The following is a 144,179-nucleotide window of genomic DNA, read 5'->3' on the forward strand; positions in this document are numbered from 1 at the left end:
AACCTTGGACAGCGGGGGGAACCTTAGCGAAGGAAAACAGCAGATATGTCAAAAGCACCATTTTCAAAGGTGACATCTTTAGAACAATTGCTTGTCGTTTTAACTCAGCACCTTACTGTCATGACCACATATTTGTCTTTGGTCTGCTGCTCTGCTCCAGTGAAGTCCGGCACAAGCCAGAGGAGCATCATCTCATCTACTGGTCGAGCAAATTACAGCTCCTGGGACTCAACATGAAGTTTGGCAGCTTTAGATTTTGACCTTTCTCCTCCATCTGAAACCCTCTTTCATTGTTTTTTGATATTTTATACATGTATTGCCTCAAAGCAATACAGCCTTCCCCCTCTCACACCAGGCCATAAGTCTTTTGTTGTTAAAGTTGCTACTTTTTGTTGCAGTTTCTCCATTCAGTTCCGATGAAGAATCCATGGACTCAAATCTTTAACTCTGTTCCTCTCCTGTTAGATGCTGGCAGACTTGCTGAGTTATGACAAGTTGTAAATTGCTTTTGTTAGAAATAATTCAGCTTTAGGAGTAGTTTGTGATTGTCATGAATCAATTTCAAACTAGTAAAATTAAAATTTCTTATTATGTGTAATGCTCCGCTAATGGAAAATTGCAGAACTATCCAGCTTGTACATGATGACCAATTCTGGCAGACGTTTACATTACACAACTTGAAGCAAACCCTTGCATTTCGCCATTTACCAAAACTTTTTTCATAATAGGTTTCGTAACTTGAAATTGTGGGATGAGACGTATTTATGAAACAAAACATTGTTAAGTTTTGAAAGATACCATGATAATATTTTATCAATGTTATAAACATCTGTGCGGAAAAGTAGGAACAATATCATTCGAAAATATGGTATGACTAAACAGCGTGGTGCTGAACTGCAGAGCGCTAACACTTAGCGGAAGAATGCTCAGTTTCAGATCTGAATAACATGAATATTGGCAACGTCAAACAGACTGTAGTCGTCCCAATTGGAGGGAAGTAGAATTTCCCAGGATAGTCCAGACTGGTCAACAATTCATGACTATTAAAAGCTTTTCAAAAGTAGGATAGGCTGACACCTTGAAGCGGGGAACGTGTCAGCCTCTTAGCAGCCAAAATCTGGGTTCATTAGGACAAGTGATTATTAGATGTATTTACTGAGAAAGAAGGGATTGATAGATCTGATACAGAAGCAGCATGGTGGCACAGTGGTTAGCACTGCTGCCTTACAGTATGAAGGACCTGGGTTCGATTCCCGGCTTTGGTCACTGTCTGCGCGGAGTCTGCACGTTCTCCCCATGTCTGCATGGGTTTCTTTCAGGTGCTCCGGTTTCCTCCCACAGTCCAAAAGATATGCTGGTTAGATGCATTGGCCATGCTAAATTCTCCCTCAGTGTACCCGAACAGACACAGAGTGTGGCGATTTGGGGATTTTCACAGTAACTTCATTGCAATATTAATATAAGCCTACTTGTGACACTAATAAATAAACTTAAAAACTTAAACAGATATCTGTGATTGAAATCAAGAAAGAATAGTCTTTTTGGTCCTAATGACTTCTTACTATTACTTTGTTCTTACTGTAACGTGCATATCTCACCTAACATGGACAAATCACCCATAAAGAGATACTTGATATGACAAACCTCGATTAATTTGTTGAAACAGAATTGTTGATTTCCTTGAGCCTCTTGATTCAGCACCTATAGGTATGCAAATGATCTATTGTTACAAGTGTTCACTCAATATTCAACTGTGCAAAATAAATGTTAGTAACAGGAAAAGATCATTAGGATCAAAATAATCATGAAATTAACATCACAAATCTTATACCCTTAAAGGGCAAAGAACATTTTGGACACCACTTTGTCACACTTTCTCATTTACTGTTTAATTTAAACCTGTGACCCTTTGTATTTATTATGGTTTAATTCATTGCCAGGAATCATTCTCTTCTTGGTGCTTTGCATTCAACTCAAAAAATGATTATATTATTCTAATATGTTTCTAATAGTGTATAGTTATTTTCATAATGTATACATATATATAGACTTTTCCAGTCTAAGTAGTGTTCTCTAAGGCAAAAAATGATTCTGGCATTTTTATTATAAACTAGTTAATTTTAAAAGAAACCAAAGGAAAGATGCTGCCTTTACAACAGCTACTTTAGGTGCTATTTAGTTAGTAGTTTGGACATTTCCATGCAGCAGTGATCATTAGATCAGCTGAAAAACTGTAAAATAGGTTGACTACTCATGTATGAGCCGAGGTTTAGACTGTCAATGTAATTATTAACAGTGCTTTTGATTATCTGCATTCCTCTACTGAAATGACTCAGATTTCTTTTCATATTTGCGCATGTTTTACTTTCTATATATTATTGTTGTCGCTTACAATAATGGACAAGTAACGATAATTGTCCTCACTAAAAATCACTTCTGGCTGCCCAAGTGACTCGCTTGGTAAATGTTAGTGAAGTCTGAGCCAGAGCTGAATGTCCTAAGTTTAATTCCTGTTCTGTTAACAGCTTTGGTGACTGGCTCAGTCTCACTGGGGTCTGGTTTGAATTTTGGTTGATCTAAGGGCAGTCTAAGCCAATTGCTTGCATGCAGGCTGATGAAGTAACCACAAGTTTAACTCACTGGCCTTATCATCATCAGGCCACAAACTGCAGGGTGCCAAACAGATGTCCTGATGCAGCTTGCCCAATTGAGGCACCCCCCAGCCCCCCCAAAATCTGGCCATGCCAATCGCCAGGAAGGTAAGCGGGGAGAACTTTGATCAAGGACTGTCGTGGTCCAATCATTCACCTTAATTTTCTTGGGTCCAGAGCCCTCCTTCAGGGTGCAATAAACTAATATCAAAATTACATTGATGGAGCCAGTTTGGATCCATCAGGTTTTGAACAGATCTGAGTGTGCACATTGCACAATCCAACCTAGAGTCATAGAATCCTACAGAGCAGAAGGAGGCCATTCGGCTCATCGAGTCTACACCGACCACAATCCTACCCAGGCTCTATCCCCATTACCCCTGAGGGGTAATTTAGCATGGCCAATCTACCTAACCCGCACGTCTTTGGATTGTGGGAGGAAACCGGAGCACCCGGAGGAAACCCACGCAGACACGGGGAGAACGTGCAAACTCCGCACAAACAGTGACCCAAGCTGGAAATCGAACCCAGGTCACTGGTACTGTGAGGCACCAGTGCTAACCACTGTGCCACCGTAAACCTGTTCAACCTAAAGTGACAAGTTACTAATACCTTGAATTGTACATGAAAAGAGGCAACCAACTGAGATAGGCGGACAACCAATTTTAGATCTCTTCCAAAATATTGCTAGTCTATGCATCTGTGCTAACAAAATGAAAGGTTCCCTGATTCAATTTTCAGACTAATACCATCTTATTATTACCGAGCAATCAAGTGGAAATTAACCCCTGTGTCTCTGTGCAGAGTGAAATCGGGCAGAATTAAGTTTGACTATACAAAACTGCTTAGAAATAAGAAGTATTAAGTAAAAATACTTACAGAAGTCACGTTACCTTCAAAACTATTTGTTTTCATTCTTTGACAGTTTCTTGTGAATGTCAAAGAACAAAGAAGAGCACAGGAACAGGCTCTTTAGCCCTCCAAGCCAGTGCAGATTGTGATGCCCTAACTAAACTAAAATAAAACCTGGCCGTTACTTGGTCCGTATCCCTCTATTCCCTCCCTATTCATGTACCCATCCAGAAACCTTTTAAATGTTGCTAATGTGCCTGCTTCCATCACCTCCCCTGGCAGCACGTTCCAGGCACCCACACTCTGCATGGAAAACTTCCCCCGCACATCTCCCTTAAACTTTCCCCTCTCACCTTGAACCTGTGCCTCCTTGTAATTGACGCTTCCACCCTGGGAAAAAGCCTCTGACTATCCACCCTGTTTATGCCTCTCAAAATTTTGTAGACCTCTATCAGGTCTCCCCTCAGCTTCCGTCTTTCCCGTGAAAACAATCCTAGTTTATTCAACCTCTCCTCATAGCCAACACCCTCGAGATCAGGCAACATGCTGGTGAACCTTCTTTGCACTCTCCCTACAAAGCTTCCACGTCCTTCTGGTAGCGTAGTGACCAGAACTGCATGCAATATTCCAAGGTTTTATATAGGTTTTATATAGCTGCAACATGATTTCCCAACTCTTGTGCTCAATGCCCCAGCCAATGAAGGCAAGTATGCCATGTGCCTTCTTAATCACCTTGGTCACCTGCATTGCCACTTTTAGGGAACTGTGGACCTGCACGCCCAGGTCCCTCTGTATGTTAATGTTCCTTAGGATTCTGCCATTTACAGTATAATTCACACCTAAATTTGATCCTCCAAAATACAACACCACGCATTTGTCCAGATTAAATGCCATCTGCCATTTCTGTGCCCAAGTTCTCCAACCCATCTATATCCTGTTGTATCCTCTGACAACGTCCTGGTATGACACATATAATGAATTTGTAATTGGACTGGGTGGAATACTGGGTTAAATGGATTATTGTACTGTACCAATACAGAGTTGAATTAGCCTGTTAGTGGCTAGCACTGCTGCCACACAGTGCCAGGGACTCGGGCTCGATTCCTGGCTTGGATCACTGTCTGTGTGGAGTTTGCACGTTCTCCCTGTGTCTGCGTGGGTTTCGTCCAAGTGCTCCGGTTTCCTCCCACAGTCTGAAAGACGTGCTGGTTAGGTGTATTGACCCGAACAGGCGCCGGAATGTGGTGACTCGGGGAATTTCACTGTAACTTCATTGCAATGTTAATGTAAGCCTTACTTGTGACTAATAAATTAACTTTAACTTTAACTTTAAAACTGAAGAGAAGGATAAACTGAGTAAGTATAAACCAACTAGTCTAGTGCCAGTTGCGATCAAACTCTTTATAATTCATAACTGCATACAAAATTAGTGAGCATTGTTAGATGTAATTTATGTTTGATAAATTTAATCTAGTTTTTTGAAGAAGTGACTGAGTAGATTAAAAAATGGGAATGCAGTAGATGTAGGGTGCATGGATTTTCAGAAGGTATTTGAGGAAATGTCTCACAAAAGGCTTGTTAGAAAAATTCAGGTATCTGCTCTAAAAGCAAATGGAGCAACATGGTTAGAACACTAATTGATGGACAGAAAACAAAGAGTTAGGATAAATAGGTTCTCCTCAGACTGGAAAAAAGTTAGAAATGATTTACCTGGTCAGTGCTGTGTCAATTTTTGGTCTCAGTTTATATCCGGGTTTATGGGGGATTTCTTTGACAAACCTCATTGACTCTGGTTTTGAATGTGGGTAAGGTTCATTGATGTCCCATTGTGACCTCAGGTCTCACTTACGCTTCCATACAGCTGGTAATACACAGCAGCAGGCATAACTGGGTATCTCACCTTGGCTGAGATGTTAAACTTAAGTGAAGGTATCATCAGCTTCATCTGGTGTAGATAGTGGATATTGCCCCTTTAAGTGCACAAAGTCTGGAATGATGGTAGAAACACATGATCCTAACAAGAGGACAATGGCTCCAAAGGCGGACACCAGCAAGGTATATGATATATGCAAGGCATTCTCCAGTCTTGTGGCCAGTCACCATGAAAAGATTGAGACCTTACTGAATATGATCCCACAGTTAGCAATGAAACCTAGTTGCAAGAATGCTGTTGCTTACATTAGATGTTACTGGTGCAACATTGCATCTGAACATCAGCACGAAGAAGGAACCTGAAGAGAGATATATAAACATGATTTGGAATTGGGCAAAGGAGCACAATCTCAAAATATGCTGATAGTATAAAGTAGGAGGTTTGGCAAACAGTGAAGAGGGCAGTAAAATTCTCCAGACAGAGCCAATTTAGAAGATAAAATTTAATATGATCAGCTGTGAAATAGATTTTGGGAGAAAAAGATCAAAGGACTGGGAGTATGCACTCAATGGAAAGATGCTGGAAGTTGTGTATGAGTATATGAATAATTTTTGTTGTTCAAATAAATAATTTCCTGAAAGTGTGAATGCAGGTAGATAAAACCATTGAAAACATTCCAACAGCATTTTGGGTTTTATTATTATTGACAGTTCCTTAACTCGAGGTTGACGTCTACTCAAGGTTGCAAGTTTCTGCCATGGGGGCTTCATGTGACTGAACAAGCTGATCCTTGACCTACACATCTTTGGGTGCATGGGGCAGGATGTCCCATGAGGGAGTGGAGTCTGGATTGCAGGATTTGATTCCTTTTCTTTCCTGCTCTGCCGCCGCTTTACCTCTTCATTAAAACTTGGGACACAAAGCATGATGCAGCTTGACGGACAAGCTGTTGCCGTTCTGAACAATTGGTAGCAAGCTCCTCCCTCAAAAGACTACTCTCTGATATTAGTATTAAATACGATCCAGATGGAAAACTCTTCAACTCAATCACCTCCATGACAAAACTAAACTGACCACCATGAATATACATGTTCTACGATTTGTAGACAACAGCAGTGTTATTGCTCACTTTGCATCAGATTTGCAACCCACTCTTTAATTCTGCATATAAGAATCTAGAATTCCCACAGTGCAGAAGGAGGCCATTCGGCCCATCAAGCCTGCACCAACAACAATCCCATCCAGGCCCTATCCCCATAACCCCACACATTTACCCTGCTAATCCCCCTGACACTAGGGACAATTTAGCATTGCCAATCAACCTAACCCACACATCTTTGGACAGTGGGAGGAAACCAGAGCACCCAGAGGAACCCCATTTGATTTAATTTGATTTATTATTGTCACATGTATTAACACACAGTGAAAAGTATTGTTTCTTGCACGCTATACAGACAAAACATACCATTCATAGAGAAGGAAACGAGACAGTGCAGAATGTAGTGTTATAGCTAGAATAGTCATAGCTAGAATGTAGAGAAAGATCAACTTAATGCAAGTTAGGTCCATTCAAAAGTCTGACAGCAGCAGGGATGTAAACTCCACATAGACAGTGACCCAAGGCTAGAATTGAATCCAGGCCCCTGCTGCCCTGAAGAAACTCGTGAATGTTGCCATTACAAAAATCGACCCAAACCTGGTCAGCTAAATATTCCATCTTCCATATATCTTGTTAGGGAGACTCTGGAATATGTTGAGTGCTTCTTGTACTTTGACAGGCCCTCTCTCAAAAAGCCACCTTTGATGAGGAGATCCAACACGAGATCAGCTGTGCCAGTTCAGCCTTCTACAAACTATGGCAGGGAATGTTTTAGAACAAAGACCTCTGCACATCAATGAAAGTCCTGGTGTACAGAACTGTTATTGTCACCACACTCCATTAAGACCTGAACTGTGTGCCAGAGAAATTATATCAATAGGGATACACAGGAAAAAATAAAGACGTACAGTAATGATAAATTGTCCACAATTATAGTATGTGCAGGTTTGGACATCCCATTTTAGAAAGGACATTAAAATCACATAGAGCATAGAAAGGAGATTGACCAGGATGATGTCAGGAATGAGAAACGACCTATGAGAAGATATTTAAGATAATGAGGCTATCTTTGTAAGATCAGAAATAGATAGGAAAAGGTTCAATGAAATATTTATGGAGTGAATACCTTGCCATAGGGAAAAGTTGAGACTGACATCATTGCCTCCTTCAAAGGGAAATTGGACATTCGAAGCAGCAGATGATAATAGGTTATGATGAGGAAGCAGAACAGGAATATTATTTCTGAATTAGTTTAGCAAAGAGTTGACAGAAATACAATAGGCTGAATAATTTCTTTGCTGTAAACTTCAATGGTTCTATGAAATTTCTTTATAGATTTTCAAGTGTTCACTCACTTCCAAATGTTAGTTAAACACTAGTGCTAACCATTCTTGCTGCTGATATGTAAAATGGACCGTATAAAGTTACCACTGATGCTGAAGTCCATTGTGCGATCCCAGCTTGGCATAGATGAAGATTAAGCCTGGTCGGTATGGTTCATTTCCCTATTAAACAAACTATTTAATAACTGGGCTATCTAAAAGGCTGCTATGATGTGGAGATAGTAAGAAGTTTAACAACACCGGGTTAAAGTCCAACTTTAAGTCCAACTTGGACTTTAACCTAGTGTTGTTAAACTTCTTACTGTGTTTACCCCAGTCCAACGCCGGCATCTCCACATCATGATGTGGAGATGCCAGTGTTGGACTAGGGTGGACAAAATGAGAGGTCATATGACACCAGGTTATAGTCCAACAGGTTTATCTGAAATCACAAGCTTTCGGAGCACTGCTCCTTTGTCAGGTGAAGTGGAGCAAGGCGCGCAGGCACAGAATTTATAGGCGGAGTGACAATAGCCTGACACTAATAGGTAATCAAGAGTGTCAATGAATAAGTTTAGACAGTGTAGTGCAGTGTAGGCCAACAGTGCACTTACATTTGATTACTTGTTAGTGTTGGGCTATTGCCACTCCGCCTATGTGATTTTCACTGTAACTTCATTGCAGTGATAATGTAAGCCTGCTTGTGACACTAATAAATAAACTTAAACTTTATATATTCTGTGTCTGTGCAGCTCGCTCTACTTCACCTGACAAAGGAGCAGCGCTCCAAAAGCTTGTGATTTCAAATAAACCTTTCGGACCATAACCTGGTATCATGTGACCTCTAATTTTAAAGGCTACTATAATTACATTTATTAACTATAAGTTAAAAATGCTGAAGAGGAAGATATCATTGCATCTCAAAGTACATTGAAAACTCCGATGTCAGACTGTATATGGCAAAACGAATAAGAAAGGTTTTATTGTTTACCAGTAGAACTGGGTGTACATAAAGCTGGCCATGTGATTTGCATTTTTAATTCTAAAAGATTTGACACATAACATTAGTTGAAGCACACATTCCAGGACTGTATTTTAGTGATGAGACAGCAGCCTGCAGTTGTAATAAAAAGCCACAGGATGGCAATACACAAATGTGTTTGTCTTTTGTACAGAGTTTCGAGGTAAGGATTGGTGTGGGGCAACTATGAGTCAATAAATTGCTTGTTAAATTTTACAATTGTTAATGGGCTAATCATAATTGGATTTTACACTCATTAGTTGGGTTAGGCAGAATAATATGGTCACAGAAACTCTGCCTGGTTTGGGTATTTGTAATGTGTCGCTTTCTTTGGGGGAAGTATAAATCTAACTACTGTAACCATTGATTCTTTGAGAGTGACTTAGTTTGCTAAGCATTTCTTCTCTACATATGCTCAGCAAAGCTTTGATGATCCAAACTTCTCAGACTCCTGAGTGGTATTTGAAATTCTCCACAGTAGGATTAAAAGGTGTTAGGTGGACTGTTTCGCCTTTCATCCTCCACTTATCACAACCCATTTACAGCTATCAATCTGTTCAATCGCCCTCCCTCTTGTCCTCAGTAAAACTTGACTGTCTCACCCTGCTCATTCCCCTTGGTATGCCCCCATCTTCAGTCCAAGGGGCCCAAACTTAAATGTATCTGACATACAATTGGTTTAACTTATCATCACCATTTGTAATTGGAAAATATAGAGCACCAGTCGATCCGCCTCTACACTCTGTCAAAACCTCTCATAATGTCAAGATAACCCATGGTTTCGTTACACCAGTCCCAACCACCTCCTTAAAATCCTCTCCTCTATACTCTTCACTCTCACCTCAACAAATGTGGGGTGCAGTGGACTTCTTTGTCACTAAGATTGAGACCATCTATTCAGTACTTCCGCCATGACCCATCAAATCAAACTTAACTCCAAGGTTGCCCCCTGCCCTCGCTCTGAATGTGCATTTTTTCTCTAGTTTCCCTCCCATCTCCCCTCAGGCCCCTCCTAAACTCACCTTGATCAGGAAACCCACCTTCTGTTTTTTCAGCGTCATTCCTACAAAAGTGCTGACTACACAACTTTCCTTCCTGGACCCCACATTATCTAGCTTTGCAAACAGATGCATCATCTCAGTTACTGTTATCCTCTCATCCAAAATTGCTGTCATCAACCCTCCCCCCCCCATCCCATACACTTAACCCATCCATTCTTGCACACTACCATCACATCTCAAACCTCCCTTCCATCTCCAAAGTCCTTGATCTAGTCATCACCTTCCAAATCTATAATTTCTCCCACAAGTCCATATTTGAATCTCTCCAAGCAATATATCTGTACCTTTCAATTTGTTCATTCACCCCTTGTTGCCTCTAGTAAAACCCTTGTCTCTCCCACCCTGCTCATTCCCCTTGGTATTCCTCCAGCTTCAGTCAAAGGAGCCCAGACTTAAATGTATCTGGCACACAATTGTTCTACTGTTCATCACCACTTCTCAAAGGAATATATCAATTAGATCCTAGTTTCCACTCTGCCAAAATTGTCCATAATGCAAAGAAAGAAAAGAATGAATAAGTCAACTTTATGTAGTGTTTGTAATGATGGAAAACATCCAAAGTATTTCACTAAAGCGTAAACAGACAAAAATTGAAATCAAGTCAAATGAGGAGATGTTAAGTGAGATGATCTAAAGCTTGGTCAAAGAGGTAGGCTTTAAGATGTTTCTTAAAGCTCAAGAGAGATGTAGAAGCAGAGAGATTCTGATGAGAATTGCAGAGCTAAAGGTTTAGGCAGCTGGAGGCATGACTACTAATGTGGAAACAATGAAAATTGGATATGCTCAGAGGGCCAGAACTGGGGACCATAGCAATCTCGGAGGGTTGTAAGGTCATAGTTTACAGTTAGGTTACTGATGTGATTATGTTGATTTAGACCTTGTTGATAGCTGTAAAGAATCGCTTAAGCTTAGGCGAGCACTGCTGCATCATTGCAATTCCAATGTAAACCAAGTTGTGTCAGTAATATATCTTTGCATCCAACTTAGTGTGTGCTAAATAATGGTTAACTTGAATTTCACTGTGGTGCTGCTGTTCTTGATTTAATTGGGTCAAAACACACTTGCCAGAATTCTACCGCCTTGCCAGCCACGGAATTGGGGTGGACAATGGAAATGTCCGTTGACCTCAGGTGGGAATTTCTGGTCTCGCTCGAGCGAGGCCGTAAAACCTCGCCCACCGTGTTTGGGTCAACACTATATCAGATCATCTGGAGCAAACCAATTCAGGCTGCGCACAAATATATTAAACATAGACCTTAATCTTGTTCACCTCTCTCCATTTCTCATCTGACCATGCCTACCACCACACCCACCTACCCACTCATTCCCTGTACCTTTCCTATCTCTGTGTCCAAATCAGCCCTGTCCTGGTGAATTCATGTTAGAGAAGATTGATAAGAAAGGGAGGAATAAGGCCATGGAGGCATTTGAATATGAGGATGTAACTTTTAAAATAGAGGTATTTGTGTATTGGGAACCAATGTAGACCTGCAAGTACAGAGATGACAGATGAATGGGACTTGGTGTGGGTTTGGATGTAGGCGGCAGGTTGTGGATGGGCTCAAATTCATTTCTGGTGAAAGATGGGAGGCTGTCTAGAGCACTGAAATAATCGAGCCTGCATTGTAGCAGAAGCAAAGATGGTTTTTCAGCAGCAGACAAACTGAGGTAGGGATAGATAGAGCAATGTTAAGGAGGTGGAAGTCGACAGTGTTTCTGATCTAGGGGTATGGAGTCAGAAGTTCATTTCAGGATTAAATGGGAATTAGTTATTTTCCTGTCCAGAAAACAAATGTTTATGTATTGTCCTCAGAGTTATGTTGCAAAATCAGGAGAACCTTCCTGAAATTCCAAGCAGATGATGTTAACTGACCCAAAAATGAGAAAAGCTCCATTCACCAGCACTAAATCCCTAATATTGATGAGCACAAGGAAAATAAAGATGGCAATATAGGCTCTCACCTTCCTGGAGCAAAGCAGTATGTGGACTGATCCAATTTAATAGTTTCAGGTTCTACCATAAACCATGAGAGCAAAGTTGTAATCTAATGATGAGATTAGATTAAAAGCTTGAAATCAGTCTTGACTATCTTACATTTATAGTCCCACCATTCCTGTGGAGAGACTATAAATGTAAGATGTGATGTTTAGCAGGGTCCATTCTGAGACAGGCAATGGAACAGATTGCAGTTTGACTTTTAACCTAATGCATATTTGACAGAATCAGAAAAGTTAACTTAACAAGTAGTAGCCTTTGAATTGATTAAGAAAATGTGACATACTCTCTTAACTTGCAATCTCCTGAGTGTGATGTTTACAATGTGGACAAAACGCAAGAATTGTATTTATAAAAACGTACTAACACGCCATTTCCCAAACTGGGTTCCTCGGAACCCTGGGGTTCCGCAGGACTCGTCCACAGATTCCACAATAGGCCTGGCCATTTTAAATTTGAAGACAGGTATCCTTCCAGCTTGTCCAATGGAAGGTGGTTTTCACACTGCATTAGCTACTGATAAGTGCATCAGCAGCCAGTGCATAGAAAATCTGGCCTCTGATTGGACGAGCTGGAAATGGAACTAGGATACTTCAAATGGAAGGATTTTGTCTTTAAAGAAACCTGTTTGGAACTCTATGGGCAGATTTGGGCAAATGGGGCGGCACAGTAGTTAGCACTGCTACCTCACAGCGCCAGGGACCCAGGTTCAATTCCAGCCTCGGGTCACTGTCTGTGTGGAGTTTGCACTTTCTCCCCGTGTCTGCGTGGGTTTCCTCCGGGTGCTCTGGTTTCCTCCCACAGTCCAAAGATGTGCAGGTTAGGTTGATTGGCCATGGTAAATTGACCCTAGTGTTAGGGGATTAGTAAGGTAAATATATGGGGATAGGGCCTGGGTGGGATCGTGGTCGGTACAGAATCGATGGGCCGAATGGGCTCCTTCTGTCCTGTCGGGATTCAATGATTCTATGAACTTTCCCAAGTGTCAAAACAGCTTGAAAATGGGAGTGTTCTGCGCTGGTCTTTAAGGCGAGCTCGGTACTGCAATCTTCTGGCACTCTGTTAATTTCTTCAACATAGAATCATAGAATTATAGAAACCCTCCAGTACAGAAAGAGGCCATTCGGCCCATCGAGTCTGCACCGACCACAATCCCACCCAGGCCCTACCTCCATATCCCTACATATTTTACCCACTAATCCCTCTAACCTACGCATCTCAGGACACTAAGGGGCAATTTTAGCATGGCTAATCAAACCTAACCCACACATCTTTGGACTGTGGGAGGAAACCGGAGCACCCGGAGGAAACCCACGCAGACATGAGGAGAATGTGCAAACTCCACACAGACAGTGACCCAAGCCGGGAATTGAACCCACGTCCCTGGAGCTGTGAAGCAGCAGTGCTAACCATTGTGCTACCATGCCACCCTACATAGCTAGGAGCTTTGCACCAGTGGTGGGGGGGGGGGGGAGCCTAAGTATGCTGGTGTAGCTGCCTTCAGAGCACTGGGGCGCCATTGCCCAGGGTGCCCTGATCTGCCAGTGAACCTGGAGACCTCATCCTATCCCTTCCCCCACAGATATCGGAAACCCCTCCATTATCATTGGCAGCATTGTGACCCTCCCCCACCACGGGTCATTGGCATTAGGTCAACAGGACCCTCCCATTGAGGCCCTTGGCAGACCCCCGACATACCCCCTCATCATGACCCCCTCCGTGATCCACCTCTGAGCCATCCTTCCCCTGCATGACTACTAGATTCCTTGCAGAACTGCCCCCTTGACAGCCACTCCCCCCTTGAGGAGCCCACCCCTTGCACAGATTCCCCCCAGTATATCCCCCACCCTTGTGCATAGCCCCCCCCAATCATAGCCCTACCCCCCACTCATGCCCACCCCCACAGGCCCCACCCACTTGGCACTGCCCTGGCACACTTAGGGTGCCCAACCAGGCACTGCCAGAGTGCTAGGTGGACACTACAAGCTAGCACTGCCTGAAGGGCACTGCCCGGCCATACCCTCGACCACCCGGGGTCTTCAATGGCCTATGATTCCCCCATGGCACCCAGTCTTCGCTACTGCAGAGCAGTGGTGATTCTTGCCGGCATGATGTCTCACCGGCGAGGGGGGAAGCATGCGGGAGAGCAGAAACAGCCGTGCCAAACCCAGTATGTACATTTCAGCTTAGTCATTTCTAGGTTAATAGGCTTTGCGTGGGCACAAATTGGCCTCTTACACTACGTCCCCAGCTTTGCCACACTGATCGATCGGCGTGGCGAGCCGGTAAGATTGTGCCCCATGTTTTCTACTGACAGATAGATACAAAACATCTCCTGATCACTCTCCATGATTTAGGCCTCACTCTAGTTTTGGATAGCAGAGAAACAGTATGTTATCCTCTGTTTCTCAGCTGCATCCCTCTTCTGCACACAGAAGGTGTTAACTGGATTCTCTGTTGTTCATTGTGTAACAGTATTTCCCTGAGGCAGTTATTTCAAATACTATCTTACTCTTTCCACCATGACATTTTACGTCGTATTTTGTAACACAAGTAAAGCCAGTTCCTGTTACTTTTGCGAAGAGTCTGACTTCAGGAAACTTTAAAAAGGAAGAGAGAAATTGTATAATATACTGGTAATTTTCGCAATTGATTGAGTGTGGCCTCATTGATTTAATCAGTTATCAATGAAATCACAAAACGGACACACTGGTGGATGTAAAATTAGCTAATCAGTAAATGAAAAACCACAATTGTCAGTCAATATAACCAATTAAAGCTTATTAGATTTTCAAATCTTTCATTAAGAAAAGATAAAACTGAAGGGCTTCTTGTCATTTTGACAGTTACTTGTTCAGAGTTACACTTAATCCCTGCAATTTGCAAGCATTGTTTATTTTGATTCGCAATTTTTTCAAATAATGTATATTTGCAATTCATCCTTCTCCTTTTGAATCCACCCAGGCTTACAGGCACCTCCAGTGTAAAGATGGACTTTCACAGACTTCATTAATGAACACAAAAGGTATTTATGAATAAGAACTATACAGCAGCTGCATGGATGTAGCTAGCTCCCAAAATGTCTCTTTTCTGAAGAGCCTTTCTCACTATGCAGCGATTCCACACTTTTGAGTTCTAATTGGTCACTTAGGCCATGTGACTTATACTCTGCTGTGTTGCTCTTAAAGGGACAATCACCACATCTGGTATATACAACACTTCTTGGATAGCTGTTCCTGCCGCATTCTGAGATCCACACTTACTGCCATGCACCACCATGTGTACAAAGAGGCCTCTTCCTCTTTGAAGATTAACAGAAACCCCTTTGGTGGACAAAATAAGTTAACACAATGGCATTAACTAATGAAAGATGGATCAATATCTGAAGAGGAAACATTTGCAGGGCTACAGGGAAAAAAGGAGGTGGGAGCAGTGTCAGGTGAGTTATTCCTGCAGGAAGCGAAAGATTAAATAGGCTGAATGGTCTCCTTCTATACTGTAACCAATTTATGATTCTATAAGTGCTTACAGAGGTTGCCCTTTGCATTACTGAGTTTCCTCAGAGACCCAGGTGCTGAGGGGGAAAGCATGACAGGTAAAGAGATGAATGAAACATTTGATCAGTCAAACTAATATGTAGACTTGTTACTATGGACTAGGACAATTCACCAATGGCTCCAGGTAATTGAATAATGCTTTAACAATAGAGACAAGTAGCAGGATAAATAGTGAGGCAAAAATTGCTTGATGCTAGTTGTGGTGAACCATCGTTGGTTCCCACTGGATAGTACTGAGCCAGGGCTGGCCAGTACTACAGGAATGTATATAGGTTACTGTGGGATTGTACTAATGTTGCTGTTGGGTTAGGGTGGGATTGTTACACCTGTGTTTGTTACTGTTGTGGCACATCCCAGTCGGGCTCCGCCTCCTGGGAGAGATATAAGACTCCCTGCTCGGACGGGACCCCTTCAGTCTGGGATAGTGTGTTAAAGTTCTGATAGCTCCATTGTTAGTTAATAAAAGCCTTCTTTTACTGAAGCTTCGAGCCTCGTGTCCAATTGATGTGCATCAATTTTATTAACTAAAATTAAACTCTCGACGGAAGAAAAAAAGAAAGGAGAGTATGGAGCAAATCCTCAAGCCAGAACATCTGACGCTAGATCCACGTGCGGTGGGCGCTTCTAACACTTTCGACCACTGGCTGAAGTGTTTTGAAGATTACCTAGCAGCCTCCGCAGCGGTCACCACAGATGATGACAGACTCCGGGTTCTCCATGCGAGGGTAAGCGACACAGTCTACCTCGCGATCCGTGCGGCCACCACTTACCCTAGGGCCCTCGAGCTTCTAAAGAAGCGCTATACGAAACCTCCTAACGAGATCCACGCTCGTTACCTCCTCGCTACACGACGTCGGCAGTCGGGCGAAACCATGGAGGACTATGCCAATGAGCTCTTACAGCTAGCCAGGGGCTATGACTGCAAAGCTGTGTCGGCTGAGCAGAGCATGTACGACCTTGCCCGAGATGAGTTTGTGGCCGGGGTCGGGTCTTCATACATCCGCCTCAAACTGCTAGAAAAGGGTAATCTCAATCTTACCCAGGCCATGGAATTAGCTGAAATGCTCGAGTCGGCATCGAAGAGCTTAGTCCTATATCCAGAGGACCACGTGGAGACAACGTGGCAGGAGCAGTCGCAAATCCCTCCTCGCCCCTTGGGCTTGAAGTGCGGTGTTATGGCGTGCTCCCATGTGGGCCAGACGTCGGCTGCAGCCCCATGTGGCCCGCGGTGCTATTTCTGCGGAGGAGCAAAACATACCCGACAAAAGTGTCCCGCTAAAGCGGTAATCTGTACCGCATGCGGTAAAAAGGGGCATTATGCAAAGGTGTGCAGATCGAAGCCCAGGAACGGCAGTGCGGCCTGCGACCCTTCGGAACTGGGATCATCACCATCGTCGTCGAAGTCCTCGCGGGGTTCGTCCACGTGCGAGTCCAGGACGATGCCATTGCGGTCGACGGAGTCGGAGGAGTATGACCACCAGGGGTCGCTAAGTTTGGTGCCCTCACCCATGTGCGATTCATGGGGGCGGCCATTTTGGTCGACGATGACCACGAGCGACCAGCAGGGGTCCTCAGCGTCGACCTCAGCTGCCTGCAGTGACGTTCATGGACCAACGGTGGCGTCGATCATCCTGGACCAGGCTAAGCCTCACAGGCTTGATCGTTCAATGATGGATATCCAGGTAAACAATCATGTGCTTTATTGTCTGTTTGACAGCGGGAGCACTGAGAGCTTTATCCACCCTGACACTGTGAAGAGGTGTGGACTCCAGATTCAACCTGCCAAACAGACAATCTCTATGGCATCAAGGTCCCGGTCTGTCGCTGTGCTAGGACGTTGTGTGGTAACCTTGAAAGTACAAGGCACAATTTACGAGCGTTTCAGGCTCCTTGTGTTGCCGTATCTTTGCGCACCAATTCTCCTCGGACTAAACTTCATGGTCCACATGAAGAGTGTGATCCTACAGTACGGTGGGCCACTCCCTTCGCTGGCAGTGGGAGAACAGCTGCAGTCTCCAAATTGCCCAACGCGCCCCGCCTGCAATCTTTCTACGTTAAAGATCACCACACCCTCTTTATTTCAGAATCTGGTACCAAGCTGCAAGCCCATCGCTACTAAAAGTAGGCGTTACAGCACTGAGGATCGGATCTTCATCAGATCTGAGGTTCAGCGACTCCTCAAAGAAGGGATCATACAGCCCAGTGTTAGTCCGTGGAGAGCACAGGTTGTGGTGGTCAAGAGTGGGAACAAACCCCGGATGGTCATTGATTACAGTCAGACCATTAACCGATATACGCAGCTGGATGCGTATCCTCTCCCGCGCATATCTGATATGGTCAATCAGATTGCGCAGTACCGGGTATTCACCATAGACCTCAAGTCCGCCTACCACCAACTCCCCATTCGCCCAGAGGACCGACAATACACGGCCTTTGAGGCGGATGGTCGTTTGTATCATTTTCTTAGGGTTCCATTTGGTGTCACCAATGGGGTCTCGGTCTTCCAGCGTGCTATGGACCGAATGGTGGACCAGAACAGGCTGCGGGCTACCTTCCCGTACCTGGATAATGTCACCATCTGCGGCCATGATCAGCAGGACCATGTCACAAATCTCCAGAACTTCTTACGCACTGCATCTCGCCTGAACTTGACCTACAACAGGGAGAAGTGTGTTTTCTGTACGCGCCGGTTAGCCATCCTGGGATACGTGGTGGAAAATGGGGTCATTGGCCCTGATCCAGACCGTATGCGCCCCCTTGCTGAACTTCCCTTGCCCGCTAGCACAAAAGCACTGAGAAGATGCCTAGGCTTCTTCTCCTATTATGCGCAGTGGGTCCCCAACTACGCGGACAAAGCCCGTCCGCTTATTAAGTCCACGACTTTTCCACTCACGCCAGAGGCCCAATTGGCCTTCAAGGAATTGAAACACGACATCGCGAAAACCACGATGCACGCGGTAGACGAATCCATCCCGTTTCAGGTGGAAAGCGATGCATCTGATTTCGCCCTGGCCGCCACACTTAACCAGGCAGGCAGGCCCGTCGCGTTTTTTTCCCGCACCCTCCAAGGCCCCGAAATTCAGCATTCAGCGGTGGAGAAGGAGGCCCAGGCTATTGTGGAGGCCGTCAGACACTGGCGCCATTACCTGGCAGGAAAGCGGTTCACCCTGATCACGGACCAGCGGTCCGTGGCGTTCATGTTCAACAACTCGCAGAGGGGCAAGATCAAGAATGACAAGATCTTGCGGTGGAGAATTGAACTCTCCACCTATAACTACGATATCATGTATCGTCCAGGGAAACTCAATGAGCCCTCGGATGCCCTCTCGCGCGGAACATGCACTACTACGCAGGAGGATCGCTTGAACGCCCTCCATAATGATCTGTGCCATCCTGGGGTCACTCGGCTCTACCACTTCGTCAAAGCCCGCAACCTGCCTTACTCGGTGGAGGACGTCAGGTCGGTAACAAGGAGCTGTTGGATTTGCGCGGAATGCAAACCGCACTTTTACCGACCTGACCGGGCACATTTGGTCAAGGCCACTCGCCCCTTCGAGAGGCTGAGTGTGGATTTTAAGGGCCCCCTTTCCTCAACAGATCGGAACGTGTACTTTCTGAACATAATAGATGAGTACTCCCGGTTCCCGTTTGTTGTCCCCTGCTCGGACACATCAGCTGCCACAGTGATCAAGGCATTCCGTGATCTTTTTACCCTGTTCGGGTACCCCAGCTATATCCATAGCGACAGGGGCTCGTCGTTCATGAGCGATGACTTGAGGCAATTCCTGCTCTCATACGGGATTGCCTCTAGTAGGACCACGAGTTACAACCCTAGGGGTAATGGACAGGTGGAACGAGAGAATGCTACAGTCTGGAAGGCGGTCCTATTGGCGTTGAAATCCAAAGGTCTTCCAGTCTCCCGTTGGCAGGAGGTCCTCCCTGATGCGCTTCACTCTATTCGCTCCCTCCTGTGTACGGCAACCAATGCTACTCCCCACGAGAGGATGTTCTCATTCCCTCGGAAGTCTTCCTCGGGGATATCTTTACCAGCCTGGTTGACGTACCCAGGACCCGTCCTCCTGTGGCGACATGTAAGGGCCCGCAAGTCCGACCCCTTGGTCGAACAGGTCCACCTCCTCCACGCCAACCCTCAGTATGCCTATGTGGCATATCCTGACGGGCGAGAGGACACAGTCTCGATCCGAGACCTGGCGCCTGCAGGGGACGTAGCAACTCCTGTCGCTCCCATACCCCCAGTGACGAATCCATTATCCCTTATTTCTTCCCCGGACATAGTGCGGGCAGCATCGGGACCATTGCTTAACAGTTTTACTCCAATGCACAGCTTGCCTTAGCCCCGAAGATGGTCGCCACCGCAGGATGTGTCAGGATCCCCTGCACTACCGTCTCATCACGGTCAACCGGCCTGTGAGTCCGTGGGAGAACAGCTGGACGCCGTTTTGGGGAGAACGCCACCGCAAGTGCCTACTCCGGTGTCACCGCAGGTATTGAGGTGGTCACAACGACGGTGCGGTCCTCCAGACCGTCTGAACTTATAATCTGCTGACATTTTAGTCTGTTTTCGTACCCCGCCGGCCTTTGTTCTCAAAGGAGGGGTGAATGTGGTGAACCATCGTTGGTTCCCACTGGATAGTACTGAGCCAGGGCTGGCCAGTACTACAGGAATGTATATAGGTTACTGTGGGATTGTATTAATGTTGCTGTTGGGTTAGGGTGGGATTGTTACACCTGTGTTTGTTACTGTTGTGGCACATCCCAGTCGGGCTCCGCCTCCTGGGAGAGGTATAAGACTCCCTGCTCGGACGGGACCCCTTCAGTCTGGGATAGTGTGTTAAAGTTCTGATAGCTCCATTGTTAGTTAATAAAAGCCTTCTTTTACTGAAGCTTCGAGCCTCGTGTCCAATTGATGCGCATCACTAGTCAGCTGTGCTATTTTGGCAGATAAGCAACAGCAGTTCCTTGTACAGAGACCCATAGCCTTGACACAATCTGCCCCTAAATGGCCCTCTTCTCGAAGTAAACTCCTCAAAAAAAGCCTCAAACCCCCTGACCTTTGAAACTATCATCCCATCTGCAACTTCCCTTTCTTCTCCCACACCCTTGATTGTGGTCAGTTCCCAAAATCCCATCTCATATTTCCATTCCTTCCACAGTACTCAGACAACCATTACCAAAGACACAATGACATTCTTTGCGACTAGTCGTTGCGCACTATTATTCTTTGCTCTGTCTGCAACCTTTGACATGGTTGAACACACCAACATCTTTAAACACCTCTGTTACTCAACTCTGTGGAACTGCCTCTATTTTGTTCCAATCTTCCTTGTAGGTAATGCATTTTGGAAGGTCCAATGCATATAGGAATTATACTGCAAATTGTAAAACCCTTTGGAATATTGACAGGCAGTGAGATCTGGGTGTACATGTCCACTGATCACTGAAAGTGGCAATGCAGATGGATAAGGTAGTCAAGGCGGCATACAGTATGCGTGCCTTCCCTCAGTCAGGGCATTGAGTATTATAATTGGCAGGTTATGCTGCAGCTGTACAGAATCTTAATTAGGCCTCATTTAAGATATTGTGTACAATTCTGATTGCCACACCACCGGAAGGATATGGATGCTGTGGAGAGGGTACAGAAGAGATTTACCAGGATGTTGCCTGGTCTGGAGGGTATTAGCTATGAGGAAATGTTGGATAAACTCGGTTTGTTCTCACTGGAACGACAGAGGTTGAGGGGCAACCTGATAGAGATTTACATGATTATGAGTGGCATAGACAGAGTGGATAGTCAGATGCAGGGTAGAAAAGTCAAGAACTAGGGGACATAGGTTTAAGGTGCATGGCGAAAAAGTTGAGAGATGTGCGAGACAAGATTTTTACAGAGTGGTGAATGTCTGGAACCCTCTGCCTGGGGAGGTGGTAGAAGCAGGTAGGATAGCAGCATTTAAGGGGCATCAAGATGAATACACAAATAGGATGGGAATGGAAAGATATGGACTCCGTAAGTGCATATGATTTTATTTAGGCAGGCATCATGATCGGTGTGGGCTTGGAGGGCCGAAGAGCCTGTTCCTGTGCTGTACTTCCCTTTGTAAATTGTCTTCACTAATGATTTCACTTTTGACCCCTGCATTTTTCTTTACAAAATCCCCAGGACAACATCCTCAGTTTCCCCAGCTTCCTCATCTACATACTGCTTCTTGATATAGTCTGCAGTTTAATATATATATATTGGTAACAAGTTTGATCTCAGTCTCGTTCACCTCTTTTTTGTTTGTTCTGTGCTGAGTTAATTCCCCAACATTAGTCTTGGATGAACCACAATTTCCTCTTGCTAAACATTGTAACACGAAAAGCGTCAACTTCTCCCCCTACCACATACTCAAGGTGCTCGCCATTAACTTATCTGTCTGGTCTTCATCTTAGACTAACCCTGTTTGCAACTTCAGTGTGTTATTTAACCTGAGCTTCTAACTCTATATCCTCTCCAACACAAGGTAGCATGGTGACACAGTGGTTAATACTGCTGCTTCAGTGCCAGGGACTCGGGTTCGAATCCAGCCTTGGTTGACTGCTTGTGGAGTTTGTAAGTACACTATCAGTGTGGGTTTTCTCTGGGTGCTCCGGTTTCCTCCCACAGTCTATCGATGTGCAGGTCAGGTGGACTGGCTATGCTAAATTGCCCCTTAGTATCCCAACATGTGTAAATTAGGGGGATTGGGGTTATGGGGATAGGGCTTGGGTAAGATGATCTGTTGGAGAGTCAGTGTGGACTTGATGGGCCAAATGGTCTTTGGCATTGTAGGGATACCATACTATGATCATAAAGACCACCTATTTCCACCTCTCTAAAAAGGTTCTCTAGATCAGCAAGCGGAGTGAAGACTAGAAATTTTCATACCAATGTATTCACAGGGATAGGAATTACCTGAGATTTAATGATGAATAGACTTCGAAGAAAGTTTCAATACAAGGAAGTGGTTTCAAAAGAAGAGCAATAATTAGAAAAACAAACACTGATAGCAAACTGCAAAATAACACAGGGTGGGAGTAGGGCTAAATACACTGGATGAAGTCCATAAAAAGAAACAGTAGGCCAGCGATGACATTAAAAAACACTAACAGTGGAAGTGTTCCTAAAAATAATCCAAAAAAATGTTGGAGTCGCAAAAATAAAGCAGAACTAGGAGAGAGAGAAAGAAAAACAAACAAACAGTGGAGGCATATTCTGAAAATCAGTGGAAGCAAGAGTTAAGAGGAAACAGCAGTTACTGTTCAAAACAGCAACAGTAAGCAAAAGTTATTAGTCACAAGTAAGGCTTACATTAATACTGCAATGAAGTTACTATGAAATTCCCCTAGTCACCACACTCCGGCACCTGTTCGGGTCAATGCACCTAACCAGCACGTCTTTCAGACTGTAGGAGGAAACCAGAGCACCCGGAGGAAACCCATGCAGACATGGGGAGAACGTGCAAACTCCACACAGACGTGATTCAAGCCGGGAACCGAACCCGGGTCCCTGGCGCTGTGAAGCAGCAGTGCTAACCACTGTGCCAATAGCAGACATCAGACAAAAAGATTGATCTTAATTCCACATTGCTTTTGTGCGGATAGGGACTGAAGCAAATCTTGTCAACCTTCACCAGTGGAACATAGTGCATATGTTACTGAAGTAGGAGAGGCGATGGCCTAGTGGTATTATTGCTCGACTATTAATCCAGAAACTCAACGAATGTTCTGGGGACTGGGGTTCAAATCCCACCATGACAGATGGTGGAATTTGAATTCAATAAAAAATCTGGAATTAAGAATCTACTGATGATCATGAAACCATTGTCGATTGTCAGGAAAACCCATCTGGTTCACTAATACCCTTAAGGGAAGGAAATCTGCTGTCCTTACCTAGTCTGGCCTACGTATGACTCCAGAGCCACAGCAATGTGGCTGACTCTCAGCTGACCTCCCAGGGGAACTAGGAAAGGGGACAATAAGTGCTGGCCAGCCAGCGACACCCATGTCCCACAAATTAATAAAAATCCAGAAACCTGAACTAATAGCCCAGTGACACAAATTCAAATCCCACCATAACAGCTGGAGGAACTTAAATTCAATTAAATAAATTTGGAATAAAAAGCTTGCATCAGTTATGGTGACCATTAAACTACTGATTGTTGTAAAAACCTAATTAGTTCACTAATGTTTTTTAGGGAAGGAAATCTGCCATCCGTATGCAGTCTGATCTACATACGACTCCAGACCCTCAGTCATGTGGTTGACTCTTAACTGCCCTCTTAAATGGACGAGCAAACCACTCAGTTGTATCAAACCATGAACGAAAAGTTGAAAATAAAATGGGACAGATCATTTAACATCGATCTTAGCAGCAGGAATGACAGTGACACACTCGCTAACATCTGGGGCCCTATGTCTAAATTGGGAGAGTTGGCCAACATTTTTAGTCTTCCAGTCAAACGCAGCAGAAAGTACTAATTGGCTGGCAGGCCATGGTGGGTTCCTGGCAGCAACAGGTCAATGCACGAGATGCAAAGGAAGAGTTACATAGAAAATAATAGTAGGCCATTCAGCCTTCAAGCCTGCTCTGCCATTCATTATCATGACTGATCATCAAATTCTATACTCTGATCACCCCCCCCCCCCCCACCCCATATCTCTTGACTCCTATAGCCCAAGAGCTATATCTAATTTCTTCTTGAAATCAATGTTTTGGCCTTAACTATGTGATAATGAATTCCACAGATTCATCACTTGGAGAATAAATTTCTCCTCACCTTAGTCCTAAAAGGTTTATCCAACTATGAGCCCTGGTGGACTCCCCCACCATTGGGAACATTCTTTCTGAATCTACCCTGTCGAACACTGTTCAAATTTTATAAGTTTCTATGAGGTCCCCTCTCACTCTTCTAAACTCCAATGAATATAATCCTAACCGACTTAGACCTGCCTTTCCAAGAATCAGCCTGGTAAACCTTTGCTTTACTCCCTCTATAGCAAGGACATCCTTCCTCAGATAAGGACACCAAAACTGCACACAATGCTGCAGGTGTAGCCTCACCAACGCCCCGTACAATTGCAGTAGAACATCCTTATTCCTATACTTAAATCCTTTCGCCATGAAGGCCAACACACCATTTGCCTTCTTTACTGCCTGCTGTACCTGCATGCTTACTTTCAGCGTCTGATGCATGAGGATACCAAAGTCTCGCTGAGTATCCACCTCTCTCAATTTACATGCATTCAAATAATAATCTGCCTTCCTATTTTTGCTACTGAAGAGAACCACCTCACATTTATCCACATTATACTGCATGTCATGCATATGCCCACTCACTTAGTCTGTCCAAATCATGTTGAAGCATCTCTGTATCCTCCTCACAGATCACCCTCCCACCCAACTTTGAATTTGGGTCCCTCTTCCAATTCATTTACGATGTGAACAGTCAGAGCCTAGCACAGATCCCTGCAGTACCCCACTAATCACTGCCTACCAAATCGGAAAAAGACCCACTTATGCCAACTCTTTGCTACTAACCAGATTTCTATTCCTCCTAAGACACAACCTGCAATCCCAAGCGCTTTAACTTTACACAGTAGTCTGCTGTGTGAGGCCTTGTCGAAAGCCTTCTGAAAGTCTAAATAAACTACAACCACCAGTTCCAGAAATTTAAGTGGTGGGGTATGTCTCCAGGTGAGAGGAAGGGGAGGGAAGAGTGCGCAAATTTTCTTTCCGGGTGTACATCAATAAGCTAGAAAAGCAACATATTTTTATGACGACACTCTACAATTTTCTTAAATTTGAAACTTAACTGAAGCATAGTTTCAAAGTAGTTGTTTAAAATGCAAACATTTTCTTTTGAAAAAACTTTGTTTGCAAAATTTGGCGAATAAATTGCCAAACTAGAACATATTGAATATAAAATGAATACCAAAGTCTAGCTGGTGAAATAAAAGTCTTTTGCCCATTTACTTTGGTGCCTTATGTAGTGAAGGCGGCTGTTAAAAATTTCCAATAAAACTTAATGAGCAAAGATGACATTACTGAGCCTTATGCTGCCACTCTTATCCTATGTTTTAGATTTGGAAAAAGGTGACGGCAATAAAAACAAATGAACAAAATTGGAATGCCAAAACGTACACATTTCTGCTGCAAATAAGAGATGGAGAATGCCCCCTGCTGGCTACAGACAGAATTTCAATGTTACTGAAAAATTTGTAAAGACCACAATTTAAAATTTATTCTCCCATGTCCCAGTTTTTTGTGGATAAAGACTTCACATTGGCCTCAAGGTTTACAATTCCAGCCTAAACGGACACGGTAATCTAGATGAACACACAACTACAACGGTCATTTTCATATTGTATTCAGACTATAATCTGAAGCAAATTCTTTGATTCACTTGAAGATGCTTTGAATTCAAAATTCCAGAGGCAAAATATATTAATAGTCCTCCTAAGTCTTGAAGACAACTATGCCTTTCATGCTTTCACAAAATATAACTCCTCCTAGGTTTTTGCTCACAATTGTAATAACATTCAGCGACAAGTTTATATTTTTGCCAGGAAATAAATGTTTTCTTTCTCTTTTGGCAATCTAAGTGTAGGTTGCTTGTATAGGTTCATTTCCAGCTTTAAAAACTTAGCTGTAAAATGTAGTAACGAGTCATCACAGTTCTGACATTTCAAAAAACAAGTAAAAGGATTTACAATACATTAGATGAAACACTTGGAAATTGGAAAATTAGCTGAACAGCTGCTGTGAACCTGGCAAAATGTTCTGCTAGAACCAGGTAATACAGCGTGAATCTTGACTACCTGCGGCACACCCATCACTTTAGTTATTATATCTGAACTAGAAGAGAGTAACACTGTAGTATCTCATCCAAGTGGTCGCTCTTTGTTGGTGAGCCTAGATTGCATCAGATTAGCTGGATATTACAGGGGTGCAGGCATTATTGTAATTTAAATCTTTCATTCCCATGACAATCACTTGATATACATGAGAAACTCATATGAGAAACTTTAATATTTTGTTTTCCAATCCTGTGACATTAGCTACGCTCAACCAGGAGGACATCATTGCATTTAGGACATTGACTTAGAATTTGCTAAAAGCTTGCAATGTTGTAATGGTGCCATCATCAATGTGACACAGATAAAAGGAAATTTGTGTGTTGGTAACTCGGGTCTTTACCTGTTTGGGAGAAATCCAGAACAGAGTGGAACATTTAGAAGTGTAATCAAGAAGCATTTTTTCCCCCACATTAGAGTGGAAGTCAAGAACTCACTTCTTCAAAAGGCTATGGATGAGAGGCTAATTTAAATTTTCAGGACATGTATGACTGAGCCAGCAAGCTTTCTCACGAGGGCAGGTATTGCTCGAGGGAGTGGTGACTGAAATGTGCCACCATTGAGGCAACCTGTTCCATCTCTATTATGGGACTACAACTTAACATCTCCACTGATCTGTGGAGGGGCAGACTATCGGGCAACCATATGAATTAATCCCTTATGCATTTGGGTATCTCCGCCTATCCAAGGTGCCGGAAATGGAGCACCATCTTGGCCATAGGTAGAGTACCCCTGAGAAATGCTACTACGGATGGCTCAGGCTGCAAGGATAGCCAAGGGCAATACTTAAGTAACCACATGCTTCTTGGCTGATTACAGAATGTCACGTGCCAGAACTAAGCGGTTATTGTTTACATGGTGTCTGCAGCTGTCTGACAGGCAATCTAATACTTAAATTACTACTACACAGAACACACCTTTCTTGTAAAAGCTGAATGCATGGTAGTGAATCTTTTTGGGAGGATGGCCTTCTGCAATCCATGCAGTTTTGGGGCCTCAAGCCTCCTGCTGCTCCATCCGAAATGTTGAATATCCTCTTCTAGTGTCAGAATTTAGTGTACCAGGATCACCATCTGTCCTTGAACACAAAAATTGGGAGCCGCAGACCATATGGTCTCCCTTTATCAGTGCTTCCTGTGAGAAGAGCCAGTTACTAAACCAATTTTTGATTCTTAATGTTGGCTTAAGTATTGAAATTTAGTCTTCAGTTTGGGTGAAATTCTATTTACCAAAATGTTTCAGTACAACTAAAACTCCATGAGCCTCTATTAAAATAGTCACTGCTAACACAACAAATTGTACTCAAAAACATCTATTGGTTTAGTCAAAAATGAGCACAGAGTTCAATTATAAATAGAATGCACTGGGAAATATTTTTTATAGATAGCGGAGAACAACACTAATACAAATTAAATAACATGCAGAAATTGTGCATATGTTTTATTTATAATTTGCTCACAAAAATCCAGTGATTGAATAAACAAAAACAACTGCTGAGAAATCATAGAAAGGTAAGAATTAATCCAATGGCTCTGTATGACAAAGTGACCAAAAGCACAAATCTTAAATGGAAACACAAACACCTCACACAGGAATGTTAAAAAACACACACAAATATCCCTGAATTTCTGTAAACGTTAGCTACAAGGTTTAAGCCAAAAATATCAAGAATACAAACATTGGCAAATTTGAAGAGGAGAGGAGCATAGCACTTATGAAAAATTGAACAGTCAACACCACAATTTCCTCCAGTAATGCCATTTTATTAGCTGGCATCGGTTTTCCTACCTGAAACATAATGCATTCATACCCGCCTACAAAATCAATTCATCAAACCCTTCCCTTTATGGAATAATATCGTATTACATAAGTACTCTGATGCTTCACAACTTTGTAAATATGAATTTATGCATTTCTAGCTTCCAATCAGCAATTTGTGAAAGCCAATTGTTAAAAACTACTGACAGAGCTAAAATTATAGCCTGTCATGAAATTTTGGAAGCATATACCTCAAAAATCACTTCCCAGTTTGTTTTCCATTGATCACAATAGAGAACAAAAGTGGCCATTAAGAATGCCAGATTAACATTAATCACCGAGCAAAGAAATGCACTTCTAAATATGAACTACCAGTTTGATTGTTGTGGTTGATTGCTTATTATTGACCAGAGCTGGTATAAAGCTGCACAATATATTTACCCACTGATTATAATCCCAAAACAGTCATACTACACAAGATTTCTACCAAGTGAACAGAAAAGCCATAATTTATATGAACAAATTAACATTAGCTGCACATATTTACAAAGGACTTTCAGCTATATTGTAGTTGGAGTTGATAACCTATGATATTGTATGTTTTTCGGCCCTCTACGCTCTTGACCTACTCTCGAACATTAGAATAGTAAACTTAAGCATATTTGTACAAAAAATGGTGCCAACAAAATAGCTTATACATATCTTGGAGAATTCTTGGCTTTTAGAACAGAGTTATAACAGTCCAGTTAGTTAAAAGAGTTTGGGCAGTTGTCGGAGTCGATTTACATCGAGAATGTTGCCCACCGCATCACTGTTTTTTGTGAACTTTTGTCTCTCGGAAGCATTTGGCATTAATTTCTTGGAAAAGTCCCGAATTCTTTCAATTCCATTTTCCTTTTCAGGATTTTGGGTGCAACAGATTTCTTCAGCAAACATATTAATTTTGGGTTTTGGAATATTTGGAAACGGCTGACAATCTTGGGCCCGTGCATCCATATTCTGCTGTTTGGAGGAAGCAACTTCATTAGTAATGTTTTTTAGAACATTTCCATCTCTCTTGGATAAAGACTCCAAGGTACAGTGGTGCTTAATCTGGACTTCAACCACTTTTTCAGATCTTTCTTTTCCCACAGAAACACTTTCCAAATCAGATTTTATGGGCTGTACGATAGAACTTGACAAATCTTCCTCCTCTTCACTGCTGTGAGCATCCTCCACAAGTCCATATCTCCTCATGTATTTACGTGTGGCAAACGACATGTTATTGGGTGAAATCAGGCTCAGGCCTACCATGCTTCTGTCTGTGCTCAATTCTAGCAGACTATTTAGGGATGTTGATTCACAGTTATCGCCATGTCTGAGAGACATTTGGGAGAGCTGAGCATCATTCAGGTACTTCAGAGCTATAGCATTAGCCTCCATGCTGAGGTCCGCTCCACCAGCCCCAAGTCCACTTGTGCCAACATTGACAAAGGACATGTAGTTCAACCTTGGGATAACTGCTTCAGGGTTTATGCGAGCCAATGTGCTAAAAACAAGAAGTTAAAACATTACGCACATGTTTATTCAAAAAAATCCTGCATCACATTGCCACAAAACTAGCACAGTGGTTAGCACTGCTGCTTCACAGCTCCAGGGTCCTGGGTTCAATTCCCGGCTCGGGTCACTGTCTGTGTGGAGTTTGCACATTCTCGTGTCTGCGTGGGTTTCCTCCGGGTGCTCCGGTTTCCTCCCACAGTCCAAAGATGTGCGGGTTAGGTTGATTGGCCAGGTTAAAAAAAAAAATTGCCCCTTAGAGTCCTGAGATGCGTAGGTTAGAGGGATTAGCGGGTAAATATGTGGGGATAGGGCCTGGGTGGGATTGTGGTCGGTGCAGACTCGATGGGCCGAATGGCCTCCTTCTGCACTGTAGGGTTTCTATGATTTCTATGATAACTAGAAATATTTTTAGAGACTGATGCTTTATTATATCATTGAAACGGCAAAACTTTATGGCCATATGTAAGCAAATGCAAAACCCCTTTTGCACTAGTGACATTCCACAAACAGTTAATCTACAATGTAGGGGTTAGGGGTTTGGATGGAGAGGAGTTTGTTAGGTGTGTCCAGGAGAGTTTCCTGACACAGTATGTGGATAAGCCTACTAGAGGAGAGGCTGTACTTGATCTGGTGCTGGCTAATGAACCTGGACAGGTGGAGGATCTCTCGGTGGGTGAGCATCTTGGGGATAGCGATCATAATTCTATCTCCTTCACGATAGCATTGGAAAGAGATAGGATCAGGCAGGCTAGGAAAGTGTTTCTCTGGAGTAAAGGGAAATACAGTGTCATCAGGGAGGAAATTAGACGGGTAAATTGGAAGGAGGCATTCTTGGGGAAAAGTACCGAAGGAAAGTGGAGGATTTTCAAGGAATGTTTGTCTGGAGCTCTGCATGACAACGTTCCGATGAGACAGGGGGGTGTTGGTAGGGTACGGGAACCGTGGTGCACGAAGGTTGTGATGAACCTGGTGAATAAGAAAAGAGAGGCGTACAGAAGGTTCAGAGAGCTAGGAGGTGTTAAGGATTTAGAGGAGTATACGGGATGTAGGAAGGAGCTTAAGAAGGAAATTAGGAGAGCGAGAAGGGGTCATGAGAAGGCCTTGGCGGGTAAGATTAAGGAGAATCCCAAGGCTTTCTACAAATATGTCAAGAGTAAAAGGATGAGATGTGAAGGCATAGGACCCTTAAAAGGTGAAGGGGGAAAAGTTTGTGCGGAACCGTTAGAAATGGCGGAGGTGCTTAATGAATACTTTACCTCGGTATTCACGGTGGAAAGGGATCTGGGTGGTTGTACTGCTGGTTTGCGGTGGACAGAAAGGATCGAGCATGTGGACATAAAGAAAGAGGATGTGTTGGAACTATTGAATGGCATCAAGGTTGGTAAGTCGCCGGGACCGGATGGGATGTACCCCAAGTTACTGTGGGAGGCGAGGGAGGAGATTGCGGAGCCTTTGGCGATGATCTTTGCATCGTCGATGGAGACAGGAGAGGTTCCGGAGGATTGCAGATGTGGTCCCTATATTCAAGAAAGGGAACAGGGACAGCCCGGGAAATTACCGACCGGTGAGTCTAACCTCAGTGGTTGGTAAGTTGATGGAGAGGATCCTGAGAGACAGGATTTATGATCATCTAGAGAAGTTTAGTATGATCAAAAGTAGTCAGCACGGCTTTGTCAAGGGCAGGTCGTGCCTTACGAGCCTGGTTGAGTTCTTTGAAAATGTGACCAAACACATTGACGAAGGAAGAGCGGTGGATGTGGTCTATATGGACTTCAGCAAGGCGTTCGATAAGGTCCCCCATGCAAGACTTCTTGAGAAAGTGAGAGGGCATGGGATCCAAGGGGCTGTTGCCTTGTGGATCCAGAACTGGCTTGCCTGCAGAAGGCAGAGAGTGGCTGTGGAGGGGTCTTTCTCTGCATGGAGGTCAGTGACCAGTGGAGTGCCCCAGGGATCTGTTCTGGGACCCTTGCTGTTTGTCATTTTCATAAATGACCTGGATGAGGAAGTGGAGGGATGGGTTGGTAAGTTTGCTGACGACACCAAGGTAGGTGGTGTTGTGGATAGTTTGGAGGGATGTCAGAAGTTGCAGCGAGACATAGATAGAATGCAAGACTGGGCGGAGAAGTGGCAGATGGACTTCAACCCGGATAAGTGTGTGGTGATCCATTTTGGCAGATCCAATGGGATGAAGCAGCAGTATAATATGAAGGGTACCATTCTTAGCAGTGTAGAGGATCAGAAGGACCTTGGGGTCCGGGTCCATAGGACTCTTAAATCGGCCTCGCAGGTGGAGGATGCGGTCAAGAAGGCGTACGGCGTACTGGCCTTCATTAATCGAGGGATTGAGTTTAGGAGTCGGGAGATAATGCTGCAGCTTTATAGGACCCTGGTTAGACCCCACTTGGAGTACTGCGCGCAGTTCTGGTCACCTCATTACAGGAAAGATGTTGAAGCCATTGAAAGGGTGCAGAGGAGATTTACAAGGATGTTGCCTGGATTGGGGGGCATGCCTTATGAGGATAGGTTGAGGGAGCTTGGTCTCTTCTCCCTGGAGAGACGAAGGATGAGAGGTGACCTGATAGAGGTTTACAAGATGTTGAGAGGTCTGGATAGGGTAGACTCTCAGAGGCTATTTCCAAGGGCTGAAATGGTTGCTACGAGAGGACACAGGTTTAAGGTGCTGGGGGGTAGGTACAGAGGAGATGTCAGGGGTAAGTTTTTCACTCAGAGGGTGGTGGGTGAGTGGAATCGGCTGACGTCGGTGGTGGTGGAGGCAAACTCGTTGGGGTCTTTTAAGAGACTTCTGGATGAGTACATGGGATTTAATGGGATTGAGGGCTATAGATAGGCCTAGAGGTGGGGATGTGATCGGCGCAACTTGTGGGCCGAAGGGCCTGTTTGTGCTGTGGCTTTCTATGTTCTATGTTAATGTTGGATGAAGGAGGAATGTTTGTCAGAAGAGAGAAACTCCCTGCTCTTCGACAGTCGACTGGAACAGGCAGATGGAACCCGAAAGTCAGCACCTCTAACATTCAGCATTCCCTTGCCATGTCAGACTGAATTATGAACAAGTGTTGTTGGGGTTTGAACATACAACTCAACCCACAGATTAAAAAGCTACCAAGTGCACAAAGTCAAGGAGACACATCACATCAGATATAAGATTAAAAGCATTATATTCTGAGCAGGCATTTTATCTATTGAAGTTTATTAAGCCAAGACCATCAATGGAGGTCAAGGGGGAAACCTTTCAATGACTTGAGTCACTCTTAACACAGCAAGATGTTAAGATAGACAAACCATAGCCTAGGGCAGTGCTGCAGAGTTCCTCAGTTTAATCAACAAGGTCAGGTATGGCGCTGTATGCTGACTATTCTTCAGTTTTCATCATAACATAGAAGTCCTCACATGACGAAGTAGCCCATGTCAGCCTACAGCAGGACCTGGATATCAGTAGTCTTGGGTTGACAAGTACATTTGGAGCACATAAGCATTGGCTGTACCCACTTTCAACCAGAAAAAGGCCCAATCGTTACTCTATGATCTTTAGCTCTTGCACCACCATTATACAAAAAATTAACACCAGCCTTACAAACACTGCAGCTTCAAATGCATTGACATTGTGTAAAGTGCCCAACTTCCCTCATCACAAAAGCTTCTCCAACATCTACAGGGCTCAAGTCAGGTATGTGGTGGGATACTAACAAAGCAAGTCCTCTTGATTAGTGGCTGCCGCTGGACTAAGTATCTATTCCCTCCATTATGGGTGCATTATGACTTTAATTCAGAGTAAACTGCAACAAATTATGTTTTTCAAAGTTCTAGCACCTCTCAATGCAGTAATTTCTACAAACTAGAAGGCAAACAGCATGGTAAAAGTCACCTATTATCCTGAATTGAACATAACGTTTCTCCTTCACTATTTCTGCCAAAATTCTGGAATTTCCTGTCTGACATCACTATCACCAGGAGTGTAGTGGTTCAAGGCAGCAGCCCACCTCCTTCTTAGGGCTACGAGTGATAATTGATTATTGCACCATTGTCAATATATCATACATCCCGAGAACAAAAACTGGAAAAATCCCAAATTCTACAGTTACTTTTGAACGCACTCAAACAAGTTGATCTAATTGAGCTAATGCAGTCATTGTGAAAATGCTGGGGCTGAGAGCATGTCTGTGATGCTCATCTGCTAACCTGGCCTTTCCTCTGAGCCGCTGTTCCCTGATGGGAAATGGCTTAAATAGAAACATTCTGACGTCAATTACTTGCTAATTACTGTTGCTATTGAAAGTTTCTGCAAATCAACAGCCATGGGGCTCTTACCTTGTAGAGAGATCACATTATCTAAAAAGGTCTAAGGAAAAGCAAGTGAGTTCTAAATATAGATTTGTTCAATGTCACATCAATACCTTGCATTTTCAACTTTGCTTTTGGTCTTGGTCATACTGGAAGATTCAAGATCAATTTTCACTCCCATTTTCTTCAGTTGTCTCAGGGTTGCGCTCAGCACATTATTATCTTCCTTTTGACCAGTCTGGTGTTCAGACCGTTTGTTCCTCTTATCAGCGAACTGCACAGAGGTTTCCGATTCAGCATTTTTATTCTCCGTTCTCTGGTTTAGTTTTGCAGGGGAAGATTCTAATAGTTGGTTCACCTGGCCCTCATAGAAAAATGAACATTTATTAATTTAAACCAGCTAATTGTGTGAGCATTTTTACAAATTGTATGCATATTGTGACAATTTCTACACTAATTGCAACCTTCATCTTTGCCATAATGCTATATCATGCAGGCATTTTAGCTAGGGGAAGAGATGCTGAAACAGTCAACTCAGTTTACATTTGTATCATTTTCCACATCTGTATAATAAAAGTATCTGCCAAGCATCTTTGATGGAGAATTCAGTCCATCATTGGTTTACATACAGAATTCTTGGAATGAGTTATAAAAGCTTATTTTCTAATTAACCCAGTTTGCATAACTACATGTATGCAAAGAAAGATGAAAGCAAATTACTGTGGATGCTGAAATCTGAAACAAACAGAAAATGCTGGAAAATTTCAGATCTTGAGACCCCGCCAGCGATCTTACAGACAGAGCATGGGCTCAAGATTGCGCCCAACCGGTTTCTACTCATGTTCGCCTGTTACACAGTAAGTACCCTTACCCAAGCATAGTGACTCTGCCTCACAGCCAAAAGGGAGAAGTGTGTGTGGGGTGGTTAGGCAGTGGTTCATGAATATGTGCAGGGGAGAGTCCGCAAGAAGGGTTGCTGAGTGAGTGGAGGGAGGTGGTACTGATTGTGTGTATGGTGGGGCTGGGGGAAAAGAGAAGATTCACCAAGTCTTCTATGAACAAGGAATATAGAGAGCTTGGCTGAAGTTTACTAGAGTACAAAGTACTTTGCAGAAATATCTATATGCATATGTTGATTTATAATGCACAAACTTTAGTAATTATATATTGAATGCTGTTTTACTGCTGCTTTGGTTTTGTTCATATCTGGGGTCATGTTAATTTTTAAATGTTAAAATAGGATCGCATTGGAAAATAATTTGGGAAGCACTAGCCTAATGGCTGAAAGATATGATCACGTCAGAGTAAATCATTTGGATCAGAAGTTTGTAAACTAGATCTTCAGTCTGTTCCAAGTCAAACATCAAGCTGCTAGAAGTTGAGGTGCTGCATTTGCTTTCAATTTTCAGTTACACTGGGAGTGGAGGGGACAAAAAAGACAGACAAAATTTGAGTTCTCATTCCTGACCGATTAGCATGACTGATGCTGGCCATTGGAAAAGGACAGGATCGGGGAATTGGATAACTGACTGCACATGCTGTCTTGGATTATACAAATATTAGGTATCGGGTAGCTAACTACTCACTTGAATGGAGGAGCGTTAGTGACATTTTAGATTGTCAATGAATACCATTGAAATAAAAGGGAAAGAAAACAAGGAAAAGTATCTATATATTCGATAAACAAAATGCAGCATGGAAACATTATAAAAATATAATTTACCACTCACCATTAAATTCTGGTAAAACCTTTGCTCATCTTGTAATGGGGAGTTACTTTGTGATTCTGTGATATGTTCACCATTTTTTTCTGTTTCTTTATTACCCTTATGATGTGGTACGTCTGATGGGCTACTTTGCAGGCACGTACTTGCACTCTCCCCAAGTACTGGGCTCTGAAAAGTGATATGAAGGTCCCAGCAGTTTTTTGTATGCTCAGGTGAACAGCTAAATGGCAATGAATTAAAAGCTTATTAGTCAATGTATTTTGGTTGCAAACAAAATAAGTGGAAATGAAAGCATGGTCAGCTCCAAAATGCTGCCACATAGTGGTAACATCATATGCTTGCATGAGGGACACAGGAGCTTTCAAAAATCATTAAATTGAACAGACAAGTGCGAAATGGTTTACGTACTATTGGAAATTCCGAGAAACCCAAGTTCAGCCCAGGCAAGGGTGAAATAGCCTTTCCTGCGCTAAAATGTTTGAACATATAATATTTGACATAGACTGGTGATTTTTTAAGGTCACTACACAATGTATCAAAGTGTGGTTTCGGCAACGTCATTAATTTCAGTATCCATATTTTCCCTACTAGATCAAAAGGACTTTTGGACAGTCATAACTTAATAATCGTGATAGTATCACCTTTCTTTTTAAATTTTAAACCTTTTGAGGTTTTTGTCCAATTATAGCATCTGAGTAGCACAAGGACAAAAACAAAATTAATCACGATGCCGAGTCTTCCGCAACAGTCACCTTCACATCAGGGCAGGATTACTACTTCTACAATTTTCCAATATACAAGAATCTAGTGCGCAAGCACCTTGCAGTTAACACCGACCATAATCGTGATTGGTGTTATCTAATGAAGATAATTAATTTAATTATCTTCATTTAAACATTTAATTGCTTCATGCTTCAGTTTCTGTTCTATTTTGCTTGATGCATTTGCTGTGCCCAAAGACAACAACAAAGCAGAGTGAGACCTCTCAGTTGTTGGGGATACCAGCATTTAAGATGCTGAAAATACTTTTTAGCCAAATAAGCTGATCCATTGGCTGTTTCTTCCCTTCTCTTGCTCGCAGCATCTGATTGCTAAATGTAATTCAAGACTACAGACAAATGCAGTCTGGTTTTGGTGGTCTATATAGGAATTCTTGAATTACAATTCAGCGATTACCACATCTGTAGGAGGCACATATTTGCGGTGGATAATGGAAATAACTCCAAAACTACATGCCATGTGATTTTTTAAAATAAAGACCCAAATACCATTCTAGGATAAAGAAAAATTTTCAAAAGCAAATATCAGAATCTGGAGTGACTGCACCATTTTATGACAGCTCCCAAAAACAATGCCTTTCAAAAAACTCTGATACGCGATAAAGTTTAATGACTGAATAGATTATTTCATCCTCCTTCCAAGTTTTAATGGCTTCCTACTTACTTTGTCCAAGTCAATGGGATGCATCCAATGTCTGGGTGAGGAGAATTAGCATGCTCTCTGTTTTTGTGCACCAGCTTGCGATGCATTTTCAACCTACATCACTGGCAAACAGCAATGCAAAAAAAATGTCTAATTCTCTCCGTCAGCACATAGCTTCTCCATCGGCAAGTCCTTAGCTGTGCCTCATGCCAACACACTGGATGCCTTGCAGCCCCAGGCTAAAGCTTCAGAGGTTTGGCCCCCAGTCATGGTGTGCGCGCAGGTCCACTGACATGTGGGCATGCCCGACATTCATGAACAAAACTCCCAGCTATGGGCAAATTAGCTCCAGTACCTTGTTGATACCTTGGAAGAATCAAAGCCTAGGGGAATAAATCTAAAGGCAGATTTATATCTAAATATAACAGTCCAGAACTTGCACTCCCTGGAATGTGGGGGAGAAGAAAGGGTCATATCCAGGAAGTACAGTATCCCAGAAAATGCACTGGGGTTCTTCCAGGAAATTCTCAAGCAATGACTGTACAAGAGGTTTAAACTTTTGATGGGCAACTTTCTCTGCACTGGGAACCATCTGATAACCTGAGACTTTGGACTGTTCCAACCCTCTGAGCCAAAAGGTTAGGATTAAAACCACTTCTAACTTGTGTGTAACTATAATGAGGGCACTGACACTCCCCCATTCCTTGTGCTTCACCCCACTCCTGGGCAACTATAATGAGTACTGACCCTCAACCCACCTGGAGCAACCCTCACAATATCGACTATGCCCCAATTATCCATCCCCTCACTACTCAACCACTCCCTGCACTTGACAGACCTCACACTCAACAGCCCTTCCTCATGGCCCATCCTATCCACCCTCCCGGACCCATTCTGCTTAACCACCTTCCTTCTCTCACCCGACCGACTTACCTTCTCCTTGACTTCTCAAAGTGCAATTAAACACAGGGACCTTTGAACTTACCAAAGCTACTGCTATAAAGAGGAGGCATGGCTGCACTTCCCTAGATACTGTTGTCCTGCACTGGAAGGCCTCAGCAACCAGATAAACTGCACACTTCTCACTAGGGCAGGGTTGGAAGAGCCAGTAAGAAAAATTCAGCTCTCTACTTGGGTAAGTAAAAGGAATGCAGTGACAATCTGACTCCGATTACCGCTCCTCGGAAGTTCTAGCACATCAGCTTTCCGGCAGCCAGGTCGGTGCCAAGTGTAGTGCTTTGTATTCCTATGGACTCAACTGGGGAGGTCGAGGGGGAGACGCTAATGTTTAGGCAGGCCAGGCACTCCATTCATCTTGCCCAGGCTTATGCCCTCTTGAGGACACTCCGGTTTTGCTTTAGAGCATGAGCACAACATGGAAGGCAGCAGTTCCAAGTGTTAAGCACGACTGGATTGGTGGAGAAAATGGGTATTGTCCCACTGGTCAGCCACCTCAAGTGAGGCAACCCCCAAATATTAAAGGTGCTGACCGACACTGATCCATCTGTTTCAATGGTTGCTTGGAGGTTATTGTCTCTGCTCAAAAAGTAGACCGAATCTATCACATCAGACAAAAAAAAAGGATGCCAACTCTTCGACTGGCAAACTGAATGTCAGGACCATGTACACAGGATGGACAGATGGCTTGCTGGTGATTAATGATTCACATGAGATCAGGTAGACTGAACATTGACATTGCTGGACTAGGTGTGACAAAAGATAAACATTACATTTTCATCTGGCAGGGATAAGACCAGAGCAAATGCATGAGCATAATGCAGGCTTATCTGTAAGGAACTTGTTACTCTCGACAAAATAACTCCCCACAAATGGTTCAGTCTGTGTTCTCTCCATCTGCTTCTCAACTCAGGCAGGACCAGCTAATCTCATGAATCTATATTCCAATTCTGTGCTCCAAATGAAAGTAGTTCTATGAGGAACTTGAGATTGCTCACAGGAGTGTCCAGAGGTCAAAACACCTTTACCTATTGGGAGTTCAACACGAGAGGCATGGACCACAAGACATGGCTCTCTTGCCTTGGACTTCATTGCCTGGGAAGAGAGAAAAATACAATGGACAAGAGACTATTTGAGGTTTGCTGCTACCACGAGCTTTGTGCAACTAAGACTCTTTTTCAGAACAAGCTGTGTCACAAGGTGTCCTGTAGATATTCAAGATGAGGACATTGGCATCAGCTGGACTTGACCACCACCAAATGTGGCTCTCCCAACAGCATTTTCAATGCATACAGCTAGCACAACACTGACTGCGTTACATATCACTCTCTAGTGTGCACCAGGGTTAGGATGCAACACTTGGAAGTTTTTTTCATTCAAAATAGAGTTATTCTGATATTAATGCCAGCCATACCGCTTAGTGATTAAAAACCAACAGTTCCTTGACCTGATTGTGAAGATGCTCTCGAGCGTTAGCATACAGAGTGCAGGTCAAAACAGAACATACTTTGATACATCTACAATACTGCAATCTCAACACCTGGGAAGCAAAGGCAGAAAAGTGCTGACTGGTTCAAGGCCAACATAATAGTGATGGAACCTGTTGTTGGAGGCAACTGATCTCATCTTGTCAGGATCAGAATGAGAAGACTGAATGCACCAAGAGCCACTCGAAGTAAAGTCCAACAGATGGCTGGGCACTGCTAATGCCTACTGGTTATAACTTTGCCAGAATATCCAGGTGTCAGTTGACACAAGAAATGCTAGAGGCATATATGAAGGGAGCTAAAGAGCAATATACCTCTCAGAACTGAAAACAAAAAGGTGGTGAGGTTATAAACACCTGAACTCATCAAGCATGGGAAACTGGAACTCCTGCAGCATCTGCACAAAAATCAGTCTTTGCTGGACTGCATAGTGCACAGATTGAACCCTGTACAAGAACAAAGGTAACTGCAGAAAATATCAAAGCGTTCCCCTGCTGAACATCATGTGAGAAATACTGGTCATGTTGCCTTCATCATACTCCGAGCTTGGCTGAATACATCTATCAAGACTCAGTGTGATTTCAGAGCCAGTAGATCTGGAGTTGACATGATCTTCTCAGTCTGGCAGCTGCCAAGAGAAATACCATGAACAAAGGAGACATATACAAGACTTCAGTGAGTTGTTTTACTCTGACGATGATGAACTAACATTCCATACTGGGAAATACATTCAGCAGCGAGTGGACAGACTCTCTCATGCCTGTAAGTGTTCGGTTTGACATCAGCATCAGGAAAACGTCATGGTCCAGGATGTTGTCAAATTGCCATCAATCAGCATTACAACAATGTGATGCTAGAGATTGTTGATAGATTCACATATCTAGACTTTACAATAACCAGCAAACTGTCATTTGATGCTAAAATCAACACAAGCATCGCAAAAGCTGCAGCTGCTGTTCAAGATGAGCAAGAGAGTGTGCGGAACAGCAGCAACCTGGCTGAGAATACTGAACTGTGAATCTACCAACCCTGCGTCCTCAGCACACTCTACAGTGGTGGCACCTCATGTTAGGCAGGAGAAAAGGCTGAACAGTTTTCACCCTTTGCTGTCTCAGACGCATCCTCAGCATCTCTTGACAGGACAAGGTCACCAACTCGGAGATCCTGGAACATGCTAATTCCACTGGCATATACTCATTACTAAGCGAACAACATCTGCACGTGCTCAGCAGGTTCACCAGATGGACAATGGAAGCCAGATACCCAAAGACCTTCTGTACTGTGAACTGATTGATCAGTGAGGTCACTACTTTCTGGACATCCAGAACTCTGCTACAAGGAAACATGCAAGTGAGGTAATGAAGATGGCAAACATTGACACTTACAACTGAGACAGTTGCTGGTGATCTCTGAAGGCTGACTGTTTGGAAGGCACTAGAAGGAGCAAGCAAAAATGGAAAGCTCAGCTGGCTGAGAAAAAGGCCCAGGGAAAACAAAGGCCAATGAATCACGCACCTACTCAGCCCACTGTCTTCTTCTGCAGTAAATGGAACAGTGATTGTCATGACAGTTGAGACTTCTCAGCCATACTAGGCTATGTTGAACAGTTGACCACACTGCAAACCATCATCTTATGGAGATGGAATAATAAAATTATTCCGTGACAAAAATTGAGGTAATCTATTCAATGCTTAAGCTTATAGGCAATTAGACTAAAACATTTGTACAACAACAAATCTAGAAAGAAAGTACAAAAAAGCAACCACAAACTGTTTAAAAATCCTTTTGCCCTATCCACCAGCACCCCACCTCCTCTACCCCAATCTGACCTCTCCTCACACTCCATCATGCAAGTTTACTGTTGAATACAGAAGTCATGAAAATCACTACTGTTGTCACTTTCAAAAGTCATCAGAATTACTTTTTAAATGTGCTCCATTCAAAAGAAGGTAGACGCAAATGTCCAGGCCATCTGTGCTCACCCTACCCTTCAAGTCCAACTGCAATTTTATTCTATATATAGCTTTAAATGTAAACGTAAACTTAATCATATTGACCTGTATTCAAATTTTTAATTGCTCAATTTCCTCCCGATGCAAAATGCTATCCTACATTTGGAACGAATCTTCAATTGTTTCAATTTATTAGTGTCTTACTTTTGTACAGCAGTAGCTTGATCAGAGCTTTCTGTTGTGCCCTGACTGTTCTCCACAAAGCTGTGTATGTCCACTTCATTCAGGGAAGAGGCAATAGTGGTGTGACTGGTGTCCTCCGTTTTAAGAGAGAGCGCCATTTCTTCATTGGATAGTTCAGAATCATTCAACTTTAGGTTGGGTACAGATTGATTCACCTCTTGTTCCTCAGGTGGACACCAGAACAAACTAGCACCTAAGGAAGAATGATTAAGTCACATTATTATAGTATTACAAGAATGTTCTCTTTTCGAATAGTGCTACAGGGTCATTATTGTTCATCTGAATTACCAGAACAAGCAGATTTGGTCTTTATTTAATAGCACCTCTGGTGTAATAGTGAAGCATATTCAATGTGTCAGCTAACGTCATATATTCACGTTTTGGGCTGAGCAGCTCTGGACTAGACTACATAAAAGGCAGATATTGAAATCCCCCACCAGAGAAGACCTGCTCAAACAGGTCAACTGATTTTTATGTACTAATACCATAATGGAAGTGCAAGATGCCATAATTTCAGGCAACAGCAGTCAGTCAAAAGCTACTAGCTGCAGCTAAAGTATCAGCAGAATTAAGTGTGTATTGTCTACTTTTGTACACAAGCTCCCAGAGTCTTACAATTCAGCTACATTATGATTGTGGAGGCCTCCACTCTCTACCCAATACTGGGGATGCTTGCAATTACCACTGGATATTTGGCCCAATACATCCTCCCAGGAAGGTGCCTTTAGAATATCATAAACAGGTAACACTAGGACCATGAAATAATGGTATAATTTACTGGCACTATTATAAATGTGGAAAAACTTAAGTGGAATATTAAAATATAGAATTGTTATTATGCAACTGTAATACACATTTTTTGAAAGGCAAGGACTTTTTGGTCAAAAGACCAGACTTCGATTTTAAAAATAAATCAACTGGCTGAATTTTGAAACAGTATATAAATGGATGGATGATTTGCCTAGCTTTGGCTAGAAAAAGGAGTCTGTAGGGCAACCCTCATTATGAAAATCAGCAGTGAGATTAGAAATTACTTAGCTGGGAAAAGAGACAACCAAGAGTGGAGGAAAGCTTTGGACTGATTTAGGAAAAATTAAACGTCCACTGAAGGGACAGTGCAAAGTATAATCATGGTGGGGATTTTCAGGGGTGGAAATTTTTCTGTAGTTTAGAGTTTAAGTTGCCTACAAAAAAAAGTTTAGTCAGCAGTGTTTTTAAGTTTGTTGCAATAAAAATCTTGAAACTAGAAGTCTTGTCACGCGACCCTTCCAGTCAGTCAGTCATTGGAAATTCTAATACCTTTTTAAAAGTAATTAGTATCTATAGGGATTGTTATGCCATTCTGCATCCTAGACTGATTGTAGTGTTTTGCAAAGTGCTCAGTCTGTGTTGTGTTTGGTCTCTCCAATGTAGAGGGACCACATGTGAGCAGTGAATGTTTAGTATACTAAAATGATATTCCACTTAAGTAAACCATTGTTTCACCTGAAGAATTGCTTGGCACCTTGAACAGTGTGAAGGGAGAAAGTGTTGCATCACCTGTGCTGGCATGGAAAGCTGCCCTAGGAAAGCTAGGGGATGTTAGAAATGACTGAGTGGAGCAGGGTATCATGGATGGAATGGTCCCTTTGGAAAGTTGAAAGGGGTGGAGAAGATGAATTTGGTGGTGGCATCATGTTGGAGGGGGCAAAAACGACAGGACAAGATCCATTGAATGCCAAGGCTGGTGGAGCAGGGTTGAGAACAAGAGGAACCCTACTGTGGCTGTGAGAAGAATGGGATGAGATGAGAGTAGAAGTGCATGAAATAGAATGGACACGATCAAGGACCCTCTTAACCATGGTGCAGGGGTGTGGAATTGCTTAATTAAGGAAAAAAAGAACACCTATGTGATGGAGACTGAGAAAAAGAAAGAATGGAATGGGTTATTTGCAGTATGTGTAGAAGTGTAGCAAGTAGCTGTAGGAGTCGATGGCCTGTAGTGAATAATAGCTGATAGCCTATTGCCAGAAATGGAATTGAATGGGGGATGCTTTTCTATATTCTAGAAAAGTCAAGGGAGGGAAGAATCTGAGAGGGTCATGTGACAGCAGGAGAATCCTTTAATCTATTTGAAAATTATGAATGTAATTTTTGTTTGTATTTACTATTTACATCAGAAATATTTTTACCCCAGAGAATTATAGTAATATCACTTAAGATGAAGGCCAAGAAAGCCAAGTATCTGGTATCACTTGGGAAAGCTCCTTGCCTGTCACAGTTATTGCTGAGGTTCAAATTTGAATATTACTTTTAGTTACTTTACATTTGTAAAGTCTACCAAACCTGCTGCAAAAATAAGCCTCTAAGCGCCAATTGAAATGAGTGCTGCCTTGATTTATAGTATATGAAAGGTCACAGACTGGAATGCTGTCTCTCTTTCCACAGATGCAGCCAGACCCGAGTACTTCCAGCACTTCTGTTTTTATTTCAGAATAAAGATTTATTTCTCCTGATACCACAAGGGACAAAGTGGACACACTTCAATTTGTTGCAAAGCCTTGGTGGACTCAATTTTTAAGTTATGAAACAAAAACTGCCCCAAGCACATTTTGGTACACAAATTATATAGCATTTCTTAAAGAATATGGTAAAGTAGTTTCCATTTAAATATTCACAATGTAAAGAAATTGTATTATTCAGATCAGATGCTGGATATGTTGTGTCTCACCTGTGCTCACAGCAACGCTAACACTTTTTTTCATGTGAATTCCAGGAGATGTCTGGGTTTCCATAGCAACAAATCCCACTTGTCTTTCTGGCTGTGGTGAGGTGTTAGAAATGCCAATACTTTTGGAAGAGCAATGTGTCACAGGAGTTGTAACACCACATTGCTGCGTGTCCAGAAGTCGTCGAATCTAAGTAAAGCAAACACTTAAAAGTTAACTAAAGAACATAAATGATTAATTGGGTTTCCACAACGCTTTAGTATTTTGAAATATTATTGGGTGATATAGGATTGATGCACTTAAGTCAGTTTGGTTTTGTCATGTGATGCGAGGGTCTAAACCAAATCAAACTGATTATCTGATATGGAACACACTCTGGACATGCATCACTTACTCAAAGGTCATAGAATCAAAGGGCAGGTTGACAATAATCAGCACTTTAGGATTCTCACATCCCCAGAAGAACACAACTGGAGTTTAACCGATTCAAAATGCTTGCACAGCTCATGTCCATCAGGACCATTGGTTTTACAGTACTGTTTGGAGTACAATGCAAAAAACAAACAATTCTTACTTACCTTTTCATTTAACGTCACAGAACCAGGATGGCTAGTCAACAGCACTCTCAGAAGTTACGATCTTGCCTGCGGCAATTGTTAGATCATTGGCTCAGTTACAATTTGCCAAGGCTAGTCACTTTGGAACTCATGCAACTTATCACACTCCATCATCTACCCCACCCCACCCCCTTAATCCCACTCCTCCACTACCCAGATATATGCCTTCAATATTGCGAAAGGACATGCATTTGCAATGTGCCAACCAGCTCAATGCCCTCACCAGTCATGCTGACTAGGAAAGGAAAGTAGTACAGGACTTGCATTTATACAGATTCTTTCATAACCTGAAGATATGCCAAAGTATTGTTTTTGAAGTGCAGTCATGGTTGTAATGTGACAGCCCCAATTTGCAAACAGCAAGGTCCCACAAAAAATATACGAAATACACAACTAATTAATCTGGATTGGACTGGACAGGACATTGAGAGAAATCCTTTGCTTCTCTTTGAATAGTGCTATGGAAGAGCTTACTATGACCAAGAACCAGCTGTACGGTGATTACTGGAGATTCAGCAGAGGACAAAGCAGAAACCTCCTCTGGCACCACTATATTATTTGATGGTTAGACATGGGAGGGTGGGGGGGGGGTGGTGGTCAGAGAAGAGAGGAAAGGCCAAGATCAAAAAAGGTAAACTTTTCTAACCACAACGAAGGAAAGAGGAAACAGAAATAAATAAGAGGCACTTACCCAATGAAAATAATTCACATTCACAATGGAAGTAGAGCAAAGAATATCTTTATATATAATCAAATGGAGGTTATTGGGCGGGGGGTGGAGAAACATGCATATTTATAAAGGTTTTTACAATGGCAACAAATACTTTCTCTGCAAGACCAGCGTAGTTTAGTTCCAGCAAGGTGTGCAATGATTTTACCTCATTGGTCAAGCAGTATATTGAGTAAATTTTCTGCATTATTATAGTAGGAAAATTATTGGCATATTCAGGTTTCTATGAAATTGTCATAAGCAAAAAATAAAACATGATTCGCTCCAGAAAACCATCCCGTATGCACTCCAGGAATTCCTCCTCTACTGTGGCTAATTTGATTCTCCCGATCCATATGCAGATTAAAGTCACCCATAATCACAGATTACAGAGGGACATAGATAAACTGCAGAGCTGGGCTGAGAGGTGGCAAATGGAGTTTAATGCGGAAAAGTGAGAGGTGATTCACTTTGGAAGGAGTAACAGGAATACAGAGTACTGGGCTAATGGTAAGATACTTGGTAGTGTGGATGAACAGAGGGATCTGGCTGTCCATGTGCATAGATCCCTGAAAGTTGGCACCCAGGTTGATAGGGTTGTTAAGGCGGCGTACGGTGTGTTAGCTTTTATTGGTAGAGGGATTGAGTTTCGGAGCCAGGAGGTCATGCTGCAACTGGTGCGGCTGCATTTGGAGTATTGCGTACAGTTCTGGTCCCCATATTATAGGAAAGATATGGAAGTGTTGGAAAGGGTGCAGAGGAGATTTACCAGGATGTTGCCTGGTATGGTGGGAAAATCGTATGAGGAAAGGCTGAGGGGCTTGAGGTTGTTTTCGTTAGAGAGAAGAAGGTTAAGAGGTGACTTAATAGAGGCGTACAAGATGATCAGAGGATTAGATAGGGTGGATAGTGAGAGCCTTTTTCCTCGGATGGTGATGGCTAGCACGAGGGGACATAGCTTTAAATTGAGGGGAGAGAGATATAGGACAGATGTTAGAGGTAGGTTCTTTACTCAGAAAGTAGTAAGGGCGTGGAATGCCCTGCCTGCATCGTCAACATTAAGAGCATTCAAATGGTTATTGGATAAACATATGGATGATATTGGAATAGTGTAGATTAGAGGGGCTTTAGATTGGTTCCACTAGTCGGCGCGCAACATCGAGGACTGAAGGGCCTGTACTGCACTGTAATGTTCTATGTTCTATGATTCTATAAGATTGACCAACTCATTAAATTTGCTGGAATTAAAACATTTTGAATCAATGGCAAGTTTGCACGATCTCCCCGTACTTGCGTGGTGCTCTTGTTTCCTCCCACAGTCCAAAGACATGTAGGTTAAGTGGATTGGTCATGCAAGGTTTCCCCTTAGCATTCCCAAGAGGTGTATGCTGGAGGTTGGGGGAGGGGAAAAAAGAGAGATAAGTGAGCTAAATATCTGGGTTACAGGGATAGGGGGAGCCTGGTGTTTTCAGGGGGGGGGGGGGGGGGGGGGTGGCGGCCTGGGTAAGATGCTCTGTCAGGAGAGTCTGTACGTACTTGATGGGCCAAATGGCCTCCTTCTGCACTGTAGGGATTCTATCATTCTAGGATACCCAAGACAACTAATTTAGATGTACATGTTTCTAATATACTACAAGGTTTCCTTATTTTGGGTAGGGAATAAAGAGAAGACGAAGGGGAAAGATCACGACAGAATGAAAAAGGAACTATTGTGATCTCCTTACCTGAGCCTGAAGGAGCTTTAGTTGTTTATCTTGTTCCACGAGAATCTTGTAAGCATCAACGGGCAATCCCATTGTTCCATTTCCTTCTTGGTCATGCTCCAGTCTTCCAACGGGAAAGTGTAAACATGCAGACGGAACTGTGCACATTTTACACTGATTTGGCAGGGGTATATGGGAGCCTCCAGGTGATTTCATCACACTGCTGTTTGGAGGTGAAGTGCTTCCTGCTGGCCCAGGCAAACCCTGGTTTATTGGACTGTTATTCACACACAAAGTACTACAGTGAGAATTTGGTAAATAAGTTGGAGCCTGTTGGCATGGTGCAGGGCTACAGTCATGACAATTGGGCGAGTGGATCCCTTTAGAGCCATACACTGGGATATTTCCTTGCCAATTAGCATTTATCGAAGGCCCACAGCAGGGTCCATGATGTTGGCAGCAATTACAGTGGTTAGTTGGATATGGTGTGTGAAAATGTTGGGGAAGCCCTAAAAGTTGCATTTCAGGAGAATGAGATGGAAAGTTAGGAGTGTGCTGTAACGACTGTCGAATGGATTTGTTAGGAGAAGATGGTCCTTGTGAGTGTCTTACGTTGGACATGGATTGCCAGCCTCTGGGAGAAACCCCTCCTTTACTCAAACCACTGTTTTTTATTGGATCAACTATATCAGTGGACATAACCAACTTAGGTTGGTTTAAGGAAGTGTCAGGCGAAGGTCCACTTGACGGAGTAGAACAGGATGATGATGATGATGATGATCCAGAACTCTTCCTGACAAAATGGCCACCTATCTGATGTTGCTTTGCTGGTCTTTCTTTACAAGACTTAACAGATGCAGTTGATCCACGTGAAAGAGTCAGATTTTGTTTTGAAGGAGGAGGTATAACTTGGGATGTCATTCCATGCTGCCCATTTTCAGAAGATTCCTTGGTTGAGCTAAAAGTTCCAGATGCTCTACCGATTTTTGTTGTCTGATGAGGTTTATTTTGTTGTAGTCTTGATGCAGTACACTTTGACTCTATAAAACTTCCATCAAATACAAGTGACAGCTCAGGTACAGAAGGATAGACTCTTGGACACTAAATAGAAAGAAAGTGTAATATGCTCTGGAAGTTAAAGCATTCAATGCAGATAGCAACTTCTAAGGTGGAAACTAGTTTGGCCATGTTAACATATGTAGAATGTGCTAGACCCCTGTAATATAGTGCCATTTCAAAATCACAGTTCAAATCATCCAGCATTACAGCACTTCATTTTAAGCCATGTAGCTCAACCAATAGACCTACTTTACATGGCACTTGGTGGAAATTTGTACAAATGCCGACTGTATGTATCAGAATCTCAGACTGAAAACGTGCCTCCAAACTTGACCTATGCACTTCTGTCTCAAATGCATATTTACATTCTTTTTTTTGTCTTTTAAGGTATTTACATTCTTGAAGAATCCGGCCACAAATGGGCTATTTAAAATTTACATGACTACTAGTATCTTATGGCAAGAGCAAATCGCTACCGTCCTTTAAAAGGAACAAGTTTCCACGAGAAGAGAATCATTCTATTAACAGGGGACAAAAGTTGTTTTAGGGTTAGTGCCTGGAGCTTGCTTGTTCTGTCTTTGGGACTCAAAGTGGGGTTTCCCCCCCATATTCTTCCATTAGTCACAAGCTTGTTTTACACATTTCAAAAGAAAGGTACAGGGTGGATGAACAATGTACCTCGTTGTGCTATTATCTGTAATAGGTGGGGTTTAGCAGTCTTTTCTCATCCTTTTCATATGTTTGTAGCTTTTAAACCTAGGCTGTCCATCACTATCACATTCTCCTCCAAATACTTGCGTTTAAAATGTCCCATGTAATTATCTTTTTTAAATACACTATTAAAGGTATAGTAACTATTAACCTTTTGGCCATGAGGATGTGGACTTGGTGTTGGTCTTGGAGAAAGGTCCTCTTCCTCCACACCAGAGTCATTGTCACCAATCTTGTTCGAAACGGACTCGCACCGAAGGCTGCAAAATAAATTTTAAAAATGAAATCAAAATTTATAAACGTGGGGAAAATCTCCCTTCTGGTACATCTACTTAAATAACAGATTTGTAATCATCTCAGCCCAGAATTCTCAACTTGCATGGTGCGGGACAGTAGCAGTAGTTAGCACTACTGCCTCACAGCACCAGGGACCCAGGTTCAATTCCCGACTTGGGTCACTGTCTGTGTGGAGTTTGCATGTTCTCCTCATGTCTGCACGTTTCCTCCGGGTGCTCCAGTTTCCTCCCACAGTCCAAAAGACGTGCTAGTTAGGTGCATTGGCCATGCTAATGTCTCCCTCAGTGTACCCGAACAGGCGCCGGAGTGTTGCGACTAGGAGATTTTCACAGCAACTTCACTGCAGTGTTAATGTAAGCCTACTTGTGACACTAATAAATAAACTTTAACTTGCCCATACTGCTTCTGGTTGAACTTTTTAAGCATAGCTATTAAAAAATATTTGCTCAAGTGCATACTTTTAGTGCTTATACCTGCAGCACTGACAGGAACGCTTAAAATACACACAAAATAAAAAAAAACATACACCAAAAAAGAGCCCAAGGGGAAAAAGGTTCAGCTCTAGCTAGGAGTCCACATCAGCATTTGAAAGTCTTGTACCAAATCAAATCAGGCATTTGCATACATAACAGCCACATTTTCCTAAATCAGCAGGCCACTTAAATTTGATCAGTTTCAATCTCATGTATCTAAAAAGGTAATAGTGCATCTTGTAGATAGCACACATTGCTGTCACTGGGGGAAGGAGTGAAGTGGATGCTGGAGGTGGTAGATGGGCAGCTAATCAAGCAGGCTGTTTTGCCCTAGAGTCAAGTTGACGGAGCTGCACTTATCCACACAAGTGAAGAGTATTCCATTACACTTTTGTTTTGTGCCTTGTAGATGGTGGACAGGCTTTGGGACTTCAGGAGAATTATGTACTGCAGAATTATCTTTCCATTAGTAATTCAGAGAATATAGGCTCATTACAGAAGAACTCTCTCATTCCAGGAACCAATCTAGTGAACCTTTGCTGTGCTGCCTCGAAAGCAAATATACCCTTCCTTAAATATTGAGAACAAAAGCACACAGTGTTACAGGTTTGACCTCAACAAAACTGTGCAATTGTAGCAAGACTTCTTGATTTCTATACTTCTAATTCTTATTCTATAAATGGTCAAACCATTATCGGGAATACATGACAAATGAGAATATACTAAGAAGGGTAGATGAAGGGAGAGATCTTGGTGTACAAGTACACAGGAACTTAAAGGCAGCAGTCAAGTAGACAAGGTCGTAAAGAAGGCTTATGGAATGCTCTCCTCCATTGGCAGAGGAATAAAATATAAAAGTAAGGCTATAATGTTGGAATTGCATAAAACACTGGTGAGGCCACAACTGGAGTATTGTGTACAGTCCCAGTCACCATATTACAGGAAGGACATAGGAGTGCAGAGGCGATTTGTAAGAATGTGGTCAGGTCTAGAAAAGTGTAGCTACGAGGACAGATTGGATAGGTGGGATTGTTTTCCTTGGAACAAGGTGGCTGAGGGGTGACTTGATAGAGGTGTACACAATGATGAGGGGAAGATGGATAGGATAAAATTGTTTCCATTGATGGAGAATTCTAGAACCAGGGAGACAGATTCAAGATAAACGGCAGTAGGTGCAATACTTACAAAGTCCCCGCAAGGCTGCTAACCACCTCCTTAAAAAATTCACTCTCTGGATTTTTATTTTCATCACTTAGTTCAAATTCAATTGGGTGTTTTGCGGAAGACTCGGTGCTCTGAAAAAAAGTTCAACTGCTCATAATATTAAGGGTTAAACTGGTCAGGTAGAATTAACATTAGCAATTCATCAATGAATAGTTAAAACCAACTATTGCAGAATATTGCCGTTAATATATTTTTAAAAATACAAGACACTCGAGATGTGCTGGAAAATGAGTTCCAAGCCAAAAGGTGGACAGATGAAATGGGATAGCCAAAATTTTGTTGAAGTGGTGGATTTTAAAAGGGGGAAGAGACAGGGGGTGGGGTGGTGGGGGGAGTCTAGGGCAGGTGAAGGCTGGCAGTGTCACAGAAATTTAAAAAGTGAGCAGTCTTGACAACTCAGAAGATATGAAGCAAGATCAATGAACAAGGTGTCAAAGGCTGTGAACCAGCCATGACAGTGAAGGAACAGCACTATCGTCCCAAATCAGGATGGGAGTGTGGCTTGGAGCAGAACTTGCCAGGTGGTGGCATTCCCATGCATTTGCTACCCATATTCTTCTAGGTGGTAGAAGTTGTGGGTTTGGAAGATGCTGTTGAAGGAGTCTTGGTGAGTTGCTGCAGTGCATCTTGTATATGCAATACACTGCTGCTATTTTGCACCAGTGGTGGAGGGGACGAATGCTTAAGGTGGTGGGTGGGGTGCTAATCAAATAGGCTGTTGTGTCCTGGATGGTATCAAGCTTCTTGAATGTTGCAGTCACACTCATTCAGGCAAGTGGAGGGTATTCCATCTCATTCCTGATTGGATCTTGATGGTGAATGGAATTCTATTTGGCAGATAAAATTACTAGCAACAAATTGACTTTAAATGTTTACAGTATCTTTAAAGAGTAGAATCTTCCTTAGAATTAACCCATGTACTTACTGTGCAAGTATTTAACACTTCTGTACTAGTAAGCAGCTGGAAATCTAGTTTCTGGTGCTCACTGCAAGGACGACATTCATAGAACTCGGGTTGCCTATGTGTAAGTGAATACAGAACTAGAAGAAAGCTTTTCTGCTCAGTCGAGAAAACTCTAAATTTAAAAAAAGCCAGAGATTACTGCAAATAAAACAAACTTATTTTAATTATATAAAGACTACAATGTTTATGCTAGCCAACTTGAAGGCAACATAATGTTGCCATCACCCTGCAGGCTAAGGAAGTGCTGTCAAACTAACATTGGTGAATTGCTGCATGCATCCTGCAGGTAATCCATGCTGCAAACATAGCATGCCTGTGGAGGCGAGAGAAGATATCCAGCAAGAGGAGCAACAATCAATTGGACTGTCCTGCCCTATAGTGTTATTGCAGGTGTACTTATCCAGGCACTTGCGCGACTTGGTTTTTGTAGATACTGGGGGCAGGGGCTGAGACATCAGGAGGTTAATCATGCCAGTGTAAAAAGGGAGGTGCTAATATTATGGACTTTAGCAAGGCCTTTGACAAGGTACCACATGGTAGGTTGTTGCACAAGGTTAAATCTCACGGGATCCAGGGTGAGGTAGCCAAATGGATACAAAATTGGCTTGATGACAGAAGATGGTTGTAGAGGGTTGTTTTTCAAACTGGAGGCCTGTGACCAGTGGTGTGCCTCAGGGATCAGTGCTGGGTCCACTGTTATTTGTCATTTATATTAATGATTTGGATGAGAATTTAGTAGGCACGATTAGTAAGTTTGCAGATGACACCAAGATTGGTGGCATAGTGGACAGTGAAGAAGGTTATCTAGGGTTGCAATGGGATCTTGATCAATTGGGCCAGTGGGCTGACGAATGGCAGATAGAGTTTAATTTAGATAAACGTGAGGTGATGCATTTTGGTCGATCGAACCAGGGCAGGATTTACTCAGTTAGTGGTAGGACTTTGGGGAGAGTTATAGAACAAAGAGATCTAGGGGTACAGGTTCATAGCTCCTTGAGAGTGAAGTCACAGGTGGACAGAGGTAAAGAAGGCATTCGGCATGCTTGATTTCATTGGTCAGAACATTGAATACAGGAGTTGGGACGTCTTGTTGAAGTTGTACAAGGACATTGGTAAGGCTACACTTGGAATACTGTGTACAGTTCTAGTCACCCTATTATAGAAAGGATATTATTAAACTAGAAAGAGTGCAGAAAATATTGACTAGGATGCTACCGGGACATGATGGTTTGAGTTATAAGGAGAGGCTGGATACACTGGGACGTTTTTCTCTGGAGTGTAGGAGGCTATGGGGTGATCTTATAGAGGTTTATACAATCATGAGGGGCCTAGACCAGCTAGATAGTCAATATCTTTTCCCAAAAGTAGAGGAGTCTAAAACTAGAGGGTATAGGTTTAAGGTGAGAGGGGAGAGATGCAAAAGGGTCCAGAGGGGCAATTTTTTCACAGAGGGTAGTGAGTGTCTGGAACAAACTGCCAGAGATAGAGAGGCGTGTACAATTTTGTCTTTTAAAAAGCATTTAGACAGTTACATGGGTATGGAGGGATATGGGCCAAACGCAGACAATTGGGACTAGCTTAGGGGTTAAAAAAAGGGGCAGCATGGACAAATTGGGCCAAAGGGCCTGTTTCCATGCTGTAAACCTCTGACTCTGGTGTAGCACTATTAATTAAGGAGTCAATTACTGAAATAAGGAGAGATGGTATCTTGGAAGAGTCTTCAAACAAGACTTTGTGGATAAAATGTAGGAATGTTAAGGGGACAGCCACATTACTGGGATTGTCTTATAGATCCCAAAGAGTCAGCAAGAAATAGAGGGGTAAATATGGAGACAGTTCAGAGGTTGTTTAAGAGTAATAATCTGATGACTATATTAGGGGATTTCAACTTTCCCAACATAAATTGGGATAGTCATAGTGTTTAGAGGGGGCAGATTACTTGAAATGCACCGAGGAGAGTTTGTTGCATCAATAGTATAAAGTCCAACAAGGATGGTGCTGTGCTGGATCGGATTCTGGGGAATGAAGCCGGATAAGTGTTCAATGTGGCAGAGGGGGTGTATTTCAGCGATAGCAACCACAACACAGTATGGTTCAAATTGCTGTGGACAAAGACAAAGATGACCTGCAAAAGACGGCTTTGGATTGAGGGAAGGCAGATTTTATTAAAATAAAGCAGGATCTGGCCAAAGTTGACTGGGAATATCTCCTTGCGGCTAAGTCTACAGTGGAGGCCATTCAAAAAAAGGAGCTGGGGAGAGTACGGGTCCAACATGTACCCTTTAGGGGGGAAATGTAGGGGCAAGAAGTTCAGGGAACTCTGGATGTCTAGGACAACTCAGGACCAGATAAGAAAGAGAAAGGCCTTTAGTAAGTCCAAAGGGAGCAATTCAGCTGTGGCCCTCGAGGAATATAGGAAGTGCAAGAGGGAACTTAAGAAAGCAATTAGAAGGGAAAAAGGTAGGCAGGAAAAGGGACTTGCGAACAGGATGAGGGAGAATCCGAAGATATGTTATAAATACATTAAAGGGAAGAGGTTAAACCAGGGTAGGGCCCATTCGGGACCAAAGGGTATGGTGTGTGAAGCCGCAGGATATTGGAAGGATTTTAAATGAATACTTCTTTTCGGTCTTCGCTCTGGAAAAGGAGAAGGCAGGTGCAGAATTTAGGAAAAGGGACTGCATGGAACTTGCACAGTTTAACATAGGAAATGGGGAGGTATTGGAGGTTCTGACAGGTTTAAAAATAGACAAATCCCCGGCCCAGATTAATTGCATCCCAAGCTGCTGTGGGAGGCGAGGCAGGAAATTGCAGGGGCTTTGACACAAAGTTTTAATTCCTCTCTGGCCACATGGCAAGTACAGTGAGAAGTCTCACAACACCAGGTTAAAGTCCAACAGGTTTATTTGGCAGCACAAGCTTTTGGAGTCTCGCTCCTTATGGACTGGAGGATGGCTAACGTGGTTCCACTTTTCAAAAAGGGCGGTAGAGATGAACCAGGAAATTACCGACCGGTGAGGCTCACAGCAGTGGTGGGGAAATTATTGAAGAAAAATTCTGAAGCAAAGGATTAATCTCCACTTGGAAAGTCATAGGTTAATTAGGGATAGTCAGTATGCCGAACAAATTTGATAGAAATTTTCAAAGATGTGGATGAGGGAAGTTCAGTTGATGTAGCTTATATGGATTTTAGCAAAACTTTTGACAAGGTCCCACATGGGAGACTGATTTATAAGGTTAAAGCACATGGAATTCAGGGAAACTTGGTGAGATGAATCAGAAATTGGCTTAATAATAGGACACAAACGGTAGTAGTAGTAGAAGACTGTTCGAGTGATTGGAGGCTGGTGTCCAGCAGTGTGCCACAAGGATCAGCACTGGGACCCTTATTGTTTGAAATGATATAGATGAAAATGTGGGAGGAACGTTAAGCAAGTTTGCAGATGACACCAAGATTGATAGGGTGGTTAATAGTGAAGATGGTTGTAGTTTACAGGAAGATATAGACGAGTTGGTTAGATGGCAGAGCAGTGGCAGATGGTATTTCAACCAGATAAGTGAAAGGTGATGCGCTTTGGAAGAAAAAACAAGACAAGGGAATATTTAATGAATGGCAGGACACTGGATAGCTCAGAGGAACAGAGGGATCTTGGGGTAATTATTCACAGATCCCTGAAGTCGGAGAATAGGATAGTTAAGGCGGCATATGGGGTACTTGCTTTCATCAGTCGTGGTATATAGAGCATAAAATCAAGGAAGTAATGTTGAAGTTGTACAGAGCATTGGTTAGACCACAACTGGAGTACTATGTGCAGTTCTGGTCACCTCACTATAGGAAAGATGTGATAGCACGAGAGGGAGTACAGAGGATGATCACTAGGATGTTGCCTGGGATGGAGCATTTGGGCTATAAGTAGAGGCTGGATAGGCTTGGATTGTTTGCTTTAGAGCAGAGATGGCCGGGGGGGACATAATTGAAACGTATAAGTTTGAGGGATATGGACAGTGCGAGTAGGGAACAGCTGTTCCTGTTCGTTGAGGGGTCAGTCACGAGGGGGCATCGTTTTAGGGTAAGGGGCAAGAGATTCGAAGGGGATTTGAGAAAAACCTTTTTCGCTCAGAGGATGGTGGGAATCTGGAATGCATTGCCTGGGAAGTTAGTGGAGGCTGGAAACCTTACAATGTTTAAAAAAATATTGTTACGAGCACTGGAAGTATCACTACACTGAAGGATGTGGGACAAGTGCAGGAAAATGGGATTAGCGCGCCTTTAGTGGTAGTTGTCAGTGCAGACTTGATGTGCCGAAGAACCTTTTCTGTGCTGCATGACTATGTCAACTTTTCTGCATTTTCCCAATGTTTGCTGCCAATGTCTAAATGGCTGGTTCAGTTTTGTTTCTCTTCAATGGTAACTGACAAGTTGCTGATGGTGGGGCTCCTAATACTTTGACTATGAGGGGTTCTGAGCTCTTGGAAATGGGGAGAAAGGTTTGCAATTCCATCAGAAATACCAACTAAAGTGCTTTGTCAAGATTAAACAAATGCAGGAAATTATCTTCAGTTTGAGAGCTAAAGAGCAATATAGCAACAAGGAGGTCACATGCAGAATCTTCCCATCCCACCCACCATGGGAATCGTAGCGGGCAGGACATGAACCATGCAAATGTCAGTTAACCTTGGGTGGGATTGTCTGGTTTTGGGGTGAATGCAGCTAGAAAATCCCGTCCCACGAGTTCAAATTCCACCATGGCAACTATAAAAATGAATTTGGTAAATCTGGTAATCTATGAGAAATTACTATGTAAACAGTCAAATTAGTCATCAAATGGTTCAAACATGTGCCCAGGAAAGCAAACAAAGCACAGAGTAGAAAAGCAAGGAAGCTATGCTAAGTCTTTACAAATGACTCTTCAGTACTGCGTTCAACTCTGGGCACCATACTTTGGAAAGGGTGTCAAGTCCTTGGAGAAGTCACAGGGGAGATTTTCTGGACTAGTACCAGGGATGAGATTCTTCAGTTATGTTCAAAGAGTGAAAGCTGGGATTCTTTTGCTTAAGAGTGGAGCAGGTTTGAGACATTTGATAGAAGCGTCCAAGATTCGTAAGGGTTTTGGAATAAATAAATATGGAGAAACTGTTCCCATTGAAGGGAGGACTGGTAATTGGAAGCAACAGATTTAAGATAATTGGTAAAACCATAGAAACCCTACAGTGCAGAAAGAGGCCATTCGGCCCATCGAATCTGCACCGACAACAATCCCACCCAGGCCCTATCCCCGTACCCCTACATATTTACCTGCTAATCCCTCTAACCCTCATTTACCCACTAATCCACGCATCCCGGGACACTGAGGGGCAATTTAGCTTGGCCAATCAACCTAACCCACACATCTTTGGACTGTGGGAGGAAACCGGAGCACCCGGAGGAAACCCACGCAGAAACGGGGAGAATGTGCAAACTCCGCACAGACAGTGACCCGAGCTAGGAATTGAACCCAGGTCTCTGGAGCTGTGAAGCAGCAGTGCTAACCATTGTAAAAGAACCAGTGAGAAAAAATAAAGCATTTTTAAAAATCACCGCTGCAACTTATGATCTGGAATACATTGCCTGAAAGGATGGTCATCATAGAAATCATAGAAACCCTACAGTGCAGAAGGAGGCCATTCGGCCCATCGAGTCTGCACCGACCACAATCCCACCCAGACCCTACCCCCACATATTTACCCGCTAATCTACGCATCTCAGGGGCAATTTTTAACCTGGCCAATCAACCTAACCCGCACATCTTTGGACTGTGGGAGGAAACCGGAGCACCCGGAGGAAACCCACGCAGACACGAGGAGAACGTGCAAACTCCACACAGACAGTGACCCAAGCCGGGAATCGAACCCGGAACCCTGGAGCTGTGAAGCAGCAGTGCTAACCACTGTGCTACCGTGCCGCCCCGGTACACAGATGGTGTAAGCAAACTGAACAGTTGAATAGGGGGAAAAATGTATAGCTATACAGAAAGTGCAGAGGAGTGGACACCGCTAAGAGCTGGCACAGGCTTGATGGGCCAAAGCACTTCTTTCTGAGCTGCATGATTCTAACCTATTCATGGTTTCAGTCCCAGCCCTGTTATAATAGAGTAACAATGATACTTGTGCAAAACCAATTGCTACAAATTAAGAAAACAACATCCGACCACCTTAAGGAAATGAGGGTGAGGTAATAAATGTATCCTAACACCATCCACATTCCAATATAAAAGTAGCCATGGAACGTTGAGCCATACACTTCATTTTAAAATTGTTCCAATATTAGTGAATTCCCCAAATAAAAATGATTAATTTCTTGCAATTAAAACAAATTAATGCCTCGGCTGCTGAAACTGTTGAAAAAAATAGCACTAATATTAATTCGGCAAAAAACCCACAGCAGTACATTATATCTGCAAACTGTTCGGTTAAAAATTCTAATTTAGCTTTTTTAAATTAACTTGAATTTCATGCTACAATTGGCTTTAAAACTTAAGTCAGACATATTTAACTTTAGCTGTAATAACTTGGAGCACACAATATATATTTCAGCAATAATATCTACATAGGAGACTGTAGAGAGCACTAGTTTAATGACAAGAGACATTATGGCTCACTTGTAATGAATGTTTGAAGCTGTACTGCTGTTAAAGAATGATTAAAAAATTATTTTTTTTTGAATCTCACCTCTCTTGAATGGAAGAACTGAATAGATACCGCAAGCAGCATGCCCAGACTTGTGGGCTATGTACATGGGTTGCACCACTCAACCAACTGGAACAATAATGTGAAATAAAATTACAAAAATGGAGACTTTGAAATAGGACTTCTGTATAGTATATATTAAAAATATTGCACTCTTAGTATGCCAACTTGTACTGACATTGCAAACATACAATTCAATGTTAACCAATAGGGTCATCTAACGTAACCCGAGAACAGAAGAAATGGGAGTATACTGTTTGACCCTTTGAGCCTGCTCTGTCATTCAAAGAGATCATGGCTGATTTAATTGTGGCCTTACCTCCAGTTTCCTGCCTGGCCCCCCATAAACCTCAATTCCTTTGTTGTTCAAAATTCTGTTTAACTCAACCTTAAATATATTCAATAACCCAGCTTCCACAGCTTGCTAGAATTCCAAACACTAATGACCTTCAGAGAAGAAATTTCTCCTCGCCTCCAAATGGAAGATCCCTTATTTTTAAACCGTGCCCCAAGCAAAAGATGATTAGTAATCTTTTAGGAAACTGCACACCTTAAAAAACAAAACTGCAAAATGTTTGACCAACAAAAAAGTCCATTAAGAAAGGATCTAAAAGGCACTTACGGCCAAGTGTAGCCTGCAGAATGATGCCCTGTGCTGCTCAATTCACACTGAAGATTAATAAGAAAATCCTTATTACAAAATGACAGATCTGGGATTGGAGCACCATTCAACCATAAAAGTGTTAAAATTGCACAATAAAAGTTAACCCAGATTTAATACACCCAGCACAGAAGTCCATTAACCATGCATAGTGATGATATTTACTATGCTGAAGTATTATCTCACTTCCCTCCCAAATTAAAAACAAAAATACTTTCCTGCCAGCAGCAGTTACAGAAATTATTCTACCTTAAAGCAATAAAAAGCACAACACAGTATCTACAATCTGATACTACTGATAAACTGCCTCTTATCTCCAAATGATCTTTAACCTCCCTGCCCCCTCTCCCCGCTGATCTCCATCAGTATTCCTCTGCATCTTAGTTTCAACACTCCTGGTACACTTTTTGACCTCTTTTCCAAATGGCCTTCTTTCTTACTTCGATTCAATTATCTTGCCATCCTTCAACGTCACGGACTTGAAAAACACATGATGTTGGCTCCCTACTTGCAAAGCCCACAAGACCAAATAGTGATAAACACGTGTGTATTCCAAGAGAGCAGATTCTAACCTGCTTTAGTAGAGTCAATAGCTTGGCTTTTTAGATAGTGACAATGGAACTTTAGCATTTGCCATGATTATTCCTTTGAAACTGATATTTCCATTCCTTCAGTTAATAAATTTTGAGCAATCACATAGAAATCACTGACATGAGAACTTGCCCTTTTACACTAGAAACTCACTGTTAAACAAAAACCCTTGAAAAAGTTAGCGCTTGTTGAGCGAGGTGCAGGAGTTCATAGTTACTCCTGGAGACCCTCCCTCTGACGCTGGAAAACTAATTTTATATTTGTGGAATATCAAATTTCTCCATTATGATAAAATTTACATTTTAAAATCTTTATATTTAATGAAGTTTACATTTCTGCTTCTACCCTAATTCTATATGCATGTCCTAATCATTTATTTTGCTCTGTATAAAATTAAAATCAAAAGTGAAGGAGATCAGCACATTTTACTTCCTGGGTTGCTGTCACGGAGAATACTTTAAAATGTACTGCTGCTTAATAATAAAATTTATTAGTTACAATTTTATTTATTAGGCTTACATTAACACTGCAATGAAGTTACTGTGAAAATCCCCTCGTCGCCGTACTCAGGCGCCTGTTCGGGTACACTGAGGGAAAGGTTAGCACGGCCAATTCACCTAACCTGCACATCTTTGGACTCGGAGCACCCGGAGGAAACCCATGCAGACACAGGGTGAACGTGCGAACTCCACACAGACAGTGACCCAAGCCAGGAATTGAACCCAGGTCCCTGGCACTGTGAGGCAGTAGTGCTAACCACTGTGCCGCCTGGATTCCTGAAGTTCCTTTGACTTGGTACCAGATTCAAACGGACATTGTGAAAGGAGAAAAACTACATTAGAGATGTTAATAGATCTTTGTGGACTGCTTTTTTAAAAAATCAGTGGCAAACGCTGTTACTTTCCCACTTACCACGAAACATTATAAAACTTCAAGAGCTCAATGGTGTTCATCTGTCCTAACACAGCCTGTTTTGGTTATGAATTAGAAACAATATCTCAGCTGACATTTATAATTTTATGCCTTGTACGCCGTCAGTTATAGAGTCATAGAGGTTTACAGCATGGAAACAGGTCCTTCGGCCCAACTTGTACATGCCGCCCTTTTTTTTTAAAAAACCCCCAAGCTAATCCCAATTGCCCGCATTTGGCCCACATCCCTCTATACCCATCGTACCCATGTAACTATCTAAATGCTTTTTAAAAGACAAAATTGTACCCGCCTCTACTACTACCTCTGGCAGCTTGTTCCAGACACTCACCACCCTGTGTGAAAAAAATTGCCCTTCTGGACACTTTTGTATCTCTCACCTTAAACCTATGCCCTCTAGTTTTAGACTCCTCTACCTTTGGGAAAAGATAGTGACTATCTATCTGATCTATGCCCCTCATTATTTTATAGACCTCTATAAGATCACCTCTCAGCCTCCTACGCTCCAGAGAAAAAAGTCCCAGTCTATTCAACCTCCCCTTATAACTCAATCCATCAAGTCCCGGTAGCATCCTAGTAAATCTTTTCTGCATTCTTTCTAGTTTAATAATATCCTTTCTATAATAGGGTGACCAGAATTGCACACAGTATTCCAAGTGTGGCCTTACCAATGTCTTGTACAACTTCAACAAGACATTCCAACTCCTGTATTCAATGTTCTGACCGATGAAACGAAGCATGCAGAATGCCTTCTTCACCACTCTGTCCATCTGTGACTCCACTTTCAAGGAGCTATGAACATGTACCCCTAGATCTCTTTGTTCTCTAACTCTCCCCAACGTCCTACCATTAACTGAGTAAGTCCTGCCCTGGTTCAATCTACCAAAATGCATCACCTCGCATTTGTCTAAATTAAACTCCATCTGCCATTCGTCAGCCCCCTGGCCCAATTGATCAAGATCCCGTTGCAATTGGAGATAACTTTCTTCACTGTCCACCATGCCACCAATCTTCGTGTCATCTGCAAACCTAACCATGCCCCCTATATTCTCATCCAAATCATTAATATAAATGACAAACAGTGGGCCCAGCACTTATCCCCGAGGCACACTGCTGGTCACAGGCCTCCAGTTTGAAAAACAACTCTACAACCACCCTCTGGCTTCTGTCAAGAAGCCAATTTTGTATCCATTTAGATACCTCACCCTGGATCCCATGAGATTTAACCTTATGCAACAACCTACCATGCGGTACCTTGTCAAAGGCCTTGCTAAAGTCCATGTAGACAACATCAACTGCACTGCCCTCATCTACGTTCTTGGTTACCCCTTCAAAAAACTCAATCAAATTTGAGAGACATGATTTTCCACTCAAAGCCATGCCGACTGTCCCTAATCAGTCCTTGCATTGCTAAATGCCTGTAGATCCTGTCTCTCAAAATACCTTCCAACAATTTACCCACCACAGATGTGAGGCTCACTGGCCTGTAGTTCCCAGGCTTTTCCCTACAGCCCTTTTTAAACAAAAGGCACAACATTTGCCACTCTTCAATCTTCAGGCACCTCACCCGTGACTATCGATGATTCAAATATCTCAGCTAGGGGACCCGCAATTTCCTCCCTAGCCTCCCACAACGTCCTGGGATACACTTCATCAGGTCCCGGGGATTTATCTACCTTGATGCGCTTTAAGACTTCCAGCACCTCCTGCTCTGTAATATGTACACTCAAGACATCACTATTTATTTCCCCAAGTTCCCTAACATCCATGCTTTTCTCAACAGTAAATACTGATGAAAAATATTCATTTAGGATCTCACCCATCTCATGGATCCGCACATAGATGACCTTGTTGATACTTAAGAGGCCCGACTCTCTCCCTTGTTACTCTTTTGCCCTTTATGTATTTGTAGAAGCTCTTTGGATTCTCCTTTGCCTGGATCTGCCAAAACAATTTTTTGTGTCCCCTTTTTGCCCTCCTGATTTCTCTCTTAACTCTACTCCTACAACCTCTATACTCTTCAAGAGATTCACTTGATCCCAGCTGCCTATGCATGTCATGTGCATCTTTCTTCTTCTTGACCTCAATATCCCAGGGTTCCCGACTTCTGCCAGCCTTGCCCTTCACTCTAAGAGGAATGGGTTTACCCTGAACCCTGGTTAACACATGTTTGAAAGCAAGCCACTTACCAGACGTCCCTTTGCCTTCCCACAGACTCCCCCAATTGACTTTTGAAAGTTCCTGCCGGATACCATCAAAATTGGCCTTGCCCCAATTTAGAATTTTAACTTTTGGGACAGACCTATCATTCTCCATAGCCATCTTAAAACTAATAGAATTATGGTCACTGGTCCCAAAATAATCCCTCACTAACACTTCTGTCACCTGCCCTTCCTTATTTCCCAAGAGGTGGTCAAGTTTTGCCTCCTCTCTATTCGGGCCATCCACATACTGAATGAGAAATTCCTCCTGAATACACAACAAATTTCTCTCCATCCAATCCTCTAATACTATGGCTGGCCCAGTCAATGTTGGGAAAATTAAAATCTCCAACTATTACCACCCTATTTTTCTTGGAGCCATCTGTAATCTCCTTATATATTTGCTCCTCAATTTCCCGCTGACTATTTGGGGGCCTATAGTACAACCCTATCAAAGTGATTTCCCCCTTCTTATTTCTCAGTTCTACCCATACAGACTCAGTGGCCGAACCCTCGGATATATCCCCTCCCAGATGCTTTCCCTAATCAAAAGTGCAACTCCCCCTCCTCTCTTATCCTGTTCTATCTTTCCTATAGCATCTGTACCCTGGAACATTAAGCTGCCTGTCCTGTCCCTCCCTTAGCCATGTTTCAGTAATTGCTATAATATCCTAGTCCCACATACCCATCAATGCCCTGAGTTCATCTGCCTTGCCCGTCAGGCCTCTTGCATTGAAATAAATGCACTTTAATCTGGACTTCCCTTGCGCTCTGTCTCAAACATTAATGCTACATTTTTGGCTCTTACCTCTTGCTAGATATCCGTTATTGACTTTGAAATTAACAGGACTCAACTTTGTACTTCACACCCATTGCCCTTGCTTTTCAGCAAATTAAAATTGAACTCAAATATTCTTTAACATTGGATACTGTATTATCTTATAATATTGTACTTACATTCCTATTAAAGGCAAAGTGAGCACTTTTGGATCAGATTCAAGTATTAGTAGAAGCTTGCGAGTCTGATCCATTGTAAGGTACCTGTAATTAAACAAATGTTATATTTTCATTAAGTCTCAGTTTATAATAAATTAGCAAAAGCAGAAAACATTGCAATTATGTAGTTTTTTCTAAACTGGTGTTGCAAAACCTTGATTTTTGTTGTTTGTTCAGGGGGATGTGGGCATTGCTGGCTAGTCCAGCACTTACTGCCCATTCCCAATTGTTCTTAAACTGAATGATTTGCTAGGCCATTTCAGAGGGCATTCAATAGTTAACCACATTGCTGTGGGTCTAGAGTCACATATAGGGCAACCAGGCAAGTTTTACAATAATCAACAATAGTTTCATGGTTAGCATTGGACTATTAGTTCCAGATTTTTAATAATAATAATTTTGAATAATAATAATCGTGGATGAGGACAGCCTAAACCGGGATATTGGGTACATGTCACACTATCTGTAACCCCCACAGTTGCCTGGACCTGCAGAGTTTCACTGGCTGTCTTGTCTGGAGACAATACACATCTTTTTAGCCTGTCTTGATGCTCTCTCCACTCACGTTGTTTTGTTTCTTAAAGACTTGATTAGTTGTAAGTATTCGCATTCCAACCATTATTCATGTAAATTGAGTCTGTGTCTTTATATGCCCTGTTTGTGAACAGTATTCCCACTCACCTGAAGGAGGGGCTTGGAGCTCCAAAAGCTTGTGTGGCTTTTGCTACCAAATAAACCTGTTGGACTTTAACCTGGTGTTGTTAAACTTCTTACTTATTTTAGTGGGGCAGGGAACATCAAAACAAATAATTTTTAAAAGATCAACTGACATGATCCAACTTTCATGCCACATAGACATGGCAAGACTATCAATAAGCATAATATATAGTTGTGGGTAACCAGTTAGTACAATTCCTAGCCATGATTTCCTCCGCAATTGAACGCAGTTGCACCAGGTTAGTAGCTGCAGTTAAAATTAGAAAACAATAAATAACCAAATGTGCAGACTAATTAATAAGACTTTGATACGACATCTTTGAAACAAAAAACAAACTATTTACTTTATATTGAAAATACATCTCTAATCAATCCAATACATGTTCCTTTAAAACTTGACTCAATTATTTCTCAGTATTAGCTATACAATAAGGACAAAGTAGGCCATTCAGCCCTTTGAGCCTGTTCCACCACTCAACAAGATAGTGCAGGCCTGCACCATCTCAATCGTGATCAATTAGACATTGTCTTTAAATATTCACAAATTAGGAAATATCTACAAATTTATTTCAACTACATTTCCAGGCTCAACTTACCCAAATTTGTACGTCCCTTGAACCTGAGCAATATTTAACGGGCTGGTTAAATTTCTTGCCAAAGCTGTAGGAATTATGGGTATTGCATTGATTGGTGTAGCCTCAAAGGTGATTGCAACTGTGACAGCTGCCCACTGAAGTTCAAGGGTCAGATTATCCAAGTTCTCAATGCAGTTAATGTGCCCTCTCATCACAAGGAGTCTCGAAGAGTCAATTGTTTCCTTGCTACAGCAATAATGGTACAGCATCTGGTAAATTAAATAGTACATAATTACTGACAGAAATGCATATTTTTCTCCATTGCTCTAACACAGAATCAAGAATGTGTATCAAAAGCCTCAAGACTGTCGCGCTTAAAAATCTTCAGGCAAAAATTACCTTAGTCAAATAGGGACAATATAATCAGCTTCAGCGATTCCAATTAGGAATATAAAAAAGCTTTTATTAAAAAGAGGAAAGATTGTTGAAGCACTTTGTTGTTATATAATTTATATGCAAGATTGATCCTGTGCAACTGAATGCATAACGGTTGAAATATTTAGGTGCTGATTGTTTGAATAAGCCAAATATTTGTTGTGCCTAATGTTGCACCATACTACAACAATGGAACACAGCACCTCTTCCTTTCAGGAGCAAGATTGTGAAAACGTCAAGTAATAACAGGGTCTTGTTCTGCTAACATGTATTTAGGGATCCATGGAAATGGAGGTCCAACAGCCCACCACACCATTCTCCAGGAAGACTGGGCAGGATTTTACATATTCTGCAGGAAGTGTAAGCAGTCATCTTGACTGATGAATTCAACAATCTGCGGGAAGACATAATTTGATCCCAAAGAAGGGGTTTGCCAAGTTTGAGAGGTCACAACTTCATCATGATGGAGATGATGTCTTCAGAGTCAATGGCATCTTCAGTGTGATACTGCATTTCTCCATGGGTTAGAGATATTATTAGTTTTTTTCAGTCACCTATTGATGAGTTCAGTTTTACTTTTGTAGGGTTTGCTCATTTGCACAAATGATTTGGTTAGCATAGTGTGCATTTTGCATCAATACAAATGGTGCTGAGAATATAATATATACACACACACTAGTATTCCCTGGCATCCAATAGCGAGTCTTATAGAAAGAAACAAAGGCTGTCTTATTATTCAATAAATAGACAGAGCTGAATTTGACAGCTTACAACATGTGCCTTTGACAATTAGGCAAACTAGAATTTTCAGTTAATGTCTGTCTGCAATGCACATTTGCTTCACAGCTGATGGAATTGTGCTCCTTTTAACAGACCACACAATTAAATAAAAAAGGTATGCATTTAAAACAATGAGACAAGAACAGTATAGACCTTTATTTAAAAAAAAGCTTGAAACTTAAACCAAAGCCACAACAAGTTTGAGCAATAAAACAGGAGAAGGAAATCCATAATGGATCAATAATGCAAAACAGCCACTAGTTTATTCTCATTCACACATTTAGAAATACATTAGGGTACAAAATCCTTAGACGCTTGCACTGCAAGCCTTGGATGGCTAATGCTATATAATAAACGCAGGGCCAAGTTATTTTAGATTACTGTAGAAGGGAAGGAGGAAGAAAGAGGGGAATGTCGAGTTGTTTATAGGGTAAATCTACACCCGGATACACTTGCACATCTCCAATTTAATGTCATGTTGTCATTCTGTCAGATTTAATTACCTTAAATGTAGCATTGAAATCTTCAGATGTATGGACGTTGGTGTCTCTAGAAACAAGTCCTCGAGTATCAATTATACAAGGAATGAGGAAATCGCCAGGAAGAAGAGCTGTAGGGATCTTGTCCGAACGCCCTGCAACCTCACGCCCAGGATCAAGGCGATCTACAGTTAATGTAACACCTTCCTCATCTGTATCAAATGAAATAAGTCATATTTACTCAGCCAACTACACATCTTACTTTTTAAAAATGTTGCCGTTAACTTCAGGGGTTGCCTTACTGAGCAGTTAGAATGTGTCATGGGAGAATCTTCTGGCCCATTGTGTTGGTTCTTTGAAAGAGCTGTCCCACTCTTTTCCCATAACCCTGTAACTTTCTCCTTCCAAATACATATTCAATTTCTACCAGAAACTTGCTTGAAATTCATTCTTGAGAAATCAAATCTCCAATATGCTTAGGGACAGAGAAACTCTCAAATTCTCACAAGACATGCCTATTTCAATTCATACTTAGTGCATGCTGCGAAATTCTATATACACCAGTCCAAGAAGCAGAGATGTGGTTGTAAGCTCTGCCCAAATGAGAGATAAAAATATCCACAACATGTCTTTTGAGACAGACTGAGGCCTTGAAATTAACTTTAATGTATTAAAAAAATACAAAAAGCAATTCAAGTGGTTAATTTAATCATGATGTGATTTTTTTTGCTTAAATTTCTTATTCTGGACATGGAAAAATTTCAGTTTCCTAATCATGTGTCAGCCAAAAAGATTTCCAAAAACAGTGAGAATCAACTATTTTTATCAAACTGAGCTAAATGCTGACATCTTCATTTGGGACTTCACAGGCAAATTAGAAATTCCATTATAATTATTAGATAGTTAACTTAATTATATCACTGGAAATGAGGTTTGTGGACAGGAAATGAAAACCACATCTAAAGATTTTAAAAATTATTAGTTCTTCTCCTTCCCCATGCCCATGGGGTTATACTTCAAGAGCCAAGACCAAGTATAATTGTCAGGTGAAGTTTTCTTAGAGGAGTCTGAAGTGATCCCTGGCGATTGGACTGGGCACCCAGTCATACTGCACCCTCTATTAAATGTTGCATAAACTATCCTTACATTTACATTGGAATGTGACTTTTTATGTCCATAATCCAAAATGGAAACTGCATATATAAACTTAATATATTGTAACTGCACTATGCTGCCAGTGACAGCACCAACACTGGGGAATGTAATTATAGACTGACAAGTTTTACACAGACAATTTGCACATAAAATGTGACAGCCATGACTTGGCTGATGGCTCGAGTCACAGGGTTCAAGCTCTGTTTCAGGGCCTAAACACCAATATCAAGGTTGAAAATCCAGTGTGGTACGGAGTGTTGCCCCATCAGAGAGTAGTCCTTCTGAACAGATGTTAAATTGAGTTTCAATTTGTCCCCTTAAGTGGAGGCAAAAGATCCCATGGCATGATTTTGAAGAGTGAGAGAGCTAGTCTCAGTTTGCTGGTCAATATTTATTCCTCAAATTAACACCACAAACACAGGTTATCTGGTCATTATCCCACTGTTGTTTGTGGGAGCATGGTATACACACGTTGGCTACTGCATTTCCTATAACATTGACTAATTGGCTGTAAAGCATTTTGGTACAACTAGTGTTTGTGAAAGTTGTTATACAAATCTTTTTTCATAGGAATTTGTAATGTCAAAACACTAACAGGAAGTGGGCACATCAACAAAATTGCAATATATTCTGTAGATATTAAATATTCCATATTTCAAGTTAAAACAAGACAAACTTATATTGTTTCCCAAGGAACACTTTGTACAGGACTGCCATTGGAGACCTTAAATCTATAGCTTAAATGCAGTGCAGTTTTCCTGTTTAAAAATGGTCATAATGGACTTACCGTCATCCACTACAAATGACCCAAGTAAAAAACAGAAGAAATTTTTGTTTTCATTCTGTTTGGCATGACGATGGACGAGGCGCAAGGTCTTCTCTGCCACAAGGAGCTTTGGGTTTCTGTGGAGATGCATATAATTACTACATAGTATAAAGACAATGGCAGAATGACAAACTTATCTTCAATCCACTCTTGATCATCAGCAAAGTGATGAAAGGTGTCACTGAGTGTTATCAGGCAATACATACTCAGCAATAACATTCCTCGAATGAAAAAATTAAAACTCTCTGGGCTTCTCTTTCCTTTGAGTATATGGTGTCAATTCAAGGTGATCAAGACATTCAGCAATAGCAATGTACACAGCTAATTACATGGAAGTGTTCCCACAGACTACAAACCAGGAAGCAGGGCAAGAAATCTCTTCACCTTAAATTTATTTTTTATAAATGTCACAAGATTGGATGATAGACATACAATTAAGGCTAAAAGGTAAAATACCTTAAATTTAAAAAATATTGAAAATGTGGAACTCCTTAACATAATGGCAAAATTTCAGACTAAACTATTTAAAAAATTATTTTTTTGCATGCCAGTGAGGCTCTTTAGCAGTAATAATGAACTTGGTATCCCTTCAAAAACCCAGTTACACCTTATTCAACCAGCTGTACCTTAAGTGCTGTATACAAGAGCCAGTTTTGTCAGTTGTGATTTTTAATTGATTGCAGAATCAGGGAATTGCTACAGTGCACCATCTGAAGAATCACTGACAGCAATTTTTATATTCCCACTTTTAGCTGCTTGTGTGGCTTTCAGATGTTGCTGTCAGTTCTCGAGGAGTACAGATGGTGAACTCTGACAATTTCTTGGTCTTTACTACCACAAAATTGGGGCCATCATTTAGTCAAAACAAACAAGAGAACAATGTTCTAAATCCATCAAATGGACAGTGAACCAAAAAATCTTGACCTTTTTAAACACCTATAATAGATTGCATATTTAGATAGCATAAAGTATGAATAGGCAAATAGTCTCTGCACAAATTAAATAAAATTTAGTCATCAACAGTTCGGTCACCCATGGGAAAGGAATTCAAAAAGCTCTCTCTCCAATCGCAGCATATATCTATAGTGGCACCTCCTTTGTTGGTGAGATTTCCACAATGCATCTAGCATAGGAATCAAATGTTTACCATTGGTGATTTATATTTAAAACACCTCTATATAAATCTTCCATTCCCAGGAATTTATTCAGTTCTTAAACTAAATTACAAACTTATCAGCCATGATTGAATGGCAGAGAAGATTCTAATTCTGCTCCTATACTTCATGGTCTAATCTAAACAAAATATTATGAAAATGAAAAATTGTTGATATTAAAGTAAAGCTATTTAAACACTGTAGACAAATTACACAGTCATGTGATTTCCACCAACTAGCAACCACTTCTAAGGAATTGAGTCCCACAAGATTCATTAGTGATGTTGAAGATATATGTTGCTACAAACTTGCCATCGACACTGAAAAAAGCCAAAATGATTAATGAAATGCCAATGGGTTATGGACTTTGGGATAGAAAATGCCAGAGGAATTTGAAGATTTAAAGGAACATCCTGACAACATCTTATACTCATAGCACCTTTTAAATTGATAAAATGTCCCAAGACACTTTACAGGGATATTATAAAACAAAATATAATACCAAGCCACGCAAGATAACGTTGGGTTAGATGACCAAACGCTTGCATTGATGAAATATGCCTTTAAAATAATAGAACATTGTCAGGCTGTTCTCACGAGTTGTATTGTATATAAAAAAATTGACAAAAGTAGTAACTTTTAAAGGAGCATCTCAAAAGGAAAAAGAAAGCGAGAAAAAGAGTTTTAGGAAGAGAATTCCACAGGTTTGGCTGTTAGTAGCTGACAATGTAGCCAATGATGAGATGATTAAAATTGAGGATGCGCAGAAGGCTAGAACTGGTGGAATGCAGATATCTAGGAAGATTGTATGGTTGAAGATTAGAGATGGGTGGGGTGAGACCATGAAGGGATGTGAAAACGAGGGGGAGAATTTTAAGATTAAGACTGGTTTAACCAGCGAAGAAGTGAATAGGACTTGGTGCCAGGTAGGAAAGGCAAGTGTGTTTTTGAAAATTGCATAAAGGGCAAGGTTGCTCATAACTGTCAGGGCAGTAGGAATGTAGACGAGATGAACTCACACCATTGACCACAACCCCATACAGACTCCATGCAAGTTACCAATTTGTGTGCAGTCCTTCCAGCTTAGCACTGTGGATTCATTGCTCAAGATACAATGAATATATGGCGAGACCTAAAGCAGATTAGTAAACACTTTGCTGAGCAACCTTGTTCTTTATACAAACTTCCTACTACCTTTCCTTTGATTTGCTACTTCAACTTTTTCTTTGCCATTCCAACTAAAAACATGCTTCTGAACCAGTGTACAGCACCTTCTCTTGCACACTCTGCTTGTATTTCGCTGCCTTGCTTAGTTACTTTTTTTAAAAATGGCTTAACTGAATTGATCACCAGTAGCCTTCAAATAAAATGAAAAATACTACATGTGGTAGAAATAAAAAGAAAATGCTGCAAACCTACAGGCTTTGAGTTTATACCTTTTTAACTTGGATCCAAGATTTATTGTTAATAACTCAAAATGCTAAAATTCAATACCCAGTTAACTCTCTCCCTGGCATGGTCACTTCTTAAAAGTATACAGAAACCAGTGATCCAAAAGTTTAAACCATTTAAAAAAAAGATTTTAGATAAATGCATTTATAAATACAGCAATGCCACACAAGTATGACCAATAAGGCTTGAATTTATAAGTCCATTATTGAGCAAAACATTTGTTTCTTAAAAGAACACTGAGGGTTTTTAAGCCTCATAATAGGGGGAGAAACAGAAACTACAAATTATACCTATAATAGGCAAGTTGCATGCTTGTTGCATCACCAAGTGGCGTTGGATCCCATAATGCTAACTTTGTCTTGGGAAAGCTGAATGGCATTATTCCATGTTCCAGAGGCCTGTGAAGATCATAAACATAGCCTTTCAGAAAATATGAATTAAAAAAACAAGTGGTCATGCCATCTGTAGTAACTTTTTAGAAACTCATATCATTTACCTTTGAGTCCATTGGCCTTCCACATAATTGTGTGAAAACTCCATTAGCTGAGAAGGAAGGTTTTTCACATTAACTTCAATATTCATTCCTGAAATTAAGCAATACTGTCAATGTTGCATGTTTTACATTTTCAAATTTTTATAAAACAAAAGTTTCACAAATGATACACTAACAGAGGAGTACCAACTTTTCAAGTACTAAATGGCAACTAAAAACATTAAAGTAATAACCAACTTTGATGAAAGACAGACACCTGAAATATTATAACCCTGCTTTCCTTTGCAAATTGCTTTTTTTGCCCTCTCAATTATACTTGCACCATCCTTTGGAACAGTCTACTTGAATTCTATTTCCCTTTCTGCATATCATTTTACATTCTTTCTTGACAATCCCATTTTAAATAATTAGCATTTCTATCAAAATTTCCTCAAAGGGTTAACAGAATATTGTAACCTTTCCTATTCCATTGATCTAGTGTGAATAATATTTGGATTTCCTAGCATCATTTTTTGATTACAGATAATGAGCCTCAATCACCTGCGAAGAATGAATGAAAAAAAATCTCATTTTATCCTTGTAAAAGCTCTCAAGTTTGAAAACTGATTGGATTCTAAAAGAAAAACTACAAAAGAAGAAAAAAAAAGAATTCAGAAAGAGCTGGAACTAAATGGAGAGAACAAGCAATACCAACTTGCATGACGTGGACTAGCAGTATTGATCAAGAGTATTATAACAGATCTGGAGCAGGATAGCAGACTAGAGGGTTCAAACACTGAGGGGAGAATTTCCCTTCCCGCCCACCATGAGAATCGTAACAGGCAGGGGGCAGACCATGCAAAGGTCAGTTGACCTCAGGCGGGATTGTCTGGTTTTGGGGCGAATACGGCCGGAAAATCCCACCCAGAATCTATTTGGTTAGGAGTTAAGGAACAGAAAAGGATCTATAACATTGCCAACTGATTACTATAAACCCACAAATAATGATAATGCAACAAAGGAGGGTATCTACAGACATCAACATCCTGTGGGGTTACCACTGACCAGAAATTGAACTGGATGAGCCATATAAATATTGTGGCTACAAGGACATAGAAGTTAGGAATTCTGTGGCGAGTAACTTACTTCCTGTCCCTCCAAAGCCCGAATATTACCAACAAAACAGAAGTTAGTAGTCACAATTTCAACATCATCGAAGGCAAAGCAGATCATTTGATTGGCCCTCATCTACCACCTCAAACATACACTCCACCACCAACATACAGTGACAGCTGTGTGAACCAAACTACAAAGGCAATGCAGCAACTCACAGGACCTTCCAAGCCTCTGCCACCTGGAAGGACAAGGGTAGCAGATGCATGGGAACACCACCACTGAAGTTTCCCTCCAAGCCACGCACAATCCTGACTTAGAACTACATCATCATTCACTGGATCAAAATCCTGAAGCTCCCTTCCTAACATTATTGTGGGTGCACCACATGGACTGCAGAGGTTCAAGGTGGCAGCTCATCACCATCTTTCTCAAGGGTAATTAGGGATTGGACATGCTGAGCTTGCCAAGTGATGCACATATCCCATGAATAAATAGGTAAGTAAAAAGAAATTTCATAGAAATGTAAAACTAAAAAGGGCAGTAATAGTAAGGGGCTTAATCGTCCCTAAAACATACAGGGCAGAGGGTAGGAGTGGTGAAGAATTCCTTAAACCTCGACCTGGGACATTCCTTAAATCAGTGTGTTTTAGCTCTGCAGAACAAGGAAGCAGTGCTGGATCTCGTTCTGGGAAATGAAGTAGGTCAAGTGGAATGAGGAGAACATCTGGGCAAAAGTGACCACAAAATAATTTGTTTTGAAAATATGAAAATAAAGCAAAATCTAAGGTGTCAATATACAATTGGGATCAAAACAATTTCAGTTGTTTGAATCTAGCTCAGGTGGGCTGGAGCAATGATTGGCCATGTAAACAGTAAACGAACAACTGCAGGCTTTCCAGGGTACATCGGGTAAAATCTCAGATCTTTTCTTAAAAAGGAAATAAAGGACATTCATATCCAAATTGAAAAGAGACAAAAAAAGGAAAGCAGGGATTAGTGTCAATGGAAATATTGTGGAGGCAATGTTGGAGATTTGAATGGTTACCTTGTATCTAACTTCATCCTCTCGTGAAGACAATGTTGTAGTAGTAGACGGAGAATAGATATATTGAATAGGATAAAAATTGAAAGGTGGTATATAGGTGAGCTTCAGAGATAAAAAGCAATGCAGTATAGATGGAATGGATGCTAGGTTCGTTACAAATTAGGTTTATAATATGGTTATGGTTCAGAAAGCTGTTGTTAATTTAAGATAAAATTATGGGGGCTGTGTGACCTATTCTGAAATCTGCCTGACAAGAAGCTGGGTAACATGGCTGTGGAAGCTCAAAGGGAGGCCCAGGTTGTTCTGCAGGGAAGATGATGCAAGGAATTGACACTTGGAGTCAATGGCAGCAGTGTTTGCGTTTATAATGGTTGGATTGGTGCTATCTCAAGGCCCAGGAAGATACTGAGAATACCAGTTGTAAAGGGATATGCTTTGAACTTGTTATGGTTCAGGTCAGAAACTCCAAAGTGTTTTATGAAGCCCGCCTGAATCATAAGATTTACATCTTGAATTTGGCTAGGATAAGCACTATATGTTCCATTTTAGATGTAATTCAAAAGACCCACTAGGAGCTTTTATCAAACAAAGTCTATTTAAGAACATAGTTAACGTGTATGGAATGAAAATTAGCAACAACTTTTATCAATTACAGCATAAACAAAACAACCACAATAATGTATAACTGTTAATGAATATATCGGTGTTCCAATTAAAAGCAAAGCCCATAGACAACAAAAAATCTTTTACACAGGTTTAACAGCACAAATTAATGCTCACTTGATACTGGGATCAAAGCTGTTAGCTGAATCCTGCAGTCCAATGTTCTTGAGACTCAGAACAGTTTGAAGACACGACAGATTTCCAAAGTACCAGAGAAACTCTGGTCCAGCCCCCAAGAACAATAGATTTTCACCCTTCAGGAAACCAACAAAACTTTCAAAACAACAGGGAGAGGGAAAACACTTCTTTTAGCTTGCTGTCCCTTCTAAAACTCAACTCTAACTTGCAGCTCCAAACTGAAACCGAGATGGGCGGCACGGTGGCTAGCAGTGATGCCTCAGTGTCAGGGACCTGGGTTCGATTCCCAACTGGAGTCACTGTCTGTGTGGAGTTTGCACATTCTCCTCGTGTCTGCATGGGTTTCCTCCAGGTGCTCAAGTTTCCTCCCACAGTCCAAAGATGTGCAGGTTAGGTGAATTGGCCACGCTAAATTCTCCCTCAGTGTACCCAAATAGGTGCCGGAAGTGTGGCGACTAGGGGATTTTCACAGTAACTTCATTGCAGCATGAATTAACTTGTGACACTAATAAATAAAATTTTAAAAATGAAATCCATCATCTGAGTTGCACACAGTTTTATTTCTCCTCCCAATGACATCACCCAAGGCTGTGAGCATGAATGAAAAAAATATTCTTAAAAGGTACACCAACATCACAAACTGTACATTTGATTCCAGGATAGGACAGAGTTAGAGTCTAAGGAATAGCTAATTAACATTTCTACCTGGATGCAAGATCCATCTAATTCTCATTGTCATTAGAATAATTTTTGAGAGAAGGGAGAAGACGGGGGGAGAGACAGTGTGGGTTCAGGTTCAGATTGAAAACAACAAATTGGTGAGGATTTTAAATTATGATTTATGTCCAGCTTGCGCTAGAGGGAACAAAACTAGGAAAAACCCTCACAATGAAAGGCAGCTCTGGAGTTAGGAGCTCCCAGGCTGGGAAGGGAACTAAAGTAAATCCGCGGGAGCCAAGAATTACTTTGGACTGGGTTCCACTCTTTTGAGTCCCACTCCAGAAACTTGAAGACAAAAACCTAACAGGACACTCTAGTGCAGTACTAAGGAAGCACTGCTCTGTCAGATGTGCCATCTTTTGGACAGGATGTTAAACCAAGGCTCTGTTATCTCAGGTGGATGGAAAAGATCCCATAGTACTATTTCAAAGACGAGTAGGAGTCTTGACCATCTTCTATTCATCAACATCATTAAATGATCTGTTCTTATCACACTGCTCTGAAGGAGCATGCTATGTGCAAATTGGCTGTTGTGTCATCTACAATACAACAGTGATTACACTTCAAAAATGCTTTTGACTGTAAAGCTCATGTAAATTTTTCAGTCTTTGAAAGGAGTTGTGTGGGGGCCTGGGCTTTAAAGGTGGCAGGGTAAGTTGATAATGCAGTTTAAGGAAAAGTCAGGATACTTGGTTTTGAACACAAAACAAGGAAGTCATATAAAAAAATCTCTGGTCAGGCATCAGATTGCAGTACTGTTGTCAGTTCAGGCTACCACACTTTAAAAAGGACGTCAAGGCCAAGGAGTGGATGAAAAGAATGCTTGTTAGTGTGTTACCAGGGATGGCGGATCTTCAATTAGGTGAAGGGATTTGCAAAGCTGGAAATGTTAGAGGGAGCAGGGAGAATGGTTTCTTCTGGCAAGTGGATCAGTAATCAGAAGTCATAATTTCAAAATAATTGACCAAAGAGGGGAAATGAGAATAAATGTTGAACGAAGAATTATGGTCTGAACACTACCTGGAAATGGCAATGGGATATGTATTTGAAGAGAACTAATTTACAAGGTTATGGGAGAAAGCTGGGGATTAGATTGGAAAGCTCTTTCAAAAACACAAATGCTATAATTAGATGAAAAAATGAAAATATAAAAAGTTTCTTTGACAACTTCAAGGACTGCCAAACCACCTTCCAGCCAAATAAGTTGTTTTGAAGTGTAGACATTGTTCAAATTAAGGAAATGCAGCATCTGATTTTCACAAAGCAAAGTCTCACGGACAACAATAAGGCAATGAGCAGATAATGTTTTTTTAAAAAATGTTGATTAAGGGATATGCATCAGCCATGTCAGCAGGGAAAACTCCCCTGCTCTTCATTCAAGGACTACCATGGGATCTTTTACATGCACCTGAGCACAAACATGCCCTTAGTTTGACATCTCATCTGAAAGACGCCAGCTCTGACAGTGCAGTGCTTCCTTAGTATTGCAAAGAACAAAGAACAGTACAGCACAGGAAACAGGCCCTTCGGCCCTCCAAGCCTGTGCCGCTCCTTGGTCCAACTAGACCAATCGTTTGTATCCCTCCCATTCCCAGGCTGCTCATGTGACTATCCAGGTAAGTCTTAAACGATGTCAGCATGCCTGCCTCCACCACCTTGCTTGGCAGCGCATTCCAGGCCCCCACCACCCTCTGTGTAAAAAACGTCCCTCTGATGTCGGAGTTATACTTCGCCCCTCTCAGCTTGAGCCCGTGACCCCTCGTGATCGTCACCTCCGACCTGGGAAAAAGCTTCCCACGGTTCACCCTATCTATACCCTTCATAATCTTGTATACCTCTATTAGATCTCCCCTCATTCTCCGTCTTTCCAAGGAGAACAACCCCAGTCTACCCAATCTCTCCTCATAGCTAAGACCCTCCATACCAGGCAACATCCTCGTAAACCTTCTCTGCACTCTCTCCAATGCCTCCACGTCCTTCTGGTAGTGCGGCGACCAGAACTGGACGCAGTACTCCAAATGTGGCCTAACCAGCGTTCTATACAGCTGCATCATCAGATTCCAGCTTTTATACTCTATACCCCGTCCTATAAAGGCAAGCATACCATATGCCTTCTTCACCACCTTCTCCACCTGTGTTGCCACCTTCAAGGATTTGTGGACTTGCACACCTAGGTCCCTCTGTGTTTCTATACTCCTGATGACTCTGCCATTTATTGTATAACTCCTCCCTACATTATTTCTTCCAAAATGCATCACTTCGCATTTATCCGGATTAAACTCCATCTGCCACCTCTCCGCCCAATTTTCCAGCCTATCTATATCCTGCTGTATTGCCCGACAATGCTCTTCACTATCCGCAATTCCAGCCATCTTCGTGTCATCCACACTGGAGTGTCAGCCTAGATTTGTGACAGAAATCCACAAAATTTCAGACTCAGATGCAGACATGGTACAATGCAGCTGATATAACTTTTGTTCCATAGAATCTTCCTAGCATCCTATTACTCCAATAACTTTGGTTTTAAATGTTCCAAGAAATGCATGATTTTCTTGCTTTTATATTCAATATCCCATTTATAAAACACAGAATCTATGTGACCCTTTAACTGGACCTACTGCATTCTCAACAGAAACTGAACCATAGATCACTCACTCTTCCTCCACTCTTAATCTCACTCCTGATTGTGTTTTCACATCAAAACATATTATTTCGACATTTCTTTCAACTGAAGTGCATCTATCAGTCATCTGTGCATTAGGCTTATCAATACTTTCCAGCAATCTCTAGCAATTCTCTTCAGTTTGCTCTGCTCTCCAATTTATCAAGCTTTGGTATAATTTTAAAAAAGAAACATTACAGGGACATACCACTTCAACCTAAAGAAATCATGCACCTCACTCCTGTCTAAACATTTCTATTCCCTTCAATACCATGGAGATTAATTTTCCTATCAAGTCTCCTATCAATATCTTCTGAAAATACATTATATTCCCTCAAGTACACGGTGCTACTTCAAAAATGACCTGCTCTTTACAAATCCATGCCATCAGCTTTGGCTCAGTCACACCAGAGTCAGAAGGTTGTGGGTTCAAATCCCAGAAGATGGTTTGAAACACGCTCTAGACTGACATCACATTGCAGTAGTAAGGCAGTTCTCCATTGTCAAAGATGCTGTCAGCCTTGACAGATCTATTTTTATTTCATTCTTTCATGAAATGCAAGTATCACAGCCAAGGCCAGCATTTGTTGTGCATCCATAATTGCTCTCAAGATGGTGGTGCAGACAAGCTGCTTTCTTGAACCACACAAATCATGTGGTGCAGGGAAACTTATAGCAGTGTTAGGAAAAGTATTCCAGGATTTTGACCTACCTATAGTGAAGGAATGACAGTATAATTCCAAGTCAGTGAGTGACTTTGAGGGGAACTTGCAAACATTGCTGTTCCTATGCATTTGCTGTCCTCATCCTTCTAGGGAGAGGTCTAATGTTTGGAAGATGCTGTCAACGGAATCCTGTTCATCACTGCTGCCATTGTCCATGGGTGACAAAGGGAGCGAATGATTAAGGTGATGACTGGTGTGTTGATCAAGCAGACTGTTTTGTCCTGTATGATGGAATGTGTGTTGTTGGAGCCATAACAATCCAGGCAAATGTCGCATATTCCATCACATCCCTGACTTGTGCCTTGAAGATGGTGGCAGGCTTTCAGGAATGAGAAGGTGCGTTGCTCACTGCAGAATTCCCAGTCTTGAAACAACTCGTCACAGAATCTTTACAACATAGAAGGGGACCATTGTGTCTGCACTCGCTCTCCAAACGAGCATCACAACTTAGTTCCATTTCCCCATCCTCTCCCCCAAACCCCTCTTGCAGCCACAAATTTATATAGCTAGTCCAGTTCAGCTTCTAGTTGAGGGTAGCCCCTAGGATGTTGATAGTGGAGGTTTCAGTGAAGGTAATGCTGTTGATTATCATGGGGTGATACTTAGATTCACTCGTATTGGAGATGGTCATTGACACTTGTACATTGTGAATTTTACCACATATCAGCCATAGCCTGAAGTTGTGCAGGTTTTGCTCAATGTGGACATGGAGAGCTTCAGTGGCTGAAGAGTCGCGACTGCTGCTGAATATTTGTGCAATCATTAGCAAATATTCCCACTTCTGACGTTATGGGGGAAGGGGGTGGGGCTGCTGGAGAAAAAAGTCACTGATGGAGAAGCTGATAACTGGCTCTAGGACACTATGCTATGGAACTACTGCAGTGATTTCCTGGGGCTTGGGGTGATTGACCTCCAACAATTACAACCATTTGTGCGTGTGCTAGTTATGACCCCAGCACTGGTGTCCTTTTCTTGACAATTCCCACTTAATTCATTTTTGCTACGGGTCCTGGATGCCACACTCGGCCAACTGCTGCCTTCATAGAAGGGCAGCCATCTGCACTTCACCTCTGGTATTTAGGTCTTTTATTAAAGTTTAGATCAAGGCTGTAATGAGGCCAGGTACTGAGTGACCCTGGCGGGATTTAAATTGAGCATCAGGGAGCAAGTTATTTCTGTGTCAAGTGTTGCATGATATCATTGCTGACAACACCTTCCATCACTTTGCTGATTGTTGATCGTCGTAAAAACCCATCTGGTTCACTAATGTCCTTTAGGGGAGAAAATCTGCCTTCCTCACATGGTCTAGCCTACATGTGACTCCAGGTCAACAGTAATGTCGCTGACTCTCAAATGCCCTCTGAAATGACCAGTAAATGCTAGCCCAGCCAGCGACACCCAGATCCCGTAAACCTGGGAACACCACCACTGGATGTTTCCCTCCAAGTCACTCATAAATCCTGACTTCGAAATATATCACTGTTCCTGTCATTGGGTCAAAATCCTGCACTCCTTCCCACAGCACTGTGGATATATCTGTACCTCAAGAACTGCAACGGCTCATGGTAACAGCTCCTCACAGGCAACTAGCAATAAATGGCCACATCCTGTAAAAATGAATTTAAAGAAAGTCCTCCCTGTCTAGGTGCTTAAAATGTTTTACAACTCAAAGTTTTTTTTAAAGTTTATTAGTCACAAATAAGGCTTACATTAATACTGCAATGAAGTTACTGCGAAACTCCCCTAGTTACCACAGTCTGTTACGGCACCTGTTCGGGTCAATGCACCTGACCACGTCTTTCAGAATGTGGGAAGAAACCGGAGCATCCGGAGGAAACCCACGCAGACATGGGGAGAATGTGCAAACTCCACACAGACAGTGACCCAAGCCAGGGATTGAACCTGGGTCCCTGGTGCTGTGAAGCAGCAGTGCTAACCAGTGTGTTACCATGCCACCCCAATCAAGTCACTCTTCAGACTCTGTTCTCAGGAAAACACTCATAGCCCACTTAATCTTTCCTCAGCTGCAATTTTCCAGCTCTGGAAACATTCTTGTAAATCTCTTCTGTACTCTTTCCAGAGTAACGATGTCCTTCCTGTAATGTGGTGACTAGAACTATGCGCAAAAATCCAGTTATGACCCATCCAGTATTTCACATTGTTCCAGGATTACATTTCTGCTTTTGTATTCTATACACTGAACAATAAAGGAATTGGATAAATTTAAAAAGCTAAGAGTAAGGAGCCCAAGGAATGGGAAGCTACAAGGGGAAAGGGAAAGAGAGCTAGGAAAGACCAAAAAAGGACCAGGTGGGGGAAAAAATACAACTGTTACAAAGGTAGAGGGGATGTAAAAAGGGAAGAAAAGGAGCTAGGGAAAGGGCCTACGATAGAGTTCAGTTAATAAAATATAGCAAAGGAACAAACAGACTTTATATGGCACCTTACTACATATTAGGATAGCTAGAAGTGTTTTGGTCTAATTAATTACTTTTGTCAAGCTATCATTTATGTCAGACATGCTGATATCCTTCAGTATAAGCTCATGACACAACAGGCAATAAATATTTGCCAAACAAAGTTAACTCACTCAAATTTTGTAGAAGGATACAACAAAATTGACAGTGAATGTGCAAAATGTTTTGGCATATAATAGGAAGTACACAAAAAATCCTAACTGAAACAGCATCAGGGGTCAAGTCAATAGTGCACAAGTGCCATCAGTAAAACTACTGGATAGCAAGTTCAATTTAATTGCATTTTGCATCATTTATGTAACAGCTGTTACTAGCAGGGCAGAATTCAAGTTTTATTGGACATAATCCAGCCAACACAGATGGCTATGAATTGATCATCTACAATGGTTGCATAATTGGGAACCAAGTTGGCTACATGCCAGTGAACACTGGGTAAAAGTTTAATTTCTAATTGTCAGATTACTCACTTAACATGTTATTTCTCATCTATTCAGAAACAATTCTCATTTTCATTTACCACACATCACATGGAGATGCAACAATTTAAGCGCTTGAGCATCTAGATGGTGATAAGAAACAGTAGATCAAATATTTTGATAATTGATGCACAGAATTAAAATGACAAAAAGCATTGCATCCAAAATTTGTTAACCCAATGAAAACAAGGACTTTTAAGCAACCTTTTACTATGTCACCAAAAGATCAATTTACACTGTGCTTCACAACTGGGCCTTTTAAAGAACTGAAAACCCCGTGAAAAGCTGACAGCTGGCCAACTTACAATGCCGACTACAAATTTTACAGGTGTTATTTACAAGGATTGAATTCATGGTGAGCATGAAAATTAAAAACTACAACACAATTATCCGATTCAAAGCCAAGTTTTGCTCGCAAACGCATTTTGGTCTGTAGAAGTAGTGGGTATTGAGCATAACCATCTGAGAATATCATACAACATACACTTGTATATTGTACGCAACATACAATTAAATTCCACTTACTTTGCATAAATTGGATCATTTACAGCAGAGGCATTACTATTTTGCAAGTAGAAGAAAATTTACTTTTCGCAATGAGTCACTTAAATTAATTAAGCTAGTTTCCAAGCAATGCCCACTCTAAATGCGAGACTTGACAGATCCGAAAGATGTACAGATGCTGTCGCTGTAGCTTAAGACATCCGATTAGTTGAAATCTGCTAAACTAGAATTTAGCAGCAAACTAAAATGCAGTTATTTTGCACAACATTTTGCAGAATTGAATGCAGAATGTTTTCATTTCACCCCCTATAGATAAATCAACGAAAAGTTGGCATTTCTTGTCAAAACTAATGGGTGTGGGATTGATAAATTTAAAGGGGGGGGGGACTCAAAAACAAAACTAATCTAAAAGGGCAGCTACAAACACCACAATTTTCCTTCGCTCTTTAACATAATCGTATCAAAGATTTATTAACAGGGAAAGGCCGCCGCCCCTTACCCCAGGGTTTTCTTCCGGACACTCTGCTGGGCGCCTGAACCGATTCAATCACCTGCTACTTAGCCACAATCCTCAGTTTAAGAAGATTAAGAACAACACCGACAACCACTTCCAACAATAAGCAGACGGCTTTGCCCTTCCCTCTCATCGCCCCGGCCCCCATTTCACATCCTTTATCCGCCGCCTGCATTCAAAAGCAAACATGGCGCCGCGTTCAGACCCAGGAGCCGGAGCACCAATCAGGCAAAACCTCTCCCATTCTGTCCAATCACATGCTCGCTTCTCTCATTCTGTCCAATCACTCACAGTCTGCCCCCCCGCTCCGTCCAATCAGACGCCACCTCTCCCGCTCTGTCCAATCAGACCCCGTCAGATCCGCTCTGTCCAATCAGACGCCACCTTTACATCTCTGTCCAATCACGCGCCAACTTTCCCGCTCTGTCCAGTTACCTGCCGCTTCAACGGTTCTGCCCAATGACGCGCCACTTCTCCCGCCCTGCCCCAATCGCGCGCCTCCTCTCCCGCCCTGCCCCAATCGCGCGCCTCCTCTCCCGCCGCGTGGCAATCAGTTCTATTCAACTGTCAATCAACCCGATCCAGCTTTGGGGGGCTTCCGTTGGCCTGCGCCGGGTGCAAGGTAATGGAATGAGTTGCGTCTCGTAGCTGCTCCTTAAGTGGGTCCGTGTTAATAATAGCGTCACTGTAGATTAGCAAGAAAAGCGAAAGCTATTTATATCTGTAATGAAATAAGGAAGGAATGTCCACTTAGAAAAGCGTATGATTCAAGTGAGGAAAGTGGAGATGTAAGTCTGTGTAATGAGTGTCTGCTCGACTGGTACATTGGACTTTAACCTGGTGTTGTTAGACTTCTAACTGGTACATTCACAGAGCCTTAGTGTACTAGAATCAGCAATCTTCACGGACAGACCATTAGTGTACTCGGATCAGGAATCCTCATGCTCACAGACACACTTACACACACACAAACACAATTGCTCATTCATACAGACCCAGAGTTTTTCTCTTCTTACAGATGCTGCCAGATCTGCTGAGATTTTCCAGCATTTACTCTTTTGGTTCCAGAGTACAGGGATTAGGAATCCTAACTCCCAGAGACAGAGTAGCAGAATAAGGAATCCTCATTAACACAAACACTGTGCCTGATTTCTGTTCGGGCTGTTCCCCCTCCTTTTTGGGGAGCTGCCCCTTTTACTTTGTCCTGATTTAATCTGAGTTTGTTTACTTGGTTTGGTTTGACCTAAAAAGAGGACAAACACTGTGCCAGAATCAGGGATCCTCACTCCCAGAGATTTGAGTACCAGGATCAGCAATCAGCATCCCACACAAACACAGGACCAGGAATCTTCATTCACAGGAAAACACAGTACCAGAATCAGTAATCCTCATTTTACAGACCCTGAGAGCACCAGCATCAGGAATCCTCATCCCACACTCACACACACAACCAAAATCAGGGATCCTCACTTGCACACACAAACACAGGATCAGGAATCCTCATTTTACAGACCCTGAGAGCACCAGCATCAGGAATCCTCATCCCACACTCACTCACAACCAAAATCAGGGATCCTCACTTGCACACACAAACACGGTACCAGGATCAGGAATCCGCATGTACACACAAACACAGTACCAGGATCAGGAATCCTCATTCACACACATGCACGCACTAACACACTGCACATGCACACACACTCACAACCGTTGTCAGGATTCCTCATTTACAAAACGGACATACTACCAGGATCAGGAATCCTCATTCACACCCAGAAACCAGTTTTAGCAATCCTTGTCACATCCAGAATACCAGTTTCAAGAATCTTCATTCACACACCCAATGTACCAGTATGCATGCAAATACCGCACACATATGTGCACACCCACACATTACTGCAGTCAGGAATCCTCCTTTCCAAACACACAAAGTGCCGATGTCAGGAATCGTCTTTTACACAGTATACCAGAATCAGAATCATTATACACTCAACTCACTCACTCGCACATTATCAGTATCAGGAATCCTCAACCATACACACACCCCGAGTACCAGTGTCAGGAATCTCATTCTCACACACACCCCAAGTACCAGTGTCTGAATCCTCATTCATTGATACAGAGTACCAGTGTCAGGAATTCTCATGTACTCATGCACACACACACACACACTCTCTCTCAGAGAGAGAGAGAGTTAATAATGAGGCAGAGTGGTGGCAGAGAAGGGAAGAAAGTGAAGCAATTTGGGCACTCTGGATCCCATTTACCTGTGGAATGCCCGGCCCTGTGTCCCCAAAGATCTGAGGTTTGAGAGTTGTCCTATTCAGTCACATGAAGATCCATAGCACAAACCCATAACCTGAGCAGATGTCATCCTCGAATTGAGGGACAGTCGACCTTCCTTCGATATTCTCCAAGTCTGAACCGTATGACTAGTAGTTGAATGAAGTGGATATGTGGTATGGATTACATCCATACCAAATAGAAAACAAGTTATGGCCTTGGTGTAGTTGCTTCCTCCAAGAAGTAAGATGTTTTGTGGGATGGATGCCTAGCATTGGATGGATGCTAGTCTGCTTGCTTGCTTCCTTTTTTGGTTTTTCCCATGTTACATGGATTCGCCACAATGCTAGTTGATCACCCTTCAGATTAACCATCACTTTTCTGGATTTGGCAGATAGTTTTATAGACAGTTGCCCTTACTGCCACTAACCCTCCTAATTTATCTGGCATCGATGCACACAAGTATGTTTGTACAGGTGGCTGGGTTCTTCTGTGGCTAGCAAGTCTTGGTGTGGGACTTGAACCTGGCCCAGAGGTAGGAGCATTAGCTACTGGTCCACTTAGGTTCTAGGCCTGTCAGTTGTGATAATGATGAATATTTAAACCTTTTATTAGCATTTTTGGATGGAATCTACAAGAAAAATAATAAATTGTTAAATGCCTATGAGGCATGGTCAAAATTTGCTAGATTTCAGAAAATAAATATAAAAAAGATTGACAAAATTCAATTCGAGGATCCCTGAATTGGTACTAGTCCCTTTTGTGCTAATGTGTTTCATGTGAACACACTACCTATTCTAACTGGTGTTTGGTTCTTGTAAAATCTGGTTGGATTATCTGGAGAGGTGGCGGCGTAGTATGGTGGTGGTGGCACTGCTGCCTCACAGCGCTAGGGACCTGGGTTCGATTCCTGGCTTGGGTCACTGTCTGTGCGGAGTTTGCTCATTCTCCCCGTGTCTGCGTGGGTTTCCTCCAGGTGCTCCGGTTTCCTCCCTCATTCATTGAGGGAGAATTTAGCGTGGCTAATGCACCTAACCGAAAGACGTGCAGGTTAGGTGCGTTAGCCACGCTAAATTCTCCCTCAATGTACCCAAACAGGTGCTGGAGTGTGGCGATTAGGGGATTTTCACAGTAACTTTATTGCAGTGTTAATGTAAGCCTACTTGTGACTAATAAATAAATAAACTTTTTAGTAGTATTGTCTAAACTAGTAATCCAAATATCCAAGGTAATGCTCTGGGGATCTACATTTGAATTTAAAAATCTGGAATTAAAAGTCTAATGACGACCATTGTTGATTGTTGTATAAACCCAGTTTGTTCACCTTTACGGAAGGAAATCTGCTGTTCTAACCTGGTCTGGCCTGCATGTGATTCCAGACCCACAACCATATGGTTGACTATTAAATGCCCTCTGAAATGGTCTAGCAAGCCACTCAGTTGTATCTAAGAAATAAATCTCAACAGACCACTTAGGCATCAACTTAGGTTCCGGAAATGACAACAGCAAACCCTCCCCTGTTGATCTTGCAAAGTGCTCCTTACTAACATCTTTGGGCTTGTGCCAAAATTGGGAGAGCTATCTCACAGGCTAGTCAAGCAACAGACTGACATGGTCATACTCATGGAGTCAGATCTTACAATGAAATATCCAATGGCAGGACAGACATCAGCAGAGGTGATGGCACAGCGGAACACAGTTGGGATGGAGTTACCCTGGAAATCCATAACATCGACCCTGGACCACATGAAGTCTTGTTACAGGTCAAACATGGGCAAGGAAACCTGCTGCTGATTACTATGTACTGCAATCCCTCCACCCTCAGCTGATAAATCAGTATTCCTCGATGTGGAACACCTCTTGGATATAAGAACAAAGAAAATCACAGCACAGGAACAGGCCCTTCAGCCTTCCAAGCCTGCACCGACCATGCTGCCCGACTAAACTAAAAACCCCTAGCCTTCCGGGGACCATATCCCTCTATTCCCATCCTATTCATGTATTTGTCAAGACGCCCCTTAAAAGTCACTACCGTATCCGCTTTCACTATCTCCCCCGGCAGTGAGTTCCAGGCACTCACTATTCTCTGTGTAAAAAATCTGCCTCGTACATCTCCTTTAAACCTTGCTCCTCACACCTTAAACCTGTGCCCCCTAGTAATTGACTCTTCCACTCTGGGAAAAAGCTTCTGACTGTCCACTCTGTCCATGTCTCTCATAATCTTGTAGACTTCTATCAGGTCACCCTTCAACCTGCTTCGTTCCAGTGAGAACAAACCAAGTTTCTCCAACCTCTCCTCACAGCTAATGCCCTCCATACCAGCAACATCCTGGTAAATATTTTCTGTACCTTCTCCAAAGCCTCCACATCCTTCTGGTAGTGTGGCGACCAGAATTGAACACCATATTCCAAGTGCGGCCTAACTAAGGTTCTATAAAGCTGCAACATGACTTGCCAATTTTTAAACTCAATGCTCCAGCCGATGAAGGCAAGCATTTTGTATGCCTTCTTGACTACCTTCTCCACTTGCATTGCCACTTTCAGTGACCTGTGTACTTGTATACCCAGATCCCTTTGCCGATCAATACTCTTAAGGGTTCTGCCATTTACTGTATATTTCCTATCTGTATTAGACCTTCCAAAATGCATTATCTCACATTTGTCCGGTTTAAACTCCATCTGCCATCTCTCCGCCCAAGTCTCCAACCGATCTATATCCTGATGTATCCTCTGATGTTCCTCATCGCTATCCGCAAATCCACCACCTTTTCTGTCGTCCGCAAACTTACTAATCAAACCAGTTACATTTTCCTCCAAATCATTTATATATATTAAAAACAGCAAAGGTCCCAGCACTGATCCCTGAGGAACACCACTTGTCACAGTCCTCCATTCAGAAATGCACCCTTCCACTGTTACCCTCTGTCTTCTTTGACCGAGCCAGTTTTATATCCATCTTGCCAGCTCACCTCTGATCTCATGCGACTTCACCTTCTGCACCAGTCTGCCATGAGGGACATAAGAACATAAGAAATAGGAGCAGGAGTAGGCCATCTAGCCCCTCGAGCCTGCCCCGCCATTCAATAAGATCATGGCTGATCTGACATGGATCAGTACCACTTACCCGCCTGATCCCCATAACCCTTAATTCCCTTACCGATCAGGAATCCATCCATCCGTGCTTTAAACATATTCAGCGAGGTAGCCTCCACCACCTCAGTGGGCAGAGAATTCCAGAGATTCACCACCCTCTGGGAGAAGAAGTTCCTCCTCAACTCTGTCTTAAACCGACCCCCCTTTATTTTGAGGCTGTGTCCTCTAGTTTTAACTTCCTTACTAAGTGGAAAGAATCTCTCCGCCTCCACCCTATCCAGCCCCCGCATTATCTTATAAGTCTCCATAAGATCCCCCCTCATCCTTCTAAACTCCAATGAGTACAAACCCAATCTCCTCAGCCTCTCCTCATAATCCAAACCCCTCATCTCCAGTATCAACCTGGTGAACCTTCTCTGCACTCCCTCCAATGCCAATATATCCTTCCTCATATAAGGGGACCAATACTGCACACAGTATTCCAGCTGCAGCCTCACCAATGCCCTGTACAGGTGCATCAAGACATCCCTGCTTTTATATTCTATCCCCCTCGCGATATAGGCCAACATCCCATTTGCCTTCTTGTTCACCTGTTGTACCTGCAGACTGGGCTTTTGCGTCTCATGCACAAGGACCCCCAGGTCCCTTTGCACGGTAGCATGTTTTAATTAAGGCCTTGTCAAAGGCCTTACAGAAGTCCATGTAGACAACATCCACTGCCCTACCGTCTTCAATCATCTTCGCCACTTCCTTGAAAAACCCGATCAAGTTCGTGAGACACGACCTTCCCTTCACAAAACCATGTTGCCTGTCACTAATACGTCCACTTATTTCCAAGTGGGAATAAATCCTGTCTCGAAAAATCCCCTCCAATAATTTTCCTACACTGATGTAAGGTTCACCGGCCTGTAATTACGTGAATTATTCTTGCTACCCTTCTTAAACAAAGGAACAATATTGGCTATTCTCCAATCCTCTGGGACTTCTCCTGTAAGAAGTCTCACAACACCAGGTTAAGACTTCTTACTGTGTTTACCCCAGTCCAACGCCGGCATCTCCACATCATGACTTCCCCTGTAGCCAGTGAGGATACAAAGATTTCTCTCAAGGCCCCAGCAATTTCCTCCCTTGCCTCTCTCAGTATTCTGGGGTATATCCCATCAGGCCCTTGGAACTTGTCTACCTTAATGTTTCTCAAGAACCCCAATACCTCCTCCTTTTTGATCTCAACATGACTCAAACTATCTACACATCCTTTCCCAGACTCATCATCCACCAAGTCCTTCTCTTTGGTGAACACTGACGCAACTCATTTAATACCTCGCCCATTTCCTCTGGCTCACGCATAGATTGTCCTTGAGTGGGCCAACCCTCTCCTTGGCTACCCTCTTGCTCTTTATATATGTATAAAAAGCCTTGGGATTTTCCCTAATCCTGCTGGCCAATGCTTTTCGTGACCCCTTTTAGCCCTCCTTACTCCTTGCTTAAGTTTCTTTCTACTTTCCTTGTATTCCACACTTGCTTCGTGTGTTCCCAGCCTCCTAGCTTTGACAAATGCTTCCTTTTTCTCTTTGACTAGGCTCACAATATCTCTCGTTATCCAAGGTTCCCAAAAGTTGCCATACTTATCCTTCACCTTACAAGAATGTGCTAGTCCTGAATCCCTATCAACTTACACTTGAAAGTCTCCCACGTGCCAGATATTGATTTTCCCTCAAACATCTGCCCCCAATCTACATCTATAAGACCATAAGACATAGGAGCGGAAGTAAGGCCATTCGGCCCATCGAGTCCACTCCACCATTCAATCATGGTTGATTTCAACTCCATTTACCCGCTCTCTCCCCATAGCCCTTAATTCCTCGAGAAATCAAGAATTTATCAATTTCTGTCTTGAAGACGCTCAACGTCTCGGCCTCCACAGCCCTCTGTGGCAATGAATTCCACAGACCTACCACTCTCTGGCTGAAGAAATTTCTCCTCATCTCTGTTCTAAAGTGACTCCCTTTTATTCTAAGGCTGTGCCCCCGCGTCCTAGTTTCCCCTGCTAATGGAAACAACTTCCCTACGTCCATCCTATCTAAGCCGTTCATTATCTTGTAAGTTTCTATTAGATCTCCCCATAACCTCCTAAACTCCAATGAATATAATCCCACGATCCTCAGACGTTCATCGTATGTCAGGCCTACCATTCCTGGGATCATCCCTGTGAATCTCCGCTGGACCCGCTCCAGTGCCAGTATGTCCTTCCTGAGGTGTGGGGCCCAAAATTGCTCACAGTACTCCAAATGGGGCCTAACCAGTGCTTTATAAAGCCTCAGAAGTACATCCCTGCTTTTGTATTCCAAGCCTCTTGAGATAAATGACAACATTACATTTGCTTTCTTAATTGCGGACTCAACCTGCAAGTTTACCTTTAGAGAATCCTGGACTAGGACTCCCAAGTCCCTTTGCACTTTAGCATTATGAATTTTGTCACCGTTTAGAAAATAGTCCATGCCTCTATTCTTTTTTCCAAAGTGCAAGACCTCGCACTTGCCCACGTTGAATTTCATCAGCCACTTCTTGGACCACTCTCCTAAACTGTCTAAATCTTTCTGCAGCCTCCCCACCTCCTCAATACTACCTGCCCCTCCACCTATCTTTGTATCATCGGCAAACTTGGCCAGAATGCCCCCAGTCCCGTCATCTAGATCGTTAATATATAAAGAGAACAGCTGTGGCCCCAACACTGAACCCTGCGGGACACCACTTGTCACCGGTTGCCATTCTGAGAAAGAACCTTTTATCCCAACTCTCTGCCTTCTGTCTGACAGCCAATCGTCAATCCATCTAAACATCTACAATCTGAAGCACTGAGGGTGGCAAGAGTGCTAGAATATACAGAATGGACTTGACTGTCCATCACCAATAGTTAGCACCACTGCAACTGAGATAGCTGGGTTCTAAAGGACACAACTGTTAGATCGGGTCTGCGGCAGGGTGATGAGGGAATAAGCAAGGGAAAAATATACTTAACTTCATCCTCACTAATTGCCTGCTGTAAATGCGTCTGCCCGACAACATCAGTAGGCATGACCACCATTCAGTCACTGTGGAGACAAAGTTCCTTCTTCACACTGAGGATACCGCTCCCCCAGTGCATCTTCTGGAGTACCTCTGGGATACAACCATTTGCAGACAGGAAACTCTAGGCAATGTATTACCTATTGACAAATTGACAATCCTAAAAGACATCTCATAAGGGACCTTCACTGATATAGCAATTATCGAAAACAATGCTCTAAATCTAATAATGCCCATCCTCCAATTTCTCATCTCATTTTGTGCAGTCCAGATCTCTTTAATTTCCATTGTAATTTTTGTCATCTCTTTTTGTCAACATTTCCCCTACGCATGTGTGTGTGTGTGTTTGTGAAATGCACCTGCCTGGGACAATATATTCTTTTCCTGTTCTCTTGAACCCCCACTCACTTCCTGTTCTCTTGAATCCCCACTCACTTTCAGAGACAGAGTGCCGACCAAACAATTATAGGTGGAATAATGAGGCACTTGGGAATGATAACAAGTCATTTATCTAATCAAAGGTCCAGAATCCAAGAAGATTAGATTATAGTTTTAAAGTTGCATGCACAATAAATAAATACCTATTTAGGAAGGAATTTATTCCTCTTCTGGAAACATTTTGTACAAGAATGTTGTAAATTGATGTGCATTGTCTAATTTCTTGCTGGAGGTTGCCATTTATGCAGTAATAACTGACACATTGAAGAATAATCTCAAATTATCTTTGTGTTTACAACAGAATATTTAAATCTTGAAACAAGTATAGGGCTGTAATCTAACAGATGAATGTTAAAATGACTGTACAAAGTTCAAACCAGTTTGAGTGAAAGTTTTCAGGTGACATGAAGTGTGTTTGGATTGCATGTATCAAGGGGAAAAGCGAAAGCAAAAGAAAATGAAATGTATTTGCGATGTTAGCAAGCCAAGAGTGAACATATATACAAATATTGCTGAAGGTCCTCAAAATCCAAACGTTGGCTCTTGGTAAGCCCGATCGTGAAGACAGATCTTGTGGCATCTCTACTATGTAGCTACATTTCTCTGTTGCCCCCACTTACCCAGCAGCATAGGCACGCTCTTCCTCCTCCCCGGCCAGAGCGAGGGCTCACTCCTCAAAACGTGCGAGGGTTCTCAGCTTACGCATGACTCCAGCTGGGTGCACCCACTGATGCCTGTTGTGGTTGAGTTTGACCTGTAATGACACAGAGAGGAATTTGATTTGATTTGATTTATTATTATTGTCACATGTATTAACATACAGTGAAAAGTACTGTTCATAGAGAAGGAAACGAGAGAGTGCAGAATGTAGTGTTACAGTCATAGCTGGGTGTAGAGAAAGATCAACTTAATGCAAGGTAAGTCCATTCAAAAGTCTGACAGCAGCAGGGAAGATGCTGTTCTTGAGTCAGTTGGCACGTGACCTCAGACTTTTGTACCTTTTTCCCGACAGAAGAAGGTGGAAGAGAGAATATCCGGAGTGCGTGGGGTCCATAATTATGCTGGCTGCTTAGCCGAGGCAGCAGGAAGTGTAGACAGTCAATGGATGGGAGGCTGGTTTGCGTGATGGATTTGGCTACATTCATGACCTTTTGTAGTTCCTTGGAGTCTTGGGCAGAGCAGGAGCCATACCAAGCTGTGATACAACCAGAAAGAATGCTTTCTGTGGTGCATCTGTAAAAGTTGGTGAGAGTCGTAGGTGACATGCCAAATTTCCTTAGTCTTCTGAGAAAGTAGAGGTGTTGATGGGCTTTCTTAACTATGTCGGCATGGGGGGGACCAGGACAGGTTGTTGGTGACCTAAAAACAGTGTAGGTGGGAGTGTTGACATTTAAGATGGTAATGAGGTGTGGCAAGCATGGGGCTAGGGTGGGAGCTGGAGTGTCAGGAGCATAGCAGATACTGGGGGAATGTGGTAATTGTGGGAGCGAGCGTGGAACCTGGTGCTTCGTGTTGGCAAAGGCCAAGGTGGCTGAGTGAGAGAAAGGGCTGGGAGTGTGAGGGGGCCCAGTGGGAGACTGGGGGTGGCTGAGCGAAGAAGATCATTCATTTCTTTATATGGAGCTCCGCAGTGCTTGCAGCAGTTAAATCGTGGCGGCGTGGGCGAATTAGAAGGAATATGCTGACGTAGTAGTGTGAAACTAGTGGGCATAAAAATTATTGCTAACGAGGCATAAGATTTGGCTCGAAATCACGCTGGTGCTATTGGTAGGAAACACTTTTTTTGCAACAGAAGCAACACTCTGACAAAGCAACTTCTAATAAAATTTTGCTCTGTGTGCCCAATCCCTATATTGCCTTTTCATGGAGGTCTGTCTCCCTGTCTTGTCCATACTATGTGGAGTGGTGTCCCTCAAGCCACTTGTGTCTTGCTAACAGAGAGATACATGTGATTCTCATGGACTAAGCGTAATTACTTTACCTTGACATAAATCCAACCAACATATTTATGTGTTTTTATATAATTTATGTCAATATATTGGGAAACAAATAATAAATTTACTAAATATTTCATAAAAACTGTGCCTCTTATGAGATAATCCTTTTATTTCTCAATAAATGGATTATTGATTCTATTTCAATGAACTTGTATAATGGTGTCACCACATATAAGCAACACTGAGGTCTTGTCTTGGCTGTTAGTCTTTTGCATATTCTACCATATATCATGGCAATAGAGGGAAAACTCTTGCACTCTAAATTCTACTTTTGACCCATTAAACTCTAAGCAGTTGAGAGCTGATGAGAGTTTTTTTCATGGCTCAGTAAAAATCCCAAAAGTCAAAGAGGCAATGCTAATCAATCACCCTTTAAATCAAGGCCTCCAGCTCCATCGGAGCTGGAGAGGAAAAAAAAGCTGCGTAAAATTCAACCCCAAAAATGTGGGGCTCCCGTTGGCGAGCAGTAACGGTCTGTTCCATATAATTCTGCTGGATTGATACATGTGCCTCTCAGCACTCTTCCAGCTGCAGGTTACCAACCCCAGGTATGTTAATGACTCTGAAATTTAGGGTGGATCCATGGGATAATGGAAAATACCAAACTGGAGTTGCTGGCAAACATGGCATGGGGTGTGGAGACGCTGTTGAGCATAGCCCGGTGAGCATGGCCTGGGGAGCGGAGATACTGCTGAGCGTGACCCAGGGAGTGGAGAGACTGGCGAGTGTAGCTCGGGGAGTGGAGCTATTGGTAAGCATGGCCTGGGGAGCGGAGATACTACTGAGCATGGTCTATGGAGTGGAGAGACTGGCGAGCATAGCTCAGGGAGCGGAGATACTGCTGAGCATGGCCTGGGGAGCGGAGATACTGCTGAGCATGGCCTGGGGAGCGAAGAGACTGGCGAGCGTAGCTCGGGGAGCGGAGATATTGGTGAGCATGGCCTGTGGAGTGGAGAGACTGGTGAGCGTAGCCCGGGGAGCGGAGATACTGCTGAGCGTGGCCCGTGGAGTGGAGAGACTGGCGAGCGTGGTCCGTGGAGTGGAGAGACTGGCGAGCGTGGCTCGTGGAATGGAGAGACTGGCGAGCGTGGCCCATGGAGTGGAGAGACTGGCGAGTGTAGCCTGGGGAGCGGAGAGACTGGCGAGCGTAGCCCGGGGAGCGGAGATACTGCTGAGCGTGGCCCGTGGAGTGGTGAGACTGGCGAGCGTGGTCCGTGGAGTGGAGAGACTGGCGAGCGTGGTCCGTGGAGTGGAGAGACTGGCGAGCGTGGCCCGTGGAGTGGAGAGACTGGCGAGCGTGGCCCGTGGAGTGGAGAGACTGGCGAGTGTAGCCTGGGGAGCAGAGAGACTGGCGAACGTAGCCCGGGGAGCGGAGATACTGCTGAGCATGGCCTGTGGAGTGGGGAGACTGGCGAGCGTGGCCCATGGAGTGGAGAGACTGGCGAGTGGAGCCTGGGGAGCGGAGAGACTGGCGAGCGTAGCCCGGGGAGCAGAGAGGCTGGCGAGCATAGCCCGGGGAGCAGAGGTATTGGTGAGCATGGCCCTATAGCGGAGATACTGGTTTGAATGGCCTGGGGAGATAGTGGTGAGCATAGCCCAGGGAGCAGAGATACCAAAAAGAGAAGATACTGGTGAGCATGGCCTGGGTAGCAGAGATATTGGTGAGCTTGGCCTGGGAGGTGAGATACTGATAAGTGTGGCTCAGGGAGCAGAGGTACTGGTGAGTGTGGTCCAGGGAGCGGAGATATTGGTGAGCATGGCCCTATAGCGGAAATACTGGTTTGATCGTGATGAGCGTGGCCCATGGAGGGGAGATACTCGTGATTGTAGCCTATGGAGCAGAGATATACTGGTGAGTGTGGTCTGGGTAGCGGAGATACTGATGAAGGAGGCCTAGGGAATGGAGATATTGGTGAGTATGGCCCAGGAGCGGAGAGGCTGATGAGCGAAAGCCCAGGGAGCAGAGATACTGGTGAACGAGGCCTGGGGAATGGAGATACTGGTAAGTTAAGCCTGGGGAGCAGAGAGACTGGTGAACAAAAGCCCAGTAAGTGTAGATACTAGTGAGCAAGGCCTGGGGAACAGAGATATTGGTGAACGAGGCCTGGGGAGCGGAGGAGATATTGGTGTGTGTGGCCCGGGGAGTGGAGATATGGGTGAGCATGGCCTGGGGGGCGGAGAGACTGGTGAGCGAGGCCCGGGAAGCGCAGATACTGGTGAGCAAGGTCCGGGGAATGGAGATACTAGTAAGTGAGTCATGAGGAACCGAGATACTGGTGAGCGAGGCCTGGGGAGCGAAGAAACTGGTGAGCGAGGCCCAAGAAGCGCAGATACTGGTGAGCGAGGCCTGGGGAGCGGAGGAGATATTGGTGAGTATGGCCTGGGGAGCGGAGATATTGGCGCGCATGGCCTGGGCAATGGAGATCATAGAATCTCTACAGTGCAGAAGGAGGCCATTCAGCCCATCAAGCCTGCACCGACAACAATTCCACCCAGGCCCTACCCCTATAACCCCACATATTTACCCTGCTGAACTCCCAGACACTAAGGGGCAATTCAGCATGGCTAATCAACCTAACCTGCACATTTTTGGACTGTGGGAAGAAACTGTAGCACCCAGAGGAAATTCACACAAACACGGGGAGAATGTGCAAACTTCACACAGACAGTGACCCATGGTCGGGATTGAACCCTGGCCCCTGGTGCTGTGAGGCAGCAGTGCTAACCATTGTGCCACCGTGCTGGTGAGTGTGGCCCAGGGAGCAGAGATACTGGCAAGCATGCGATAGAGGAGATATTGGTGAGCGCGGCCAGGAGAGCGAATATACTGGTGTTGAAGGAGAGAATGTGAGAGAGGGTGCAGAGAGGGAGAGTGGGAGAGAGAAGGTGCGGAGGGGGAGAGAGAGAGAAGGTGCGGAGGGGGAGAGAGAGAGAGAGAAGGTGCAGAGGATAGAGAAAAAGAGTGGGGAGGGGAGAGATAAGAGTGGGGAGGGAAGGAGAGAGAGGTGGGATGCGGCGGTCCTGAGAGAAAGTATGAAGAGGGGTCAGAGAGAGTGAGAGTGAAGAAGATTCTGAGAGAGAGGATAAGGAGGGTTCAGGAAGAGAGTGTGAGGATGATTCCGAGGGAGAAAGGATGAGAAGGGTTCCAAGACAGATAATGTGAGGATGGTTTTGACAGAGAGGTCATGAGGATGGTTCCGAGAAAGAGGTGAGGATGGTTCTGAGAGACAGAAGATGAGAATGGTTCCAAGAGAGAGAATGGAGGGGGTGGGGGGTGGTGTTCAGAGAGAGAGAGTTGGGGGAGGGGGTGAGGTGGGTCAGAGAGAGAGGGGGGGATTGGTTTCTGAGCGAGGGTGAGGGTAGTACCATGAGAGAGAGAGGTGGGGGCAGGTTTCAGGGAGAGAGAGGAGATGTGTTCTGAGAGACAGAGGGGGGAGAGAAGGGTTCAGAGTGGGAGAGAGAAGGTGAGGAGAGTTACGAGAGAGAGACGATGAGGATGGTACCGAGAGGGAGAGACAGTGAGGAAGGTTCCGACAGAGAGAAGGTGGATTGGGGTCAGAGAGAAAGGGTGAGGATGGCACTGAGGAAGAGGGGCTTAGGCAGGTTCTGAGATAGAGAGGGTCAGTAGGGTTAGAGAGAGAGAGAGGATGAGGAAGGTTCAGCGAGAGAGAGAGAGTGAGGAGGGGTCAGAGAGAGAGAGAGAGAAAGAGGGTGAGGAAAGTTGCGAGGGGGAGAAGGTGAGAATGGTACTGAGAGAGAGAGAGAGTGATTAGGGGTCACAGCGAGAGAGAGGGTGAGGAGGGTTCTGAGACAGGGAGGGTGAGTAGAGATCAGTGAGAGGAGATCAGGAGGAGTCACAGAGATAGGGGGTTCAGCGAGAGAAGGTGAGGAGGGATCAGAGAGAGATAAAGGGTGAATAGGGGTCAGAGAGAGAGCAAGTGAGGAGGGGTCAGAGAGAGAGGGAGAGGAGGGAACAGAAAAAGAGAGGGAGAGGGAACATGAGCAGGGTTCTGAGAGAAAGTGATGATGGTACTGAGAAAGAGAGAATGTTACCCGGATTCTGAGAGAGAGAGTTAGAGGGTGAGGAGGGGTCTATGAGAGAGAGAGAGAGAGAAAATGTTATCCGGATTCCATGGGAGAGGGTGAGGAGGGATCTGTGAGGGAGAGGGAGTGTTAGCCGGATTCTGAGAGAGAGGGAGGGTGAGGAGGGGTCAGAGAGAGTAAGAGAGGGTGAGTAGGGTTCAGAGAGAGAGGGTGAGGAGGGGTCAGAGAGAATGAGAGAGGGTGTGGAGGGGTCTGAGACAGAGAGTTAGAGAGGGTGAGGAGGGATCAGAGAGGGGGGGGGGGGAGGTGAGGAGGGTTCAGTGAGAAAGTGGTGATGGTACCAAGAGAGAGAGAGAATGTTAGGAGGGTTCTGAAAGAGAGAGGGGGGAGTGAGGAGCAGTCAGACAGAGTGGGGGGGGGGGGGGGGGGATGAGGAGCAGTCAGACAGAGTGGGGGGGATGAGGAGGGGTCAGACAGAGAGAGTGTGAGGAGGGTTCTGAGGGACAGAAGATGAGGAAGATTCTGAGAGAGAGTTAGGGTCAGAGGGATGGTGAGGAGTGGACAGGAAGGGTAAGGGGAGTGCATGTTGGGATGGGGTAGAATGTGTCCATAAGTCTGGCTCAATCCCAGGCTTGGTTTTCATTAACTCTCCCCGCCCCCGCCCCGCCCCCCCGCCCCGCCCCCCCGCGCCGCCCCCCCCCGCCCCCCCCGCCCCCCGCGCCGCCCCCCCCCGCCCCCCCGCCCCCCGCGCCGCCCCCCCCCCGCCCCCCCCCCCCCCGCGCCGCCCCCCCCCCCCCCCCCGCCCCCGCCCCCCCCCCTTACTCAAGACATTGGTTAGACCTCAGTTCGAATGATGTAGCCAATTTAGGTCTCCTCACATGGTGTTTAACATTGAGGCTTTCAAAAGATACAGGGTAGGGCCACAAACTCAATTCTCAGTTTAAGGCATCTTAGTTACCAGGAAATACTCGAAGACCTTGGTTTCCAAACGTCAGTAAAGCACACTCTTAGCAGTAATTTGATCAAGGTTTATAAGATGATGAAAGGAATATATTATGTTTTGTAGACAGTTTGCAGAGGATTAGGTGTCACAAGCATAAGTTATGTAAGAACTGTTTGGTACTGCCAGGACTACACGACTCCAGACCTCTTCAGTTACTGAAACAGTCTGTGCCTGCTTGCAGCAAGGCTTGTACAATACTCAGGGTTTAGCCCAATTTAATGTCAAGAAGGATTTGTGCTGCACAATGCCAACTAACCTAGTCACATAGACACTACGCCTAAAAGGAGGGTCACCATCACATTCTTGAGGTAAATTGGGGATGGGCAATAAATATTGGTCCTGCCATTTTATGAATGATTGGGAAAAAAATTAAGAAACAAGTTTAGATATTAGAAGGTGCTTTGTTTGAATAATTGACATGTGGAAACACGTAGCTGGCTCATGCAAGAATTAACCAACTTTCTTCCAGCTTGTTTCTGGCTCAAGCAGTTCCCCCCACCCCAAATTGACCTGGGTTTTATCCTTTTTATCTGTCCTTTGGAGATGATATGGCTTTTTGCATGATGTGGGAGTGTGATGAACAAGGCAGTTGAGTGTGGGACAGGCTGATTAACGAGTGAGTCTTATTCTGTTGATGTAACGTGATAATCTGGGAGAATATCCTCATAAACTTCGGTGCAATTTTTAGGAGAGTAACCAAATAATGCTTTAAAAAGGTACTCCACGGCCAGCCATACGTGATGATTTTTGAAAATAACATTAATTTCGTTGTAATCATAATGTTCTAAAACGTATATTATTTGCAAATTTCAAAAAGCTGAATTACAACCTTTCATATTTGCTCTGAACTGAACAAAGCTTGCTTGCTTGCGTGCAGCTCATACCCGGAAGCAGTCGTTCATCGGGTGATTTGTGTCAGAAGGCGGCTACTGTGTGTGTGGATTGCAGAAGAGGAAGCCAGTGGCCGACTGCAGATTGCTGGGTTCCTTAAAGTATACCCCAGAGTTGTCGGCGGGAGAAGTGTGGAAGAGCCGGGCTGGTGCTGGTACATGGTTATTTCTTGTTGGGGAGCGTTGGTCCGGAAGTTGCTGATGATGAAGCCTGAGGTGGTTTTTGTCCTCGGTGGGCCAGGAGCCGGGAAAGGGACCCAGTGCGTCAAAATCGTCAAGGTGGGTGAAAAAAAAATCACATGCAGCAAGCAAATGCCTGGAGCTGGAGGGAGAGCCGCCCTGGGGCCAGGGCGTATGCATGTATTGTACTTAGATTATTCACACAGGAGTATGGTGGAACTGCTCATTCAATCTGTTTGACCTCAGACGGGGGGGAGATTTGAGTCTCCTTATTGTTAATGAGAGGTCGATGTGAGTATTTTTCAAGTGTAATCGGGGCTTTTATATTCCGCCAGGGAAGGACGTGGCCGAAGCCGGATGCGAATGGAATGAAGCGGATGAGATTTATTTAGACAGGAAGTTTTTAAAATATTTAATCTTTATATAAAATAGGTTGGTCTATATCATTTGAGATAAAAGATAGAAAATGTTGTAAATACTCAGCTTCTGCAGTGAGACAAAGTTAACGTTTCGACAGAAATGGTTGGAGGTTTTAAACAATTACAACAGCAGGAAGAAAAGGAGAGAATACGTGAGAAGGTCTGTGACTGTGAAAGGCAGGGGAGATTAAATGGCAAAAATGAATGTTGGGAGCGGGCAAGGGATGATAAGTGAAGGCGGATATGGAGGAGGTATTAATGGTATTAACAGAATCATTACCCTTACCGTTGTCTGAAAAAACGGGGGTGGGGTCGGAGGTTACGATCTGAAATTGTTGAACTCGACATTAAACCCAGAAGGCTGTAAAGTGTCTCATTGAAAGATGAGTTTACATTGAGCTTCCTTGGAACAATGTGGAAGGAGGTTGTGGATGAAGAGCTCTGGGTGAGTGTGTGGCAGAGAATTAACTGTCTGAGTTTGGTTTCCCCGTTATAGAAGAGACCACCTTGAAATTTTGAGTAGCCAATGCTAAATTGGCTATACAATATTAAATTGAAAGATATACAAGTTAATTGCAGTTTCATCTGGAATCCATCACCTATAATTTGGAAATTACTGTTATATTTTGAGATCGGATAGTCCAAAAGTGAAAGCTTGTTGGCCAATTTGTTAACATTTGCAGTTAAAATATATTTTAAAGCACATGTGCTTTAAATTCACTAATTTCAAAGCATATTATTTCATAACAAAATATGGGAACATAACTTCCTCAGAATGGCAATCAGCAGCAGATTGCCACTCTGTACCGACTTACCTGCACTTAAATTGTAAAGTGCCTGTCTTGCCTGGCCTTCCTGACTCAGACTGGATGAGACACAAGAAGCAAAGCGCATCCCCAGTAGCAGCAGTGAAGTGTAAAAGGACTGGAGCGAAGGAGGACACACCCCCTTTTACAGAACTAGCTGCTGTACAGCAGGTGAGTTTAAAGATCCCATTGAAAGGGAGAAGGTAAGTTTCTAAGGTAAGTGAATGAGATTTGGGGGTGCTAGTTCAGACATTGGCAGGGGGAGGGAATCCAAACATACTTTATAATTGTCACATCATTATGAAGTGCTTCAAAAGGTTAGTCATGGCACGAATCAATTCCAGCCTCCTCCATTGCCTGGATCCATTACAGTTTGCCTACTGCCACAACAGGTACACAGCAGATGCCATCTCCCTGGCCCTGCACTCAACCCTGAACACCTAGATAACAAAGACACTGATGTCAGACTCCTATTTATTGACTATAGCTCAGCCTTCAACACCATTATTCCTACGAAACTCATCTCCAAACCTCCGTGGCCTGTGCATCGACTACTCCCTCTGCAACTGGATCCTGAACTTCCTAACCCACAGCCACAATCAGTAAGGATAGGCAACAACATCTCCTCCACGATCATCCTCAACACCAGTGCCCCACAAGGCTGTGTTCTCAGCCCCCTACTATACTCCTTATACACCTATGAGTGTGTGGCCAAATTCCCCTCCAACTTGATTTTCAAGTTTGCTGATGTCATCACCATAGTGGGTCAGATCTCAAACAATGATGAGACAGTACAGAGAGAATCTGGTGAACTGCTGCGATGACCATAATCTCTCCCTCAATGTCAACAAAATGAAGGAGATTGTCATCGACTTTAGGAAGTGTAGTGGAGAACATGCCCCTGTCTACAACAACGGGGACGAAATAGAAATGGTCGAAAACTTCAGGTTTTTAGGTGTCCAGATCACCACCAACATGTCCTGATTCCCCCCCCAATTCCGACACTATAGTTAAGAAAGCCTACCAACACCTCTACTTTCTCAGAAGATTAAGAAAATTTGGCATGTCAGCTACGACTCTCACCAACCTTTACAGATGCACCATAGAAAGCATTCTTTCTGGTTGTATCACAGATTGGTATAGCTCCTGCTCTGCCCAAGACTGCAAGAAACTACAATGTGAATGTAGCCCAATCCATCATGCAAACCAGCCTCCCATCCATTGATTCTGTCTACACTTCCTGTTGCCTTGGCAAAGCAGCCAGCATAATTAAGGACCCCACCCACTCCAGATACACTCTCTTAATCTTCTTCTGTCGGGAAAAAGATACAAAAGTCTGTGGTCACGTACCAACCAACTCAAGAACAGCTTCTTCCCTGCTGCCATCAGACTTTTGAATGGACCTACCTTGTATTAAGTTGATCTTTCTCTACATCCTTGCTATGACTGTAACACTACATTCTGCACTCTTTCATTACCTTTTCTATGAATGGTATGTTTTGTCTGTATAGCGCGCAAGAAACAATGAAAAGTATTGTTTCTTGCGTTCCATACAGACAAAACATACCGTTCATGGAGTACGTGAGGGAGAAGGAAGGGTTGGGGGGGGTCCTTGATTATGCTGGCTGCTTTTCTGACACAGCGGGAAGTGTAGCCAGAGTCAATGGATGGAAGGCTTGTTTGCTGATGGACTGGGCTATGTTCACAACCCTTTGTTGTTTTTTGCGGTCTTGGGCAGAGCAAGAGCCATACCAAGCTGGGATGCATCTGGAAATGATGTTTTCTATGGTGCATCTGTAAAAATCGCTGAGTGTCATAGCGGGCATAACAAATTTCCTTAACTTCCTGAGAAAGCAGAGGCGTTGGTGGGCTTTCTTAACTATAGTGTCGGTGTGGAGGGACCAGGACAGGTTGTTGATGATCTGAACACCTAGAAACCTGAAGCTCTCGACCAGTTCCACTTCATCACCATTGACGTATACCAGGGTATGTCGATGACTATCTAATTCGTTTTACTGACATTGAAGGAGAGATTATTGTCATCACACCATTTCACCAGATTCTCTGTCTCTTTCCTGTACTCCGTCTCGTCATTGTTTGAGATCTGACCCACTGCAGGGGTGTCACCAGCACTTTCAACTGCTGCACTTTCACCAGCACTTTTAAGTCACTTGAAAATGGAGTTGGAGGAGAATTTGGCTAAGTGTATACGGAGTATAGTAAGGGGCTGAGGACACCTGGTTTTGAGGATAATTGTGGAGGAGGTGTCGTTGCCTATCCTGGCTGATTATAGTCTGTGGGTTGGGATGTCTAGGATCCAGTCGTAGAGGGAGGAACTGAGCCCTAGGCCACGGAGTTTGGAGATGAATTTTGTTGGGACAATGGTGTTGAAGACTGAGCTGTAGCCAATAAAGAGGAGTCTGACATAAATGTCTTTGTTATTCAGCCTTCCACATTCTACCCTTTGTGAACTTGAGGCAATCCCAAAAACACATGTCTATGTCCTTGCACAAAATTCTGTTCACCCATCACTTCTGAGTTTTCTGACCAACAGTGGCTCTCAGTTGAGTAACACCTTGATTTTAAAAATATCATCCTTGTTTTCAAAATTCACCATGACCTTGCTTCTTTAATCTGCTCCAGCCACTCAGCCCTCAGATAACTGGACTCCTCTAATTCTGGCCTCTTCAGTTCTGATTTTAATTGCTCCAGCACTAGTGGCTGCTGTGGCTTCAAATGCCAACACTCTAGGATTCCCTCCCTAAACCTCTTTGTCTTTTTACCTCTCTTTGCTCCTTTAAGGACTCCATTAAATCCATCGCTTTGGCCTTTGATTTATCTGCTGTAATTTCTCCTTGTAGGTTTGGTGTCAAATTTTGCTTTTTGCTCCTCTGTGAAGTGCCTTGAGATGTTTTATGATGTCAAAAGCACTATATAAAACAAGTTTGTTGTGTTAGTGAAAAGTGGTCATGAAGCTGTTTGGATTGTAAAAACTTCCTTCAGGAAAAGAACCAACTCTGCCATCCTTATCTGATTCGGCCAATATGTGACTCCAGCCCCAAACTGATCTGGTTGACTCTTGGCTGCACTCTGAAGAGGCCTAACAAGCCACTCAGTTGTATCTAATTCAGAGCAACTAGGGATGGGCAATAAATGTTGGACTTGCCCACGTTCAAGAATTTTTTTTCAATTGACTAAATGGGTTCATTCAAATTTCTGAGTGAGCATACATGGTACGGGTGAGGAAAAGGTACACTCCAGTCTTTTAAGGGTGCATTATTCTAATTTTGTGTAGTTCAAGCACCAGACAGTGGTCTAAGTAAAATTTACACATTTTTGTCCTGTTCAAGAAAATCTAGTTAGACCTTAATTGTGCAAAACGTTTAATTAACCTTTACAAGTACAGTTTCAAAGTAGCTTTGGCATGTTATTACATCAAGCTTGGTGTCTATGGCTTAGTGTGGGACTAAAGCACGTAGGCTTGATCCACTATCTGTTGAACTGGAAGATAAAATATGACAGAGTAGACATTTGTAATGAAAGGATGGAAATAAGGACATAATGTATAACTTGAAAATGGGCACTAATTTGTGTCTACATCCCCTAGTACAATTATTCCCTGCTCTGTAATCTTGCTTCACTTTAAGATTGTATATTTAGTCTCAATTTTCCCATATGCAATGCCTTGGGAAATTGACGAGTTTATAATTGGGGACTGTATTTTGATAACATGCTGCTTAGATTATATTTAAGCAGCATCGTTGGAGAAAAAGTTTGAAATAACATTTTATTGTGACCACAGTAGAAAAATATTCTGCACAATTTAATGATGGTTGTAGCTTGGGTTAGATTTTATGCTGTTTACAGTGAGTAAAAGGTGCAGCTCGGAGATTTGAAAGGTATCTTGCACATAATCTAGCACTTGAATACCACATGAATTTGAATATTGTGTTAAGTGAATTTTAACTATCTTAATTCATAATTGTAACAAGGGTTAAAACTTGTAATCACTTTTTTGTTAATGTCCAGAAATATGGATACATTCACTTGTCTGCTGGTGATCTACTTCGTGCTGAACGAAGCAAAGAAGCTACACAGTATGGCGAACTGATTGACAGTTACATTAAAGAAGGAAAAATTGTCCCTGTGGAAATAACTATTAACCTCATAAAAAGGGTAAGCCAACTTTTGACAACCTAAAAGACAGTGATATTTCAGGATGTGCAATTCTTGATCTGATTTTGTTTAACTTTCTTCAATGAATCCACTGATGACATTTGGTTGTGGCAATCTGATGCTTGTTAGTTGTGCTGCAGACCTGAATTTTCAGTTGAGTCAGTTGAATTGCCTGGCCACCGCTTTATCATCTGTAATGATTTTTCTTTTTAAAAAAAATTGCAACTGAAATGAAAGTCTATGGTAAATTTGTAAAAGTTGACGAATGTTTTTGACATGCTGGATAGGTACAGTGGGTTCTATTTGTAATGTTCTTTGTGGAAGAACGTCCCAAACTAAAATCGCTTGCAAAATAATTTCTAACTTTCTGTGAAAAGTATTTGTTTGGCCTGGACTTACTGTCAGCCGACAGATGGAGCATTTTGTGTACAAAGTGATTACAAAAGCTGCTGTGGGAGGAAACCAATTGTTTCACTTTTCTTTTACTGTATTCCTAGAATGGCAAACAACTCTTTTCCAAAAGAATATTTCTGCTTCATCAAATATCACATTTTAAATGGACCTGATCAACAAGTACTTAAAATCATGACATTTTAATTCAGATAAGAAGAATTTAGTGGGAAAAATTGTTAAATGTGCTGCAATTTTCATTTTTTAATAAGATGTTTCGAGAGGAATTGCTGAAATGTGGCTGTAATATTATTATAGTAAATTAAAAAGTGGCACAGTGATTAGCACTGGAAGGTGGCACAGTGATTAACTCTGCTGCCTCACAGCGCCAGGAACCTGGGTTCGATTCCTGGCTTGGGTCACTATCTGTGCGGAGTCCATATGTTCTCCCCGTGCCTGCGTGGGTTTCCTCTGGGTACTCCGGTTTCCTCCCACAGTCCAAAAGACGTGCAGGTTAGGTGCATTGGCCATGCTAAATTCTCCCTCGGGGTACCCGAACAGGCGCCGGAGTGTGGTGACTAGGGGATTTTCACAGTAACTTCATTGCGGTGTTAATTTAAGCCTACTTGTGACAAATAAATCAATTTTATTCTTTGCATGTTCCTTCCCTCCTCCCTTCCTGATATAATTTCGCAGTGACTATATTTGGTGTTTAAAGTTATTTAATTTGGCACATTATTTCTGTTTTTGATCTTCATAACTGTCATACAGTATCAATCTTGCTTATTGCCATTCTCTTCCATTGAAACAATAGTAATATAAATACTTTGCAAAACATATGGAGGACCATAAAGACATCATTTGCTATATAACTTTATTATTCCATCTGATATCTTGACTGCGCTTTGCAGTTAGTACTGAGTTAGTTTCTTCCATGTCAGGATATCGTTTATGATTCATCAAACAATGTATACACCCACTTCAGGAATTTTTAAGTTAAATATTAAGAGCAGTGCCCTCACTCCCTTTTCCTGTTACGCCCAGAGGCATCAACCTGGCAATTCACCAGTTACCTTGAATGCTTAAATGTGGTTTGTTCAGTGGTAGCAGAATTATACTAATGCAGATTGTTCTATTCTTGTTTGCTTTAAGAATTAGATTTTTTTTGCTGAAAAGGTGAACATGTTGCTGAAACCTGTAACCTTGCAGTCTTGTTTGCTTTAAGAATTACATTTTATTGCGGAAAAGGGAGACGTGTTGCTGAAACTTTTAGTCTTGCACTCATCAGGAAATACGCACTGTCAAATTTCTAACAGTCAAAAAATTGGTTGGCAAGTTGACTCTGGCCAAGGCACTACCATGGAGGAAACAACAGGAAACTATAGGTACCCCCAGCTCCCAAGAAATTAAAATAAAACATAAGGCTTGAACAAATCCCCCTAGTTTGCAGGAGAATGGGTCACTGTATGAAAGTTTATGGCTGCCAGCAAGTGCAAATGAACCATGTTAAGCATTCAACCCACCATTAGCTGTTAGTGTAGCCATGAGCAGGCTCAGGACTGCTCAGCAAATGCTGTCCAATCCCAAAACCACTTCCAACAGCAGACTTTCTGTTCTGGAATTTGTGACCACAGGCTGGTTGAACATGGCCTGCGCTCCATTCACCACGGAAAGCTGAAGGAAATGTTGTATGAACTGATCAGCGTTGACTGGACTTATAGGGCAGCATGTTCGTTCAGTTGTTTGTGATGGATGGAATGCAGGCTGTGCATGACATGCCTGTGATTACAGGGCTTAGAATGGAATGTCTGTTGATGGATGTGGTTCTGAGGTTAGGCAACACATACTGATCAGTCCTGAGTGCACTTTGGCTAATCTAGCAACCAATTTGAGGCGGTTAGACTTGTATTGTGACTCATTTGTGCTTGCTTGAAAGAAGATACACTATGATAGAGGGAATGTTTGTATGCAGGGAACCATTCTCTGCAAATAAGTGTTCAAGTTTTGCACCTTTTTAAGTTAACTAGGAGCATGGGGAGTCTACAGTTCCCCATAACTTTCTCCATGGCGACAATTCAGCCTATCGCAATCAACTTGCTAACCAATCAGCACTTTTCTTCCCCTGTGGTATAAATTGTTGTGATCAATTGAAATTGTTTGTCCTGATGAGTGCAAGACAAACAGCCCTCAGCAACATGTCTCCCTTTTGAGAAATATTCAAGTTCTGAACAACAAAGTTGCAGTTTGATTACATTTTCTTTGTAATTAAAAGATGAGAGAATCTTGCTAAATATTTGCCTATGACTCCTGGGCAGAGGTGATTTGGATCTGATAAGCTGAATGGAGATTTTCATGAGGTCAAACAATGTTTGGATTCTCCCAATAATTCCATTTTAACACTTCTCTCAAATCCTGCTTAAATGTCCAGTTGACCTGACCCCACCTAATCTTCACAGAATCATAGAATCCCCACAGTGCAGAAGGAGGCCAGTAGGCCCATCGAGCTTGCACCAACAACAAACTCGCCCTATCCCTGTAACTCCACGTATCCACCCGGCAAATCCCCCTGACACAAGGGGCAATTTAGCATGGCCAATCCACCTAACCTGCACATCTTTGCATTGAGAGGAGAAACCGGAGCACCTGAGGGAAATACACATACACATGGGGAGAACTTGCAAACTCCACACAGTCATCCAAGGCTGGAATTAAACCGGGGTCCCTGGTGCTGTGAGGCAACGGTGCTAACCACTGTGCCACCGTCCTCTAGTTTTGGTATTAGTTTAATACAAACATATGAAATCGGAGCAAAGTCAGCCATTCGGCTGCTCAAGCCTGTTCCACCATTCAATAAGATCACGGCTGATCTGTTTCAAATTTCGTATTCCCTGGATTGCAAGTTTTAAGTTTATTTTATTATTGTTACAAGTAGGCTTACATTAACACTGCAATGAAGTTACTGTGAAGATCCCCTAGTTACCACATTCCAGTGTCTGTTCAGGTACACTGAGGGAGAATTTAGCATGGCCAATGCACCTAACCAGCACGTCATTTTGACTGTGGGAGGAAACTGGAGCACCCGGAGGAAACCCACGCAGACACAAGGAGTTCGTGAAAATCCGCACAGACAGTGACCCAAGCCAGGAATCGAACCTGGGTCCCTGGCACTGTGAGGTAGCAGTGCTAACCAAAGTGCCACCATGCCGCCCAGATTTATTTATATTTTTCTTGGTTCCAAGAATCTAAGCCTTGACTGCTATTTTCAAATAATCTCAGAAGTTGGTCAAATTAGTTCTGAATGAGGGATAAGTTCTTAGTTAGCAGTATTGGAACATACATTTTAACTTCATTACATTTGGATTAATTTGTTCTTTCTGTTGTATGTATTGCTAGGCTCAGCAATACAGGTGTATCCAGAAATATACTAATACTTGGTAGCTGGCAATCAATAACAGCCCTGTACCAAATAGTTATAGAAAATGTGATCTCATAACTCTTCAAGATAGATCTACAGGCTGATCTAAGTTACTAGCAGCAAATAACTTTCTATGTCTTTAAATTGAACAAAATTCACAAGGTCTCACCATTACGGTGCCTCAAGAAGGCAGCTCACCACCACCTTTTCAAGGGCAACTAAGGATGGGCAATAAATGCGACGCCTATGTCCCACAAATGAATTTTTAAAAATCTACCCCCAATAACCTTTGATTCCCTTGCTTAACAAGAATCTTTCAACTCCACCTTTACAATATTCATTGACCAGCCCTGCACTGCCTTCTGAAACAGAGTTACAACCCACAGAGAGAAAAAAATTCTATTTCTATCCTAAAAGGGTGACCCCTAATTTTAAAACAGTGCCCTCAGTTTTGGACTCACCGACAAGAAGAAACATCCTTTCCATGTCCACTTTGTCAAGACTGTTCACGATCTTGTATACTTCACTCAAGTCACCCCTCACTTTTCTAAAATCCAGTGTAAATAAGCTCAATCTGGCGAATCTTTTCTCATAAAATAATCTGCTCATTCCAGGCCTCAATCTAATGAACCTCTTCTGAACCACCTCCAACGCATTTATATCCTTCCTTAAATAAGGAGAACAGAATTGCACACAGTGTTCAAGATGTGGTCTCACTCAGTCCTGTATAACTGAAGCATGATATCCTTCCTTTTATCACACACAAAAACCAAAAATGTTTGGCAGATCTGACAGCATCTGTGGAGAGCGAATAGAGCTAACATTTCAAGTCTGGATGACCCTTCTTCAGAGCTCAGATCCCTCTCATAATATAGGAGAGTATTCCTTTAACCTTCTTAGATACTTAGTGTATCTGCATAGTAACTTTTTGTGACCCATGCATGAGAACACCTGGATCCTTCTGCTAGCCAGACAATCTTCTATCCATGTCAATATGTTACTGCCTAAACCATGAGATTTTATTTTCCACAAGAACCTTTAATGTGGCACCTTATCAAACACCTGGAAATTCAAGTACATCAGTACTTCTACAGGCACCACTTCATCCACAACCCATGTCACTCCATCAAAGAACTCCAATAACTTGGTTAAACGTGATTTTCCTTTCACAAAACTATACTGACTCGCCCCGATTACCTTGACTTTTTCTCAGTACCCAGCTATAACTGTAATGATCAATTCTAGCATCTTCCCCATGACAGGAGTCAAGCTGACTGGCCTACTGTTTCCTGCTTTTTGCCTCCCTTCTTGAATAGAGGGATCACATTTGCTACTTTCCAGTCTGATGGAACCTTTCCAGAATCTAGCTAATTTTTGAAAGTTAATACCTAACGCATCTACTACCTCATTAACGACCTAATTCTAGGATAAAGTCTATCAGGACACAGAGACCTGGCAGCCCGCAGCTCCATTAGTTTGCTTAGTACTGTCTATCTAGTGACTGTAATTGCACCAAGTTTCTTTCCATCTTCTAGCTCCTGATTTACAGCTATTACTGGAATATTTTTGTATCTTCTATAGTGAAGACAAGCAAAATATTAGTTAATTTCATCTGTCATTTCCTTATTATCTACTATTAACTGCCCATTTTCACTCTCTCGAGGACCATCACTTAACTTTACTTTTTTTCTGTTTAAATACCTGCAGAAACTCTTGCCATCCATTTTCACATTTCTAGCTATCCTTCTCATCTTTTATTTTTGTTCTCCTGATTGACCTTTTAGTCATTCTCTGCCACTCTTTATCTTCTGACCAAACATCTGACCTGCCACTCATCTTTGAGCAATGATATGCTTTTTCCTTAAGTTTGGTACTTCCCTTAGCTTCTTTATTTATAATATTTTTTTAAACTTTCAGGAAATTGATTCAACAAAACATTGGCATTAGATTTCTGTGTTATTTTGCAGGCAATGGATGAGACAATGGAGCACGATGCCACGAAAAACAAGTTTCTTATTGATGGATTTCCAAGAAATACAGACAACCTCGATGGTTGGAACAAGAAGATGGATAACAATGCTGATGTGAAATTTGTCCTTTTTTTCGACTGTAGCAATGAGGTAACAGTTCTGTTGGGGGAAAAATATCCAGAGAATGACTGATGATATCAATGGATGAATGCTAAAGCTGCTGCTTAAGTAGGCAGGGGAATGTCATGAGAGTAAACTTGGTGTATTCTATGTTGTCAGTAGTATTTTCTAAATAAATTTATGCAAAGTCCTATATTAATCTGAAATACCTTGGGCTGTATTTTGCAGCCAGCAATAACACAATTCTCACTGCTGCTCTTGAAGAAAGCTGCTGATAAAGATCCGGTGACCTCTTTAGAATGATTTCCCATTGCACCAGAAACAGCATAAGCGATGGTCCCTTTCAACATTAGAAACCATAGAACCATAGAAAATTACAGCTCAGAAACAGGCCTTTTGGCCCTTCTTGTCTGTGCCGAACCATTTTATGCCTAGTCCCACTGACCTGCACTTGGACCATATCCCTCCACACCCCTCTCATCCATGAACCCGTCCAAGTTTTTCTTAAATGTTAAAAGTGACCCCGCATTTACCACTTTATCCGGCAGCTCATTCCACACTCCCACCGCTCTCTGCGTGAAGAAGCCTCCCCTAATATTCCCTTTAAACTTTTCTCCTTTCACCCTTAACCCATGCCCTCTGGTTTTTTTTCTCCCCTAGCCTCAGCGGAAAAAGCCTGCTTGCATTCACTCTATCTATACCCATCAAAATCTTATACACCTGCAGTTGTACTGATGGCTTCTGCTCCAGAACTGGCCAGGCCTTCAGCCACATAGTCCAAGTACATTTACAATACAAGTATTCACCAAACAATGTTGAAAATTGCACACCTATCTCCTGTCCACAAAAAGTAGGACAAATCCAATCTGCTAATTACTGCCCTATCAGTCTACTGGTTTGGTGCACTGACCCGAACAGGACTAGGGGAATTTCACAGTAACTTCATTGCAGTGTTAATGTAAGCCTTACTTGTGACTAATAAATAAACTTTAAAATAAACTTTACTCTCGGCCATCAGCCAAGTAATCAAAGGTGTTGGCAACAGTGTTATCAAGTGGCATTTACTTTGCAACTCACTGATGCTCAGTTTGAGTTCTGTCAGGGTTACTCTGCTCTACACCAAATTACAGTCTGGATCCAAACATGGCACGGCACGGTGGCACAGTGGTTAGCACTGCTGCTTCACAGCTCCAGGGACCTGGGTTCGATTCCCGGCTTGGGTCACTGTCTGTGTGGAGTTTGCACATTCTCCTCGTGTCTGCGTGGGTTTCCTCCGGGTGCTCCGGTTTCCTCCCACAGTCCAAAGATGTGCAGGTTAGGTTGATTGGCCATGCTAAAATTGCCCCTTAGTGTCCTGGGATGCATAGATTAGAGGGATTAGCGGGTAAAATATGTTGGGATATGGGGGTAGGGCCTGGGTGGGATTGTGGTCGGTGCAGACTCGATGGGCCGAATGGCCTCTTTCTGTACTGTAGGGTTTCTATGATTCTATGATATGATTCTATGGATAAAAAAATTGAGTTGAGAGTAATTTTCCTTGACATCAAGGCAGCATTTGCCCATGTGTAGCAGCAAGGAACCCTAGCAAAGTTGAAATCAATGGGAACCAAGGAGAAGACTCTCTACTGGTTGGAGTCATACCTACCACAAAGGAAGATAATGGTGATTGTGGAAGCCAATCTCCTCCACTCTAGGACATCACTACGGGAGCTCCTCAGGGCAGTGTCAAAGGCCCAACCATCCTCAACTGCTTTATCAATGATATTCCCTCCATCATAAAGTCAGAACTGAGGATGTTTGTTGATGTTTGCACAATACTCAGTACTATTTGCAACCCCTCAGATGCTGAAGCAGTTTGTGCGTACATGTAGCAAGAGCTGAACAACATTCAGACTTGGGCTGATAAGTAAGAAGTAACATTCGCACCATACTAGTGCCAGGCAATGACTATCTTCAACAGGAGGAAATCTAATCATCACCCCTTGATGTTCATTGGTATTATACCATTGCCGGATTCCCCAAAAATGAATATCCTAGGGGTTACCATTGACTAAAAACTGAACTGGACCAGCCTATAAATACTGTGGCTTTGAGAGCAGGTCAGAAGCTGGGAATCCTGAGGTGAGTAACCCACCTCTTGATTCCCCAAAGCCTGTCCACCATCTACAAGGCCCAAGTCAGGAGCGTGATTGAATACCCTCCACTTGGTTGGAGGCGCAGCTCCAACAATACTCTCGAATCATAGAATTGTTACCCCACAGAAGGAGGCTACTTGGCCCATCGTATCAGGACTAGCTTTCCGAATGAGCAATTCACCTCGGTCCGTTACCTTGCCTTCTACTGTAACACTGTACATCCTTCCTCTTGAGATAACAGTCCAATTCTCTTTTAAATGCTTCAATTGAACCTGCCTCCACCATACTCTGTGCATTCCAGATCCTAATCTTTGCTTCTTTGCTAATTATTTTAAAACTGTGCCTTCTCATTTTCGATCCTTTCACGGTGGGAATAGTTTCTCTTTATCTACTGTGCCTAGATCCTTCAGGATTTTAAATATCTCTATCAAATTTCCTCTGTCTTCTGTTCAAGGAAAATAGTACTAACTTCGTCAAAATACATAACTGAAGTCTCTCATCACTGGAACCATTCTCGTGAATCTTTTTTGCACAGTCTTTAGTGCCTTCTCATCTGTCCTAAAGTGCGATGCCCAGAACTGGGTGCAACACTCCAGCTGAGGTTGAAGTAATGTCTTATACAAGTTCAGCGTAACCTCCTGCTCTTGTACTCAATGCACCTATTAATAAAGCCAAGCATACCATATTGTTTATTAACTATAACACTCTTAGCTTGTTTTACCACCTTCAGTGACTCATACACATATACATCCAGGTCCCTCTATGCTCCTGCAAGGCAGCTAAACTTTCTCACAATTCTCTGTTTCCAAAGATCTGTATACAGCGTTGCCTTGAAAGAGGAAAAGGTAGTGGAAGAACAGATGACAACATCAACAGTCTGACGAAAAGGTAGAAATACAATTTTTTTTTCATAGAATCATATGAGCTCATGGCATAGATGGAGGTTGTTCGGCCCTTTGTGCCTGTGCTCACTCTTCTTCTGTTTATTAAGAGCCAGTTTTCCTGTGCTGTTGATCTTCTATCTACTTTATTGCATCTCTTTCAGAATTCAGACATATATGCAGTCCACTAAACCCATTATAGAACTATATGAGAAAGAAGGGAAAGTAAGACGAGTTGATGGAACCAAAAGTGCTGAAGAGGTATGTGATGTGTAGCTAGAGCTAGACCTCTAGTCTTGCCCATGAACATGAATTTGTACTTATTTTAGGAGAAAATGTTTGAGATTTTCTCCTTTTAGGCTAACTAAATTCTTACTCCTTTTACGTAGAAAGACCTGTGACATAACACATTATTGCCATAAATTTATATGTATTTAATGGCCAGTGTTTGAAAATGTTCTGTGTTAAATTTGAATTTATTTTATTTTCTCTAGGTTTTTGCTGATGTCCAGAAAATCTTTGATGAAAACTGAATTGGCTGCTCTTGAAGTTTTAAAATTCAGGTGTTTCTGCCTTGCCGGGATTGCTATTCTACCTTTTTTGTTTATTTTACTGTACTATCTTTTCAATAGAAGTCCTCGAATGGGTATCTAGATCTTTCCATTAGTGTGTCATTTGCTATTACTTTTGTATGAAAGCATTCTTTGTCAAGTGTATTGAGGAACATTACTTTTTTTTAACCTGCTTCCAAATGTGCTTGTCCTATCTAGTTTGTTTGTAGAATAGAATTATTCACGTAAAACATGTATTTGCCTAAGGGTGTATCAAAACTCTCTCATACTTGAGGTACAGTAAGTTGTAACTGACTGTTTCATACCAAATAATCATATTTAAAATAGTTGGTGCGCAGATGGGTATTATTTATCAACCTACATGGACATGACCCTGATTTAATTTTTTTGGGTGCCTGACTTATTCCACATTTGTAAATCTGAACGCAATTTCATAAAACTTGAAGGAATACAAAGAGTGAAGTACTGAATTTAAGAAACTTGTTTCATGAATATTTAAGGCTGTGTGTGTTGGAAAAATTAAATTGGGAAAGTGGTATCTGAAAATGTGTTTGTTGTCCTTGAGTTTATCTATTTATGTATTTTAATCTTTTCAAAGGAATTAAATTTATCTTATCGGTATACAATAGTTAAATGTTGCTGGGTCAAAATCCTAGAACTCTAACAGCACTGTGCGGGGTGCCTTCACCACATAGGCTGTAGTAATTCAAGAAAGAGACTCATCACCCCATTCTCGAGAGCAATTAGGGTTGAACAATAAAAACTGGCATTGCCAGCAGCACCCACATCCTGGAATTTTTTAAAAAATCTTCAAATATGTAAAAGTATTACAGTACTCTGTCCTGTAGGATGAATGTGTTTCAGGGAAAATGGTTGGATCTGGAATAGGTGGCTGGAAAACCAGTGCAGAAATATTTTACGGTTTGTTCTTGGACAATTTGCAAGCCTGAAGTAACAATTTCTTTGCTACTCACTAGTCAATGCTCAGATGCACCCGTTAGATCTGTGTAAGTACACAGTAGGATCAGACAGACATCATTTTGCACTATATTTATGTTGCAATATTTGTGTATAGGAGGACACGAGAGGGTATTTTCTTAAATTTGTGTCCCACAGTCGGGTACTGTGCATGTGAAACGAATAACTTGTAAATGCTGGAAATCCAGATCAGATCAATTGGCATCTGTAAGGAGAAACTGTTAACATATTTAAATGTCTATTGAAGGATCTAGACCTGAAATATTAACCTATACTTTGCCCTTTATATATGCTGATTTGCGTGCTCTGTACTTCCAGCATGTTTATTTGATTTTATTCTTGTGCTTGGAAATATCATGATTAATTATTTACAATGATTGTAATTCTAATTCTTTCAAATAAATTAACTGAGCTGGAATTCTGAGCATTGAATTCTGAGAAATTGAAGTCTGATTATTAAAGATGAGACCATATCAGAATATTTTGTTTCAATATCTTGATTGCAAGAGATTTTGTTTTGTTGTTAGTTTTTCATCTCTTTGCTGTTTTTCTTAGTCAAATTCATACTTTGTACAGTCTTGTATTTAATAGACATGTTGCCCGAACATGACAAAAGTGGGTATGATGTTTCATCACAGATGGCAATATAGTAAACACTGTTACAAACTATTGCTACAAAGTTTCAGTGTATAACAAACGTATATATTTTAAAATGCCAGTCCTTGGGAAAGGCACAATATAATTTACGTTTCACAGATCGGCTGGATACTTTTCATAGGATTCCGTCCGAAGTTTGATAGTCTTGACTAATTGGTTTACCTTGGATTAGTGCCCATTTGCTTATGTAATAACAGTGCAAATAAAAAAACTAAATAAATTTGCTGCCTGTTCATGTTTCCAACTTTGTTTGCTGAAAAGTCAGAACTTCTCATGATTGCTTGGATCCAGAATATTTTTGCTTTAGATTGTATTAAACTATATGTTCGTACATCCAGTTTATTATGCTGCGTCAATATTTTGTTCAGTTTTCTGTCTTCTGAAAATGCTTGAAAAGCACCTTGGGGTACCTTGTCCAAGTGGCCTTAGTATACAAGTATTGACAAGATATGTGATTGATGGGGAAGCAGGCATCATGGCCAGTTCTGAAATTCATACATACATTTTCTAGTAGAAGTCACGACTGAGTGACAACTTTGGCAGATGTTTGTTTTCCTATTCCTAGCTCAGTATTGGACTGCTGCCTTTTAGGTTGGCATGTAAAACTGAATTAAATTGGTGTTGCAAATTGAGATTTTGCAAATTGATTTAGATTTAAGCAACTAAGCAATTTTTGAAGAAGAGCTTTTTTTTCTATATTTCACAGTTTAACTGATCTTTGTAGGCTGGTGACTTGATCCATGTTCTGTGCTGTACTACATAGACTATTCACTAGAAAGGTATCTTTTGACACATCTGTTCTGATTTGCTAGGTGATCTTGTTTGATTCCTCCTTAATCTTCTGCACTTTAGAATGTGTAATAAAACCTAAATTATTTTATGATACATTATTTTTTTTAAATCATTCCTTTTACCTACTCAACCATTAGAAGACTGTGGATAAATAACTGCTGCTATTTTCAATACACTGATAGTGACCAAGATTTATTGAAAACTAGAGTGTGTAAATTGCAAGCATATACTTTGAGTAACAATCTATTACAATGCATTTGTGAATGATTAAGCTACCTAAAATAGCTCAATTTTGGAACAATCCCTGAATTTGAAAATCTTCAATTTACTCACCTATTCTTTTTAACATTGGAATGAGAATCAACGGGTCTCGGAGATTTGTTTATCCTGAATCCCATTATTTTTTCTTACCATGTTTAAATCCCAATAAGTCAATTATGTTCCTCACCTTCACTACTTAAAGATTCCTTTTTATGGCTGGTATTTTGCTCTTTCAGTATGAGAACAGATACAAAGTGCACGTTTAACACATTTTTATATGATCTATTATAGTCCTGCTTTGTTTAATTGGCCCAAATCCACCTTTACCATTCTTGCCCTTAAATACTTTTGTTGCCAGCTTTGTATCACTTGCCAGTTTTCTTTTCATCTGTATATTTCTATTGCTTTTTATAGATCTCCCAGCAAGCTGAGCCTCTACTTTTCCTTGCATTTGCATTATTTTTTTTCTTTTAGCTTGGCATTGTCTCTTACCTCAGTTGTTGACCATGGTTACTTAAGTAGACAAGTGGAGCCTATTACAGGCATACACTGGCTTTGTGTCATATACTAGGTAGCTTTTCGGATGCTGTTGCTTTGTCACACTGTCGCCATCTTACTCTCAACAGGAGGTATTGTCAGGATGGATCTATCTGAACAATCCTGTTGCTGGCTGCTACAGTAACCATGTCTGTCTGGAGATGCAATAGGAAAAAAATGTTGAATAAAAGGGTAAAGCATGGAAGAACGGTGATCCCATCAGCTACATGGTTGCAGGGAAGATAAAGAAGACTTACATTAATGATGGTCGGCAGATCTCATTCAAAAATATTTCGGAGACAATTACTTTTAATTGTAGTCGTTTATTTTGGCTGACTTGTTGCTTTTGTCTATCTCCCACTTTTCTGAGTATCTGTTTCAATGTGTCCAATGTCTTTTCTCCCCAGACTATTTTATTTGTCTTCAGTGTCTGTCTCTCAGTCAAGTTCTCTTACTAACGTGCTCCATGAGCTGGATTTTATAAACCTCAGGCCGAGCATGCTTTTGGTGGGGTGGGGAGCACATAAAATATGTTGGGCAGCTAACCTGTCACCTTCCTGACCTGGTAGCCATAATATGATGGGCAGTAAGATGTCCACTAGCCTACCTGTCCTTAGGCTTATTGAGGTACTTAAGTTGATAATTATTGCCTGTTTATGGCTCAGTCTGCCTTCACTGTTGTAAAACGTTGGGCAGTGGAAGGCAGGTGAGAGTGGAAGAGCCTCTCAGCACTAGGGACCCAGGTTCGATTCTCGGCTTGGTTCACTGTGCAAAGTCTGCATATTCTCCGTGTGTTTGGGTTTCCTCCAGGTGCCCCAGTTTCCTCCCACAATCTGAAAGATGTGCTGGCTAGATGCATTGGCCATGCTAAATTCTCCCTCATTGTACCCAACCAGGCGCTGGAGTGTGGCAACTAGGGGATTTTCACGAACTTAATTGCAGTGTTAATGTAAGCCTACTTGTGATACTAACAAACTTTAAAAAAAACTTTGTTTTATAAACAAATGTGATGAAAGACAGGGAGGAAGGAAGATGTGTCCTGGGGGTTGCAAAATAAAAACGACCACCCCCAACCTGTAAAGTTCAGCCCCATTTCTTACCTTATGCAGGAGGGGTGGGAAGCAACATATGCCAGGGATGGTATATGAAAAATTGAATAAAAAGGAAGTGTGGAAGGTCACCCTGGGAAGACTGGCCAGGAGGAAGAAAGGACTCAATTGGAATACTTACAGAAGTACCATGTGAGGTGCAGTTTTCTTTTTGTCTACATGACAAATGAGTAATTAAAATGGAGTGTAATTACTTTCCTCAAGAACTGAAAGGGACTATGTAAATTAGCGTTATTTCTTATTTACGTCGGCAATTTAAAGGCTGGGACTATAGGTGCACTGTCGGTAGATGCACATCTGAGTTGCCAAAGTAACCAGAGCAGAGATGGCAGAAGCTTCTCCTTGGCACTTTCCTCTAGGTCGGTCTTCAGCACCAGTCCTGTCTCCTGTCCACTGCATCTTCAAGAGTAGGGATGTTGCCATGGGTGACATTACAAAGCTATTGCAATAATTAATATCTGCAGCAGTAATCTATCCGCAGGAGTGGTGACAGCACCAACCAGTCAGGATGGAATCAAGGCACAGTGGTTCATTTTTGCCTGTTCAGCTGAATAAAAATGCCTGCCTTGCACCCCTTTATTCTTCACTTTTTGAATTTTCTCTACTGCTTTACTTTGATTTCTGACTCCTTCAGTGCTTCCTTTTGCTCATTTATTCCGTTTCTGGCTCTTATATTCTTTTATTCTTTACTTCCTGGTCTGTTTTGCTATTTTTCCACCCCCATTAGTTAGTGGGTTGGAACATACTGAGCAAGGAAGTGGGCATGTTGGGTGTGGGACATTTGAGTTGAGCAAGCCAATAGTTGAGCTGAATAATAGGCGAGGGAAGCATGAACTGGCTGAGTAATCTCTCCACAGCACAGGTCGGCAAGCAGACAAGATACCTCTATGACTGAGAAATGTTGAGGCAGGTAGCACGCTTTAGCAGCTCTGGCTGCCTTGTCAGCATTGTTCACAGCTGCCGGAATCTTAAGTGATCCTTCATGTTTTTCTCATTTGCCTTTGAAATATTTGGCTCTTCTACTATATTTGCTGTGAACATGCGAGTGATGAAAAGTAACAATCAGCTACTTTAATAACTAATGTAGAACTAGGTGAAGAAGGACCACAGTTGGCAGAATAACAAGAGACTCCAGGCAAGTTGAAATGCTCGGAACACAACCCTATGTTTACTGGTGTAGGTTGGATTTATAGATGCACATCAAAAATAAACATTTCACTTCCAATGTCATTCATATCTTTGTTACGGCTGTTTCAGTACTGTGGGAAAGGCAAAAAGTTGATTGGAGAGATTCAAACAAGGAGCAGTAAGAGCGATGAGTACAGTTCTGAAAGATGACAGCATATTAAAGGAGCCCAGTACCCTCTATGGCGCCAAAATGATGTAGTCTACTACACCGGTTCGGCGGCTCAGTGGTTAGCACTGCTGCCTCTCAGTCCTAATTCTGGCTTCGTGACTGTGTGGAGTTCACACGTTCTCCCTGTGTCTGCATGGGTTTCCTCCCACAGTCCAAAGATGTGCAGGCTAGGTGGATTGGCCATGTTAAATTGACTATTAGTATCAGGGGGATTAGTAGGGTAAATACATGGCGTTATGGGGATAGGGCCTGAGTGGGATTGTTGTCGGTGCAAGCTCGAAGGGCCGAAGGGCCTCGTCATTGTAGGGTTTCTATGATTCTATTCTATGATTTTGCTTGCCAATGAATGAGCATTAAATCATTTGATACCACTACGTAGTGTAATTTATGTTTACAAAATTCAACAATTTCTTTGATAGTTTCCAATTCTACCACTAGGTGGACATAGAGACTCGCATTAAAATTGACTTTTCAGTTTCTGTTGGTGCGTTGATCTGCAGAAATGCCTGGGGAAGTAACAGAATACTTGAAAATGTATGCTGTGATCTTGTTAGTGTCTTAAAGCATCTTTCAGAATGAAAATGCCTTTGAATAATAAACCAATTCTCGGAAAATACTAATGTTTCTTGGAACTTAGACTTTTGGGACTGAACTGTTGTTGGAAATATTTTTTTCTGTTCCTGTACAATTCTACAATCCTAGGTATAGTTGGACATATTAGCGTAGGGAGATTAATTTGTTAAGTTTGTGTTCCTGAATCTGTTTGATTGCTTTATGGATTGGGGAAGAGTTTTAATGAAATTGGGCAATTCTTTCTCCTCCCTCCACTTCTTAGAAATTAGGATGGCCGGAGTTTCGGAGAGTGATGCAGAGATTGTGTCATTTCACAGATGTGAGAACTGATAGCTTTCTTTCTCACCTGAACACCGAGAGCTTGGTTTAACATATCATCTGAACGATGCCACCTTCAACAGGACTAAATAAAAAAAAATAATGTTTCTATAGATATAGCACTTGGGGCAAATGAGATCAAAGATTTATGGGGAGAAAGCAGGATTAGGCTATTGAGTTGGACGATCAGCCATGATCGTGATGAATGGTGGAGCAGGCTCGAAGGTCCAAATGGCCTCCTCCTGCTCCTATCTTCTATGTTTAAAAAAATGTTTTTTATATTTAATGCACCGGCAGAGACCCACAAAACATTTGTGGGGAAATTATATCTTATTGTAATAGTATTTCTCTAAATACAAGATTTCTGGTTATTCTTTAACCAAAGACTATCAAATTATCAAATAATTATTCCAGCCATTTTGCCACAATTCCATCATCTCATTCCACCCCGCCCATGATATTCCATGCTTCCCATGCCATCCATCTCATGCCGTTCTCATCCAGTTCCTTTTATCCCTGTCGGATCATCCCCATCCCTGTTCCCCTTTTACCTGTCTCCCCATGTGCACTGTATCCTAGAATTAGAATTAGTTGGTACTCAGCTGACTACCCTAGAGAGAGAGAGAGAGAGAGAGCGAAAGAGAATCAACATCTTGTCGGATCATACCCCAGAAGGGGAGAGAGAATAGGAACCTCACCTGATTATAGGGAGGTTACCATATTTTTTTCTCCACCAACTTGCACATCCCACTACTGCCACCACCAACCATTGACAGCCAAGTGGGATGATGCTTGTATATCTGAAAGTTTAATGGCACGTGATAAATGGGATTGAGTTTGAAAAAAAAAGTTAGCAACCACTAAGAAAACACATCTGTAAAAATGTTACAATCCACATAGAGACCACTAACTTTAAACAAGGGATTTGAATTCTCAATTACCAATTTAAAGGAATTGCATGACAATTTAAAGTTTTAAGACATTTACTTTAACAAACCAATTTAAAGCAACATAGACTAAACAAGCAACTAATACTCTAAACTATGGAAAAATTAATCCTAATTACCTTAGCACCGTAAAAATTCAGTGAATGCTTTAACATGGATCAATAACCCCTTGCCACACTTATACTCTACTGCCTACTCTGTAGATTTGATAGGATCCTGTCCACCATCACTCCAGCTTTTAATAGTTTGTCTTCTCCCCATCTCATTGAGTCATATGATAGAGTAACTGTCAGAAAGTGCTGCTTCTCAGTTTCCAAAGAAGTCCTGAACTGACTATCAATAGTCAGGCCTGCTCTGGGGATTCATTCACCCCTCTGGCCATGCCAGAACAAATCTTCCACATTCTGTAGAGTGCCACAGGATGAATCTCTTTGACGAGAGACCATCTTCCTTCTTGCATTCTGCCTGTTGGAGCACAGAAAAGACTCACTTTCCTATATGCTGACCACATTAGCTGCAGCCTTTCATCTTTCTGAAAGACCATCCCATCTCTGTCTGAAATCTTGGAGACAGAAAGGCTACCCACATTCAGCCCAAGCCAGGCTTGCCTTTGTTTCATGTGTGAACATTTTGCACCTTGCTCTAAGTACCTCTTGACTTGGGGGGCCCTTTTTCTGCACTAACCAAGCCATCTACGCTCCTCGTCAGACAGAATTCAGAACAGACTGCATGACTCTTTTCCCTACCCTATTTAGCTTGAATTAAAGGGACAGCCCCAAAATAAAACCTTTTAAAATCTAGCATTATAACATTTGCCATGCATCTCATCCCACTCAAACAAAATTAATTTCCAGTACACACCTCTTTCACATGTTTGCAAGATCAGGGTTGCTATCCCCAGCATTTTGGCCAATATTTATCCCTCAATTTACATGATAAAAGCATTATCCCATCATTGTTATATTGCTGAGAGAATCTATTTTCAAGTGTGTTTTTACTTCTTGGACCCAGAACCTGGTGGCCGGGATTCTTGACAGCAGTTTGCAGGATTTCAAGTTGGAAAACTTTCATTAACAGGAGGGCAATGTGAAGGTTGCTGCCTGCCTCATCTGAAATCCCATGGTCTGTACTGGAACACAATTACACCGTGCAAACTGACAACAGCCCCATTTCTCAATGGCGGACCACCTGACTGACTGCCACCAACAGCATCCTGAAAGCTGATGAAGTCCCAGGTTTCAACCTTCCATGGAAAATCTGGACAACCCTCAACCAGTTAGGGGTCAGGTTAGGGAAGATGTGACTACTTGCTCCACAAGTGGAATATGGGGAACAGCTCAAATTGTGACTGGCCTTCCAAATCAGACCAAAATCCACATACTGCATTTCAGCTCTGAGATACGTAATCTTGGTGGCATCATAGCCATTAACACTGTGTCAGCTGAAGCTGTTGAATGGAGTGTTAACTATAACTGCTTCCCCAGCCAAATTAATAAAAGTCACACATGCTATTTGTGGGAGCTTGCTGCATGCAAATTAGCTGTCATTGTTTTGTACCTTGCAACAATGACTAAATTGCATTGCTCTAAACCTACTTGAGATTTTTAAAATCATAAAAGGTTTTGATAGAGTGGCTATGGAATGAATAGTTCCTCTTGTGAGCAAGAGCTTCACTAGAGACTGTAAATATTGGAAATCCAATAGGGAATTGAGAAGAAACTTCTTTACCCAAAGAGTGGTAAGAATGTAGAACTCGCTACCATAGGGTGTAGTTGAAGCAATAATGTAGATACATTTAAGGGGAAACAAAACAAACATGTGAGGGAGAAGAACAGAATGGTTATGATGGTAGATGTAGATGAGAAAATGATGGGCAGAGGCTGAAGTGGAGCATAAACACCAGTATCAACTGATTGGGCTGAATGGTCTGTTTCCATGTCCTATATCTTATTTGATATAATAGGTGCTATATATATTCTAGTTTTTCCAAATATTTTACGTGGTTAGGTTTAGTAAGGTAGAGTTGTGGCTTTTCCCTGTTAACCAGTGCCACATGTGGGTCTTCCAACAACTTTATCTCCCAGAAGTTTCAATGAAACAGCTGAATAACATCTAAACCCACTTTACCCTGTACAATTCATTCAGCTAAGGAGAGGCTATTTCAACAGCATGCAAACTGAATTGGGGAAAATGCAAAATGATAATGCAAAATAAAGCACAGTCCACAAAGAAAAAGAAAACAAAAAGTGAATGGACAGATAATTCAGATAATAAATTAAATTGGTGGACTTTACAAACAAAGTTTCAAATTATAAGCTAAAAAAGCGGCTTAAAAACAAAGCCTTTTGTGAAGACCTTTTAAAATTCCACTTGGCATATTTTGAGACAATGTGAATGGAGAAACCTAAAAGGCTGAGCTGGATGTTCGCCTTCTTCATTGTCTCGAAGATATTTGGGAGATTTTGAATCCTGTGTTTGCCCTGTGATTCTTGTATGAGTGGGGTTTTGTCAGCAATAAACTGTTAAAATGACTTAATCTGTTTAAGAATTATACTTGATGCAGTTATTTTCAGTAGTTAATCATATTTAACTCAATGGGATAAACATGCAGATTTATTGCGTGTAACAGGTCTCCTTGATCACTTTGACTTTCCAGTCTGGCTCTATCACAATTAATTAAAAGATATTTTAAAATTGATAAAACCTATAAATCATTATGAACTCAGATATTTCTTCTGAATTTTACTTGTGAAAAGGAATTAATTTGTGTCTAGTAACTAATTATTTCCTGGAAGTTTTCTTTCATGCATATTTCTTTTTGACATAGATGTTAAGGAAGGATGAGAATAAAAATTTCAGACGAAGATATGGAAATAATAGTAGTGGTAATGTTATGACAATTTTAAGTATCTGAAGGAGTTATTGGGAATATTCAGAGCTGGTTTAGCATTGTATGTGAAGAGGTTAACAGAGTTGGTATAGCAGTTTGTGATGGGTTTAGAATTAACAAAAAACAGGAGGAAGCAACTTCTTTCCTGTTGCAAAAAATTGCAACCAGAGTTGTTTCTACAGTCTTACTTACCCTGCTTACACCCCCTCTCCCCACCACCACCTAATCTCATTTTCTTGCTCTGTCCCGATAGCCTTTTCTGTAGCTATGTACCCTGTATATAATGAAATACTGTAATGAATTTAATATTGGTCACTACCTGTGTCAAAACATTCCACATTCAAGGAACATTTTCCATAATTCCCCTTTATATTTCTGGCGCTTATCTTGTGATTATAGTTTATTGCCTTTAATTTAACTACCATACAAAATAAATATTTTACCAATGATTTATTTTTATTTTATCATTTTGAACATGTATCAACCCCTATCCCTCAAATCTTTTTCAGCCCTGCAGAATATAGCCCTAATTTCTTGAACCTTTTCCAGTAAATCAGATTCCTTTCTCTTGATAACATCCTGATAAATCTGCACTGCTCTTTCTTTCAGGACTGCTGTATCCTTATAGAAGCACTAAATGAAAGAGCAATGCAGATTTACCAGAATGGTACCAAGGAGTCTGATTTACTAGAAAAAGAGAATTGGTTAGCTTAGTTGGCTGGACAGCAGGTTCATGATGCAGAGCAATGCAACAGCACAGGTTCAATTCACGTACTGGCTGAGGTTATTTGTGAAGACCCGCCTTCTCAACCTTGCCTGAGGTGTGGTGACTCCCAGGTTAAATCATCACCAGGCAGCTCTCTTTCTCTCAGAGGGGAGAGCATCCTATGATCCTCTGGGACTATGGTGACATTTTATCATTGTAGAGAGAGACCCAAAAGCTGCACACAGCATGTGGACTGTTGTTTTGCATAAATTCATTGCGATCTCTTTGCTTTAGCATTCACTATAAAGCCCAAAAGCCAATTTGTATTCTTAATTACTTTGTTTTACAAGTCCAACAATCCTTTAAGGTTTAATGTATTTACATGATTTTGTTTCTTAATTACATTGAGGCATTACTATGTTCATTTAAAAAATTATTTTCATGGGATGCAGGTGTCGCTAGCAAGGCTGGGATTTGTTGTCCATCACTAATTGCCTTTGAACTGAGTGGCTTGCTAGGCCATTTCAGAAGGCAGTTAAGAGTCAACCACATTGCTCTGGATGCAGCGTCACATGTAGGCCAGACCAGGTATAAACAGCAGATTTCCTTCCCTAAAGGACAGTAATGAACCAGTTGGGATTTTACAACAATCGATTATACTTTCATGGTCACCATTACTGATGCTAGCTTTCAATTCCAGATAGTATTAATTAGTTTAATTTAAATACCACCAGCTGTCATGCTGGGATGTGAATCCCTGTCCCTAGAGCATTAGTCTGGGTCTCTGGATTACTAGTTTATAGACATTGCCACTACATTACTATCTTCTCTTCTTCATTTCAAAATATATTAATACACACTTTTCTATATCAAACAGCATCTGCCATTTATCTACTCATTCTTCTAGTCTCTTTATGTCCTTGAGTTTTTTGCATTCTTCCTGGCAATTTACTATTCTTCCTACAGTAAGAAATATCGATACCTACTGCTAAGAAGGATCTACTGCCATTGCACTTGGAACTGGGGTAGGCAGGAAGTCGTGAAAAATCAGACTGGTCCCTGCCATTCACAATTTCTGGGATTTTCGGCTGTTATCTCAATTTATCAAGTGCTAACTGAAACAGCTAATAAATAACATCTATTGTATCCCCTTGTCTATGTTTAATCTAGCATAATATCACCATGCTTATTTAAGTGACCGATGTCCTCCTTAATGACTTTTCATTATTTTTTTGTAACTGTTCCCTCTAATGTCCTACATTACAAGGGATGACACAAGTGACCAAAAGTCTGTTTAGCTGAAAGCATTAAGGATATCGCTAGGTTATGAATGGGGCTGTATAAATGTGCACAGGAAGCTCCCACAAAGCAACAAAATAAAGAACCAGATCATCTATTTTAAGTGTTGACAAAGGGACAACTGTTATCTAGGAATGCCCCTGCTCTCCACTGAATCATGTTGTCAGATCATTTACATCAAGCTGAAAGATTAATATATCATCCAAAATAGTTGTTTTGTTCCTTAGCTTAACCCACAAAGACTTCAACCTAGATTTTCTGTTCATTATAGATCACATTTTACATAGAGCCAAACCTACGTGAGACCCACTAACATCATGAACTCTGAAGCCAAGTCTGACTTTTGGGAGCAGCCTCATTACAATATTATGGGTGTACTGTTCGCACCCAGATGGACTGTGACCAAACCAATCCTGAATAGGATTGCTCGAACAGGCTGTTCTTCCTGTGTTTCCACAAAAATCCTTCCAATCACTTTCTTCCATGTTCCCCCTTCAGCCTGAATCTCACCCTTTAAGGGTGCTCTGCTGGCACTCAGATGGGCTCATCATAACCTGGTGTTGTTAAAACTCTTACTCAGATGGGCTGCCAGATTTCCCACCAGTCCTCTGATTGGTGAACTGCCTATCAGCACTGAAACCATGGCAGGAATCTCATCTGCCTTGACTAAAACAAAGCTTCGCTGTCAAAATGGTTCAGACTTTTCACGCCTGACATTGGATGGGTGAACATCCTGATTGCTCCACCCAATGAGCAGCACTGAATCAAAATCGACCTCATGCCACTATGTGAATTTTGCTCAATGCTGCCAAATTTTGCAGCAAGATCGAAAAACAGCTATCTAGTTCATCATTAATGTATGAAAGGAACATAATACCTGTTGGCCTTATGGCCTGGATATTGTGGTCAATGGTGAAGCGACAGTGCTCAATGCTGATCTCAAAAAGACTAAAGATCTCGTCACTTCCACAGACATTCCCTTTCTTGGCATCAGTATAAATCTGGTGCCAAGTCGAGGGGATCTACAGCCAGCTGGCAATAGTGATGTCATCAAGCAGGGCAAGCAATTAATATTGTAAAAATATTCACACACACAGCAAGTCAGGTAGTAAAAATCACCTTGAATGCCTTCATATATTTTGTCTTTTGAAATATACAGTTAATGAAAGTCAACCACACCCAAGAATTTAAGGTGAAGATGCAATCGCAGGAAACTGATGCCACAATTGCAAGGCTCTACTGTTAAATTTACAAAGGTACTAAATGCAGATAGAAAATTTTAAGTGACCTTTTAAAAACATTCCCTAAGCAACATTTGCCCTTTTGCAGAGAACAAGTCACATAGTGCACAAATTTAGTTTTTCTGAGTGACCTTTAGCAGAAGATAATGTAAAAAGATATACCATATTAGCTGCAGCAAAATTTCGAGGACAAGAATAAAAAACAACAAAGGCTGTATTGGAATTATGACTTGTTCTTTCTAAGTGATACATATGATAAATAGGTTTTAACCTGATAAGCAACCACATTATAGTGCATCATACAAATCAAAACTCTCTATATAAAGCATTGGATAGAAATCCAAAGTTTCTGATAGACATCCCCACCAAGAACTTTAATGAGAAATAAAGTTTGACAGATTGATAAATGAAGATGGTTGAAATATTCTTATTTGGTCTGTCAGGAACTTTTAATTTTAGTGCAGGACCTCATTTTTCTTCTCAGGCAACGTCTTGACAGGAAATGTCTGTAGGATTCCACATGATATAATAATTAATACTGGAACATTAGTAGATATATATTGCACAGCCATGAGTTTTACCAAACAGATTTCAAATTGAAAGAACTTTTCAACTTAATATATTTTCGATCGCCTGTGCTATAGAAAATTAATCTCCCTTCAAGAGGTAATTTATGATATCATCTTGTTTTGTTAATTTACTCAGCTTTTTTTTCAACTGAGAAGTTTAGGTAAAGGGCCAAGTTGAAAAAATAAGATAAATTAAGAGGTAGAATTTAACTCGATGCCAAACTTGAATTATATAAACTTACTTTTGGTGGGAATAAAGGCAGATTGAGGGAAACACAGCACTCAACAGTTTTCAGGCCTTAGGGAAGAATGAATTAGATTAGAAGGCAATGCAATTGGGGAAATTCTACATGCCACCCCCCCACCAACCTGCAACAGTAGTTAGCACTGCTGTCTCACAGCGCCAGGGACCTAGGTTTGATTCCCGGCTTGGGTCATTGTCTGTGCAGAGTCTGCACATTCTCCCCATGTCTGCGTGGGTTTCCTCCTGGTGCTTCGGTTTCCTCCCACAGTCTAAAGACGTATGGGTTTGCTGCTTTGGCCATGCTAAATTCTCCATCAGTGTACCCGAACAGACACCGCAGTGTGGCGATTAGGGGATTTTCACATTAACTTCATTGCAGTGTTAATGTAAGCCTACTTGTGATGATGATAAATAAACTTAAACTTCTATCTGTTGACAAAAACCAGAAATCCTCAAAATCCCTGGCAGGGCTGCTTTAAAGAAAAACTGCATCTTCATATTGGGTCTTTCACACTATTGCTACTGGAGACTCTTAGCTCTATTGATCTGAGAAGTAAAGGCACATGGCCCCAGCCCTACTTGCTCTAGACGTCCTTTTGAATTAGGACACTCTTGATAATGTCAAGGAAATTGATGGCTCTGAATGCAGATATTTTCCTTCCAACATCAACAGTTCTGACATCCACAATGAATTAAAGACACCACTGATTTAGGGAGTGAAAGCTGCCTTTATATCACTGGTGGCCTTCTAGATTTCCTGACCCCCTGCACCAAGTTGAAGGTGCAGCCCCAAAACACTCAAGAAGATTGACACCATCCAGGACAAAGCAACCTGCAGGATTAGCACCCTGTCCACAAACATTCACTCCCTCCAGCACTGACACACAGTAGCAGCAATCTGCACTATGTAGAGTAACACACCAAGGCTCCTTAGCACCTTCCAAACCCATGACGCCCACCATCTAGAAGGGCCAGCAGATACCTGGGAACATCACAAGCTGGAAGTTCCCCACCAAGCCATTCATCATCCTGACTTGAAAATATATTGCCGTTCTTTCATTGTCACTGGATCAAAATTACTGGAACTTCCTCCCTAACAGCACACTATGTATACCTATACTACATACACAGCAGCGGTCCAAGAAAGAATTCCATTACCACCTTCTCAGGGACAATTGGAGATGGGAACTAAATGCTGACCTCGTTAGCTATGCCCACATCCCATGAATTTTTTTTTAAAGGTCAACCTCCCCACAACCCCTCCAGTGAGTGAACTTCCAATTGGAAACGTGAGCTGATGACTTTCCTTCTTTATTGGGACATGCACATCAAAATGTCAGTTGTGTTATGTCAGCTTGCAGGCAAGCGTGGTGGACACCCTCCTGACCCAATGCTCATTTTAGTTATAACTTGAAAATCTTACCCCTCACTTGTTCTGCTTCTATTGAACCAACTGACATAAAAGTTGCCTTTGATGGGGCCAAACAAATTATTTAAAGGTGGGCTTTGGGTCTTTAGATTGTTCCTGTGATTCAGGAAGTGAATAGCTGAACTGTAAAGGCCATAATTATTTGATTCCAATTTGTATCCTTAGCTGGGGAGTTGGAAAGGGCACTAAAACTAAGCATCGGGATTAGAAAGGAGTCAACCAACTGTGTTCTTGATTGACTTCCTGGTATTCCCATTCGTCAGATAAACAGCCTACGTTCTCTGTCAGGCTTCCACCCATTGTACGGTTATTTGGGGTTGGAAGTTACTGGGTGTTGTGAGAGTGGTGGCCAATGTGGGGACTACAGGTAGTCCCATCGCACCGAGGAGCCCTGGTAAGTCTGCGGTCAGAAATTGCAGTGGGGGTGGGGGGCTGGTTTCAAGACGCTGGGGAGAGGGATAAAGTGGAGGAAGACCTTGAAGGTGATGCATCCGATGGCCCAAGTGGTCCGCAAAGTAGGTCCCACTCTTGCCCAAAAACATCTAAAGCTGCTGGACTTCCTATATGGCATAGACCTCCACCTGCTGAGGGTAAAATACCAGTGGCTGTGGAACAAGTTTCTTAAGTGGCCATTTAAGGGGCTCAAGAAGCTGCTGAGCGGTGGACTGCCTGACGCCTGTCCAACACCTGTCAATTTTCAGGTAGGTTGGGGCGGACAGGTAGGTGGAGGGAAAACCAACTGCTGGATTTTATATGTCCCTCTGTCTTCAAACCTGCCGACAGGGAGCTGTTAGCACTGCTGCCTCACAGCGCCAGGGACCCGGGTTCGATTCCCAGCTTGGGTCACTGTCTGTGCAGAGTCTGCACATTCTCCCCGTGTCTGTTGTGGGTTTTCTCCGGGTGCTCCGGTTTCCTCCCACAGTCCGAAAGACATTGTGGGAGGAATTTAGCATTGGCCATGCTAAATTCTCCCTCGGTGTACCCGAACAGGCGCTGGAGTGTGGCGACTAGGGGATTTTCACAGTAACTTCATTGCAGTGTTAATGTAAGCCTTACTTGTGACACTAATAAATAAACTTTAAACGTTAAAATCTAGCCCTTCGTGACCAGTCACAGATGTAGAGCCATAATTTAATTTGAGTCATTACCTGCAAAGAACATTTTTAAAAAACTAATAAAAATAAGAAATGATTCTAATGAAATAAGATAAGAAAAAACTAATAAAAATAAGAAATGGCGGCACGGTAGCACAGTGGTTAGCACTGCTGCTTCACAGCTCCAGGGTCCCGGGTTCGATTCCCGGCTCGGGTCACTGTCTGTGTGGAGTTTGCACATTCTCCTCGTGTCTGCGTGGGTTTCCTCCGGGTGCTCCGGTTTCCTCCCACAGTCCAAAGATGTGCGGGTTAGGTTGATTGGCCAGGTTGAAAATTGCCCCTTAGAGTCCTGGGATGTGTAGGTTAGAGGGATTAGCGGGTAAATATGTGGGGGTAGGGCCTGGGTGGGATTGTGGTCGGTGCAGACTCGATGGGCCGAATGGCCTCCTTCTGCACTGTAGGGTTTCTATGATTCCCATATCCAGGTATCTCCCTTTATTTTTTGCAGTAGTTTTCATTTTCTTCTGAATTCTCCCAATATGTTTCCTTCTTTTCCTTAGCTCCACACAGTCTGTCAGCATTGGCAGCAGTTATTCTCTTTTTTTCCCCAAGTAACTAGGATGAGACTTGAGTTCTGTTAAATCTGACATTCTATTGTTAGCTTGACTGAGGATTTGCTCTGCAGGTAATTACCAGACTAATGGGAAAAATGATTTTTTTTTAATGATGATTATTTATGAGTGAATTCCAACTCCAACAGCACAATTTTTGCTAAGATGTTCATGTTTTGATTTAAAAACGGAGTTAAATTTGCTTTAGCTAAATTCTCTTCAGTTTATATGATATATCCTGTAAACCATATAGCTCACATCATGAATACTTGTATTCTTTTAATGCAGACATTGGGGTGCTTTGATTGTTATTTTGACCTTTACGTACGACATTTCTATCATACACTGGAACTTTAAATGTTTCAGTGAGGATTTATATTGTCACCTCCTGCTGCTCCATTCCAAAATGCCAGCTGTCATCACTTTTCCAAATCTTTTAAGCTTATTTGAATGTTACTTGGGTGCTTTGCTGAATAGAAATTGAACTACCAGTATTGAGCATTAGGTCATTGGGCTATTTTAGGACACTTACCTGGTCTACATGAAATTACTATAGTTACTCAAAGTTCCTCATGAAAGGAACAGTTGTGTGGAGGACACAGCAAGCCCTACATACGCATCAATGAAGTTCTTGTTAGTTTATGAAATCCATCATCCTCTGAGCATCCTGACAGAATTAAACTTTTCCTCATGAAGAATCTATGGGAGATGAACGAATTACCATTGGATTGTAACAAGAGAGACCCAAACTCAAATATAATGAATTGTGTGAGATTACAACTCTTATGTTTTTTGACTTCTTGTAATTCTAAATTACAAATTTCAACTTTTCCAGAACTTAGGGACTTGAGTCTTCTTCAACACCAAGTTCCAAACTCCCATCACTAGTCAATATCTACTGATACTTGGTGCCCTAAAAGATTGTTTCAAATCTATGTTCTCACTTTCAAAAGTCTCCATTGCCTTTTCCCTCAGTGATCTCCTCCAGTTTCTGCATGCAGCTTAAGAGCTATCCCACAAATTTTCACCCCTTGCCACCTCCCTTTTCACTTTCAAAAATATCTAAAACTCTGGATGTGAAATTCACTTGTGTAGCACTTGGTTTTTCAGCGCTATGAGTGAAATTTTGCTTCCAAAATGCCTCTGGTGCTACCTGTGCTGGATGTCCTTTTGGTGAGGGTGTTAGCGTGGTCCATCAAAAGTATGTCGATTCGACGGATCATGATGTTAATCATTGTGCAACACCAATTTGAACGCCAGCACTGCTATTTTGGAGCCAAATGCTCCAGCTAACTTTCTCTTTCAATCTTGCACAATTGAATGTAGTGAACAACAGGAAGGAATCTCCTCCAGCATTATTTAAAAGGATCATCAACTACTTTCAGGTTAGTTGCTGATTCTTTACAAAGAACAGCACGGCACACACTGAAGATTTTGTCCTGATTTCAAGGATTGGTAACAGGTTACTTGCTCACATGACATGGATGCAGTAATTTGCATTACCCTTGGCCTACTGAAGGATAGGGAGAATGAGCAGAGGCAACTCCTGACCTAACTACCTAATCCTATTTACCAGCACTTGACCCTCAGCCTTGAATTTTATGACATGTCAAGTGTTCATCCAGGTAATTTTTAAAGAATGTGGGGCAATCCGTCTCTACTACCCCCAGGCAGAACATTCCAGACCATCACCACCCTCTGGGTGTACACATCGTACAAGGAACCCCCTGTTTCTGTTGCAACATTACAGACTTCTTACAGATACTCAGCACCCATGGAGCAGTTGAACAAGGAACACACCTCATCACAATGGACATCTCAGCACTTCACACCAGCATCTTCCATGATGACGGCATTGCTACAACTGCCTCAGTACTCAACACTGACAACTGCCAATCTCCAGATGCAATTCTACAACTCACCCACTTCATCCTGGACCACAACATCTTCACCTTCAACAACCAGTTCTTCATCCAGACACACGGAACAACCATGGGGACCAAAGTTGTACCTCAATACGCCAACATCTTCATGCACAAGTTCGAACAAGACCTCTTCATCGCACAGGACCTTCAACCGATGCTATACACTAGATACATCGATGACATTTTTTTCCTTTGGACTCACGGCGAAGGATCACTGGAACAATTACATGATGACATCAACAAGTTCCATCCCACCTTCAGACTCACCACGGACTACTCTCCGGAATCGGTTGCATTCTTGGACACACGCATCTCCATCAAGGACGGTCACCTCAGCACTTTGCTGCACCGCAAGCCCTCAGATAACCTCACGATGTTCTACGTCTCTAGCTTCCACCCCAAACACGTTAAAGAAGCCATCCCCTCAGGACAAGTCCTCTGCATACACAGGACCTGCTCAGATGAAGAGGAATGCAACAGACACTTACAGACGCTGAAAGATGCTCTCGTAAGAACAGGATATGGCGTTCAACTCATTGATCGACAGTTCCAACGCGCCACAGCGAACAACCGCACCAATCTCCTCAGAAGACAAACACGGGACATGACCGACAGAGTACCCTTCGTCGTCCAGTACTTCCCCAGAGCAGACAAGCTGTGACATCTTCTCTGGAGTCGTCAACATGTCATCGATGAAAATGACCATCTCGCCAAGGCTATCCCCACTACTTGCCTTCAAACAGACCATTGTTCGCAGCAAACTACCCAGCCTTCAGGAGAACAGCGACCACGACACCACACAACGCTGCCACAGCAACCTCTGCAAGACGTGCCGGATCATCGGCACAGATGCCACCATCACACATGAGAACACCATCCACCAGATACATGGTACACACTCATGCGGCTCGGCCAACCTTGTCTACCTCATAGGCTGCAGGAAAGGATGTCCCAAGGCATGGTACGTCGGCGAGACCATGCAGACGCTACGACAAAGGATGAACGGACACAGCTCGACAATCACCAGGCAGGAGTGTTCCCTTCCTGTCGGGGCACACTTCAGCAGTCTACCTCCATTCTTCGGGTAAGTGTTCTCCAAGGCGGCCTTCAAGACACATGACAATGCAGAATCGCCGAGCAGCAACTGATAGCCAAGTTCCGCACGCGTGAGGAGGGCCTCAACTGGGATCTTGGGTTCATGTCACACTCCGTGAAACCCCCACCATTTGGTCTGGGCTTGCAAAATACTACTAACTGCGCTGGCTTGAGACAATTCACACCTCTTTTACCTGTGATTAAACCACTCTCCACTCGCATTGTCTGTACCTGTAAAGACTTGATTACCTGCAAAGACTCACATTCCAACCATTATCTTGTAATTGAGTCTTTGTCTATATATGCCCTGTTTGTGAACCCAATGCTCCACTCACCTGATGAAGGAGCAGCGCTCTGAAAGCTCGTGCTACCAAATAGAGCTGTTGGACTTTAAACTAGTGTTGAGACTTCTTACTGTGCCCACTCTCTGGGTAAAAAGGTTTTTCCTCAGATCCCCTCTAAACCTCCTGCCCCTCACCTTAGTCCCCTTGTGACTGACCCTTCAATGAAAGGGAACAGCTGCTCCATATGTACCTGTCCATGCCCCTCATAGCGCTGTAAACCTCGATCAGATCGCCCCTCAGTCATCTCTGCTCCAATGAAAACAACCCAAGTCATCCATAGCTAAGTATTCCATCCCAGACAATATCCTGGTGAATCTCCTCTGTACCCCCTCCAGTGCAATAACATCCTTCCTATAATGTGGTGACCAGAACTGCAGACAGTACTCTAGCTGTGGCTTCACCAAAGTTCTATACAACTCCAACATGACTTCCTTGCTTTTGTAATCTATGCCTCGATTGATAAAGGCAAGTGTCCAATATGACTTTTTCACCACCTCATGCCCTTCCACCTTCAGAGATCTATGGACAAATATGCCAAGCTCCCTTTGTTCCTCAGAACTGCCTAGTGTCATGCCATTCATTGAATACTTCCTTGTCAAATTGCTCCTTCCAAACTTTATCACCTCATACCTTAAAGTCCTTAGATAGATAAGTCGCTGGGTCCGGATGGGATGTACCCCAGGTTACTGTGGGAGGCGAGGGAAGAGATTGCAGAGCCTCTGGCGATTATCTTTGCGTCGTCGATGGAGACGGGAGAGGTGCCTGAGGATTGGAGGATTGCGGATGTGGTTCCTATTTTCAAGAAGGGGAATAGGGATAGCCCAGGTAATTACCGAACGGTGAGTCTAACCTCAGTGGTTGGTAAACTGATGGAGAAGATCCTGAGGGACAGGATATATGAGCATTTAGAGAGGTTTAGTATGCTCAAGAATACTCAGCATGGCTTTGTCAAGGGCAGATCGTGCCTTACGAGCCTGGTGGAGTTCTTCGAAAATGTGACTAAACACATTGACGAAGGGAAAGCGGTAAATGTGGTTTATATGGATTTTAGCAAGGCGTTCGATAAGGTCCCCCATGCGAGGCTTCTAGAAAAAGTGAGAGGGCATGGGATCCAAGGGGCTGCTGCCTGGTGGATCCAGAACTGGCTTGCCCAAAAGAGGCAGAGAGTGGGTATAGATGGGTCTTTTTCTAAATGGAGGTCAGTCACCAGTGGTGTGTCCCAGGGGTCTGTTCTGGGACCCTTGCTGTTTGTCATTTTCATAAATGACCTGGATGAGGAAGCGGAGGGATGGGTTGGTAAGTTTGCCGACGACACGAAGGATGGTGGGGTTGTGGATAGTCTGGAGGGATGTCAGAAGTTACAGAGGGACATAGATAGGATGCAAAACTGGGCGGACAAGTGGCAGATGGACTTCAATGCAGATAAATGCGTCGTGGTCCATTTTGGTAGGTCAAATGGGATAAAGGAGTACAATATAAAGGGAAAGACTCTTAGTACTGTAGAAGATCAGAAGGGCCTTGGGGTCCGGGTCCATAGGACTCTAAAATCGGCCCCGCAGGTGGAGGAGGTGGTTAAGAAGGCATATGGTGTGCTGGCCTTTATCAATCGAGGGATTGAGTTTAGGAGTCCGGGAATAATGATACAGCTATATAAGACCCTTGTCAGACCCCACTTGGAGTACTGTGCTCAGTTCTGGTCGCCTCACTAGAGGAAGGATGTGGAAAAGATTGAAAGGGTGCAGAGGAGATTTACAAGGATGTTGCCTGGATTGAGTGGCATGCCTTATGAGGATAGGCTGAGGGAGCTCGGTCTTTTCTCCTTGGAGAGACGAAGGATGAGAGGACACCTACTAGAGGTGTATAAGATGTTGAGAGGCATAGATCGGGTGGACTCTCAGAGGCTTTTTCCCAGGGTGGAAATGCCTGCTACGAGAGGACACAGGTTTAAGGTGCTGGGGGGTTGGTACAGGGGAGATGTTAGGGGTAAGTTTTTCACACAGAGGGTGGTGGGTGAGTGGAATCGGCTGCCGTCAGTGGTGGTGGAGGCAAACTCAATAGGGGCTTTTAAGAGACTCCTGGATGAGTACATGGAGCTTTATAGGATGGAGGGTTATAGGTAGGTCTAGAAGGTAGGGATGTGTTCGGCACAACTTGTGGGCCGAAGGGTCTGTTTGTGCTGTAGTTTTTCTATGTTTCTATGTTTCTATACATTTCAGGGTGAAATCACATCCACCACCTATCTGCCCATTTGATCATGATCCTGATCTTTGTGTGATCTGCAAGGTGATCTTGATCTTTGGGTGATCTGTGAGGTGATCCCAATCTTTAGTTGATCAGGGAAGTTGTTCTGATTGCTGGTTGATCTGGGAGGTGATCCTAACCTCTGGGGGTTCTGGGAGGTGATCCTGATCTTTAGTTGATCTGGGAGGTTGTCCTGTAGTAGCGTTTTAAAATTATTTTTATTAATGGGGTTAATTGGACTAATCTGTTCTTTAAAGAGGAGATGGTGGGGGAATGGTCACTGGACTAGTAAACTCGAGGTTCAGGCTAATGCTCTGGCAGCTGGTGAAATTTAAATTTGATTAATACGAAACCTGGAATTGCAAGCTAGCCAGTTGTAATGGTGACCATGACAACTATCATGGATTCTTGTAAACACCCATTTGGTTCACTCATGCCCTGAAGGAAGGAAGTCTGCCATCCTTACCTGGTCAGGTCCACATGTAACTCCAGACCAACAGAAATGTGGTTGACTATTAACTGCCCTCTGATTTGTCCCAGCATACCATTCAGTTTAAGGGCAAGTAGTGATGGGAAGCAAATGCTCACCTTGCCAGCGACACTCACAACCCATGAAAGAATACATTTAGAATATTATATACAAGTAGTCAGATTGAGGCAAGTCTCTTAGCAGGTTGCAAAGCATAATAGTTGTTAGAATGTAATTGGTTTAAACAAAACAAGTCACCCACTGATGCGGAGATGTGTTGCATGATTGTATTGTGTGTTTTATGTAAAGACCCGTTACAATGGCTGAATTAAATGGCTTTGATCATTACTACTGTTTTTTATACTCGCTTGCTGTCTGTGAAATTAAGCAACTTAACAAATTGTGTCTCACCAAATGCTTTATTTGTCTACCTTTAAAAGATGGAGATGCATTCATGGTGGAATGTGAGAATGATACCAACATCTAGTTCAGTTCTCAAGGAGATAGTATTGTCACACCGATAATTAATTTTATAGTTACTGGGAACACCCATAAATATAAAGAGCTCAGATCATTTAATGAGTGACTGGAACTGAGGCACCCAAGGCAATAGTTAAGCAGGACTTTGAAGTATCATTCAATCAATATCAATATCAATAGTGTAACAATATATATGTTGTTGCCAAGGTGCAAAGGTTATCCTAAGCTATTAAAAAACACGATATCTTCCTCATGAAAAAGTGCAGCAGCTTTATAGATTTAGAAAGGTATACTGACCTCATTAAGTGGGCCTACTTCATACTTGCAGCAGCCAGTACCCTGAGTGGTCAATAATTGTTGCAAAGAGCAAACCCTTACCTTACCTTGCATTCATCGAATGTTTATAATGAGACTCAGGATATCATTGGCGTGTTACTCTTCTCTACAGAAAGTGTTTTTGTGGCTCCCTTACCAGCCTACCATTTCCTGATACTGTTTGATTATAGGGAATGAATGTGCACTCATTTGAAACCATTCCCTGCTTCATCACACACTCAACAGCTATTTAAGCTCTGCAAGTGAGAGGGTGCACTTTCAGCTTTTTTATCCTCTCTGACAGCATTGCCCAGCTACTTCGAGACCTGGCTGAATAATTTGTTGGGAATATTTGTAATATAATCTTATTTAACAATGCTTTCAATCATTCCTTATAAGACTAAAGAACTAAATAAACGAAAAGGGGCATACCCTTGGTAGAACAGTTATTGAGGTGTGTTTTAGTAGTATTTATTAGGAAAGGATTACAGAATGAAGTAGGTAATGCTGAATGCCTTAAAATAGGAGAGGATTTTGCTCCTCTAATGTTCTTTTTCTGTGTCCTTTCAGTGGGAGGATTGAAATGGGAGAAGGAAAGGAGATGTTAACTCTAGTATTCCATAGCATACGTGTTGCCCACTCTTCTTCTAAACTGGACCATTCTTTATTATTCAAGTGTAATAAAAAACAAAAAGCAGCAAATCTTCAGCACAATAATGTTCAAAAAAATTCAATTATTTCAACTTGTTTTCATCAATCATTCCTCTTCCATTTAGTTGTGTTTTCGGATGAACCTAACCTATCTCCCTGTACACTCTTCTTCCTTCTATGGAACTCCAAAATGTTAAGAGCTAACCAACTGCATTTTGGACCAGATTTTGCTTTCAAAATGATGCTAATAGGATTCCATGTTATCTACGCACAAATGGCATGGCAACTTCAGTTGAGGGACAGCTGAGAGGCTAAGCTCAAAAGTTGGTTCTGAATTGTACCACTCCAACACTAGTTTCCTGAGAATGGCATCTGACTCTCTGCCTCAGCATTGAAATGCACTGAAAAAGGCTTTACTTGTATTCAAATAGTCATTTGATAGTGTAGAACTTGAGTTTTGCTGAATAAAAGACAGTTAAAGCTTTTTATTGTGCACTCATCAGGACAATTGAAAGAATATCACTGTCAGGGGGTTTCTCAACAACTCACCCAGATGTAAGTAAACATTGAGCGTAAACCAATCGAGTTGAAACTCTGAGCCTTATTTTACCATCAATTTGTGCTCATTTTCGGGTACGAAAACTTGGTAAAGTCGGGTGTGAGGCAAGTAGCGCGATCCAGGCCCGCCTCCGCCCGGTTCCCCCTTTACCAAGACCTGAAAATAGCAGCATTCGGGACTGTGCCCAAAATGGGTGCGATGGCCATTTAAATACATTTGCATGCATTTAAATTGACTTAATGGGCTGCAGATCCAACCTTACTGGCACTTCCCCCTTTACCACCGTGTTTGCCCATCTAGAATCGGCGTGAAACAGACATGCTCCACAAAAGTCCATTTTGGGGGTTCCAGTTAGTGAGGAGGTAAGTGCTGAGCGTCCGACGGCTCTCTGCTTGAGATTGGGGGGGGGCGGGGTGGGTCTGACAGCTCTCTGCTTGAGATCGGTGGGGGGGCGGAGATGGGGTTCGCTGCCACTCTGCTGAGATCCGTGGGGGGAATGGGGGGGCCCACGATCGGTCTGGGTAGCGGGGGGGGTGCGGGGATAATGGGGTCAGTAATGTTGTAGGGGTGGGGCAATGCCTGTGGGGGCCAGGGGGAGGCATTATCCGGCCCGGGAGGGATGTGGCAAGGGAGTATTATTCTATCATTTGTTTTCTGCACATGCGCAGTTGGAGGTGTCTATTGGAGCTGCAGAGTTTCAGACGCGGTAAGCCCTGTCCACAGGCTTGTGCAGCGCAATTCGGAATCACTGATATCTTTTTCAGGCAGAGTGCATATGGGGGGCGCCTGAGAATGGGTCTAAAAGTCGGATCTGAAACACTCCAAGTTTCAAGTCGCCTAGCCCTTAGAATCAAAATGGTAAAACAGGGCCCTCAATCTCTCACACAAGGGATTCCAATCTTCCCCTTCAGAGATCTTGCCTTTCCCTGCATCTCTTCCTTCCAAATGTGAACTTCTCCCTATCTCTTCTTCCTGCCTGGTAACCCTCTTTTGCTTGTAGGTTCCATTCCCATGTCACCTGATCTGGCATTTTTTCCTTTGTATACGGGTGCACTGAGAACTCCAAAGCTTCAACTGCAACCAACCTGAGAGTCAGGTATTGCATTGGTCTATCTGTTGCCTACAGATTCATGTCTGCACTCTGGGTTTAATTTCCCTTCACCTTGTCAGGCATAGCTTAGTCCTCTATACCTTCAGCCTTTGAAAAGATTGTCAATGGGCTGAGATATCTCTTCAACTTTCTAAAAAGTCTGAAGTAAATTTTAGTCATAGAGTCATAGAGGTTTATAGCATGGAAACAGGCCCTTTGGCCCAACTTGTCCATGCCGCCCTTTTTTTTAAACCCCTAAGCTAATCCCAATTGCCCACATTTGGCCCATATCCCTCTATACCCATCTTACCCATGTAACTATCTAAATGCTTTTTAAAAGACAAAATTGTACCGGCGTCTACTACTACCTCTGGCAACTTGTTCTAGACACTCACCACCCTCTGTGCGAAGAAATTGCCCCTCTGGACACTTTTGTATCTCTCCCCTCTCACTTTAAACCTATGCCCTCTAGTTTTAGACTCCCCTACCTTTGGGAAAAGATATTGACTATCTAGCTGATCTGTGCCCTTCATTATCTCTATAAGATCACCCCTCAGCCTCCAAACTTTGTCCTATTTTGGCTAGACCCCTCTAATTTTCACCAGACTGCAATGATTTCTTTTTCCTACTTCTGTTATCCTCCTGCACATTTTCAAACCTGCATTGGAGCTATAATTAAATATGCAATGACCGGACGCCAAAAATTTGCATGCCTATAATTAGAATACCATTCTGGAAAGATTTGCACGATTTTAGCCATTAAGAATGCAAGACCTGAAAATAAGACGGAAGAAATTGTCTAATGAGAAAGGAATGATTGACAATCTAGTTGCGCGAGGCCCCTTGGGGATGAACGACCGTAATCTGATAGAGTGCTTCATCAAGATGGAGAATTATTTAGTTGATTCTGAGACTAGGGTCTTGGATCTAAATAACGGAAACTATGATAGTATGGAATGCAAGTTGATTATGATGGATTGGGAAAAGTTACTTTAATGGAAGATGATGGATAGGCATTCAAAGAGCACATGGATGAACTGCAACAATTGTTCATTTAAAAAATAAAATATGGAAGGTGGTCAAAATATGGCTTACAAGGGAAATTGGAGAGAGTATTAGATCCAAGGAAGAGGAATATAAATTGGGCAGAAAAGAAAACAGCAGTACTGAGGATTTGGAGCAGTTTAGAATTCAACAAAGGAAAACAAAGGGGTTAATAAAGAAGGAGAAAATGAAGTATGGGCTTGTGGGAAACATAAAAACTGATGGTTAAATCTTCTATAAGTTATGAAGAGAAAAACATTGGTAAAGACAAATAATGTAGATCCCTTACAGTCAGAAACAGAATTTATAATGGGGAACAGAGAAATGGCAGACCAAATACATATTTTGGTTCTGTCTTCACAGAGGAAGACACAAATTAATGTACCAGAAATGTTGGGTGGCACAGGGTTTAATGAGAAGGAAGAATTGAAGGAAATCAGTATTAGTAGGGAAATGATGTCGAGGAAATTGATAGAATTAAAGGCTGATAAATCCCCGGAGCCTGATAATCTACATCCAAGAATACTTAAGGAAGACCCTAGAAATAGTGGATGTATTGGTGGTCATCTTCCAAGATTCTATAGACTCTGGAACAGTTCCTATGGATTGGAGGGTAGCCAATGTAACTCCACTATTTAAAAAAGGAGGTAGAGAGAGAACAGGCAATTATAGACCAGTCAGCCTGATGTTCGGTCATGGGGAAAATGCTAGAGTCCATTATAAAACATTTAATAGCAGAGCTTTCTCTACACCCTAGCTATGACTGTAAGACTATATTCTGCACTCTCTCATTTCCTTCTCTCTGAGCGGTATGTTTTGTTTGTACAGTGCGCAAGAAACTTTATGTTAATACATGTGACAATAATAAATCAAATCAATCAAATCAAATCAAATCAAAGCACTTGAAAAACACTAGCAGAATCAGACAGAGCCTCCGTGATTTACAAAAGGGAAATCATGCTTGACAAATCTACTGGAATTCTTTGAGGATGTACCTAGTAGAGTTGATGAGGAGGAGGCAGTGGATGAGGTTTATTTGGAATTTTAAAAGGCTTTTGACAAGGTCCCCATGTAAGAGATTAGCATGTAAAATTAAAGCACCTGGGATAGGG

At 42.4% G+C, this 144,179-nt stretch overlaps 2 protein-coding genes across 5 annotated transcripts; one reads left to right on the forward strand and one right to left on the reverse strand.

Moving 5' to 3' along the window:
• Window positions 1-27,686: 27,686 nt before the first annotated feature.
• Window positions 27,687-83,541, reverse strand: stil (STIL centriolar assembly protein). Of its 4 annotated transcripts, none has more exons than XM_078218540.1 (17): window positions 83,350-83,541; window positions 72,349-72,436; window positions 72,143-72,250; window positions 69,208-69,323; window positions 67,290-67,477; window positions 65,593-65,840; window positions 64,241-64,324; window positions 58,883-58,969; window positions 52,136-52,286; window positions 51,172-51,281; window positions 49,368-49,476; window positions 47,468-48,547; window positions 44,420-44,606; window positions 41,671-41,902; window positions 35,652-35,868; window positions 34,035-34,285; window positions 27,687-29,611 (listed from the first exon to the last, which is right to left on the reverse strand). In XM_078218540.1, exons 2-17 carry the CDS (start codon window positions 72,432-72,434, stop codon window positions 28,834-28,836), a joined length of 4,032 nt encoding a protein of 1,343 aa, XP_078074666.1. In that variant the 5' UTR covers window positions 72,435-72,436; window positions 83,350-83,541; the 3' UTR covers window positions 27,687-28,833. The 4 variants fall into 4 exon arrangements, with proteins under 4 accessions (XP_078074666.1, XP_078074667.1, XP_078074668.1 ...); XM_078218541.1 differs by having other exon boundaries at window positions 34,035-34,279; window positions 83,350-83,485; XM_078218542.1 differs by having other exon boundaries at window positions 72,143-72,272; window positions 83,350-83,485.
• Window positions 83,542-83,886: 345 nt separating this feature from the next.
• cmpk (cytidylate kinase) lies at window positions 83,887-117,213 on the forward strand. Its single transcript, XM_078218544.1, has 7 exons — window positions 83,887-83,986; window positions 100,166-100,457; window positions 105,613-105,759; window positions 111,532-111,684; window positions 114,601-114,677; window positions 114,835-114,931; window positions 115,165-117,213. The coding sequence occupies exons 2-7, from the start codon at window positions 100,338-100,340 to the stop codon at window positions 115,201-115,203; spliced, it is 633 nt and encodes a 210-aa protein (XP_078074670.1). The 5' UTR covers window positions 83,887-83,986; window positions 100,166-100,337; the 3' UTR covers window positions 115,204-117,213.
• The last annotated feature ends 26,966 nt before the right edge of the window (window positions 117,214-144,179 follow it).

Source organism: Mustelus asterias, chromosome 8 (assembly GCF_964213995.1).
Source record: "Mustelus asterias chromosome 8, sMusAst1.hap1.1, whole genome shotgun sequence".
Taxonomy (NCBI): domain Eukaryota; kingdom Metazoa; phylum Chordata; class Chondrichthyes; order Carcharhiniformes; family Triakidae; genus Mustelus; species Mustelus asterias.

Coding starts and splice junctions, on each gene's coding strand:
- cmpk (XM_078218544.1), top strand. CDS start 100,338: ATGGTTATTTCTTGTTGGGGAGCGTTGGTCCGGAAGTTGCTGATGATG. Junction 100,458..105,612: donor AGTGCGTCAAAATCGTCAAG/GTGGGTGAAAAA, acceptor GTTAATGTCCAG/AAATATGGATACATTCACTT. Junction 111,685..114,600: donor TTTTCGACTGTAGCAATGAG/GTAACAGTTCTG, acceptor CTGTTTCCAAAG/ATCTGTATACAGCGTTGCCT.
- stil (XM_078218540.1), bottom strand. CDS start 72,434: ATGAATATTGAAGTTAATGTGAAAAACCTTCCTTCTCAGCTAATGGAG. Junction 67,478..69,207: donor GTCATTTGTAGTGGATGACG/GTAAGTCCATTA, acceptor CATTTGATACAG/ATGAGGAAGGTGTTACATTA. Junction 35,869..41,670: donor CAAGCTACTGCTGTACAAAA/GTAAGACACTAA, acceptor ATTGCCATTTAG/CTGTTCACCTGAGCATACAA.